The sequence below is a fragment of the Ptychodera flava genome, chromosome 12 (genome assembly GCF_041260155.1).
Source record: "Ptychodera flava strain L36383 chromosome 12, AS_Pfla_20210202, whole genome shotgun sequence".
NCBI lineage: Eukaryota > Metazoa > Hemichordata > Enteropneusta > Ptychoderidae > Ptychodera > Ptychodera flava.
Genome location: NC_091939.1, coordinates 30,075,252 through 30,192,186, shown reverse-complemented (window position 1 = coordinate 30,192,186; position 116,935 = coordinate 30,075,252). Strand labels below are relative to the sequence as shown.

Below are 116,935 nucleotides of genomic sequence, written 5' to 3'. Positions count from 1 at the left end.
TACAAAACCTAGTTAACGCGTACTGGGTATGACGTCGTGTCTTCATCTTGTCACCTGGATAGGCGACGATTGTCCAATCTCATTGGTCTTAGCAATGGGTCCTACAGCCGTACACCTCAAAGTCTCCCAGGGAGTGCATTAAACACTCTCGACATTCATATCCACAACCACTGCAGTTCCCGAAGACACGGTCTTCAGTCGATGTCTCTAGTATTTTGGAAACCAAACCTTGGCATCCCCCGCACTGAAACATACAGATATCAACATAAGAATTTATCAATATTACGAGTTGGTGCTGTGCATGTTGTAAGCGTTTCTTGGTTCAGGATCAGTCGTCGACACGTGATGGACCGGTAAACTCGTCATATTTCAGCATTTCACAATTTCTATTACTTGCAATGTCGACGAACAAGTCCGAGTTTTTATTTGGTGTTAAAGGGAGGCAGTCGTCGGAACTCTGCTCAAAGTGTGCCATGGACCCCTACAACCGATGTAAACACTGTATCTAGGGTACGCTGGCAATTGATGAAAGTTAAAACATGTTTGTCAATGAATATCATACAATTTACATGTTAAAGCTTTGTTGACGATGTATCTAGATATCACAGGGAAAAGCGGTAAGTCCCCTTGGGGAGGGGTGGGGTCCTTTGTGCAATGGTTTACTTTATTTTATTAATTTTGGCTGTGATATTTCAAATAAAGATTTCAACTCCAAACCTTCTGATTGCTTTCTTTATTACTACAAGCAATTTTATTAATTTTGACAGTATCTGTTTCATTACTGTAATCATTATTAAGCTTATAATATAGTTACAAATCTCGAGACAGGTCAATTTTTAGAAATTGTTTTCTGATAAAACCTTTATTATAGTCACACAGAATTGGTTTGTGCGTTGTTAATCATAACAAAAATGTAAAAAAAATAATGAATTCATGATTATGAATACCGTTGATGAAAAAATCAATATTTCTGTCATTATTACGTACTAAAAAGGTACAAAACTACTGTCGAATCCTCTATGATCAGTATTTTGCAAAATTCCCGCAGTTGTAATACAGACCCTGTTATTGATTAATGAGTATGATATTGTTGATAAAAATGAAATGTTTTTGTCATTATTCCGCACTTTCGAAAATATTCAATTGCAATCGAATCCTGAATGGATGATGATCAGTATTTGTGCCACATTCACACACACCTTGAATAATACACGCAACTCTAAATTGACTCTGGGGATGTATTGCATTTAATGCGTCCAAATGATGTAAACACGTTTCTTGTTTACAATACTAGAATGACATAAATAAATGTAATTCCACGACTGTCAAAGAAAAAAAGTGAATTGTTTTCCTCTGAAAACGGGTTGGTTTGCTTACCGTTGGCTGAGGTGGGTCGTATCGTCGTCTACGTCGCCCTTTCTTTGCATCACCGTCATGGGCCAGCAGACTCAATACCACTATGATTATGACTTTTGTCACAAATAACTTCATTTCATCGGTCTACTGCGAGAAAACGACACAAATGCGACTGTATTTGGTGTTTCAAACGCATTCTCGTGCAGGTCTTGAAACTGGACAGGCAAGTGTTCTTTGCATTCAGTCACTTTATGATGATAATGGATGAGGTGGAAAGTCCATTTTGTCAAGGATCAACATTTCATGCTGTAACAGTGGTAACTGGGAGCATAAATAAATTTCCACGGTTACCGATCTTGCAACTGTTACAGTATGATAAGTATTCTTTCCCATCAAAATCTATGAAGGGGGTGACGGAAGTTGAACTAATTTGTCAAAATCTTCCAGTCGCTGAGGCAAAATGTATTTCGCCTGGAAAACCGAAACGTTAGACTTTGCAAACCAATTTGAGTGTACATGTACTTAAGAAAACCCCGATTTAATTCTGCAGACATTTTTAGGGGTCTTACCATGTTAAACTAATCCGATTGAAATAGAAGAGATTTAAACGCATTTGGAGAAGGTTAAGTGGTAAAAAAACAATATAGCAACATTTTGCTGATCTATACATTTTCCCCAGAGTCTGTGAATATTGTTCTGCCAAGATATAAGGACGAAACTCAGTTATCGACAAGATGTAGAGTCAAGCATGAATGGAAGAACAGTGGTCTATGTTGGAACCGCTAAAGCAGCAAAAGAGTGATGTGCGACTTCTCTCTTGAAGAACACGTAATAAAAGTACACTCAGTTTCCAGCTTGAAAACCAGTGCTTTCCGTAGCTCAGTATGGCTTCCGGGAAGTGTTACCACCAATATCCAGGCACGTTGAAAAATTTAACAGTGCTACTAGGCGCGGCTTCGTAGATGAAAGAAAGAAACTCGAAATTCGAACAAATGTTCACCGAAGTTAATTATCGGAAAGTATCTCTGGTGTCTGCCATGAGTATTTCAATATCTGCAAATCTGAGACATTGGTGAGACCTTCGCAACCATGAAAAAAGTGGATGTGAATGGGAAATTGTCAGCATAACGTGCTTTCAGTTTTTCAGTATTTCAGTATTTGCCGTGTTATAGCCCAATTCAATGATGAGGGGACGTCGTCATGCTTGCCGCAATTGAAAAAAAAAATCGCTATTCAATTAAGATGAGAGCACAAACAACAAAATAACAAGGATACACATAAAGAAGTGGATTTCGAATCATCTTACCTTTAGCTCCACAAGAATAGACTGATTAAAGTGACAGCTATATCCTGTTTACTTCAAAACGACCCTAGTATTTAAATATGTGGCGAAAGCATAATGCAACGGAAGACCCTGGGCAAGATGCCATACTTCAAGGGAACAGTCAGAAAATACTGAAAGGTGGGCGATATTTTAGATCTGTAGGAGTGTCTGTCATTGCGCGCTTGAATTTCAAACCAAACCCATCTGGTGGAGATGTTACAAAGTCGTCAAAGTCAAATCAGCCCTTTAAAAGGCAGGAATCCCGTCTAAAAACACCGTAGCTACGGACCACAGCTAAACCAAAGTATGACGCAATCATTAAACTATTGTTCCTTTTTGCTCAAACGTACCTATATATCAAGTCATTGTGATTTTATCTCGCGTATACACAGTGTATATTTTCTTGATTATTCCCTCTAATTTAGAGAAACTCTCCCCGAAGCTTTCGTAACATTTCGGTTTTTCATTTCCGGTAACCTGACCTGCATTATTGAAAACCCTCCGACCTTAGGAACGTCTTTTTCCGCATGATTTTGCCAAAGTAACAGCTATTTACAGTGAGAGTCGCACCCGATCAAAATTTACAGAAATAAAAAAGCTCCCGACAATCTACCATATTTAAAGCGAAACATATTTTGTTTTGCGTGATGGTACACTAGTCCACACTGTACACGTGAATACGACTTAGTGTACTTCGACAGGAATCATGCATTTTTATGGATATTTTTATTCTATTGAAATTCCTCTTTCGTATACAATGGATATTCTGGCTGGTTTTATAGTTGTAAACGGAGCGAACCTTCCACCTATGCCAGTCATTCAAAACGTTTCGACAGATCAGTTCAGAGAAAAATCTCTTCATTCTATCTCATCTTTCGTCTCTCGGCAACTCTTAAATTCTCAATATTTACAGGTATATGTACTCTGGTCATATGTGAGCTGTTTTGAAGAATTTTTGCAAAATTTTGTTTGTAATTTCTGACATTAGATGTGGTAGCTATACTTTGCGTAAACATTGTATGACAATGAAATTGTCTGATTGGCTAAGACCTGAGCACTAAAGCAATTATATAATCTTTAAGGTTACTTGAAGACAATAATAACACTGAGTCCTGGATTTATTGGATTATTTTATTACAGAAACTTAGATAAAGAAATGTCTGAGTAGCCGTTTCATATCACCCAATGCCACAATCGAGCGGGCAGATTATCGATCGACGAAATAAGAAAAAAAATAACGGAATAACAAAGTTAAACTGAATATTAATCAAAATACATATGCGACACATTTTATGCGACTCTGTCGACAAGAATATCCAGAATCTGCATTATCTTATTCTTGATGGGATTCTTTGTCCAATTTTGACAAACTGTAGTCGGTATGTATAGTATATGTATACTCTGTCACCAGCCACGTGACAAAAATGATCCCACTTAACTTGTAACCCAAGTTTGCCACCAACGTCAGTTCAATGTCAAGCTGTATAATGAACAGAACTGGTCTTCGGCATCAGTGAGTTTCATATTGTTGTCAAGATCACCGGTGGTTACCAAGACGACGGTGCAACAGAACGATTAAATGGTCATATCTATTCAAAGCGTCCATGTCGTCACAGGAGAGAAAAAAACAACAGAACAATTCACCTCTACGTCAACCCTAAAAAGAAGGAAGAGAAATTTTGATTCAAAATATTCAAATAGCACACTGTTTTGACATCAACCATCTCTCTTACAGATAAAAAAGCAAATAATTGGCTTTTGTGATGCGTGAGAGGTGGGGTAGGTAGTGGTTCGGAGAGAGACTCTTTGGATGGAGGTTGACCTATACATTTCAATTACCCACGATAGTAACTGACCTGACTGATGAATTGCCAAATTTTGACATTTTAACTGAGATGAACTGAGACTTTTGCTATAAAGGATCAGAGGTGTTAAGACCTAGGATCATCCTCTGATGATGAAAGGAAACTGTGATGTATCCCTGTTAACATATTCCAGATGAACTTTGCATCAACGTGCGTTAAGGTCTATAATGATGATTATAATAATAGTGATGATGGTGATACATGGTGGTGATGATGATGATAATGATGATGACGACGACGATGATGTAATAATGATGATGATGATGACGGTGGTGGTGGTGATGATGATGCTGATGACAATCATCATCATCATCATCATTATCATCATCATCATCATCATCATCATCATCATCATCATCATCATCACGATGATAACGACGATGATGATGATGATGATGACGACGATGACGATGATGATGATTATGATGATGATGATCATGATCATGAGAAGTTATAGTTTGAGCAATGATATTATTTTAGAGAAAGGTCGCGTTTTCCTCATGCCATGTCTTTACACGGCTGGGGCATCATTTGAAATAATTCCTATATGACCATACTTGTTTTGTCTACTATTTTTGCTCATTATGAATACGACAAGTCTCAGTTGAACAGGGAACTACTACCCTTTAAAAGATAAATATAGTATAGGGCCTACGTCGGTCTCTTTCTCAATGAAATTATCAGTTGATACCGCTAAACTACACTGTCCGATTTTGTTTGGGATTACTTACCGGAATAGTGTGAGTTCTAAGAACTTCAACATCTGATTTTACATCCGTATACACTAAACTGTCCATATTGATGTAGTAGGCATTCTTTACATCCATATCCACACGAGGGACAACCTTGGCCGAAGATTCTTGAGCCAACGTATGGAATGGTTGCTCTGGAAACCATGCCTTCGCAGTGAGCGCACTGGAAAAGTGGAACAGTCAGTCAACTTTGATTAGCCAGATTCTACTCAACGCAGGACTAAAACAGCCAATTAGCAGCATTTTAGTCCTCCTTTGTTGACATTCTACAAACTAGCCGTCCTCTTGTTTCAACTACGGCAAAAGAAAGTTTTGCGTTCGAGGAATTTCAAACACACGGTTTAACCATGGAAAGTTAGATTAGAAGAAGTCACAAGTTCATCGAAATGCGGAATAATTCAGCTAAATATTTATGCACAAGTGTCGCTCGATAGTCAAATATTAGTTTCACTTTCTTCAGCTAGTGCATACCCCTTACCCTGAATACAAGATGCATTCTAGCGGCATAACAATATCAGGTCTTCATATCGGCCTAAAAGAACGTGAATGTCTAAATCTAGCGATTTTCACGGGGCTACCTTTTTCATGTGCTCCATATATGCTGTTAATATAGTGAGAGTGAGTACGTTTCAGTCCGGAGTTTCAATATGACACAGAAGTACATGTATGTAGAAGCCACTGTATTTTCACGAAAATGATGTCGAGGAAGGCCATATTGAGCGTTAAGCTGAAGTGCGCCTCTTGAACAAACATTCGGACTATCAAATTTTCACAAGATTCTTTTGGTAAACTACTTGTGGGAGCTCATTTTGAAGCTTATGGAGTAAAAAATATTTTACCGGCTTCCTTTTGTGAAAATCGGGAAGTTCCCCCTATAAAGACAACAAAGGGATAGCGGCCATTTTAAATTTCAAACATCGGTAAATACTGAGTAATTGTTTCTCTGATACTAGAATTTGCAAGTTGACGCCCTGATTTTTAGTTTTGATTTTGAAAGACAGTGGTTGACAGTTTGCTTGAGCAGAGTTTGAGGGAATATGTATACTCGCAGCAACAACAATACGGAAAAAAGAAGCCTAAACAACGACAAATATTTTCGAGTTTGTCGATCACAACTAATAAATCGCCAGCTTCTTGTGGCTTCCATGGAGCCGCACTTGCTGCAGTCTTTGTTGGAACTGATATTATCAAATTCAGGCAGTACGTACCTTGAAACTTAAAGGTATACAGTCACCTGTAATCTAAATATGCCCATATATGGTCAAAGGGGCGTTCCTTGATAGTCGAAATGCTCATGTGGGGCGCTGTTTTTAAAAAAGCGACCACCCGCTTAAAATCTGTGATTGGTTAGATTTTCTCTCTCCGTGGTAACTGTGGCAAAATTGGAATAGGTGACAGTATACTTTTATGTAAATACTTATTAACTTTTGCTCAGACTTTCCTCAAGGAAACTCATAGTGAACTCATCGTCTTTCAAAATCAAGATCAAAATTAAGGGCCATCATACTAATTGTGGTACTATGGAAATGAATATTTTCTAACATTCATCGACATTTGAAATTCTAAATGGTCGGCACCCCTTTGTTAACTCTATGAAGAAAATCAAATTTTAGATTTCCACATAAGACTTCCTGTACCGCTAGAGCTTCAAAATGGACACATTACGAACACAAGTCGGAGTCCTGATACCCGGCCCCGAGGCGCATTCATCATCAACGTAACTTTGTCAGCTTACGTATTTCAAAGTACAATGTTACCAAAGGAAGGAGTACGTATGCTTACTGTTGAGGGAGGTGGCGGCGGAGGAGGTGGCGGGCTTCTACGTCGTCGTCGTCGACGTCTCCAACCTTCGCCATCTTCGACCAGAAGACATAGAATGACGGCAATACAGATCACTACTGCAAACTTCTTCATACTAAGGGCTGTTTTCTGTAGAAACGTTCAAAATTGAAACGTGCGATAATAGAATGGTCTAGCCACCATCAATAAATCGGGAACAATAACTTTCCTGTATATTTTAATGGTTTGCAAACTGATTCTGTTTAATAATATTTCTGACGAAAACAGCAGACCGATTCGTTGGAAACTATCCATAGTGTCAGCGATTTGAAAAAACGAAAAACCTAGTTTATAATAACACTCCATAATTTTCCAAGGCTAAACTAATTTTCTTTTCAAATAAACTTATTAAAAATGGAAACCTACCTTGAAATTGGCACTTCCTTCTGTCTGGGTTTACACGACCCTCGTGCATGAAAGCGCTGGCCGACTCGATAATACCAGGTGCGTTGTCATTGCATTTATAGACAACGCCCATTTCCTTGAACAGAAACTGCGAAGATGATTGGCTGAAATAAGGTTGTTTACGACAAAGACACGGAACTTTCCAGGATATGTAAACGGATCTACCTCAGTTTTTCTTCCTGTTTCCGTAAGTGCAAGTTCTATGGGGATTTACTGTAACTTTCTTCTTCACGATGACAACGATTGAGGGAAAGAGCTTGTGAAAAACCTCTCCGTCATAAAATTATGATATTAAGTTTTGAGTGACCACACTTGGACGGAGGAGACTGTAGCCTAGCTTACTGGAGAACATTGTACGTCTGTCGTGCATGGTACCAAGTCGGTATAGTATATGAGGGTATGATGCAAAAATCGTCAGTTTGTAAAGCATTTTTAGGCAACCGTTAGAATTTTCGCAATGTAGAAGATCTGGAAGTGTATATATTTACAGTCATACAAAGTGGTATTTATTTTAAACTATTAAAATAGTAGTTATAGGTGATAATGATGCCTTCAACTTTGTGAAACGAAACTTTAGATTTGTACGCTCTCAGATTTGGTCATTGGGCAATAAAAGGGTTAATTGTTGAGGTTGCAAATAAGAGTTACGCTAATAACGAATGTTCTCTGTTGCCATGGCACCGGGAAGTCCACGCGCGCACGGTGCTTCTCCATACCTCCATGGAAAGCTATCTGTACTTCTACGGCGTACAGAGACCTTGAATTTAACCTGTGCAATTTAATCAAAGCCACTTTTCCAACGAATCAGTCTTTTTATACGCAGAGAGAAACATGGGCACTTGCATGGCTACTGATGAGAAACATTTAGGCAATGGAAAAATGTGTCAAATCATTAAGATCTATCAATACGAAAATATTAAACATTTCTCATCACTTTAGTATCGTAATTAAGAAGCCACATGCGTGCAGTGACTACAAAACCACCGCTATACCGCTTAGGGTATACTGGACAATGGCTATGAAAGTTTGGCCTGCACGCGTTACGTGTGTTAATCAGACGCTTTCAGTTGTTAACCAATTGTTCAAACTTATGGAATTCCCCTTCTTCTCCCCTCTCTCAGAGAATGCAAATGTCCCTCTTTTGTGCATCGTACCAAGTACGGTAGCATGAAACTGACATCTTTAACCGAACATGAGAATTGGTTTAATATATCTGAACGATCGATCGAGCACAGCAGTGTGTAGCCAGATGAACGTTTTGTTGGCACACAAGGTCTACTTTACAGTCACATTTGACTACAACAAAACGTTACAGAACAATCACATGTCGTTAGATTGTGATGCATTTCTAAGCGTCAGGATCAGTGTGTGTATATCTACAGTCATACAAATTATTATCTTCAACAATTAAAATAGTAGTTATAGGTAATAACACGGTCCTGGAGGGACCGTGGTAATAATGATGCTTTCAACTTCGCGACAACGTACTTTAGATTTGTACGCTCTCCGATCTGGTCATTGGACACTATTTTGGTCTCCGTGGTGTTTTCATTACGAGGTTAATGACTGATCTCTGTTGTGTGTGCATGGGGTGATCCACAGTGCTCCCCATTTCCTCCTCCATGGAAAGCTACCTGTTCTTCTACGGTGTACCGAGCTCTTGAATTCAACTAGTGCAATTTTTATCAAACACACATTTCCACTTGTATATACGTAGAGAGAAACAGGGTTACTTGAAGTATGATGGGAAGAAGTGTTGATTCCTTCAGACAGGAAGACCAGTTGTTTTGTCAATGCCAACATATTAAACTTTCCTCACCATTTCGATATTAATATGCGCTAGCTTGTATTGGTGGGTGTATTTGACAAATAAACAAAATGGACATGGTTGCTGTGTCGTAGTCTTGTTCCTCTTCATTCTCCTCTTTCAGTTTGTTGTCCCTCTTCGTGTCTTGGACCTAAGTCCCTGTGTCTTGGACCTATGTCCTTTCGACTCTCTCAAGGACTGCATCCAAGTTTATCTATGAAAACATCATATTTAGAATTTCGTGATTACCACACCACTGCTATACAGACATAATAAAGGAATGATACACTGGATAGTTGCTATGGTTACCAGAAAGTTTGCCTGCCTGCGCACGTTAAAAGTGTAAGTCGGATGCTTTCAGTTGTTAATTTGTACCAATTGTTCGAAGTTGTGGAATTCCCCTTCTACAACCCTTTCCCAGAGAAAACAATGGCTTTGTGATGTAAACGACGACATCAAAACCTGGCTTCGTTCTTACGTAATGTGAAAATGTCGAATCCGTGTACGGATTAGCTGTGACTATGACCTTACCACAGGGGCTCATAAGTGGCTATATAAGTCAATATTAAAGGGTTATTCTTTCTTTTTCAATGTTACAAATAAACCAGCTGAAGAGCACAACATTTGTGTAGCTGTCTTTTGTGTAGCTTGTATTGGCATGTATAGTGCGTCCTCGTAAATGTGACCCTTAGTTCCGCGACCTCTAGCCATGCCTACTTCCTGCCCTGCCCTCGCTATGCTTACTGTGCTAATTTACTGTACTAATATTAGTACAGTAAAGTCTGGTTCCCTGACCCATTTCCCCGGTAGAGGGCGTGGGGAATATAGGGTCAGGTACCGGGTAGCCATCTTGAACAGAATTTTGTTCAAGATGGCGGCGGTTAGTCACATGCTACCATAAATATGACTGCTGCCATGAAAACGCCGGTCAAAATTCGACTGGATCAGAATTATGTTCGAACACTGGTATCCGAACCAAAAACATTGGCACACGAGACGGGAAACATAAACTGAAAGGATTAATGCAGAAGAACGGGGAAATAGAGATGATTGAAGGCTGGCTGTGATATCGCAGCAGTACTTGTTGCGTGTATCGAACGCGCTAGGGTCATTGAGGTCATCGCCGACTGTGGCGTGACCCCAATGACCCGAGCACGTTCGATACACGCCACAAGTACTGCTACTATATCACAGCTAATTGAAAGCAAACTTTGTTGGAACTGTGAACGACGATTGATTTCGATGGATAGAATGGTGTCCGAATTTCATGCCAAGATTCCCCGGCACAAACGCTGTAGGTTCGAAATCATTTCCATATGAAAAGATACCTTTCTTGAGGTGTGAACTGACTGTCAATCGGTGATTGCTGTACAAATATCACGGGTGATGTCATATTCATAAACATTGTGATCTTTTGTTCTACTTGATCGGTAGTTTATTTACTCTCTGGGGAGTCATAAGCCGTTAATTCGGCAATGCGGAATTTTTCCGCTCTCAGGGGATTAGTCTACCTACATGGTTTGTGCCGGCCAATCCCCTCATGTTTCGTGAAAAATGCCAGGCATCATGTCGACGTTCTAAAAGTATTAAGAGGTGTGCTAAATCACAGTGGCTAAATCATGGAGGTATAAAGTCTTTCTTTCTACCTCCACGGCTTTGTGGTACAAACAAGAAGTTGGTGTCAAGTGAGCCTGAAAGTGCGAAACCCAAGAAAGATGAGAAAAAGTTACAAGTGTTACTTTCATCCAATCACAGCTTGTTTTATTTTAACCCAATAGCGTCCATGTTTACATTAGCCGGTACCTGACCCTATATTTCCCCACGCCCTCTACCGGGGAAATGGGTCAGGGAACCAGACTAAGTACAGTAAACACAGCGACGTCTGTACGCACGGCCAGAAGGCATGGCCAGAGGAATTGGCTAGAGGTCACGGAACTAAAGGTCGTATTTACATATGATCACATTCCCCATTGAGGGCGCACTATACATGCCAATACAAGCTACACAAAAGACAGCTACACAAATGTTGTGCTCTTGAAAAAGTTGTAATATTTTCTTGAAAAAGAAAGAAAAACGCTGTAATATTGACTTAAATAGCCACTTATGAGCCCCTGTGACCTTACCCGATATAGCGCGGGGCCAATGCACTTCGAAAAAACGCACAGCTACCAAAACTTAGAAGTCGTCTGAATCAGACTTAACAGGTTGTTATTGCGCAATAGTTTTGAATTGATATCGTGTTTTGCGTTTTGCGATCCGAATCGAAAAACCAGGGTGAGTACTCTGTGGCACAGACACCGCCGTAGTTGACAACGTCTTTTACTGCAGCGTTAGCTGAATAGCTGACTGTCTTCACCTGCACCGCAGTTTCACGACACCTTTGGGCATACTCTTATCAGCGTGAGGGGGGCACACATTTTTACGATTGGTTTAGAAAAATGTTGACCCCTGTATCCACTACCAAGAAATGATGACCCCTTGCAGAAAAAATATAATGACCCCAACAGAGACAAAATCCTTGTGACACAGTATCTAAAAAACGAAATAAATTATGCTCCACCCTATAGAATTTGATATCGCTCGTTTATGTATGTTACACTTACAGTGTAAAGTACGCGGACATCACTTTACAAAGAGGCAATACACTTTGGAAGAGGAAAGAGTCGTGTAATTTTATGTTATGGGTAAGGCCCTGTACATTTACAATATTGGAGGTGCTGTGTTGGATTATGAAAGCGACGTTCATCTTTGCTGCACACTTCTTTCATGTTATGCAATTAAATAGAACTTTTATTGAAAAAAAACAATCATTTGTGTAGTTGTGATATGTGAATAAAACGAACACAATCTGAATAAATTGAAATGTTTGATGGGAGAGGCTTGGCTTTCAGGACACACCGACTGTCTGATTTGTTATTTGTTTGACTTGTGCACAAGAAACTGTTTTGTTTTCTTTTATGAGTGAGAAGTGGTTTAGCGACGAATCGCGACAGAGAAACTATTTATGTTCAACTATTTCATTTTTGAAACTGCCGAGGCAGTACTGTGACCGCACATCAAGTTGCTGCGCTATGCTACAGCTGTAACTATATTAACTATATTTCTACAACAGCTTGAATTTGGCATAAATACTGATCATCATTCAGGATTACATTGCAGTTGGATACTTTTCCAAGTATAAAATAATGACAGAAATACTATACTTTATTAACAGTATTCATAATCATACATTGATCAATCTTTACACTCGTACTGTGACTAATAAAGCTTATATGGCCGTTTGGCGGGCATGTTAGCTTTTCTTTTGTCGTATCTGCCCAGCGAATTCTAACCAATCGCCAGACTATACGCCGAATGGGGCGTTGAGGGCGCTGTGAAAAGTGTAGCAAGGGGCATGCAGAGTTACGTTTGCAATGCTATGGATGCCATAGCGCCCAGAATGTTAATGTAATACTTTAAGCAGGCAAATATTTTGTTCTAAACCCCCCCCCCCCCGATTTTTCCTCTTCTCGGAGCATCTTCAAGAAACTATTATCCAGTAAACTTACCAATAAAGGATACGAGTGATACTCTTGGAAAACATTTTGAAAAGATATCGATGCTTGACAGATATGAAATCTTCAGAATCTAGATTTTCCGGACAAAGTTTGTTCAACAGCGTTTTTTTCCTGTCTTTAATATTATTCCAATTTTATCTAGAGTGATTTCATTTTTATTGTGTGTCCTCGCCCGCTTCCCGACAAATAGAACCATGAACAATACAGCATCGAATTTATTTGCCATCTCACCACGAGTGGATTAGGACTATGTTTTATTAGAACAATGGCTCGCACGTACACCAAATGTTGACCCTGCAAATTAGCCAGTTCTCCTCAATGCACTTCAGTGAAGGTACAAGGTAAAAGTCGCCCTCACGCGATGGTTTGGGAAATTTACCCTATTTTGTCACAGTATTGCCCTCTCCCTAGAAGGAAAGATTCCGATGACTCCCCAATTTGATAAACTCTCCACTGCCCAAAACACCTGTAGAATCTCACCACCTAATTTTCCCCGCCACGGCAGACCCATACAAACGTACGAATCCTTCTCACCGCCGAAGCGTTGCACTTTTCCCCATTGACTGAGCGAAGGAATAAATACTCCTCCCGCTAAAGATAAAAGGCACAATCCACCCTTTCCCCTCTTGTTGAAACGATAAAAGAGAATGTCCGTCCTCTCCGCCCCCACCTTGAAATCACAAACAAACATCCTTTACAGCGAACAACTTTGTTGGTAGACTGGAAGATCCGTCGCTCGAGGGCGCGCTCTAGGAGCGTCCTCGAGCGACGGATCTTTCAGTCTACTTTGTCGGTCGCCCTGACAACTTCAGACATTTCATTCGTGTCCTATTCCCTCATTTTTATCTTTTTTTCTGATCAGTTGTACAAAGATGCTTTACTTTACAAAACAAAGTAATTATAAACAGGTTTAGTGCGAAAATAATTATTGATTTTATTCGATAAATTCCTACCAAGAGTGTTTGTCTTTCATATCAATGTGTTAATTGCTAGTACGTTTACCTACAATTTTAAAGTTTTAGCGGAAGATGAAGGTCGCCCTCACACCATGGTTTGGGAAATTCACCCTGTTTTATTAGTGTTTCCTAAACCAACAACGAGCTGTTACATACACTTTTAAATTAGTTTTTCCTTTGCATTTAATTTTTTTCCTTAAAACCCTGTATTGTTTCATTGACTCTTGAATTGGAGTACAACAATCGCATCGGTGGTTTATCATGACCAAACCTAGGATGGAGCGTAAAAAGGCAAAAGCATCTCACCTATAGCAGAATGCACTTGTAGATTTATAAAACATCACACTTTCGCATTTTGTTTCCAAAATTGCAAGCATTAAGGCACCAGAGAGAATGTGCTGATTGATTCTTAGTTTATGATTTATTTACAGTGTTTTTACATGGGATTTTGTTCACATACAATAGATGCATATAAATATAATGAATTTCAATATACAGGTAGTGTAAGTTTCTAGTGATATTTGGCGTTTACACGATGCCATCGTTTCAACGTTCACTGACGATTGTGAAATATGGGTAATGAGATCAATGAACAGAAGAATTTGCTGAATGATGTGAGCCTTTCCTTTTTACAGATACTTTACTCGGAGTTTCTATTTTGAATTTTAAATGATCGACTTTTTCTGTTTGTACGACTTTGTTTTGTTGATAAATCCATATATTAAATCCATATATTGTCAACGATGATCATCACTTTCAAGTAGCGAACCTTCCATCCTACAGGCTCGTCACGACTGTCATGTCGCCCGTAGAATTTACTTGTTTTTACGATCAAAAGATATTTCGGGAGAACACACCACATATCTGTAACATTTGACTAACTCTTCTTTCATCGATGTTATTGATGACCCTATCTTAGGATTGGCAGTCAATATCTTGCGATAAATTCAACAGTAAGTAGGCCTCATTTTACAAACGAAGACAATGTTACCGCTTATTTTCATAAGCGCGTCTGTGATTAACTTCACCATTTTGGATTTTATCGCGAGCAATGTTATTCACAGTGACTAGTGTGTGATAATATTAATACACTCAATGCTGGAACATCCCTTGAAAACGTCGGATTTGTATGATTACGTAAATAAAGTTCGTGACGAACTGTGGTGCCTGCCAGTCAAGGGGAATATTACAGCTAATTCTTAGTATTCGCAAAAGATGTATCCAGGCCTATTATGGATGGAACTATCATATGAAATGTCACAAAAATGTTTACTCGAAAAATGGATCAAATTATGGTAAATTGCATTTGCATGCATCTGTCAGATAAGAAGCAGGCGTACTGTCAATTCATAACAGAAACAAATATTTGCAGCAGTAGGTACCTATCTGCAGATCGCCATATCGATGACCAGAGTAAGCGCGGCTATTCACAATTACCACACCTGTAAGCTTACGGCCAAGTGGGTTGGCTTCAACATTATTTTAGATACGTTTTGTTTCTTTCATTGAACTTAAGGTTGGAACAGTGATGATTAAGAAAAATCAATGAATCGAATTTCAAACCAAAAATGCTTGATATGATGTTTAAAATATATGAATGACACTTTAGGTAGAAAGTGTTTTGCAGTTTGGGCGCAGTTCTTTAATAAATCAGAGATATATATGTCAGAAATATCTTGATGTATATATGTCAGAAATATCTTGATGTCTGAAAATTGAAAGTCTGTTTCGCAAAGTGTTCTGATCATTATGACATCTGTAGTTCATATGAAAAGCATGAAAAGTTCCGAAACTTTTCGGTTTTCTCTATGAGAATTCAGTATAAGAAAGGAACACGCGGGGCGGGGGGGGGGGGGGGGGGTTCGGGGTTCAATAGCGCTCTTTACCAGCTTGGTAGATAGAGAAGTGATACAGTATGGATGGAAAATGGTTAAAACCCTTATCCCACCGAGTTCATATTTCAACATAAGGTAAAGATGGATAAACGTGGAGCATAACATCGCTTTTTCACTGGTAGGAAAACATAATACCTACAATAAAGTTCACTTTATGCCATGGCCATGATCGACCCTCTTTACCGGCGGGCCATCTTCGGTGGCCCACTACAATAAATTGACTTTATGTAATAGCCCATGACCCTCTATGGGCGGACGCCTTTGGTGGCCCACTCCAATTAGGTTTAGGCTACTTCATGCAATGGCCATGATCAACCCTCTTTACCGGCAGGCCGCCTTTGGCGGCCCACTACGATAAATTGACCCTCTTAACGGCTGGACGCCTTCAGCGGCCCTGTCCAGTACAGTTTACTTTACGCAATGGCCATGATCGACCTTCTTTACCGGCGGGCCACCTATGGTGGCCCACTAGAATAAAGTTGACTTTACGTAATGGCCCACGACCCTCTTAACCGGAGGGCTGCCTTTCGCGAACCACTCAAATAAAGTTTACTTTATACAATGTCCATGGACATAAGTTGTCTATGGTAATGAAGTTAAAAATTTCCTTACAGTCGTCCTAATTAACAGACTTTTGCATAGATGTGGCTGAGAAGTTTTTGCACTGGCATCTCTGCTACACGAATAAAGTGCGCCGTGTACTGGAGTTCAAATCCAAACCGTGTGGGTAAATTTGACATATCGGTTTTTTCAAATTTTTTCGTCTGACAAAGGGGGGGGGGCATCTTCACGAAAAATGCAAGGGGGGGTCTATATTTTTTTGAACACCGGTGACAAGATTTTGCCGCCCCACCCCCACCCCCCCGGCCGTAAAAACTGAACGGTCCCTGAACTGCCAAGTTGGCAGAGAGTTGCATCGGTTCAACTTGAAATAATGATAGAGTCCTTGTAGCGTTCCTTATGACATCTATATTACGTTTGAACAGACAACAACACAACAGTTCTGTTCGTTGAATTTTATTGGTCAACAAAAACATGACTAATGAGCATAAACAACAACAACAACAACAACAACAACAACCAGATGTCTTGGAACCCTGTGGGGTCGTGTATCAGTTCATAAGCGAGTGTGTGTCTGGAGCCCCGAATTAATGCTTCCTTAAACATTGCTGCGATCCGTAACCAAGTACAAAAAAGATGGAATTTATGCAATTTTACTCTGTAAATTTCTTTTCACTTTTGACCACCCTAAAATCTAATGGGCCATCCCCAGGAGGGAGGGGAAAACTCCGAATGAGGCCACCTAAGTAACCTAAAACGGAATTTACCGCGCAACGCATAGCGGTGTACCTCAGTTACAAGTTAAATTACAGAAAGTGGGATTCCATCGTAGCACACGCAGACATTGAATTATAAATGAAAATTACAACAGTGATTTTTTTCCATTCATATTTCGAGCCGTGAGATCGTAATAATATTTGCTATCATCATAATAAAATGACTCTTAGGGGGTCGTTACAGAGGTCACGGTCCTATGCTATGTAAATTTGTGACGTCACCAGCAGTTTTGTCAACACAGCGGGAGATTTAAAGGACGTCGGTGTCGCACAGGCACGTAAATAGTGGTTTTCTGAATATTTCTGAGGTGTCATTGACAAAAAATGTGTCGATAGTAACTGGTGTGTAACTAGTAAGAGAATACAAGAACAAAAATCATTGGGATAAGATTATCAACGGAAATTTCAAGAAAAACTTCGTACTTTGGAGTCAGTGGTTATCGTGCAACCTGGACACAAATTTGTCGTTTGGTCCAAATTTTTCTCGATCGCAAAATTTATTGGGCATTTTACGAAAAAAATAAGATCGCTGAAGGGAAAACAAGATCCTTGACAAGTGTTCTGCAAAAAACTGTATAATTCTGAGTGCCCAAAAGATTTATCCAGATTTTTTTCTGGTGCGGCCTGTGTTGTCAGGTTGTTGCCAATGGCAACGTATATATTTATTATCCATACATTCATATTTTTGCTATCTCTGATATTTTGTTGGCCTGAACGACGTAGATTGACCTCTATTGTGTTGACTGTTGTGATTCATTTACTATTTTTTTTAACTTTTGACAATATTTAAAACTTTGGCTTTTGAATTTTTATTTTTATTTTCAAGCAGTTTTGTAACATTAAGTGAAATTGCCCCTAATACAGGAATTTTGACTAATAGAGCATGCTCTACTCAATCACGATAAGTCCCTATCAATATCCCTTGCAATATTCCTATCTGCTAAGAAAACAGTGAAGAGATTAATGGCCTACATCTGTATATGTACACTGCATCTGCTTTGTATTATCTAAACATCTTTTTAAATCCCTTACTGTTTCCGTAGGATTGAAATAATAAATAATGAAGTTTGATAAATAAAATATACATAGAATATTGCCAGGGAAACTGATAGGGACTTATCAACATCCTTGCAACATTATTTCTTGCAACTACAGTAATACACAACAAATACTATTTCTTTCAGCTTGAATGGTGTGTTAATTGCATTTGACAATGTGAAGTTACTTCAACCATTTAGTGATATCCTGGATGATCAACCCTACATTCATTTTGATACCAATCTTGATATGATCAATCTCGCACAAATAGAAACCTTAACCTTAATTTATAAGTGATCGGAGAAACTTAAATTTCAAGGTGCGTACTAGCTTAAAAGTATTTTCCGTCTTGTAGCATGGGCATACTTAAATCACAACAGCAACTGTCCCACAGAGCTTAACTGTGATGGGGAGGGGCCATTGAGGTACTCTCTAACAGCAGCATATTAATTGGTCGAGTAAATACCTGTACAGTACTTAAATATTTGTAAGAGAGGCATGTAATAAAAACATTATAGCCAAACAAGGGACTATGTACCCTCGGGGCAGGAGACCATTTGCCCTCCTTACGTCGGGCAAATGGTCACCTACCCTCGTGCACATAGTTCCATGTTTGGGCTATAATATATATAATTACCCGGTAACAATTAGTCAACAATTAGTGAGCTGGTACATCTCAACTCAAATTCTGTGCATGATTTATGTTCAATGGGTTAATTTTATATGTGGCCTCAGACATTGTTTTTCTCATCTAGTGTTTCATAGAGGTTCCAGCCAGGCGGCTGAGCAACAAGGTAAGGATGAAAATATTGGAGGTAGAAACTTACGAGTAAATTTTCTGTAAATAAGTACATATAGTTTATCCTTTAAATTAGGCCACAGTGATGAATTCTTTGTTTCACATCCCATGCACATGGGTTTTTGGAGGTTTCATGAAAAACACACTATATTTCAACAGGACTTTCCCTTTACCTTTTCTGCCAACAAATCATTGCTTACAAACTTTGTAAAGTGTTTTTTGCATGGTTGCAGAATATTGCATCGTTGTGCAAATTATGAGGTGAAAAAGAGGTTTCTGGTTTTCATTGTGGATATTATGTTTGGTAGACATGGAATAAAAATATTAAAGACTAATCATGGAAATTAATTTGGCTTGTTCCATTTCCAACTGTACAGTTGCTAGATATTATTATACAGTGCCTATATATTCTCATGTAGGAGTAACTCGGTATCATTTGGAATCAGAAAATGTATTTACATTTGTAAAGCTGTACTATCGATAACTGTTCCCTGTTTTTATTATTTTGTCCTGTGTATCAAGTGTAGTTTCTCGTCAAACTCTGTAAAGCATGATGAATGTAAGTTTTTAGCCAATGAACACAACTTATTTGTGTACAATCACTGCTGTTTAATGTTGAAAATTGAATTTACATCTGGATTTAAAGTCATTTGACGACAAAAAAACAATCAGACCATACACAACCACATCCTGTATTAACAAGCAGAAAACTAGATATTTTAGGAAGCAAGAAACGTTATAAACAAGGATACACAGAAGAAAAATAGCGAAGAATTGTCAGAAATTACAGACAGTAACCCTTTGCTGCAGATGCAAAAAATTGTAAAACACCAATGTTGAGAAGTCCCTATCAATGTCCCTTGCAATGTTCATATCTTCCTAGGGAAGTGAAGAGATTTGATCAGCACTTCATCTGGATATATACACTGCTTGAACACTGCTGTGCATTAAATCAGCTTTTCTGAAGTTCCTTGCTGTTTCCTTATGAATATTTGAATACTGCATGGGAATTGACAGTGCCTTCAATATCAAGTTTGGTATTTTATATTTCTTGCATCTGCATTATAAATCCTAAAGATCAGAAAAGGACAAGCGATAAAAATGTGTTTACTTTTCAGTACCAAACTCTGCAAAAGTCAATAGAAAAAAACTGACCTGTAAAACAGTGCAATTACAGAGGATTCACAAGAGGTTAACACACAAGAAATACCATATGATAAGTAATCCGCAGGTAAGTATTTTCTGGCAGGAGACTACAGCAATATGAAGGATTAAAATTTGAAGCATATATAATAGTAGCTTTGCATGTGGGCGTTAGGTTGTTTCGACCGGCTTCACCTACAAGCACTGTGCTGCAAAGTGCGATGAAGAGAACAATAATCATGCACTTTTGCACATTACAAAAATACTGAAAAAAGTATCCAAAATTTGCGATGAAGAGAAGTGGAGACATGTAGTCCATTTCTGTTTCACTCGTTTGGACATGCTTTTCCAAGATGAAAATGTTCACATCTGAATAAAATGCCTGTACTGATTGTTTCAAAATGTCATATTATCTTCATACTGTCGATATGTTCAACCTTTTTCAAGTTTCTCATATCATTCCATAGCATTCAAAACATGCGTAGCCGGTATGGCCGCCGAACAAGCCACCATTGCAAGCGTGTAGGAAAACTAGACATTGTGTAATATTGACTTCTACACTGAAAAAGGGTTGCAAATAATGTCAGTATGAGGATAATATGATATTTTGTAATGAACAGTGCAGGAATGTCATTTATATGTGAAAATTTTCAATTGGAAAGCAGGTCCAAATGAGTGGAACAAATCGGCCACTTTCATGACCCCCGTGTGACCCCTACATCCTGGCATTTCAGTTGGTATAAGTTTTACTAATTTGAGTTCAAACTCTGCAACCGTGAACCTTTTTATCATTGAAATTTGTGTACTCCAACTCATCCTTGAACAAAACTTAGGATTTTATTAGTCACAAAAGGAGAAAAGTTGAAGGTTGTATGATGCCATACCAACAGAAATACCAGATTGTGAGGTCACTCAGGGCTCAGGGGTCATGAAAGTGGCCTATTGGTTTGCGTCATCTCAACTTCTATTCATATCCTGTGGCAGTGCTTTTCCAAGCTCAGCATAATATATGCAAATTGCCTGAAAACAATTTTCAATATCAAATATTATTTTATAGCACGTGACTAATTGCATCATTTGTGGGTGAAGAAGAATATTATTACTGATATTTTTTTGTTGTGCATTGAACGAGTGTAAAATACAAGTAATATTTCAAGAGTATTACCATACAAAATAATTCTGTACATTGAATAACTGGTTAAAGATCTTTCTTTACCAGATGAGGTGCATCAAGTCATATCTAATTCTGTCATACCAAAGGAGAGTTCACCAATTACAGAAAGCCCTCAACAGATGAGACAGAGCATTGCTTCGTTACAGAGGCACTGCATTACTGAAACTGCTGGCTGCATCAGACAACATGAAAAGGTGAGTTTTTAACTTTTCCCTTTAAGTGATGATCCCTTATGTATGACAGGTGTCCAGAAACTTGTAATAATTTCTCACTGAATTACATTAGATGACAGTTGGTTTTACTAGAACTCCACCTGCACATTTTTTACAAAATGCCATCCAACAAGAAGGTTCAGCACTGTCACTTGTTATGCTGTGATTACTGAAGAAAATGAAATATGTTAGTATCATGTCATTGTATTTCTGAAACACCGGATATACACTTGATAATCTCAACAAAACAATCCATTTTGATGCATATTGCATGATAGTTGCAATTTCAGGAAATGCATAGAAGACGCCAGACAGGTGGTACTAGAGCTGAGAGCAATCCCGGTGAAGATTTACATGGTAAGAAATGTAATTGTCTTCAAAAAATCAAAGCACTGATTGGATTGACAACTCTTAAAACCATTATTCATCTTCCCAAATTAGGTCTCTTCAATGGCAAAAGATGACCATGAAGAGCAAAGGCGTAAAATGGACCTTGCCTCAGTATGTTTACCACTTATGACTTAAAAGTAATTAAATTTGGATGAAAATTAAATTTGGATGAAAATGTTTTAATTGCTTGAAACAGAATATCGAATCAATAAAGTAATGTTTTGTATGTCTTTTTCAAATTTACACCAGATAATAATAGCTTAATTGTCATGTTGCTACAATAAAGTCATGTCATGATCACTTTTCCCTCACACTCTCTTTCATTAACCATGTCCTCACTGATCTAAAAAATTGTAATTGCTTCTTTTCATAGCATAATGTCATCATACTTATAATATCACCCCAATTAACATCTAAACTCTTTCTCTTTTTACATACTTTCTACATCACCCAATTTAGTACTACATCCCATCACATCACATCACATCCTAACTATCACTAGCTTCATTTATCTTTCTACATCCAGACTCAGTCGTTTGTGAGACTCTATAGCTCAGTGGTCAGAGCAACAGATCCATGTTACAGCACAGACGGGATCTGGGGGTCCCAGGTTCAAACCCTGGTGGAGTCAATGTACTTTTTCCGGCATTAAGAGTCCAGCAGTACTGAATGATGTATTTGCTGCATCTCTGTTCCATCACCATTTTCAATCTTCCACATCTGGCAATTAAAACACATTTCATTTTCCAGGTTTATTCCATTACAGATTTTACTGATGAATTTACTTCCAGTGGAATACCATGTATCCTGAGTTCACTGCTCCTGAAAATGAACAAGTAGATATCAATGAGCACTATTTTATAATAGTTTAATTCCAAATTATTTGTAGAAAGTTGCACATTTAATAAGATTTATGAATTATTTTTATTGTTAGTTGTACATGTTATTCAAATATGAATGCAGATTTAACAAACAGATGAAACTGTAGGAGATGTAATTACTGGGCATTTCATTTTTTTTTTGAATCTCACAAGAAACTTCAGTAGATGCACACGAACAAAATATAACACAACATCCAAAAGTTACAGCTAATTGAGCTTCAAGTAATATTTTATTTTGTACAGGTAATGGGGCATTTACCTGAAAACGAACTCTGGGATAAGCTTTATTCATTATTAAGTTTTACTCTCTTTTTATAATCCATATGCAGGACAAGAAGCTGACGTGTGTGCAATATCTGGATGCAAATATCCGGGAAGTAAACGTTTACAAACCTTGCATGGTGTGTACGAGCTAAAAGATGATATTGTGTTAAATATGAACAACAAAGACCACATTAAAACCTGCAACAGACATTTCAACAATGAAAAAACCGTGGCCACTCACATGGGCACACTAAATACCAAACCAAAAATAATCTGCCAAAGTAGTCTCTGTCACAAAGAATGCAATGTAAGTCAGTCACACTGTGTGACACTTGGACTAACAAATCCCCAAACATACCAAGTCACATGTGATTTCTTAGATGAACATGAAGAAATACCATTAGAACAGTGAGCTTTATGAGTTGTTTACGGTAATATTTTTAACCTTTACTTGTTAAATTATTAAATGTGTACATTTTAATCTCATAAATGACGAAGTCAATAAACTAAAGAATTGCTTCAACAAGCTTCATTCGTATATGTATTGTTTGTATACTAATAGTATAGATGAGTTATTATTTCATTAAAAGTGAAATAAAAAATCGTGTCAAGGACACAGTCGCTTCCATATAGTGTGCTAGGCAGATTTCAGAGATTTTTAGCCAAAAATGTGATAAATTGCCCCAAAATTCAAATATAGAAATTTCACTTACAATTTGGGCATATCTAACTTAGCTCAAAAATAGAAACCTGCACAATACAAATTTCAAAGCAGTTGGATAAGCAACATTTCAGAGAAGACTAATTTTGGACCAAAAATAGGGAAAATTGGAAAACAAAACAATCCCATTTTGACCAAAATAACCAAGAATTTGGATGTATTGCTTGACAAAGTCACTGGAAAATAAAATAAACATATTCTAGTCACTGAGAACCATCCTTTCACCAAGTTTGAATGAGATACCTGACATAATTTCATATTAGAAATAAGATTATGATGTATGATCAGTCAGGATTTTTAAGAGACACATGAATGGAGACATCATAATGACAGCTGTTCACCCAGCAGGGTGCAATGAAACAGATGTTTTTGCAGTGCCAGCTGTTTAAGGTAGTTTTAATATTTTTCATATGATATATTTGTCAAACTCATTGGGAGGACAAAATACAAGAAAAATACTCAAAAGTTACAGCTCATGGAACTTTAATTTGTTTCACATTGTGTGATTGACCCTTTTTCTGCTCTGACAAGCAAACAAACAAATTTATTTTTGTGACTAACTCTGGCAAGATGAGTTCATATCAGGGTGGTGTAACACTGTGTCACACCACTAATGACTGGTCAAACGGTCTTGTTTATTAGTGAAATTAGAGAAGAAAATGAGCATGTGATTCATGGAATGGATTTGTGATGTTGACAAATCAGAAAGTTTCATCAATGTTTTCAAGAAAGTAACTGCCCTAGGTAAAGTTGAAGACAATATCTCCTTTTGCTCTAAGCCCTCCAAGCCAAAGTCTCCATTGTACTGATCCTCTCAAAGATTAAACATTGAAAAGTTCTTAGATAGGGTGAACTTGAACATGAAATAACTGCAGTACTCAAGTGGCATACTTCAGGAAATATGACATCAAATCAATTCCAGCAATCATAATCCTTCAAGTAAATTACCAGGTCCAATAAACAATAAAAACAAACAAACAAACAAAAAAAGATCACTGACAAAATCAGTTGTACAATCTTGAACCACTTTATAAGATCAGTGCGTAGTTAACCAGGCTAGCTAGCATGCTACACCCGTCAAGATTGAACTAGAGTGACATGTTATTGTACAGTAATTCAGCTAGCTGCCAAATTACTGTTCTGAGTCAAAGTCAGGAATGCTGTCTCTCATCATCTGAGTGACAGATTTGTCATATTTGACCTTTGATTTTTCTCACTTTCTGTGACAAAGCTGCTATATTTCCGGTCAAAATTTGCAAGATAGATAGCTTTTTCACACCCTCAAAAAAGTGTGTCAGGTTTCCCTTTCATTGTTTTAAAGATATGGGCAGTTAAATGTGTTGGACTAAAATTTTTATTGCTCAAAAAAAGAAGGGCAAGCATAAGAAATCTGTGACACTGTTTTTCAAGCATATAACAATATCTTTCCATGATATAAATTTCAGACAGAAATCTATCGTGGATCCTTGGGTCCTATTGATTTTCATAACTTTCCTAAAATTGATCTTCTGAAAATCAACTATGACTGATTAAGACATCATTTATTACATGTAATGATTCTAGAATTTCATTGAATACTAATTATGAGTATCATAACAATTACCTGGTGTTTCTACATGATAATTGGTGGTGTCACGGTCCCTCCACACCGTGGTGGTGTACCGGTACATGACAAACATGCGTTTATGAGTATGACAGCCATTAAAATATATCAAACCTGACAAAATTCTTTAAATGTATGGATAAATCTTTTGAAAAAGGGCAAACCTTTCAAAATTGGCATGCACTAACCTGGTGTACCAAGGATTCCATATCTGCAATCGAAATCAGTGCCACGTAAATGGAAATGTCCCATCCAGGCGGTTTTTTGCAGCAAAAACGTCATTTTTTGGACGATTTTAGGTCAAGTGGTGATGACCACAGCTGACAATTTTTCACGAATAAAACCAAAAATAAATGCAAGAGCCTGTCAAAAGCACACGAAACATAAATTCCGGTTCACTATCGAATCAAAGATATCATCCTTCAGTGAAATGAAAACATATTACATGACAAGGAGCTGAAATACGACGGGGTCGTTTCTGTATCGGCGACTCACTCACGCCCGCTATCAGCTGTTTGACCTCTGACGTCACAAATGTACATAGCATAGGACCGCGCGTCGCGTTCGGAGTTTTCCCCTCCCTCCTGGGTCCATCCCTTATCACAGGGACGCGTTATCTTTCGAATGACGAATGTTGGTACTATGAGTACCCATTTTCGAACATTATGACTCGATCTTTTACATTTGTTTTCCGTGTTTGCTTGTTCACAATAACATATCAATTATTAATGAATATTTATATTTCCGTCTGATTATAAAAATAGTATTTTCAAGATTAAGTGCTTTGCCACTGTTCTTATATAAAACACCAAGGGTGGACACAAACCGGACACCTGAAAGAAAACTGCTCTGTACGTCAATCATTTCAAACGGAAACTGTCATTGGACAGGTGGCGCGTGGTTCATCGGAACGCGTACGGTCTGTACGTTACCACGTACGACTCGCGCTCGAACCTTAGTAAAAATCACTGAAATATGAAAAAAATGACCCAAAGATATTCCACACTTCGCATAATGTTAGACAGGCACTAGGTTTAATTAGTTGTACGCATATGTCTTACTTTAATGCCATGAAACAGTCGAAAACTGTGCGAGATCCACACTTCCGGGTTGAAACACTGGGACGTCGTTTGCAATGTTTGTATTTGCACATACTTACGTCATAGGAAAGCCGGCACTTCATAGCCAATCAGCACTCGAGAAATCTATTGCGACATCGCGACCTGTAATTTGCATACAGAGCAGTTTTCCCTTCGTTCAAGCAGCGAAATTACACTCCGTTTCAAATGACAAACGCACTATTTGGTAATGTTACCGGAAAAATTATTTATTTGACGTAAGAAATGGCCATAACTATTGGTTTTGTTGGCATATAACCCGTTTCAATGTAGATTTTCCCAAACGGTCTAGTTCGGTGTCCACCCTTGGATTTCTTATGAGTAGGAGTGTGTGTACAACTATTCATAGTACCCAAATTCGCAAGAGGTTGCAGCGTGCGCATGACACAGCTGGGAATATAACGCGTCCCTGTGTCCCTTATCGTTCGCTTCAAGTTTGCCGAGCAGCATGTCTCGTTCTCGTAGTCTCGTATAGTCTCACGAGAGTCGTGAGATCGAAGATGGCGGAAGGTAAGACTTGGTTGTTATATTCTGTATTTTGCTATTTTCGGGTTCAGGTGGCGTTTCATCGCGATCATATATATTTTTGTCTCACTACAACTTCAGTAAATATTTTGCCTTAATATGGTTGCAAGAAGTATGGTTCAGGTCAGTTTTATTTACAACGATCGCACGTCCCAATGCCCCACTACTATGCTTAGGCTTGGCCGGGGATCGTACCCTCCCACTCAGTTCGTCAGATCGGATGTGTATTAACCTGTAGCATATAACTATACCGTGGTGATGAGACAGAGAACGTCTGCAAAAAAAGGTTAGAGGTATCCGACACAAATCTAAATGAAAGGCCGAACTGGAAACTCAAAATAAAAAAGAATATCTGCAAAACAAAGTTGTGAATGATTGATACCGATTTGCACACGTATAGGGTGTATCTACAGTGTACATTTGTATCTCTGTAGTTGTACAATGGTTACGTGTTGTGGGTTCGTCGGTTTACAACTTTTTGTCTCAAAAAACACTTTATGATACCTTGTTATCAAGAAAACACTTGCTGGCTCCTAGTTGCAACAAGTTTTACCGAACTCGTGGTCTAGAATTGTGTGGCATATTAATTAGCGTGGGCGCCACTGACAGTTGGTATATTAAAGCTGGTCAAGGATATCTGTATGTGTGATTATGTTGAGGACATGTCTGACCACTGGAACTCCCAGTTCCACGTGATTTCGGCACACCTTCAGATTAGTTTTTAAGTAACAAAAATGTTTGTTTTCTACAAACAGCCTCCAGATATTAAGGGTAGGTCAGACCTACACTAGTTGTTTGAAACTTTTTAGTCAGCTGGTGTGCCTTGGCAAAGAAAATGAACAAAGAATTGCAAGTGTTCAGGTATCAGAAACACATGCAAATATCTAGTATATCGTTATTACACTTTCTCACCATACTGTATGCAGATCACACATATTCTTTGATACATCACAGTCCCTAGCTCTGCATGGCAGGGCTGTGTTACTGGCGTTATACGAATGGAGGCCGTATAACCGGTAACACACAGTCCTGCCACGCAGAGCTACACAGTCCCTAGAGGGACCGTGTTTACAACATATGAATGGAGGTCTGGCCACTGTTTCAGTCTCATTTCGGACTATTAATTATTCAGTACCATTTGATACATGTTTTAGCATTGACCTATAATTCAATGGTTATGGCACTGCTCCATGAGAAAATATCAAATATCTAATCGAAGAGATAGAAGGTGAAATACATTCAATTCCAGAAAATACTTGTTTCAAGAAGCTTATTATTTTTGGTTCTAGTTGATATTTTATAGTTGAAATTTCTTTTCTTTAACAAGTAAGTCTTGCTCTAAGGCTAGCAAAATACTTGATGGTACCTCTCTGAGGTATGTCCTGTCATTGCTGTGTCTGATAGTATACTAGTAAGATGGTAAATGTTCAGAATGCTCAATATCAATGCTGGTAACTGTCTACATTGTTACGTGCAGAGAAAACGAACAAAAGGGTGAACTCAGCAGTTAACGTTTAAACAAAATTTATTACGAAAATAAAACTAATTGCTAAGTCAGGGATAGAGTACAAGCTTTAAAAGTGTACAGACTACTTATCTCAGCTGGGACGGCAAAGCTCCAGTCTCAGAGTTGTAACAGTCAGTTGGATGAATGAACAGTCCTTGCAGGCTTGAAGCTGCACAAAGTCCACAGTATAAATCCAGCGTTGGCAGTGAAGGTCTTGAAAAGTCTTGAGAATGACTACTGCTGGAGTTTAGTAACACACAAGAGACACGATCCCAAAAGTCTGACTGGAAGCTGAGCACGTCCCTTTTATAAAGGCATATAAGAACAATCTAGAACTTTTATTGACATGCTAATCACTGTTCTAAAATTATCTCCCTTACACAACTAATCAACTTTCCAGAACATTCCAAACATGACTAATTGAATTCAAGGTTGTGAGGTCATCAAGGGCAGTGACCTTGGGAATGTTCTAGACTAATTGAACTCAGGTCATGATGAGTGTGGGGGAAATGACCTACATAACACACCCCCTCTTCAAAAAAAGAAAATTTTTCAAAGAAAAATCTTTCTTTTACAAATGTAATCTTGAAAAGGATTTAAGTACTCAAATTTTGTTTTACTCTAAAGTAAAATTCTTGAAATGTGAACAACAATAAACTCTAAATACGAGAGAGACAGTCTGCAATTAAATTGTCTCTGCCTTTGATATGTCTAATGTCAAGATTAAACTCCTGTAACATTAAACTCCATCTTAGCAATCTCTGATTTTTGCCTTTAAATTTCTGCAGAAAACAAGAGGGTTGTGATCAATATAAACCACTATTGGCTGATTTGAAGAAGAAACATAAACTTCAAAATGCTGTAAAGCTAATATCAAAGATAAACACTCTTTTTCAATTGTAGAGTAGTTTCTCTGAGATTTGTTAAATTTGTGTGAAAAGTAGCAAACAGGATGTCCCATGACTATCTTCTTGCAATTTGTTGTTGGAAAACTTGAAATGGCACTGAATTTGGCATAAAGTATGCACGGCAAAGTCCGGTTATTTTTACTGAGTTCGATAAAGTCATTGTTCGGCAAATACTTGGCTTCCTCCTGGAGATATTCCGCTTTCGCAGGATTCAGTCCGTCTGGATGTTGTTCCACTGGATTACTGTCGCAGACATCTTCGTTGTGGTAGATGATGTTTGTCCTCGTTGGAACATCTTGGAACAAATGTTCATGGATTGGTTCTTTCAGCTGTTGTTGTTGTTCTGGCTGGAGGTGTGCCAACTTTGTAGACTCCAGCTTCTCCAGGATTTCTGAGTTCTGAAGCTTGACCGAGCCCAGCTTTGAGTTTAGAGTATTTTCACTCAAGTCAGTTTCAGTATCACTATCTTCATAATGGTTTGAACTGACTGCACTGACAGGCTGAGTTATAGTAGGATTGTCCCTATCCAAATATGGCTTAAGCATATTTATGTGACATAGCTGTTTTTGTTTTCGCCTGTCAGGTGTTATTATGATGTAATTTAAATCACTCAATTTCTTATCAATTAGGTATGGCCCAAAGTAACGAGCATGGAGTGGTTTGCCAGGAATTGGAAGTAGGACAAGAACTTTTTGACCTGGTTAAACTTCCGTTTTGAGGTGCTTTTATCATATTTGGTTTTCATTGACTGCTGAGATGACTCAAGATTTCCTCTGGCTAATTCACATGCTTTAGAGAGTTTTGTACGAAAATCTGACACGTATTGCAAAATATTCAGACAATCATCATCGTCTGATAGGAATTTCTCTTTAACGAGCTTAAGTGGGCCACGGACTGTATGTCCAAATACAAGCTCAAATGGGCTAAAACCAAGAGACTCCTGAATTGACTCTCTAACAGCAAAGAGCAAAAATGAATTCCTTCATCCCACTGTTTCTCTGTGTCAAAACAGTAGGTCCTAATCATGTTTTTCAAAGTTTGATGAAATCGCTCAAGAGCACCCTGACTTTCTGGATGATAGGCGGATGACCTATACTGTTTAATGCCTAGCTGATCCATTACTTGTTGAAAAAATACCAGACATAAAGTTGGAGCCTTGATCGGACTGGACACATTTAGGGAGGCCAAATAAAGTGAAAAATTTGACTAAAGCTCTCACTATAGTCTTTGTCTTTATATTTCTCAGTGGTATGGCTTCTGGGAACCGAGTTGATGTACACATTATTGTCAGCATGTACTCATTTCCTGATCTTGTTTTTGGTAAGGGCCCAACACAGTCTATTAGAATCCTACTAAATGGTTCTTGAAATGCAGGAATTGGCTGTAAAGGGGCCTTTGGAATCGTCTGATTTGGCTTTCCTACCATTTGACATGTGTGACAAGTTTTACAGAAATGTGCTACATCCTACCTGAGATTAGGCCAATAAAAGTGAGTGAGAATTTTATGATAAGTTTTCCTGACTCCTAAATGACCAGCCCAAGGGGTTTCATGGGCCAGGCGCAATATTTCAGCACAATAGGGCTTTGGAACCACAATTTGATGTTTTATGGCCCAATCGTCATCAACTAAGACATCTGGGGGTCTCCATTTACGCATGAGAATACCAGATTTTGTATAATTGGAAACAGGGCTATCTGATGTTTCACCATCATTGTCTACCCTGTCAAACAAACACAAAATATCTGGGTCTCTGTGTTGTTCTACGATGAGATTTGATCTAGAAAATGTCTGACCTTGGTCAGCAGAAGTTTTACTGGAAGTTTCAAATCCACGAGGGATAACGGAATGCTCCGTGTCAAACACCTGACTGAGAAAGGTGTCATTTAAGTCAACATCTGTGACATTATTTTTGAGAGTATTTTGATTCTCGGAAGTTTTCTTTGACATGGCTCGAGTAATGGCACATGAAGGATATAAATCGGGTATCTCTTGTTCAATTGGCTCTGGATCTTGATCTAAACTAGGATTATCAGTCACAAGTGGATTAGTAATGACCTTGTCCCCAGCAAGGTCGTTTCCAAGAAGAAGGTGAATCCCTTCAAAAGGCAAAAAAGGCCTAATACCTAAAGCCACAGGTCCAGAAACAAAGTCCGAAGACAAATAGACATTATGGAGAGGAACAGGAATGTAGTCATTACAATCTACCCCCTTAATAAGAACTTTAGAACCTGAAAATGACTTTTCAGAAAACGGCAGGGTATCTGCCAACAAAGAGACTGGGAAGCCCCGGTATCTCTTAAAATTTTGACAGGGGTAGCGGAAGAGAAATCACTAGAAAGTGATATAAAACCATTATGAATAAATGGCTCGAAAATACCCATAATGCTATCTTGAGAAGAATTGACCTTGACCTCATTAATTGGGGATAAGAGGGGTTTAACCTCAGAAAATGTGTTGCACACATTATTAGACTCTAATTGAGTTGATGAAGAAATAAAGCCGGTTGGCTTAGATCCACTTTGACCACTTTGACCTTCACGTTTTCTTTCATAATTTGAAACACTCTGACATTAAATGGCCGTCTTTCTTACAATAATTACAAGAAAGTGTACCAAACTGTTTTTCAGAAGGAGATTGAGACTTGGGATCTGATGATGTGGGAGTGTTACTTGAACTCTGTGAACTGTTGTCATTTGATTTTCTACTGTCCTTTGAAAAATTCTTGGATGAAAAGGAGGAGTTAAATTTACCTGCATTGTTTCTGTAGGAAAAGGACTGGGATGGTTTGCTGAGAAATGAAGATTTGTGGGTCAATGAATAATCATCGGCCAAACGTGCAGCAACCTCTAATGTATCTGCCTTTTGTTCATTGATAAACGTCTTGATGTCACTCCGGATGCACCTTTTAAATTCCTCAATCAAAACAAGTTGTCGTAATTTGTCATAATTCTGACTGACCTTTTCCGAAGAGCACCAACGGTCAAACAGTTGTTCTTTTGTTCGAGCAAATTCAACGTAAGTTTGATCTTTCACCTTCTCACAATCCCTAAATTTCTGACGGTAAGCTTCAGGCACCAACTCATAACCCTTGAGAATTAATTCCTTCACAGAATCATAATCTGAAGCCTGCTCTACTGACAACTGAATGTAAATTTCTCTGGCTTTACCCACCAAAGCACTCTGCAAAAGCATAGACCAGGACTCCTTAGGCCAATTCAGACTCTGAGCAATTTTCTCAAAATGGAGGAAAATATTTATCAACATCCTTTTCTTGGAAAGGGGGAACTAACCTGAAATGCTTATTGATGTCAAAATTGTCTGAAGGGAAGAATTTTCCTGACTTTCCAAGCTCTAAACGTCTCATTTCTAACTGCAGTCGGTGTTCTGCTAATTCTCTTTCCTTTTCTTTTTCCTCTCTTTCTTTCTCCCTTTGTCTTTCTTCCATTTGCAATTCTTTTTCTTTCATTTCCAATTCCCTCTCTTTCTGTCTTTCTTCCATTTCTAATCTTTCCTGCCTTTCTTTTCTTTCTGTCTTTCTTCCATTTGCAATTCTTTTTCTTTCATTTGTAATTGCATTTGTATTTTTTCTTTTTCTAATGCCAATTTTTAAGCTCCAAATCTGCCTGAATTCTAATTCTAATTTTTTGAGTTCGAAGGAAGACTCAGGCTCATAATCTTTTAAGGCAGACTCTTCAAAATGGCCAGAATTAACTAAATGTTTTGCAATCTTGAATTGAATTTCTCGCTTGCGCATAGATCTTTTGACTTCTACTTTAAGGAAATTGCCAGTGCTATGAGGTTGTCTTTTCTGAGGGAATTAAATGTGTCCTGATCAAGGTCATCCATAAATTCGTCTGGCTTAAATTCCGCCATGATTGAATTTCGCTGAGTTCACAGTATACAGTAGTTTGAAAAGGTAGGCAAAATGTTGTCAAACGGCTCAAAATATTCGTCTCCCGGACGAGCCCCCAATTTGTTACGTGCAGAGAAAACGAACAAAGGGTGAACTCAGCAGTTAACGTTTAAACAAAATTTATTACGAAAATAAAACTAATTGCTAAGTCAGGGATAGAGTACAAGCTTTAAAGTGTACAGACTACTTATCTCAGCTGGGACGGCAAAGCTCCAGTCTCAGAGTTGTAACAGTCAGTTGGATGAATGAACAGTCCTTGCAGGCTTGAAGCTGCACAAAGTCCACAGTATAAATCCAGCGTTGGCAGTGAAGGTCTTGAAAAGTCTTGAGAATGACTACTGCTGGAGTTTAGTAACACACAAGAGACACGATCCCAAAAGTCTGACTGGAAGCTGAGCACGTCCCTTTATAAAGGCATATAAGAACAATCTAGAACTTTTATTGACATGCTAATACTGTTCTAAAATTATCTCCCTTACACAACTAATCAACTTTCCAGAACATTCCAAAACATGACTAATTGAATTCAAGGTTGTGAGGTCATCAAGGGCAGTGACCTTGGGAATGTTCTAGACTAATTGAACTCAGGTCATGATGAGTGTGGGGAAATGACCTACATAACAACATAAATCTACAGTCCCATAAAGATCACAGGGTCATTTGTTCTATTACTGGAGAAAAATTGCGACAAACTTGAGCAGGGACTCGGTTGATTTCATCATATTTCACTTAAATACAGAATGTTAAGGATTTTCAGTTCTGTCAATATAAGTGGCAGCTCAGTAACAGTTGAATGTCACTTTTTCATCAACTAATCATGAAGCGGTTGACCTTGTGCCAAGTTGTGGCCATCTGTGTAAACCTATGGCGACAATCAAAAGTGTAGATTCATATAATTACACAAACCAACCCAATCAAGGATGGACAAGTTTAGACATAAGTGAGTCCCGCACCTGTTTTCGGTCATATTTGTATTCTCTAGGTCACTTAACTGTTTGTGATGCTCCAAGCAAAAACTGAGTGTTCTGTGTCCTTAGATCTGCATTTTTGCTTTCTAAGAAATACTGATCATACAGCCCTAGCATTATGATCTAAAATCTCAGGAGACAAACTATAGAACGAGCAATCATCTCTTTTTTTCCAGCCGAGGTTGAAAAATTGCAGCGTCACTTAGACCTGCTTCGGCAGGAGTATGTCAAGTTACAGAACAAGCTGGCAGAAGTAGAACAGAAATATAACATGTCTGCCGCGGCTGGAGGCAACCTTGATGAGGACAGTTTTGTTTCAAGGATGCTGAAAACTGTAGCTGATCTGTTTGACAGAGAACTTTACAGGTGAGTGAGACATCCTTTGATGTTGGGTCTTATTGCAAAACTATGGTAAATCATGGAGTATTTTTCACTTCCTAGATCCCAGACATTCACCATTGTGAATTGAGAACTGTATTAAAATTTCAGACTACTGCTTACTTGTCTACTATGAAATACTCCTCTGAGCAATATCCTCAACCCTTTAAGTGCTTTAATTTTCCCTCTAAAATTTTAGTGCAACATTTTACCAATTTTTATGATTTTTAGCTCATATTTGGTATGTATATTTTTGGTATAGTTTTGACAATTTTGGACCAAATGGACATCACTTTTCATTTGTTACAGTTGTTGATCAAAATTTTGGAGAAATACTGAAAAAAATTGAATGTAAAGCCAGCAAAAATTAACTTTGGCACTCAAAGGGTTAAGGAGTTTAAAGATGTAGAAAGACTATGTCAATGCTGATGATGTTTGATTAGTTGATTAGCATCCATTATCAGTCTTCACTGCAGTGCCCTTTATACACTGTCTCATTCTAATTTGTAAGAAACTGGTGAATATCATCACTTGATGTACAAGAGTATAGCATTCAGTGTCCTCTTGTTTTTCCTTTTCACTTCAGTGATTTAGTTGTGAAAATAGACGGACGTGACATCAAAGCTCACAAGTTTGTCCTGGCAGCACGCAGTGACTCTTGGGGAGTTCCTGACTTGGCTAATGTACAGTCATTAGACTTCTCAGGTAAGACCCATACAGAGCTGTCAGATATCACTCAAATTTGTCAGCACTCTTTTAAGGTTATGATTAAAGATTCTTTCAGTTTGACTCAACTGAAGACTATTTTATCCCAGCCTTTCATGTGCACATCTTGGGGTACCTGGCATAATAAGAAAAATGACTGAAAGGTCATATACTATTGCAATATAGACAGTGTCATATACTATTGCAATATAGACAGTGTCATATACTATTGCAATATAGTGTCATATACTATTGCAATATAGACAGTGTCATATACTATTGCAATATAGACTCATATACTATTGCAATATAGACAGTGTCATATACTATTGCAATATAGACAGTGTCATATACTATTGCAATATAGACAGTGTCATATACTATTGCAATATAGACAGTGTCATATACTATTGCAATATAGAGTGTCATATACTATTGCAATATAGACAGTGTCATATACTATTGCAATATAGACAGTGTCACATGATCCCAGTGGTCTGAGTAAATTTTGACTAGAATTGTTTAAAGTAAATTTTTTATGGCCAATAAGTGGTCACAAGCGTAGGCAAAACTGAAGAGAACTGGACCCGTGCTACTCTTTGATGCAGTTCAGAGTTATCTTGGGGGGTCCGTTTGTATTAATTCAACATTAAAGGCGTACTTAGGCAAGCACTGATTTACACCATTAGGATGTAGCTCAGTGTTCTACAAGTGTGCCCAAACTTGACTCCTGAACTTGTAAGGTCTTAGTGCTTCCCATTAAAATAGTTCTATGAATCTACTTAACATCACTTCGTAGTACTTAAATGTTGGTATCATACTCTTGAGTTGTTTGGTTAATAGTGTGCTGTATAGATATGTTTTGAATGCAGTATAGTTAGTACCAAGTAGCAGAGTTTTTATAGACGTTTGTTGACATTAACATGTTTGGTGTTTAAGGTGAAGTACTACGAATTACGTCAAAATTAGGTTGTGGTGTCATTTTCTTGAAACTTTGCGCAAATATTCTTGGAAGTTGTGCAAGTGCAAAAATGAAATACGAAATGAGGGTCACGACGCTCGTTTCCATGGAAACGGACGTTAAAATGGCGTCGTTAGAAATGAACAAAAATGATATAATTCACTTAAACTAAAGAAAGCAATTATAAAACGCTTAGCAAATGAGTTAATTTTAATAAATACCAAGGCTTAAGATCCATATCTATCGAATGCATAGTTTTCATGATGTTTGTAAAGAAATTTTAACATAAGTATCGATTAAAAAATGACGATATCGAAATTATATCACTATATAATTTTCGAACTTTCTTCCTGTCGCTTTGAATGATGTCATTTTGACCAAACTTGGCGAATAAAATCCTGACATAATACCATTTAGTTTACACTTTTAATAAAAGGGTGTCACCATGCTACTTTTTACAATACATGTATCTCCAGGTGAATGGGTAATATGCGCCATGTAAATGGGAGAGAAATGTTAATTTTTCGCTAATATTGAATAAAAACCAGCTTCCTTGGGGTCAAAATATGACAAGGTTGTAGGTCACATTTATTTCTAAGAGACTGGGTCAAAAAATTAGGCAAAAACACAATTTCAACAATGACAGGTGATGTTAAATACATGCACTACAAAATAACCCATTTGCGGCAGGCTGGAGTTAAATCTGCGCAGAAACGTTCTAAAGCGTATGCGCGTCCGAATTCGTCGCACTTTACCTTAAAGCCTGTTTGAGTTTGGGAGCAATAGAGTATTGACACCATACGATTATCTATCAAATAATGTAAGCAAGTCACATGTTAATTTTGTCATTGCGAAGTGGTACTATAGGCTATTACCATTCTGTGATGTGACCAGAATCTAACCCTGATATTTTCACATTTATAGATGTACTCTTTGCTGTAAATATTTTTGTCAATCATGATACAGATGGAGTATAAAGCATTCATGCTCTTGATTTATTTTGTATTGAGTCAAACCTTCTTTTATTAACAACAATGTATGTACTTTAATGGTAGTGTTTGCTTTCGAGTTGTCAAAACAAATTGTTTGTGATTAATAGCAATAAGAAATTTGTGTCAAACTCACTAGTGTTTGCCTCACGTTGAGATTCCAACCCCATTTATCAAAGCTGAGCATTGTGATATTGTAATTTTTGAGAAAAGTTTGACAAAAGAACCAAAAGAAATGAATAACATATTAAAATCTTTTTAAGTTCTAAAATTTAGTGTGTACAGACATCCAATATTGCTATACACAGTTCCTTAACAGTTTCTCAAATGATTGTAAAATTAAATGACAGAATAGTGAAAGCAATTTGTAGTTAATTTAAAACAATTCGAAGCATTGTTAATGTTATCATCATAGAGCTTCTGAAAAAATTTCAGGTCAGTGTAATCTATTATGGATGACATTTGCAGTGATTTATACATACACTACCATACATAGGCTAGGTGAACAAACTTTTTGAAAGTGACAGGTCCTTAGTTACGAAGATAGAGGCCCTTCTATTGTACAACACACATGTTACTATGTAAGAAGTGTCTGCGGTATGTGTATATTTTTGTTACATGTACATCAGTCAAACATGAAGGAAATATTTAATTTTTTCCCTTCAATGTTAAAAAAATATTTTTACCGTCATAAATCTCAAATGAATACGCCTCACAATTTTACAGTCAACAAATAGTAAAAAATAAAAAGTAAACAGAGAACAACAAAGCAAAGGAAATCTTTTGTGCATAAAAATATGTAATAATGAAACTGCTAAAAATGCATGTAAGTACTGCCACCATCTGATTTTAGAAAAAAAGGATAGATGATCTTTGAATAGATTTAAATTAATTTTAAATTCTTGTACATGAGTTTAGTAATTTTACACAAATTTACCAAATGTCAACATAGCACCAGCTCATAAAGGATGATATGGTTCTACACAAAGGCTTCATTGACTGTGTAGATTTTGCCATACACATTTGATAACAGTAGGTAGATATCCTTATGTCGATGCAATGTTAAATATTCCAAATATTTGCTAATGGTGTGGGTCAGGGATGTAGCCGGAAGGAAGCTTAACCTTTTTCTTATCAAGAGGTTTGCCGTCCACAGATACCGGGTTGAATTTAGTTTAAAAGTTTGCTAAATTTTTGATCAAAGTGCCTTTCTCAAGTTTCATTTCATTTGATATGTGATCTGTTCAATTTCGTGTAAGTAGTGGTAGATGCAATCATGTTTATTTTTGAAATATTAACATCACAGAAGTTACTGTCACTTATTCATTCAGAACTTAAGTTTGTTGAGATCTCTTGGGGTCAAATGTCGACATTTCTGCATAATTCGACTTGATAGGTAAAGGAGTGACCTTTCTCTGACCTCATGATGAAACAGCAGTTGCTGTAATTGCATAGAGATTGTAACGGGGTGGTTGTCAAGTCACATGCTATTCACTAGGTGTTATCGGTTGTCTCATGTTATGCTGAGTATGGAAGCGTGCCGCTTTGTGTTGCTTGTTAGTCCCCACAGACAAAGTCCGGCAGAACTTATAGATTTGGTTGTGTCTATTTGTGCCTCCGTGCATCAGTCCAAACGTCCTTTCACACAGATTTCTCAGATATGCCTAGAGCGATTCCATTCAAATATGGTACAAGGATTACTACATATTGCATACATATACACGTTGATTTGTTTTATTATACAATCCAATATGACCATCATTTCTGCCAGTGGTTTCCAAATTTATTGAATAAATGGGGACTATGTCATCGACAGTGACTTGTTCTATATTGTGTTGTGTCGTATCAATTTCAAAGTCACTATGACTTCACTAGTAGAAGTAGATTAAAGTAGATTTACTGCAATAAGACTGTGTGCAAACAGTACAATTGTGTGATATTCTCGCCATGAAAAACTTTGAATCCAAATGGTTCAAGTAACTTGGTTTCCTTGTATGAAAGAATGTTCTCGTCATTCTAGAAAAATATTGGTTTGCTGTGTTTACTGTTTATTTTATGTATTCAATCAGCATATTTGCAGTTTATATACAGACAATCCTGGAGGCAAGTGTTTGACATACAATTTGCATTGATTTGCCAGTGTATTGCACTATGGCCAAGGAGTTTTGTAGTGTGTATATTAGTATCAATGTGCTCACCCAAAATCAATGTTTTTTTTGAAATTTTGCTTAAATTTAAAGAATTGTGGAAATTCTTTGCACAGCCCTATATTTTTACATATGAACTGAAAGTATTGCTTGTGTTACAGGCACTTTCTCTGCATCATGACGCATCATATTGGCTGAGAGGACACTCTGATTACCGTAGTATAGTTAAATGCTTGGATAGAAATACATACCGCTAAGTATCTATATATTTTGTGTATTTTGAAGTCAAGGTGTCTTAAAATTACAAACACTGAGCACATAATGCTTTTTTACGCCCATCAGTCTGTATTTTTTGTCTGAAACTTTTAAGAAACACTGATAAATAGTGTTAGACAAATATAGGAATAATACAGGAAGAATATTGGTAAATGAGTCGTGACAAATCAGTGAACCTTACGGATGAAAAACATGGTGTAATGCACAGCATACAAGGTAATTTGTTTCATCGGTGAAATGGATTAGTCTGTCTGTGAAATACTTCATAGCAAATAATTGCTAGATATTTCTGATGAAAATCTCAATGCTTGTCTTTGTATCTATATATTAAAATGGAAAGAAGCTCCAAAGCTTTGGTTTTCTTTGTTGCGATTGTTAATATGTCCACTTTTGTGTCTCTGTCTGTAGACACTGTGTAGTATTTAGTTACATTTTCCTGCAGTAGTTTGGTTTTGCTGTACAGCCTATAGACAGAAGTAACTGACAACATAATTTGAAGGTTTTTGAACTGTCAAGACTGACTGAAGTGTGGTTATTCGCTGTGTCATTTTCACAATGCTGTATCATTAAATCAGTGCATCGTTCTCTGCTGATGAATGCATTCCCGGCAAACGATGCGTCTTTCACCATCCTGGTGTTTGATTTGGTCCCAAGATGATCAAAGCAATGCCATCAAATCATCATCAATAAACTTAAAATGAGATCAAACACATATCCTTCCATAAATATTATTATTATTATGACAAAGGTGATCCCGTGTATGTCATGGGCACACACTCCCAAACACAGTACTGGTGTACTCTACAGGAATACTCCTCCCATGTTTTCACTTTTGCAGAAATTAAGCAAAGACAGTTTGCTGTACTACATCAACTCAATGATTTATATCAGACACACAACACAGGGCCATTATCCAAGTGATCAGTTACAGTGTTTTTGCTGGCTCAGCTTGATTTACTGTAGACAAATCTATTAATCAAACAAAGGTGACATTTTGAAAGTACATTGCCTATTCCATTTAATGATTTATTACATCACTGTTTATGAAACCAATTCTCTCAACTGACTCATTTATGTATTTAAGCATTTTAGGTCAAGCTTTGTAAATAAATCACGCTTTGATTCATTTGAAATTCATAGATGCAGAGACATCTGCACTGATAATGCATAAATCTTATGTTTTTACCCATCTCAAACTCCCTTGAATGTGTGAATATTGAAATGTGTTATTGATATAGACATATTTCTAATGAAACAAAATCTTATGAGCAATGTCAGTAGGTTTGATATTTGTTATATTGTACTTCAAACAGATTTGTAAGGTATTAATTAACAGATTTCATCTGGTGACATGATATTCTTGCAGTGTACACAGAGAAATGAGGTTGATGTTACCAACAGTTAACTTCATACATATATGTAAGGAAATGGTGTGAAATTGATTGATTATCATCATAACACTTCCATTACTGTTGGGACGGTCGCAGATCGCAGAAGTGCCAGAAGCAAAATTAACTTGTTTACAGGGAGGATGATTTTAAATCAATTTAATCTATCAAGCCGTCAAACTTATATTTGTGTGACTGCGAAGAAGGTCATACAATCAAAATCTGCAGAGTATTTTTAAGAGCAGAGTCAATTTAATGTAGTACATTACTTTTTATCTGTGATCATAAACAAACTTGCAAGTGTACAAAGTACTTATTGACATGTACTTCACAAAACTCAGTACAATTTGTAGAATCATAAAACTAAAGAACAACACGTACAGAAAGGGCCAACAACATTGTAGATGTCTGTCTGGCATTTTCGATAGAGTTTAATATCTTGTCAATATGATCCTTTATGTAGTTACAATTTGATGATGTTGTATCGTTTCATATGAGTGGTACTCACTAGCTATTAAGTGAAACAGTTACATTGTGTTCTCTGTGTGGCGTCAGGACTTCACACTGGAGAAACAAATTTTGTTCTCAAAATTCATGCACCTTAGACAATCCCTTATCCAATCATGGTACATCACAATAAAAGTGGAAAAAATCCAATGGAGCTTCTGCCGACACAAAATAGATACCAGTATCCTCAGTAGACTTTTCAAGCTTAACGCACTTTTTCCCTTCATCAAACATCTTTCTTTTAGAGCAACCATTCTCGCTATCTTAAACAACTTGTGTCTTGTGCTAAGGGGTTAAACTGCATGTTATTGACATGCATTGTGGGTAAAGAGTTGGCTTCTCACCACAGCAAGTTTGAGATAGTAATCTGATAAATACTTTTAGCCCAAATGCAATTCTTTTCATGGCAAAAAGTTCTTTTTGTTTGTGAAACTGATCTGAACTAATGCATCTTTTCAACTTTTCCAGTGATTCTAGTGTGAAAACTTTATTCTGACTTCTATAATCTTATGTTTTACCTGTAGAAATCTGCCCTGTTGAAAATATTAGTGACTGCCTGAGACTTTTTTGACTCACTTAGGTGGCAAAATGGTATTTAAGGTACCTAGACATAGCATAAAGAGGCATGTACACTATTCCATCATTGAAATCAACAAATAATTACGGCATGAAAATTTTGGCCTGTGATACTTTGTCAATAAATAATGTCTACATTACATAAGCTAATAATTTGATTTGATTTGATTTGATTTGTAGGTATACAGTATGACGTTGGTATAACTTTGATGAGGTGGGTTTACACTGATCAAGCCGATATCAAATCTGATGACACCTTTGTTTTACAACTTCTGAGAGCAGCAAGTCAATTCAAACTGACAGGACTGGGTGATCGGTAAGTAGACTGCATGTACTTGGGAGTATTTGCAGGCAAAAATTTATTCAGTATCAAGAGTTCTACTTCAGCTCTACAGTCTTGCATATTTTAACTGCATAGGCAGTAAACAATATTCACTTCATTTCCTTCACAGATGTGAGAAGGCACTGATGTCATCCGTTAATGTCAGGAATTGTATCAAATTTTATGCCACAGCCGATGAAATCGGGGCTGTTAAATTAAGAGAATATTGCTCTGAAATTATTTCAAACCATTGGGTAAGTTCTAGTTTCGTAATCAGACTGTTTCTTCTTAAGATTGTTAGAATATTTATTGGCTTCCATAGACAGACGTGATCAGTATTGCAGAGTCTATTGTGAGTAATTGTATTGAAAATGTAAAACTTTCATGTTGAGTTAAATCAACATACCCAGATTATCAGTGTAATGCAGGGTTGTGATGCAACTTATAGAAAACATTAAGTCCTGATTCACTAGTTTACTGTTGCATGGTATGCAACTTTTTGGCACTGATACATGCAAAGATCCAGTTGCTGGTAAACAGTTTCTTAAACCTTTACCAATTAACATATGACAGCTATTGACTGGGTACATAAAGTTTGAAATCACCGTCTATGCATGCACACATTCTAGAATATGTAAAGAAGGTGACTTGATAACAACAGATGAAGAATAGTACAAAAAGATCAATGTTGTGTTTTTTTCTTTCTACAGGGTGACTTCAGTAGTGGAGATTTTGTCAGCATGACAGCCCCGTTACTCTACAAGATGTTTAAAGCCAAGACTGAGTATCCATTGCACACAGCTATCAGAAATCACAGAGAAGACGTAGTCTTTCTCTATCTCATGGAGTACGATGCACAGGTAGGTAGCCACCTGGATTTTGTACATGTGCATGTACACGAGGCACACTAGTGTGGCAGTGGTTAGGGTACCGGTCTCACTATCAGAGGATGGTGAGTTCGAGGCCCGTTAATGACAGAGTAAACGGAGCCACTGTGCAAGGATAGTGAGTTTGAAACTCCTGCACGATGTTGTGCCCCTGAGCAAGGCACTTTACTCCTCATTGCTCCATTGGGTAGAGGGCTATGGGTACCTCATCCTGTAAGTGGGCGTTTGCCTGTTAGATGATGGATTGAATAGAAAATAAATAAATAAATATATAATGAAATAGTTATCTATTAATAGTTATCTCAGGGGAGATTAATAATCTACTACTTTGTATTTTGTGTTGCAAAATCAGACAAGAAATTTTGTCAGGTTTTGTGGTTTTGATGTGTGGCAATGAAATATTTGGAGTAATGCCCACTAAGAGCTGATGCAGGAAGATTTTTGTTTATAATGTGTAATCTACACAAGAGTCAGCAAGGAAGTCTTACATGTATACAGCTATACTTTCCAGTTGTGACATTCTCAGTCATAAAGTGTAGTTGATAAAGAAAACAAAAAGAATGCAAGTCAAGATTACAGCACTCCAGTATTAAGTTAGTGTGACTGTATCGGGTACTTTTGTTTTCAGTTGCCAGGGAAACTGAACATCATAGATGACCAAGGTGACTTACCGTTAGACTTGGCCCTAGCAACCAAACAGGAAAGCATAGCAACGGAGCTGGTCAAGCATCGAGTGGACGTAGACATGACGGACAATGATGGAAGATGTCTTCTTCATAAAGCAGTCAAGAGAGGTAGAGTACAGTTTTTTAGCTACTATAGACTATAGTCTATAGAAGCTATTGGGATGGGTATCCGTCCGGCGTCCAGCGTCAGTCTGTATGTATGTATGTATGTATGTATGTATGTATGTATGTATGTACATGTATGTATGTATGTCCGTTTGTGAGGCGTCCGTCCACTCAAATATCTTGAGAACCGCAGTACTTACTGATTTGATATTTGTTGTGTAGATGAAAAATATGATTTTGAGAAACTATGTTTTTTAATTTTTTATATTGTTGAAAATAGGCAAATTAATGCCAAAAAAGGTGTTTTTGGTAAAAAATCTTCTTCTTCATAACCGCTGGTCAGACAGCTTTGTTATTTGGTATACAGGTCCCAGGGATAACCCAACTTAGATTTGTTCAAATTGTGATGAAATATGCAAATGTGTATTTTTAAGGAATTTTTTTGTCATTTTTGGTCAAAATTTGACTTACAATGTATGTAATTCTTGTACTGTATAAACCCTATCAATTCACCCAGAAAAAAAATAATTAATATGATTTTAATAATTGAATTAATTAGGAAATCATCAAAGCCAAAATAATTTTAGTGTGGAATTATCAGAAAGTTCAACTTTTTTTGACAGTTCATAGTGAAATGCTTACCATCTTGGAGGATTAAAACATGTAAAGGCAACTTTCCTGAATCCCAACTTTGATATATTCGGAACCACCATTCATGTTATCTAAAAGAAACTGCTCGTAATAGTTTGTCATGATAGGGAGGTCAAATAAATAGAGATAGAGAAAGCTCTAATTTCCATTTATGGTTGACTTGGTAAGGATAAAATAAGATTACTTTTTGAGGAAAAAAATAGAGTGGTCAATTAAAAGAGTGGTCAAAGTGATAGGGTTTTTATGGTAAAGCTTGGCTGTAAGATTCCTTGTGCTATTTATAGCAATTATGCAATCTGTGTAAACAGTGCAATGAAAGTGTAACATGATTCCTTATAATGCTTTTGATGACCTTGAACTTCTTAAGTTACAAACATTTGTCTCTTCAGTGTGCTTTCTCTGAGTACGTACAGTCTCAACTTATTCAACAGAACTTACTTACAATGTTAATTAGAAAGTTAAAATGTGCTTGGTTAATAGGATGAAAATACTGATATTAAAAATAACCAGCTCAAGATTCTTTATAACCTGACAGATATGCTGTTTTTTATGACGTAATCTTGATTTAAGCAAGTCTTGTTTACTTTAATTAGAATGTAATTAACTCTCGTTTATTTGCTATTATAGACTAATATTGTCTGATGAAATATGCAAATCTGTATTTTTACGGAATTTTTTCCATTTTTGGTCAGGCCATCCTGAAATGAGCTATCAAAGATATCCACCTTCTTCATCAATACATGTGTCACAAAAGGTTATTCTCTACATACACAGCAGAGCTCTGTCAACTGTTGAGTCGCTTGTTTTTTCAAAACTGCTGGTCAGACAGCTTTAATATTTGGTTTACATGTCCCTAGGATGACCTTATTGAGATAAGTTCATACAGTCAGGAAATACTTAATTTTGTATCCATGTCTATAGTAGCTTCAGGGACTTTGGCCCTATGTTTAAAAAGATTTTGGTGACAGCTGTCATACTTGTGCTTGATTAGAAAGTACAGTGTTTTGTAGATCATGCTAAAATTCTGACAACTTCTCTTTGTGGTGAACCATCAGTTTGAGGTTGGTATGTTGCTGTGTGGTTTACACACTGAAGTCTTCACAAACTGTACCTGTACACCGCAAGTTTGCATCTGAAATACAATGTACAATCTGTCCATTCACCCACATCAATATTTCTATATAAACTTTAATTAGATATTGTGAATAATCTGATGTTATTTTTAACTGGTTCAACTGTAGAGTGATAAAAGCAAGGTTTAATGATGTGAGACTGATGTGGAAAAGTCATATATTATATATTATATATTATATACCTACATGTAAGGGATTACGTGCCGGAGGGAAGGTGACCATTTACCCAATGTCAGGAGGGCAAATAGTCTCCTGCATAGAGGGTACATAGTCCCCTTTTTTGTGGCTATGTTTCAGTTCATGCCTCTCCTAAGTTATTTTCCTACCAAATCTCTGGTTAGATATGCAAAGAACATTAATGTGCTTGATTTCCATAATAGACAAAACTGCGTCAAAAAATAAGACGATTTTCGTCATTGAATGATGCATGAATACATTTGAATCACTGTTACGCAATTATTCAATTTTTTGCCTAATTTTGTAAAAACTCTGAATTCCTATGTAAAATATGTAATTTTGGTCACTTTTAAATCCCAAAGGTGTCAATGTGAAAACAATTCCAGTCATTTTCAGTCAAATGATAACTATTCAACTCCCTACATATCTAAAACCACTGAATCCTATACGGCATGCGGTGTTTGATATATCAAGCATAATGAGTGTCTATGTTACTGTCACTAAAACAAGATTCACTCATAAGTCTTTGAATATTAACATCCCAAAGGACTGAATAAAAACTTGACCTGGTTTGGCAAGTCTTAAAATACCAATATAATAGTGATACTGAATTCAGGTTGGCAAAGAAAAAAATCGTCCGCCCACTTGAAGATTATTTGGTATATGGTCCATTCTTGTTTATGCCTCATCTGCACCTTATTTGATATTGGTGGAATTAACTTGTATTCTCCTTTAAATGATTGCGTTTAGTATGTTGTATAGTCAATCTGATTAAAATCAGATGTAGAGTACGGCGACGTCTTCTTATGCGTACGCGGTATTCTCTCGCTGTCGCCTCTCACTACATCTGACCAACTCCCATAGAAGGTCGCGTTCAAATCTCGTGCTCTGGCCAGAACAGCCGACCTATCAGAAGGCGCCTTACAGACAACAATAGGTATGACTTGCGAGCATGCGCGAAGAAGACGTACGAAAATCGAAATGGCATCGAAGTGTGTAGCCGAGCCATCCACGCAGTTGGAAACTGAGAAAGCTGCCGAAGAGTTGCAGTTGGACCCTAACGTAAGTTTTTGTGGTTCGATATGTTGAAGAAACAAGATAAACAAACTAATATGATTATGAATTGTAGACTGAAATTTTAAAGCGGGTCGTGTTGTGCACTTATCGCTGCAGATTTGAGCAACGATCGGAGGGTCCTGCCGTCTGCCCGTCAGGAAATTTACCTTCCATACTTACTATAGAACCAGATAAAATTGTCATCCCGGATCCCCAAAACGTTTATTTGTGAACGAGTATTTGATGTCCGAACACTGCCCGGCAAGTCGAGAACTTAACGCTCCAATATTGATGTTAGTTGTGAGACAGGACACGGGCATTTTGAGTAAAACAGACTCTTATTTTGCAGATTTCTATTATATTAGTGGCCTTTGGTATTGATATACAGACTCACTAAAGTAATTGGAAGGTTACGGGCAGGTGACGGGACCCCACGGGCAGCGACGGGCAGTACATGTAGTAGGACCGACGATTTTTCTGATGTATAATTCTCGGATAAAAACAAGGGAACCCGACATCGCGATCGAGCTCGGCCCCTCTGATGCTCTGTGATTATATAGCAGAAATTGACAGTGGTGATCGACAGAGTTTTTTGCGGGGCTGGGTTCTCTCTTGATGTGAGTTGCGCACGCTAGGTCCGTGTGGCAGGGCTTTGTGTCATTAATTGCTGTGCCGAGCAGAATTAGTGATATGCATATAACAAATTCTTTATTGACATTTTTTGTTAGGTTTTTGAAAAAATTGGCGTCAGATGTCTAAAGCCTGCTCAACTGGAGGGATTGAAATGTCTTCTTTCAGGCCATGACGTGCTAGCGATCTTGCCTACAGGCTATGGTAAATCGCTGATATACCACATGTTTCCACATTTTTGTCAAGGGAGTAATTCTGTTGTGCTAATAGTGTCCCCTCTTGTGTCACTTATGAAAGATCAGGTAAGAACACAGTTGCATGCATTTGTCTTTGCAAGCTGTTGGTGAAATATGCCAACTTTGTGCAAGCTGTCCTTTGAATTATTGCATTATAGCCATCATTTTTATGTATATTTTATGCAGATGATTTAAAAGTACAGTATTTGGTGTTTAATTTAAATGTGAAACTATTCAAAGATCATTTTAAATATAATTAAACTATTCTGGTGAGTATAGCTACTTTTGTACTTCTGTGTGTTTAAACTGTGTAAACTGAAAGCACTGTTTTCTTACTTGAGTAACTAGTGGCAACTTTCAGTCTTACTGTAATATTTTCAAAGTGTTTGTCTTTTGTTCAGAAATTTGTATAGAATGGAAAAGCCTTGTGAGTAGTCTGATCTGTCTATTATGGCAATCAATCTTTAAAGTAGTATAGGTTCATCACATATATTTTATTGATTTAAATTCTATGTCTGTGGTAAACATACTCGCCATGTCACTATTTTTTTTACAGATATCAACTCTTTCTTCACTTGGATTTGAAGCAGGGATGGTGAGAGATGTCCTGCAAAGTGATTGTTTGCCAACCTATGTTTTTGGGTCCCCAGAAGATTATCTACAGTCAAAAGATAACATAGCTGAGACTTTGCAAGCAAAATATGGTGACAAGATTGTTCTGCTAGTCGTAGATGAGGTTCATACAATACCAAAGTGGTAAGCTGTTTTAGTATATGAAAGTTACCCTTGCGTATTACTTTTTCTATCTGTCCATGTCATTAAAGACATACAAGTCAATCTTGATATCTGCTTGATTCCATGAATTATGGTGAAATCAATGCTGTATGCAGAATGATAAACTAAGACTCATATATGAGGCAATACATTACACAAGAAATGTGCAAGGCTTGATTTTTTAAATGTTCAAAATGTTGTACCCTCCTGTCCCCAGGTAAGTTTTTTTGTGAACTTGTAGTGATGATAAATGTACCTGCCAAACTGCCTTGTACAAGTAAAAAAATGTAAATGAAATGAAATACCATCGTAATCTTTTTTACATAGAAATATTACATTTCAGTATTTCACTTGCTGAAATAAAACTTCTGCTTCTGTGTACTAGTAACTGCTTGTAATTTCATTCTCTCTGCAGGGGAGATAAGCCAAATCTCAGTAATAGAGACAGACGGAAAGCTCAAGAGGGTGCATTTCGTGAATATTTTTCTAATGTTGGGGAACTGCGTTCATTCTTTCCTGATGTCAAACTTCTGGCACTGACTGCCACTGCTTCCAGACAATTACAGTCACAAATCAAAGACAGTTTAATCATCCAGGACTGCAAAGTAATCAACATCTGCCCGAACAAGGAAAATATCAGATACTCCACATTGAAAATTCATGATGATGTAGCATATAATCTGTTTTGGATGGTTGATAAATTAGAAGTTGAAAAGGACACTTTTCCGAGGAAAATATTCTACTGTCCATCCATTGATATGGCTGCAAGACTTTTCACTCTCTTTAGGCTTGAGTGCCCAGGTTTAACACAAAGCATTGGGATGTACCACAGTGAAACTGACACAGCTGTACAAGAATCACATTTACATGAACTCACAAAAGAATCTAGCTCACCACTACGTATGCAATACATCCATTCTTGGCATTGGTGTAGACATTAAAGGTGCACATCACGTCATACATTATGGCCTGGCCTTTGACATTGAAAGCTACATTCAAGAGTCTGGCAGGATTGGGCGTGATGATATGCCTTCTTATGCTGTGCTATTTTTATAGTGGGCGGATGCTGCGAGATGCATGTCCAAAGCTGAAAAATTACACTATAAATGACTCGGTTTGTAGGCGGATGAAATTATTTGATGACTTTGCATCAACTAAAGACATTTCTCTTTTGAAAAACAAAGCCAGCCATCATGGTTGTTGTGATATTTGTGAAAGGAACTGTAAATGTGGTCAGTGTTCATTAGATGCAAATTACTTAGAACAAGTCATCGTTGATGACACAGTCCCCACTTGTTAATGGGTACTTTGATTACATGTCCTCAGAGAGGATAGAGTCCTCTTAATTAATTAGGTCTGTGATAAAATACTTTGATACAGATGGCACTCAATGGCCAAGAATGAGTTCATGGTGATGAAAACATAAAACCAAAGTAGGCCACCATCCTAAAGTTCATAAAATGAGTCCACTAGGAATTAATCAACAGGATGTTGCAAAACATTTTTGCATACAATCCTAACACTTAACAGATTATCACTTGTACCATATTTCATAAAGTTTGATGCAGTATTTACAACACTATGAGATCAACATCTGTATCAAGTTTCATCACATTTGACGTTGTATTAATTTGTGGCTATATCACCCTAATTAGGAAAGTTCATTACTTATGCAATTACAAATTAATTAAAATGACACTGATAAATGTCTTTTTCAATGTTAAAGCAATGTGAGCTTAACATCTGTACAAAGTTTCATGAATTTGATGCAGTATTTCTTGACATATCAGCCTATTTACGAAACTTCAATAATTGACATGTTACTGCTACATGACGTGAAACAAATTGAGGAGCATGTGTATGAAATAGGTCAATGTCCTTGTACCAACTTTGAATGATACTGGTGGCAATATGTCTGAGTTATGGCTCTGTACATAAGAAAATTGTAACAAATCGCCATGCAGCGATATTTGATCTTACTGTTTAAAAAATCAACAAGTATATGTACGACATACGGTAAGTCAATGTACATGTACCAACTTTGAATAAGATCAGTTGAGACTTGCCAGAGTTATGGCTCTCGACATGAAACAACCATAACAAAATTGCTACCATGTGGCCATATTGGACCATCTCGTGAAACCAATCGACATACATATGTATAAATAAGTCAATGTCCTTGTACCAACTTTGAATAATTTGCTTGATACATGTCTGAGTTATGGTTCCGGACATGAAAAAATCGGAAAAAATGGCCACACGGCGGCCATATTGGATTGTATCACAAAACAAATCAATGTGCATATGTATGACATAGGTCGATGTCCCTGTACTAAGTTTAAATAAAATCGGTGAATAAAATCAGTTGAGACGTGCCCAAGTTTTGGCTAAGGACACGAAAAAATTGTAACCAATATGGCTGCCATGCAGCCATATTGGATCATATCATGAAACAAATTGACGAACATATGTATGACATAAGTCAATGTCCTTGTACCAACTTTGAATAAAATCGGTTGAGATATGCCTGACTTATGGCTCTGTACATGAAAAAATCGTTAGAAAATGGCTGCCTGGCGGCCATATTGGATTGTATCACAAAACAAATTGACGTGCATATCTATGACATTGTTCAATGTCCTTGTACCAACTTTGAATAAAATCTGTTGAGATATGCCTGAGTTATGGCTCTGTACATGAAAAAATCGTTACAAAATGGCCGCCTGGCGGCCATATTGGATCATATCACAAAACAAATTGACGTGCATATCTATGACATTGGTCAATGTCCTTGTACCAACTTTGAATAAAATCGGTTGAAATATGTCCGAGTTATGGCTCTGTACATGAAAAAATAGTTAGAAAATAGCCGCCTGGCGGCCATATTGGATCGTATCACAAAACAAATTGACGTGCACATCTATGACATTGGTCAATGTCCTTGTACCAACTTTGAATAAAATCGGTTGAAACATGTCTGAGTTACGGCTCTGTACATGAAAAAATCGTTAGAAAATGGCCGCCTGGCGGCCATATTGGATCGTATCACAAAACAAATTGACGTGCACATCTATGACATTGGTCAATGTCCTTGTACCAACTTTGAATAAAATCGGTTGAAACGTGTCTGAGTTATGGCTCTGTACACGAAAAAATCGTAATAAAATGGCTGCCTGGCGGCCATATTGGATCGTATCACAAAACAAATTGACGTGCATCTGTATGACATATGAAGTAATTCTTGTACCAAGTTTGAATGAAATCGCTCCTTGCATCTCTGAGATATCTGCGTGAACGGACGGACGCACGCACGGACGCACACACGCACGGACGCACACACGCACGGACACGACCAAACCTATAAGTCCCCCCGGACGGTGTCCGTGGGGACTAAAAATACTTGAAACACTGTTTGACTGACACTGAATCTGAGAGTGAGAAACGTGAGAGGGAAAGTTTGGAATCTGATGCTGTGATTTATTCCAGTACACCTGATAGTTTCGACTAAAATGTAGGGGAAAAAGGATATGCTTTTTAAGTCTTCTTCAAGTTTAAGTTTTTATTAACTCTGCAAAAGTGAAATACATGGCATCTTAATAAACTGTAAAATACAAAACCTTTCTCTGTGTTGTAAAATCTTAACTGCTTTAAAATAAATACAAAAGTTCTTTTACAAAATTGGTGTATTGCCATCTGATTTCCTTATCTTACATAATACAAAGTTGGCCAAAGCCAATGCATCTCTTTAAATTCAGTGGAAATTCAAACATTAAAATTCCCCATATATATCAACACCCCCTCCCCTTCCCTCCCCCCACAAATTTCAATGCAAAAGGCAGTTATATTTTTAAAAATAACCAAAAGCTTACTGAACATTCAAAAATATAAAAACTGCACTCATCACCTCCAAATGAAATAAAATTTAACTTTAAATATAATATGCTTCATCTGAATGCAGCCACCTGATTGGCTGAAGATAGGAGACATCAGATTAACAGAAAAAGAATATGACTAGCTACAGAATAGTATGAAAAATGACATAAAAGTTTGCCAACCAAAAAGTGGGAAACAAAATGTCAGCTTGAATAGATGCATTACTACTACTTAAGACACAAGTCAAAGGCTACAACTAGTACCTAGTTTGCAATTTCATGGCATAGACAGCCTAGAACTGTTTAGTAGGCTCACAGCACGACACAAGAGAAACATGCATCCCCTTTAAACTAATTCTCAGACTCTTGTCTCACTTCAATTGGATATGGGATTACATGTGGCCATTAACTCCCGGTTCAATGAGAATTCTAAGCTTGCTATTCGGTAGATCCCAAAAATGGAAAACTAGATAGCACAGTACATGATTTCTTACACAAGATCTGTTTACAGATGTCTTACATCAAACATCTGTTTGTGCCTTGCGAGCATTTCAATTAATTTCATGCTGTTGCAACTAGAAACAGTGCCGTCACTCTTTAATTTTGTGTATTTCATTTTCCGGCCAGGGGTATAATCTAGAACCTTTCTCTCCTGTATTTCTGAAAGTACCTTTCTGAAACTGCAATCTCTTTGTGGAACATTGTGAATTCCCTTTCTTGGATGATATTCACTTATTTCATCCATATGGTGAATCATTGACATTTGTACTTTGTACAGTGCAGCTTGACTGAGGCATGATTGTTTAGTTTGATTACCTTTACATAATTTTTTAACTTCTCTGTTAATTAATTCGATATGGCCATCAATTGCTTCATTGTTGTGAGCACCCTCATTTACACATACTGTCCTATTCCATGTCAACCGGTGAGCTTGATTAGCACTCAGCTTTGCCTGAATTAAAGTCTGCAACAGAATACAGGCAATCATGTACTTCACTTTGTTAGTTTTGCGGTAAATGCACAGTTCATACTTGGATGACCTTAAAGCCCTTGGACCATCACCTGCATTTGTGGCAATCTCTAAATTCCAGTGGAGGAGGACCAACCTGAAGAATAGCAGCTGATAATTGAAGATTTCATCAGTACCATTCACATTTACTGTTCTTTGAGGACACCGAGGATGCTGGTTCACACCGTGGCTGCGTTTTTCAGTAGTGACATTTGTATCTGCAAGATCATAATTATAGATACATGTATTGGTTAAGTATTTGCCACTAACTGCAAAATTTTTTTAGCCAACTTTTTTGAGTCTGTAAATAGCCAGACACCAGCATATGACAACTTGTTATTTACATTCTTCAGACATGAACCTGCCACCAGTAGTATCTGGTCTTCACAGTGATGACTTGCATGTAGATCTATACTAAAACCCATATTATGGCCATCACTTCACAAGATATCAGACTGTTTACACAGCCCCTTCAAAGCATTTCAGACAGCCCAGCTATACAGTAAAATGCATCAAATAGCATATAGGAAAACAATACTTTTGATTTAGCACCATGTAAACTGTCCCAGTTTTTAAAAAAAAACTTGCAAGAAATGAAAACAGTGATCGTGATGATGGCATTAAATCACTCAACACTTATGATATACCTGTTTTGTTCATTTAATTGAAGTTGACACGAGTGTTCATGTCTTGTCTCTTCAGTCATTTCCTTCCTGACAGTTGCATATATGTCAGCATCTGCCAGGAAGTTCTGCCGAACAATGCAGCGGCACTTATTCTTGTACCAGGATAACTTTTCTTCATCTGGAAATTCTATTTCGTCATCAAGGTCTTCCATGTCCAGTTGTACCATGAGCATGTGGCAAATTTGTGCGTCATTTATTAGGTAATAAAACCATTTCTTTGCACGATATGAGGTTTTCACGTTGGCAGTGACATTTGTAAATTTCAATAAATTTCCTTAGCATAAGTTACTTTATGTATAGCCTGAAAAAAAGAAAATTACTGTTTTACAGTATCATTCCTGCTTTAGTTTTATTCAACATCTGCTGATGTCTGTTTTATTTTGACAAGTTAACATGAAAAGTGTGTGCAAATTTTATTTAGAAAAAATACTTTTTCTTTTCAATTAAATAAATTACTTTTTCTTTTGAATTAAATTAATCTTCTCTCTCAAGATGCTTTACAGAGTATAGAAACTCTTTTCCTCAGAATAAATTAAAATTCTTGGTAAAAAACATTTCACCCCATTATGCAACAAACATGCTTTTGAACTGTCAGATAATTACCTCCATAAAATTCATTTCCCTCCTAAAGTCTTCACACTTTGAAATGATTCCGTCAAGTCTCCTGATGGAAGTGACGAAATCGGCCATTGCACGCTTAGCACCTTGTGCTCTTTCATCAGTTAATCTGTCGCCACCTTTAACATTTATAAACAAAATAATATGCCAAAATACCATTACCTTGGTCAAATTTAATCATCAAAAAAGCATCTATTATCATTATAACAATTTCATACTGGTGAACTGGTAGTCTTATCACAAGAATGTACTCAGACAAAGCTGATACACAATAATTATGTATGAACTCACCAAAAAATATTGGTTCAGCCACTTCTACTTTTCCTGTAATACTAACAAAAGTGGGCACATACTTCTGTGAGATCATTTTCAGAAGCCTTATCATGTCTTTTGATTTACTCACATTAATGTCAAACAGACCAATCGGGTACAACGAAGTAAAATACAGATAAAAAAGTAAATTTGCAGAAAAAAATGAGATTTTATTTCTCTATCTTAATGAAGGGAGGCATGAATGATTGCAAGGTATTCCTTACAGGTGAAGGTCTTGTCAAATAAAGTATAGAATACAACCTTTTCAATACCATTTTGATCAAATTGTTTTTTGTCTAAGCAAAATCGTGGATTGAAAAGGTTTCGAAGTCAGTACAAGCCATGCTGAGCGCATACTTGAAATTTAAAAATTTTGTGCATTAATAAGTGTTCATAATTTTCTTACCAGCAAGTGCATTTGTTATGCAGCCGTGAAAGTGGCTTTCAGATTTTTGTGTTGCTCATATTTAACCTTCGATGATCAATGAAAATCACCTTAGATGTACTTGCTTTATTGCTTTTGGGAACGTTTTGCTTCTTTATATGAAATAAACCATTACACACCAATAAGCATAGATGCAAGAATGTGGTAGGATAATTAAATATAAAGCTGACATTATATTTTATGTTATTTAAAATTCATGAGAATTGTTAAACAGTGCAAATGGTTAGCAGCTCCACACTGGGTCAACCTTTGCAAGAAAATATGTCTATCAGGGTTATTACTCTAGGTAAAGATCAGATAGCACCTCTTCATTAAATCAATACGGCTTCTACCACAAACCATTATGAATTACTCTACTGTACCAATCACCAAAGACGTAAACACATGTAGAAAAGCTACCAATACCACCATTAAAGTCCCAGTAACTCAGACTGATGGCTCGATTTGTGTTTCAGTTTTCTTATTGGTGTAGCAACTCCAGATTTCCATTCTACTCCCTACAGCATTAAGATATTTTTAATTTTATGTTTCTACACATAGCCTGTACCTGAGTGATGACTATTATTGTTGTTGACAGATGAATTGAAGTCACAAAAAGAATATTTCAACAAGAATATTGGTCACTGTTCATGTAACAGCTATGTTGAAAAGGTTAATTGTAATTGGCATTTCATCATCTCTTAAGGAGTTGAACAAGACATCACAGTTGCTTAACGGAAAGAAAATGCTGAAAATATATGTGCCTAGTTGAAGATACTGGGGCTTTATTAATGAAATTAAAAGTTAAGCTTTCTAAGATACAGTTCTAGCTCTACGCCCCACTGGGAAATACCAAAAATGTAAGAAAGAAAAAGAGCACACAAGAGTTGCATCATAGCATCATAATGTATAACTACTTATCACTCCACTGACACTGAGGAATTCCTGCAAGAATGAAAAGTGAAAATTAGATTAAACATAGGAAACAATCACAAATAATTACAAATGCATTCGCGACTGTACATAACACATTATTTGATGTGGATGAATAATACTGATAGCATACAGTTCATAATTGCTCTTTTATAATAAAGGTTATACCTGTTTGGACTTTTGTGCCATCAGAGTGGAATACTGGTGAGGAAATGTCTTTGGATATGTGGTACCAAACTCTTTCTGGAGAGATGGGATATTTCTCACCCCAATTTGACCTATAAGGTGTTCAAGTTCATCTGCCAGGATTTTTTGGTCTTCTAATGAAGGCAAGTAATCGGTGTAATGGAGGCCAGAGACACCTTTTTGAGAGTGTGAATTGTCATGATTCGAGGTTACTCTGTTTACACACAAGATCAACATTAAAAGATGTAAGTCTTGTGTTTTGGTGGAACCCATGTATGTTGGAATTATTCTTTTATCCCAGTTATCTCCAGCTAGTGTATACTTATTAGGAGAGTCTGCTGCTGCTCATCTATATTTAGAATTTAGGAACGAAATGTTCTCTGTCTTGATAGCAGAGTCACTCACATTGACTGGGAAGCCACTTTCAATCAAAGTGACCAAGGTGCTGATGTTGGTTGCAGCAGGGCCTGATATTGCTACTTCATAAAGAGTTGTTGTACTCAAACTTTGGATGATTGGCTTTGTCAATATCAGTGGACCACCTTCCAGTGCCTCTATGAGTGCTTTAGATATCTTGAGTTCTGCAACATTGCTTGTCCATGCACCCAGTAAGTGTTCTGTCTCTTGATCTACAGCTGCACTCAGTTGCTTAACTTTGTTGTCAATAGCGGTTGGAGTGACAGCATATCCCATCTTAGTTATACGTCTGTGAGATTGTGAATAGTTTTATGAGATAAAAAGTATCAGCAATAGCTCCATGAACATGTACAGCTCTAAAAGATATGCTTAAACACTAATCAGTGAGTAGTATTACCATTAATAATATGACATAACTGCCTTAACTATACCTAAGTTATACATGTGGTAAGAAAAAGAATATGGATATCAGGTACTCCTTATGGCAATAATGATTACGTCCAGTGTTGCCATCCCTAAATTTGAATGTTTATCAATGAAAAATGACAATTGCATATAACGTCACAACTATAACATTCATTCATAGCATTTACACATAAACCCTGTACATGAAGATCTCTCTGAATTGATTTAAATACTGTTGATTAGACCAAGGGTTAAACTATGAATTGGACTATAGTTCTCACTAGAGCCTATAAATTGCTGATACCTCTTTACTTTTAAGCATAGAATAGAAGGTATTTAATATGACAATGAAATTCTTAGGGAGAACACTGCTTAATTACGTGACCTGATGTTAAAAATTGGAAATATTTTGCCCAAGCATTCCTAATGTCATTACCTGTTGTGATAATCCTCCAATTTTCAGCAGAAAACCAACATGGTATCAGAGAGCTGACATCTGATTAGTTTTGAATTTGAATACTGGAGCAAGCAGACAACCAAGATGGTATGAGTCAGCATCAGTTGGAGTCACTGGATTTATATCCATGGTAGAACATATCACTGAAAACAGCACAGGGCACTCATCTTTCACTTCTTGGAAAAGTTTATGAAAGAAGGAATTCTGTAGGCCTTCTCTGTCTGTCTGTCTCAAAACAGAGTTGAACTTTGGTGCACATGCAGCAGAAACCTATAAAAAACAATAAATGCAAATAGATAAAATAAATTGTGCACTAAGCTGTATGAAAAAGAGGGATGATTTTAATTTTGAAATCATTAACTTTCCCTACTTGATCAGTAATATCTCACCTGGTACAACTTATGGTGTATACATTTCATAACTGCTAAAAAAACCGTAGAGCTTGGGATTCATATGTAGACTTTCAAGTGAGACACAGCTTTCTAGTCTTAAAGCCAGTGAGACAGGAATTTTCACAATGTAGGAAAACTAGTTATTTTAAGAAGTTCCATAATAATATAGAGATTGTACAGCTTAATATTACAATTCTGTTAATCAGATTATGAGACAGTATTTCTGGCTTTGACTCACAACACTAAATTGGCAGCTAGCTGAATTACATACAAGTTCTTTAACACTTAAGTGTAACCTTGACAGATGTAGAATACTAGCAGGGTTAATCCTGACACCTGGTACCACCACTTAAGTAATAAAGGAAGATTGCACTATTGCTTTTTGCTGAGTTTTGTTGTTTTCCTTTGTTTGTTGGGGTTTTTTTTTGCATTGTTTCTTTGATCTGGTAACTTACTTGTCTTGAATGATAATGATTGCTGGCATTAACAAAATTTAATATCACCCACAAATGTATAATGAAAATTATCTGTTGTTCAGACAGTATTGAATTGATTATAAAACAAATTTAAGTTAATTTTCATTACAAAAAACTTTCATACTCACTTCAGTTTTGACAACTGGAGCAATATGCTGACCAGCAGCTTGGATTTTCATTTCTATCACATGTTTAACCATGGAACTGCTGTCCTGGGATAACATGTCTTTTGCTATTGTGTGGAACGCTGGGTCAATGACTTTTTCTGTTACCTTGGGGGGCTGTGCAAGGGTTATCTATTTAAACAAATGAACACCTTCATTTATTTTCAGTTTTATTATGAGAAGCTATACTTTCCATGGTCAAACCAAAACAAATGATTTGAATAATTGTATAACCCTGATAATACACACATGTACATGTATTTGCTGAAGACCTTAGTTCAAAAGTAATTCATGGAAGCTCAATTAAATGATATACATGTCACTCCTACTCATTGAGTACACGATTCACAAAGTTGAAAGTGATTGTAAAAATTATTGAACTACTTTCAAAATGTACACACTATGAGAATGAGTGTTATTATTCTGCTGCTTTTGATATTCTTTTGATAGATCAGCACACTGCCATACAATTTCATTATCAAAGTTACAGTAATTGTAACGCCAAAATGAGGAAGTTTACAGTTGTAATGTATGCATTGATTTTGCTCAGCGTATTTTAGCTTACTATCATCTTGGATCATGTTGAATTTTAATTTTGTAGACATTGAATGTGTTCCACCATGGGCATTTTCTATAATCAAGACTTCACCTATGTGCAACATTTAAACTAATAGAGCATGAAAAAATATCAAGTACCTGTATTTGTGTCGTCCCAACAGGGACGGAAATCCGTTTTCTGGCTTTTTTTGGTACATTTTCTTTGTCGTATTCTACAGCTGTCATACATGGAGGTGATTGTGGAAACTTCTTTAGTATTGTCTTTGTAGCAACTTCTACAGTTGGCCAAAGTGGAACGAAACTTTTTGACTGCTGAGTCATCCCAGTTGGCGATTGGGTGGTTCGTTTCCTGTTGACTGCAATGTTTGCCAGTTTCTCCTTCAAAATACACTTTGCTTCTGCGAATAACTTCATTGATCTTAGGAGTTTGTTTACAAGGCACTGACATATCATACAGATACCACGGGTTGGGCTACGGGGTAAATGGACTTCTAAATACGATGCAAGAATGCGGAGATCTGTTACGCTTACAAATCGTTTTCTGGTGTTTCCCTTCACCCATTTTCCACTGTTGTTCATGAAATTGTCCGTGAAACTGAAAGCGCAGATGACGCATTTGTTCCCCTGCGGAAGTTTTTCCGGCGTGGCACAAGCTTGTGGCACAAACTTGTTTTGTATCATGTTGCCGAACCTGCAAACATTTCAAACAAGTAACGTATTAAACGACGCTTTAGCCATCTTCATAAAACCCATTCCTTGCCCGTGACTGTAGTATTAAAATTGGCGTAAATATTTTTAGGTCCATGGTTACGCAAACAGCGATGCTGAATCCCCTTCTACACAATCGAAAAAAAACCCAACCAATATCATCTTTTAGTGAGCAATTGTTAAAAACTTGATCGCAAAGAGGTTTAAATAGTTCAGACTTACCAAACTAGTTTTTACACGAGAGCAATGATGATCCAGACACGCCACACGATCGTCTGCCTTTTTTTTCTGGGGTACATTCCTTTGTTTTGTTTCCTCCAGTGTTATCGATGTTTCGCGCTATCTGATTGGCTGCTTCAGAGCGCGAGATTTGAACGGGACCTTCTATTTGAGTTGGTCAGATGTAGTGAGAGGCAACAGCAAGAGAAAACCACACAAGTACAGAGACGTCGCTGTACTCTACATCTGATTTTAATCAGATTGGTTGTATAGTATGATCCACTGTTGTGTTGTCAATCATCCCGTAAGCTTGTAAGATCATCCACATGTCTCCAAGCTGATATTCATATGTATGCTTGTATTTTCATCACCAGGGGATGAATTTTCAGCCAGTTTTCTCATCAAGAACGGAGCCAAGACGAATGCATCCACACACCAAGAGAGAGAGACTGCATTACACATAGTGGCGTCCTACAATCCTGGTATTGCTAGCAAAGATACCATGGATGGTATGGCCAGAGTAGCCAATCTCCTGCTTCAATATGGAGCCAATCCCAACATGCAGGACAGTACAGGCAGGTATGGGAATCTTAGCACTTTTATTGCTTGTTTTTGAAGGGGACAAAGTCGCTATCTTTTCAAATTATTTCAGTCATTTTTGTTTCTGATGACATAATTTCTGGAATGTACCATGAATTGTCATCTAAGACAAAGCAGTTATTGTTATATCTACAAGCAGGGAGGGAGTCAAGATGTGATTACTGACAATTTGGCATGTTTCATTGAGCAGAACAACATGAATAATTGTTCGCATGAAATGAAATACCCAAAATAATTTGAAAAGATAACAACTTTGTCCCTTTAATATGTCTGTAATAGAATTGTGTTGACCATTTGTTTTCTCCAGAATTACTTTTTATTTCTCAGTGAAATTTTGTCAGTGAAATTCTCTGATATATTCAAGGATATGTTTTTGCAAGATCACTGTGTGTGAGATTAAAACTTTAGTAGATATGAACATCTGGTGAACAGAAAATGAGTATTTACATAAAAACGTTCATATAATGCAAAGTGAAATCAAACATTTAGAAGTTTTCTTGAGAACTGTGTGGACGAACTTCAAAAGGAAAGTTCTTGATGTTTACTTGTACTTTTCTCAAGGAAAGTTTGTAGGTCACATTGAAAACATTTGCTTTAAAGCAGCAAATTACCTCAAATTATTTACCATATTTGAGTTCAAAAATGGCCACCATTATTCTATGTTATCTCTGTTGGAATATATTAATGTTTTGATTTCACAAACACAGGATTTGTCAAAACTTACTTTTCCCATGGTACATGTATTGGAAATATTTAGAGATAGGCGTGTCACATTTGTTACTGAAGCTTTGATCAAAGCTTTTCATCTGAAGTCCTACTATTCAAGACAAAGACAATAGACACTTACCATCACCACTGTCACTTACCATCATTGCTAAACTCTTTTGATTCCCCTTTCTTTCAGCACACCATTGCATAGAGTAGTTGCAGCAAGGAGTGAGGCAGTCTTTGCTTTGCTGTTGGACTACAAACAGTAAGTTGACCACTGTCAGGGCGGCCAAGTTTCCATCCTCTATCAACTATTAGCAAAGTGTGGCTGGTCATACCAGTAGAAAGTGAAAGTAAATGAGTTGTCATTAGGGAAATAACTAGCAAAAAAAGAGATATTTAATCAACTTTTGTCCTTGTACTGTTTTAAAACTTCTGAAAGTAGTAAGCTAAAAAATAGAAGAGGAAAGAAATATGAGGTATAGCTGAAGTGTAGAAAGCAATTTAAAGGCAGAAGGTATTATACATACTCTTGTCACTATTATAATGGTGATATTTTTGTAAGGCAGGTCAAAGCAAGTATCAACAGTCTGTTTGAATTAACTAGTTACACGAAGTCTGAACTACAAATCGTAGGAAATGTAGACCTGAGCATTGTGACAGTATGACTAGGGTGTTGCAGTGTGACAAGGTGTGAAAGTATAACAAGGTGTGACAGTGTGACAAGGTGTGACAGTATGACAAGGTGTGACAGTATGGCAAGGTGCATGGATAGATGACACAGTGGTGTGTGGGAGATTCTATTTCTAAAATGCAAATGATTACGAAGTGAACTGTTGCATGTCCATTTTAGCATGCATCAAATAAGGAAGTATTGCAGCATGGTGAGAAATTCATGCTCCATAACTTTTCATCTGTAGAAGTAAAAGTGAAATAATCTATAGAGATATCAATGCAAATGCAAAGATTTACTTTCCAGTTGCACACCGAAATGATGTACGTCTTGCCAATTTCACATACAACAGAAAAGGTGATAAAAATATTCTCTTTTTTCCGTAGACTTGATTTAGAGCTGAGAAACAATGAAGATGATGTTGTACTATGGTTAGCTCTTGAGAATTCCACTGGGGACCAAAGATATGATGCTGGTAGTTTTGCTGCTAGACTTATCGATAGAGGCAGTAGTCCTGATGCTATCAATCCAAAGACAGGTCTGTTGTCTATGATTACTTGGTCTATAACTTTGATATTTACTTTTTTAGTCCATTTGTATTTTTGTCATTTCTTCACTTAAAATCTATTTGTGACTTTTTCCAAATCTGATTATGTTCACTTTCTGACCATACTATGTTCTGGCGGTGTTTGGATGACCTATGACCCCATGATGACCTCAGGCGACACATTGCTTCACTTGTCATGTAGAGCTAAGAATGAAGTGGCTGCATTATTCCTGGTTGAACGCGGTGCAAGTCCAAGCCATGCAAACCTCCAGGTCAGTTTCATACAGATCATCATGTCTGAATTTGTAATGTGAACATACCTAATACAAAGTGTTTATTGATTTTTATTGCCCAGCTGAACCATATGACTGCTGAGAATATATGCTTTCTTAAAAGACACACTTATACAGGTATGCTTTCATTAAAGAGAAATTCTATGTTTGTATATTCCAGGGAGAGACTGCACTACACACGGCAGCCAGGTTTGGTCTTGCTAAACTTTCAGCTCAGTTGTTGCATAAAGGATCCACCCCAACGCTCAGACAAGGTTTGATGTGAGCAAGCCTTTGAGTAAATTCAACTTAGATGATACGGATGTCAAAGCGGAAGCTTCACAGCAAACACCATTGCACATCGCCATTGCTAACAAATATACAGATGTCGTGGCAGTGTTTCTAGAACATAGAGGTAAGGCATATCAATGAGATCTCACGTAAATAAAAGTGATCATATCAAAAGTTAATGTGGATTTCCCTTTTAGCAAACACCGTTGTCCCATGCGTATCAACTTTTCTTGACAGTGTGTAAAGGTTCTATTTCAATGGCAGAAGAGTTGATTTGCTCAAACATGTAAATATGTAATGAATACCAACCTTGAATGAAATTGTTGTTTTATTAGTCCCCATGCACAAAGTCCGGAGAGACTTATAGGTTTGGTTGTGTCTGTGTATCTGTGCATGCATCAATGTGTCATGTTCATGCTTCCGTTCACATAAATTTCTCAGAGATACCTGGAATGATTTCTTTTAAACTTGGTACACAGATTACTCCATTTGTATTTTGTGATACAATCCAATATGACCATCATTTCCGTCAATGGTTTACAAATTCATTGACAGAGTAGGGACTATGTCATTGACAATGACTTGGTTTTTTTTTTGCAGCAAACGTACTTCAGAGCAGCACCAGTGTACAGATCATACCAGACTTGAACTTGGTAGACAGTCAGGAACAGACTGTACTCGGCCTTGCACTCTGGATGAGCCTGCATGACATCGCAGCCCAGTTACTTGCCGGCGGTGCCAACATCAATTTGAGTGATGGAATGACACTGCTACACCAAGCCATCATGAAACAAGATACAGCCAGTGCATTGTTCCTGTTGGAACATCAAGCTGACATAAACATCAAGTAAGTCAGCAATTAGCTCCCAGTTCTTTTAAAATTTGTGTTTGCTGGTCAGTGTATTCAAAGCAATAATTTAGTTAACAATGTAACTGTACATTTTGTTTAAGTCAACCATATACTACGAATGTACATATACACACAACATGAAAATATAAAGAAATGTTACTTTGACTTGGGAAATACTCTCTTTTCTTTACTTTGTACCAGTATCAGTTTCCAACCATTTTGAACAATTCAGGATTTCTATGGTAGTTTGCTATCTGTGTATTGTGTTGTATTGCAATGTTAAAAAAATGCATTAAAGGGCCAGTAACTGTAACTTTTGATAGTTTTTACCCTGTTTTTGTTTTTTGCGTTAAGTGCAATTTCTCGCTCTACTCCCTAAATCATATTGAAACACCAACTATTTAGCTTGTCAACACAGGGTGTATATGTATAAAATGCACTGTTATTGTGTACATTTGAATTCTATTCTATATCAGAATTCACATGTCAACAAATAATGCAGTCTATACATGTAGAGGCTGGGTTGTCTTGCCAAATACAGTGTATTTCAACCCACTTTTGGGAGCAGAGCAAGGACTGTTATTGACATACAAAACAAAAACAATAAGTTACAGCTACTGGCGCTTCAATCACCACAGTCACTAGTGGTTTTTCAAAGTCTTGCAGACCATGATAAATGGTCTGTTTCAGACTCTGATATTATCATTGTGATATTTTTTTGAATAAAACCGTGATTATCTTTTTGTCCATCACAGAACAAGAGGGAATGAAACTCCTCTGCAGGCAGCTATCAAACGCCATCTACCAGTTGTCGTCGATGCTCTGTGTGTGCGTGGAGCAAACATGAACATTGTTGACGAAAACGGTAACCCACCCCTGTGGATAGCTCTAGAGAGTGGGCAGGAAGACGTCGCCTCAACGCTTGTCAGACATGGTTGTGATACCAACGCATGGGGACGTGGACCAGGTGGATGTCAACAAACATTACTACACAGAGCAATTGATGAAAACAATGAAGCTGTGGCCTGTTTCCTTATTAGGAGGTGTGTATGCAAATAATATATATTTGTCTCCTTTTAAGGTAATATAATTTACATGCTCAAAAAATTCTATATTCTAATCTTACTGGCTGATAAGTTTAAGGTAATATGTGCCTATAAAGTGAAAGACTTTAAGTTTTGCTCAAACTTTCCTCAAGGAATCTTTCGACCGTTTTTTTCAAAATCAAGAATAAAAATTGGGAGTCACTGTGCAAATTTTGGTACTGGAGAAACAAATTACCCAAGATTTACTGATATTTGAAATTCAAAATGACCGCCATCCCTGTGTTAACTCTATGGAGAAAAATAACAGTTTTGATTTTCGAAAAACTAAGACCATGAAAAGTTTTTGCACATCAAGAGCTTTAAAATGAACCCCCACAAGTGGTACTGACATCAGTAAAGAATTGTAAAAGTTTGAGAGGTCGAATGTTGTTGCATTTATGTTACTTGCAAGTTTATTGTATAGTTTAGTATTTTCATCGCAGCTCATTTCAATCACAGCAGTCAGTCCCCTGGGATGGGGGAGGGAGGGGGTTTTTTAACGTCTATCTTATTTTATTTTATCAATTTTGACTGTGAAATTTCAAATACCCCACAGCCATCCCACACACAGTAAAATGTGGTGTTGACTTAATCAGCTAATTCACTGATACGCACAGCCGATTAACAAGTTGACAATGTTTGCGGAGCAATTAGAGTGGTATGTACACTGGTTGAAGAGGAGATAAGGACTTGTAGGTATTAAAAAGCTCAGCCAGACAGTTTGGAGTCTATATTTTTATTCGAAATTTCACAGTCAAATTGATAAAATAAAATAAGATAAACTGTTAAAAACCCCCATCCCAGGGGACTGACTGCTGTGCCCTGTGATTTCAATATACATGTAAAACCACATTTTGTAAAATGTAGGTGTCCAAAGATAAGACTCATAACATGTAAATTACTTTACTGTTTCTATCAGTATATGTGATGTGAATAGTCCACGAAGACCGGGTCCCAATGGAGAAGGCGATGAAGAAGCCAGAGATGGGCAGGGACCACTGCATTTAGCCTGTCAGTGGGGGTTGGAGCAAGTTGTACAGGCACTCATAGAAATGAACGCTGATGTCAATGCCAAGGTATGTTTCATTTACAGTTTTACATATTGAATCTCACAGTAACAGACAAGAGTTGCCCAGGACCAATAGCCCACTTCATAATTCTTACTAAAAAACTGCATTGGTCATGTTTCTGTCTCACGCTGCAAAATGAATATATTTGTTATCAGGATGAATGCAAAGGCATTGTATAATAAATTAGATATGGGTATGTGCAGTGTGCTTTTTGGAACTTGCATGTTAACATATGTTTAGCTAATGAAAACAAGAGTCACGTTTTGGCTGCAGTGAGTTTGAGAAAGTACTGTATGAGAGAAAACAATAGATCGATCAAATTTTGCATATTGGACATTAAGATGTGAATCTTTGAACATTTCTTCAAGTTATGTCAGAGTCAGTGAGTTTGTAATAGGTGTTATGGGTCGGTTTTCCTAGTTTCTTGACATCTGTATATCCTTCCTGTATGTTCAACCATACTTCATTGTATTACCAGGTAATATTTGTAGCACGGACTAGTGTTATGAACTCAGTGTTAACAACCAAGCAAGATTTCATTGTTTCCTAAGAAAGCAATATAAATTTTTGTACTTTTCTTCTGTTGACTCTCTTTCTGAAGCAGTTAAGGGATTTGGAATTTAATTTAATTCATAATTTGTGTTGAACTGCTGTCCTTAACACGTGGTTGTTTTGATGATAATAACCATGGATTCAACTGTCTTCCCACACAGGATAGTGAAGGAAGGACCCCAATCCACATAGCAATCACCAATCAACATGATTTGTTGATTAGATTATTGATGTCACATCCATTGTTAGACCTAACGCTGCGAGACAGAACTGGACTCACACCGTTTGCAGCGGCTATGACATTCAAAAACAACAAAGCAGCTCAAATGATACTACAAAGGGAGCCAGGAGCTGCTGAACAGGTCAGTAGAGGGCGCTATCACAGGATATCATCAGTTGGCACATCAGAGTGGCATCTGCCATTGGAATGGTAAATGAAAGTGAATGACTTCAGCGGATGTGAAGAGATTGGCTTTGTGAACAGCCTGTTCAGAATTATTTCTTGTGATCGCTGCTAGCGAAAGATGAGGAATTTATGTATAAAAACCTGAGATGCTTGAATATGTGCAATATACATGTACTGAAATTTATTGTAGAATGCACAGACAAACTTGATGCCAAGTAAATCACCACATATAGATGTGCAAATGAATTAGGTTTTGAGTGAGGTTTTACTGATGCCACCAATGGGATAGGTACAGCACTTCATGCGATATCGTGAAATGCACAGAGAACCTGTGGTAGACAACACTATTGTAACAACGTAAATAACAGTCGAAGCGTACCCCTAAAATCATGTATCTTTTTTCTCCAGCTGGACAACAAAGGAAGAAATTTCCTGCACCTAGCCATAACCAATAGTGATATAGAAAGTGTGCTTTTCTTGATAAGTGTGCATGCCAATGTCAACTCCAGAGTCCAGGATTCAAGTCGATTGACACCTCTTCATTTAGCTGTACAGACTGGTAATGAAATGATAGTTAGAAATCTGGTAAGTGGAAATCATGTGTGTTTTATTTAGTATTCTTGATGAGTGATCAAGTGTATGGTAGCCTTTCTCATCAGTACTAACAACATGTGTCCTATAAGGTGAAATTAACCTGATACACAAAAGGAACCTTTGGCCATTATCATGTGATATTTGGCTCAATATTCTCGACGCATGCCAGTAACACTTTGCAAGTTGTAAAAAGTCCTGCATATCCCTCAAAGTAATTCTGTGTGTGAAGGAGAGAATGATGCTGTCACAACCCTATGATTTAGCATTTAAGGGGCAAAGTCGGCCATTTTTCATGAATTTTGTTTGATGCAAGATACTACTTATATTGTTTGATATGATGAAAGATACTGAATGAATGGGTGACCATGCATATATTTGACCCCGGTTTTACACAAATTAATAGAAACCATAGCGAAATGAATTAATGGTCATCATTTTCGCGATGGTTTCATGTATCGTGTTTAAAACCAGGGTCAAATATATGCATGGTCACCCATTTATTCAGTATCTTTCAACATATCAAACAATATAAGTAGTATCTTGCATCAAACAAAATTCATGAAAAATGGCCGACTTTGTCCCTCTAAAGGGATGAAAGCAATCTGAATTTAGCTTGGTTTGGGGTCAATAGAAGATTTTCTGTTTAAATTTGGAAAAAATAATTGCACAATAAACAGAAGTCATGGTCTAGTTATTTTAAATTCATTTGTAAAAAGGGATTGCAAAGAAAGGATAAATGAGGCAAAGTTATCGAGTAATTATTATTCATATTATTATTTTTCTTTTTACGGTAGCTTTTAGCTGGAGCCAACATTGGTGATTTAAACAACCATAAACAGACGTGTCTACACATAGCTGCTATGAATGACCACCCAGTCATTTGTAGTGTACTCATAGATAATAAAGTAGAAGTGGATGCCTTAGATGATAATATGAATAATGGTAAGTAACTCCAAAAAAAAAGCAAGGTGTTTCCTCCCTAAAGTCCAATGATATATTCTGTTTCTCAGCAGCATTTAAATTTGTTTCCAAAACAAACAAAATCAGCTTTTTAGCTCCGCTGTCAGCGACGCGGAGCTTATCAAATTTTCCGTCTCCGTCGTCGTCGTCGTCGTCGTCCGTCGTCGTCGTCCGTCAACAATTGCCTTCTCCTCTGAAACCGCAAGTCCAATTGCTTTGAAATTTTATATGCAGTTCACTTGGGGTGACCTCACTTAAGTTTGTTCAAATCGTGGTGAAATTTGCATATTTGTATTTTTGGGGCAATTTTTGGTGTTTTTGGTAAAAAAATCTTCTTCTCTGAAACCACTTGTCCGATTGCTTTGAAATTTGATATACAGCTTACTTAGGGTGACTTCAGTCAGATTTGTTCAAATCGTGGTGAAATTTGCATATATGTATTTTTGGGGCATTTTTTGGTGTTTTTGGTAAAAAAATCTTCTTCTCTGAAACCATATGTCCGATTGCTTTGAAATTTGATATACAGTTTACTTAGGGTGACTTCAGTCAGATTTGTTCAAATCGTGATGAAATTTGCATATTTGTATTTTTAAGGCAATTTTTGTCATTTTTGGTAAAACAATCTTTAAAAATCTTCTTCTTCAAAACTACCAGTCAGATAGCTTTGATATTTGGTACATATGTCTCTGGGGATGATGTATTTCAGATTTGATCAAATTGTGCAGAAATATGCAAATTTGCATTTTTGAGGCAATTTTTGCCATTTTTGGTCAAAAAATGTATTTCTCAAAAAGTACTGGTCTGATAGTTTTGAAATTTGGTATACAGGTTTCTATAGATTAACTAAGTAATACATATTGAAATTCTGATGAAATCTGTAATTTTGTATTTTTGGGGCAATTTTTGCCATTTTTGGTCAAAAAATGTGTATTTCCAAAACTACTCATCTGATAGCTTTGCAATTTGGTATACAGGTTCCTACAGATCACCTTAATGATATTTATTGAAATTATGATGAAATCTGCAATTTTGTAATTTTGGGGCAATTTTTGCCATTTTTGGTCAAAAATGTGTTTCTCAAAAAGTACTGGTCTGATAGCTTTGAAATTTGGTATACAGGTTTCTACAGATGAGCTAAGTAATATATATTGAATTTCTGATGAAATCTGTAATTTTGTATTTTTGGGGCAACTTTTGCCATTTTTGGTCAAAAAATGTGTATTTCCAAAACTACTCATCTGATAGCTTTGAAATTTGGTATACAGGTTTCTATAGATGAACTAAATGATATTTATTGAAATAATGATGAAATCTTCAATTTTAAATTTTTGGGGTAATTTTTCCCATTTTCGGTCAAAAAATGTTTCTCAAAAAGTACTGGTCTAACAGCTTTGAAATTTGGTATACAGGTTTCTATAGATGAACTAAATTTGATCTTTTGAAATTATGATGAAATCTGCAATCTTTATTTTTTGGGGCAATTGTTGCCATTTTTGGTCAGAAAATTTTATTCTCAAAAAACTACTCATCAGATAGCTTTGGTTGACATGTTCTTAGGGATGATTCGATGTGATATATTCAAAGTATGATGAAATCTTCAATCGTGTATTTTTGCAGCTTATTTTAGCCACTTTTCTCTGGCCACTGCATTGAGCTATCAAAGATTTCCACCTTCTTCATCAACATGTGTCAAAAATAGTTATTCTCTACATAAACACAGCGGAGCTATATCGGCCGCTAGGTCGCTTGTAGTGTTAATTAGTGTCACTGTAGAATTTTTAGATTATTCATGGTTATCCCAGTTATGCAACCTTTGATTTCATGTATTTGTAGGACGTTGTATATCTGATGTATCTTTGACTAAGAGAAATTCTGTCTCCTGTATCCATAGCTGCCAATCACTGATTTCTCACTTGGTTGGCCATGTAAAACCAAGTGTGACATCACTACTGTAATGAATTTTCCACAAACGGCTGATACACCTTTTTTACCAAATATGGATATATGCAAATTTTCCATGACAAGTGACCATAATGAGTCAGTCACATGAAAGTTTGTGGCTGAAGTTGTTTTCAGGAACAATGTATTAATCTCATGTGTGTCATACATGGCATTGTTGTGTATTATCTTTGATCTTTTTGTGCTTGTTTCTGACAGCTCTTCATGTTGCTGTACAGCAAGGGAATATTAACTGTGTTCGCGCTTTGCTCACGGAATCAAGAATCAATGCTGAATATGTCAATCTAAGGTGAGTGAAGACGGTCAATCACAAAAAATACAACTTCATATGTAAAGGGACTTCAAGAACTAAACATTGTATGCCATTTCAAATGATTGTGAAACACAGAGCTTACTATGACAAATACTAATACGCATTAGCTGCATTAAACATTCTGAAACTACATGTTGGTTTGATGATTGATAGAATATTGCAAACAGTACCTGTTTGGGCAGGGCTATTCTTACTTTTGCCGATCATGTATCAAGATCATGCATTTGCTTGAGAAAAGTATTGAACATTGTATAACACTGACATTTAATTGTCAAGAACTAATAAATGCCATTACGTAACAGTATGTCAGTATGTGTTGTGTTGTTTGAAGTGTAAGTATCCAAAGGAAGATCATGCCTCAAATATTAAAGACTTAAACTTTTGCTCAAATTTTCCTCAAACAAACCTTTAACCATTTTCTTTCATAATTAAGTATAAAAATTGGGGTCATTTGCAAATTTTGTTACTAGAGAGACAAATTACTCAATATTTACCAATAATTGAAATTCAAAATGGCCACCATCCCTGTGCTATCTCTATGGAGGAAAATGAAATTCCTGATTTTCACAAAACTGAGCCGGTGAAATCTTTATTTACTCCATAAGCTGCAAAATGAGCCCTTACAAGTGATAGGCTAAAAGACTTGTAAAAGTTTGAGAGTGCAAATATCTATCCGTTAGGTGCATCCTACCTTACTGGAGTACACATAGTCCTTGTTGATGGGAAGAACTATTACAATCATGGAACAGCCTTTCAGTTGTTGCTGTGAATAGTTACAGTGTGTTCAACTTACACATGTTTGTTTGTGACAGAGGACAGACACCAATGCATATACTTGGTCAGTACGGTAGAGACAACGCGGCTGCAATTTTTGAACTATTCAAAGAATGTATGCCAGATTATCCAGTAGATACGCCTGATGCTGAGGGAAATACAGGTACATTTATTTCAACTTTTTCACATCGTTTGATATCTGCAGTGACATATCTAACAGGAAAAAGTTTCAAAAAGATTTATTATGTAAAAATTATTCTTTTACTGCAATTCCCACAAGAAGTTTTAGACATTGCGAAAAAATTCCCAAAATCACATACATTCAAATTAACATCTGTAACTATTATCATATCTTAACCTTTGAGAACATGTATGAAATCAGTTTTTGCTCATTAGACTTTCCTTGCATAGTCTTTGTACAGGTGCCACAAAGAAAGGTAAAATAAGAAAATGGTGAGTAATATGAAGCAATATTTTGAGTTTTGAAGGCTTTACAGTATTATTGTTATAAATGGGATTTATCAGTGAGTTCTGTATTGCTTGTATTCCAGTGTTACTACTAGCATATCAACAAGGCAATGCAAATCTCTGTAGAGCTGTCGTCAGGTCTGGAGCATGTCTTGGCACAGTCAACAAACAAGGAATATCAATATTCAATGCACAAGTAGCAACAAAGCAGCTTTTATTTAGGTTACTAGGTGAGTAGACATAAACCCTTTCACCACAGTGGTTTGAGCCAATCCCATTGTTTTCTATGGTAAAGCTGGACCTCTAAAGAGGGAAATGGGGGTGAGTGGGTTAAAAAGTTTTGATCCAGGGACTTGGGATGGTGGATGTGTTCGGCAGATATGTCGTTGAGTAGCAGACCTTACCGAGGAAGTGTACAGAAAGTATACATCATGTTTTCATGAACTGTGATTGTCTTGTTTGACAAAAATACTTTGGAAATTTCAGCAGATCCATTGTCTTGAAATTAGCCATCAATAATTTTTGGTGTTGACTTTGATATTAAAGTTGCGGCATGTTTCAAATGTGACCGTCACTGTAACTTTTATTTACGCAATATTGTACACTCTCCTGGACCGTAGTGGATTAAAGATTGCTTGAATATCTGTCCCAGGCGCATTCTACCATAAAGCAATTGCATCTTGTCCCTGTTTTGAGATCTTAACCTTGTTCAAGTTGCATGGTTGACAAACATGTTCACCTAGGGTAAAGTGGGGCAATTTTGATGTAAAATTTGTCAAAACTTGCCACCATTCTAACCCCTGGGAAGATCTCACTTGTGTGTATGCAGCTAATGACCCAGGCCATATACCGGTAGTCTTGATAAAGATAATCATGATTGTTGAGGTGACATATTCAAAGAATAAAGTAACACATTTCTTTATGGTAGTATGCGCTTTGAAAATGAAAGACTTAAACTTTTGCTCAAACTTTCCTCAAGGAATCTTTGAACTGTCCTCTTTCAAAATCACGAATGAAAATTGGGGGTCACCGTGCAAATTTTTGCACTAGAGAAAAAACTTACCCAAGGTTTACTGTTACCTGAAATTCAAAATGGCTGCCATCCCAGTGTTAACTCTATGGAGAAAAATAAAATTTTTGATTTTCAAAAAAACTAAGACAGTAAAAAGTTGTCTCACACCAAGAGCTTCAAAATGAACCCCCACAAGTTGTAGATCAGAAAAGAATTGTAACAGTTTCAGAGTACGAATATGTCCCTGAGGCACATTCTACCTTAAAGGCCCGATAGCTGTATCTTTTTCGCATTATTTTTGTGATTTTTCTTCCAAACTAAAACAAGTTCATGAGAATGTACTCATTGAGGGGTGTTTATACCAGTAGAATAAACTGTCCACTGGGACTTCATGTGCAACTTTTAGCAAGATAAATAATAAATGTTTCCCCAAACATAAAATGGCGGCCTCATGCAAATAAAGCAAAAACACAGTATGCAGTGCATATATGCATTGGAATCTTCACAGAAACAACAGAATAGTCCAATATAATGCATAGTGCTGAATGTTCTAGCTCTACCAGGTACCAGGACATCATATGCTATGTTTTCGTTGTAATATTATCAATTTTTAAAAATGGCGGGAAATCAAAATAACGATTAAAATTTAAATTTTCTTGTCCAATTTTTCAGTGGTAAAGGACTATATCCTTTAAATTTGTAGAATTTAAAGAAAACCAGAGAAAAAAGAAAAGCCTTTTTCAGGTCCTTAAATTTCAAGAGTTCCAGCTACAGGGGCTTTAAGTGAAATTGACTGATAAAAAATCTGGTTTCTGACCAAACAATCACGTTTTATTTTCTACAAACAGATATGCTGTCAGCAGAACCAAGATGGTCAGAGTGTGAGACTTGCCAAGAATGTCAGGTTAAATTTGGAATCAAAACTAGAAAACATCACTGGTAAGAAAACATGATGGAGTAATCATACTTTTTGGTTCATCTCACCCACTCACAAACAGACATGGGTTCTGAACATATACAATATACTAGTCATGTCATCACAAGTGGGCAACAGATGTTGAAAGATTTTGATATTTGCTTTGAAAGTGTCTCTTTGTTAATTTTATGAAAACAAGGTGGTAAATTATGTACCAGCAATGTACCGGTACATGTATATTGTGTATATTTTGTGAGAGAAGCGACTTTTGCATCTTTGAGCGTGACGTCTCTAGGCATTGTCTCTTGTGATCCAAGAAAAAACACTCATTGCATTAATGTTTTATCAGTGTCTTTAACCCTTTTCCTGCCAAGTCCATATTTCACCATCAGGTCAAGATGGTTAAAATTAATGAAACACAACATATTCCATATGGTGTATTTTAACATAATACTGTACATTTGAAGGCTGTTGAAAACATAAATACTGTAAACTTGATTTTTTTGGACTAAAGATGCTATAATATACCAAGCCAAGTGGGTGAAAATACGTCATGTTTGGGCTCAATACCACTTTTTACTGACTTGGCTGATGGGGAAGTAATAGTCTTAATACTGTCTGGCAGGAAAAGGGTTAAAGTCCAACAGAGATTTCATGATTAATTAATGAACAGCATTTGTACCCAATATTCAGATACTTTTACAAGTTTTGGTGCAAATAGTGATTGCATTTTATTTCAACTTTCAGCCGTCACTGTGGTCGCATCCTCTGTTCCAAGTGCTCTGCCAAGATGATGCCCATCATAAAGTATGACCTCAACAAACCAGTCCGAGTTTGCGATATCTGCTTTGATGTTCTCACACTCGGAGGCGCCCCGTAGAACTTCACGGACAACTCGGCCAGCTTTGCTATTTTCTATGCATTTCTGTTGTCTTCCGCGTAGGAATGCTTTTATATTGTCAAGTGTATGTATTTGGACGGATGAAGAGATGTGTGTGTCGTATTTTATCCAACAAAGCTTTGCCATTATTACAGCAGCCAATAATTTTATTTAATTTATAAGCTTTACCTCAAAACCAAAATTGTTTGGACGAATATCAGATACTGTGCCAGTAAAGATGTGTTGTCTGAATACATCAAGTTTATGTCACAATTATACTTTAATATTTTGAAGATTCTTTTGCAGAAATGTTGTTAAAAAGTGGAATACCCTTTCAATTGATCTGATTTTATCTGAAATAGACCTGAATTTGATTTGCAAAACTAAACCTGTATTGTATACATGGAGACAGTCCAAGAATTACTGTTTGTTATCGTTGGTAAATAAATATCCAAGTTAATGTTTTAAAATGCAAGAAAACATCTCAAATTTACTTTCCTCATGACGTTTAAAGTGTAAGTTTTATCGCCATTTCAAACGTTTTGAAGAACGACTGGAAGATTTCTATTTGCATGCGTTTTTTTGGGTCCTAACATGTTATAAAATGGATGGCTTATCTTTACAGAATGACAGTAAAGTGCTTTTGTAAAGATTTCTGTGGCAGTTGATTGGCTGTCACCATGGTAATGGGAAAACCTTCGTGGGATATTGGTATTTTTTGTGCTGACATGTAAGATTTGACTGGTCAAAGAAGGAGAAACGTTGCTCCTGAATCATCTGCTCTGATTAAAAAGTTTGAAACAAAATACTCACTGTTGAAAAAAATATATGTAGGAGTACAGTATTGTCATCTGCCAGAATTAATCCTGCATTGAGATCAAACTGATAAATCATTTTCACTTTAATGTCTCCATGTGTATGCCATATATAGGAACAACCTATACAAAGTGGATCAAGCCTGCCAGACTAAATTGCAATGGTGAAAAGTTGCACCATTGGTATTGAAAAGTGTGCTATTACATGAAATTATTGTGACCTTTATTTGTGCACAGTTTCTAATAATATGAAGTCCAAGTTCAAATATGTGCGATGGTGCATAAATTTTTGAATCAAAGCTAGTAGTTCAAACAAATTCTCACCACCAATCAACGCACCATGAACACACAGCTTTTATATACATTCAACATGGACAAACACATGTACTTGAAGATAGTATGTCATATGCTTTCCACAGTACACCATGGTAGTACATACAAGTGTTTATGAATATACCATGAACTATGAATAACAAAATATAATATACATGTAGTAAAATTAGGTGGCATAGATTAGTACACATGATACATGTAGTGTTAGTGACCAGTTGTAGATTACACGGACAACTTCTGATAAATTTTATTGATGGATGTATTATTTTCAGTTCCATAATTCCTTTCAATGTGACTTATCACTTGATATGATTTGCTCAATCTGATTAAAATCAGCTGTAGTGATGTGGATTGATCACGTGTAGGGAGGTGACATCAGCACATTGAACACAATAGAGTTCATAGCCAGGGAAAAGACAGAACTCATAAAATCTGTACATCTGATTTTAATTTAATTTAATTTTGTTTAGCTATGCCCGTAATGACAATATGAATGCAATTACGGTCACAGCATTCTGTGTCATCAATTGTAGAAGTGTACGATTTTCTTGTGATAATAGGAAAGGTGACAAGACTATTTGTGTAAAACAGTGTGTTTTTGAAACTCAATTTGCATAATACCATTATTGGTATGTGTATAAGGAGCCATGTCTGACTTATAACAAGGAGTTTCGGTTAAGATACAAGTTGTGGTTGCTACGTGTACTGGGCATAGATCCTGTTTTGGAGGGTCTATGTACTGGGAGTATATTTCAGACTTTCAGCTCTTTATGTAGAAAACAAAAAGCGCTTGATCTTCAGTGTGTGATAACAGAACACTGTGTCCTCAGTCGCAACCAGTGTAGGGAAAGCTGTTAATTAATGACACCAAAATGTCTTTAATAGAGAACTATATGTGTAACACACTGTCAAATGTCTGTGTTCGACCTTGAGATTCTGTCCTGTGTGGAGGTACTGTTATTAGAAAGTTACCTGTGAGGGCAGTGTCACTGTACATGCATGTAGACAGAACATCTTATTATGCTGTACTTGTATCTTTCACATCCAGAATACCTACTCATCAATGTTCAGTCTTTCCTTGATTTACCATAGCCTTAACAACTTCCGATATATAGTGTTGGGCAGGATGTAGGGGAATAGAGACAAAAAACTTGCAAGAAGGAGAAGGCAATTTGTAGAAAGTGAAAGTAGAAAGACTGAATGTTATGAATGAAATGGAGAAAGTTAGTGAAATTATTTTTTTAGCAATTTTAAGAGACATTTAAAAGTGCCATTGACAGTCCAAGAAGAGATTTAAAAATCAGAGAGTAACTTCAGATTGAAAGGCTGTATTGCTGATAACTTACACAGATTGTAATATTTCAAATTAGTCCCACTGTCAGTAACTATAGTGGCAAACATTAGCCATGAAAGACACACAACTTGTAGATCTCTCACATACTCTACTTCCAAGATTTGACTTGTCGGTTTGTTTTCTCTGTGTATTCTGTCATCTTTTAGTGAGCAAAGCCGTCTGAGGTGTGACTCTGGACTCTTTCATTTTGTGGTTACTACAACCAGTACCCCTGCATAACAATAATGGGATATGTTTTGAACAAAATTGGTAATTTCCAACGTCCAGCCAGCGTGTTAGAGAAATAATATAGCCAGTTAGTCTATGCTGTGCATATACATCAATAAAAACTATAATGGTTAAATTGGTAAGAAATTAGAAAAAACCTCATTTTTGTTCAACAGTACATATACAGTTCCTGTGGGCATGGTGTTTTCTCTTAGATATTTCTCTAAAAACTCACAAGATATTCATGTACATATATAACGGTATACTTGTGAAATGAAAATGAATAAATCACACACAGTATAGTGCTGCAGCTCAATTTTACATCCAAAATCATGTTGTTCTACCAAACTTCCTCCACTAGTTCCCAGATAGGCCTCAGCCTATCATGAAAGGCCTACCATTTTAACTTGAATGTATCATAGCTTGTCACATAAGGAGCGTTTGTAAACCAGTGTTGTAGAGACTGTGGTTCCGAAAATTGAAATAGTCCTTGGTTTTTTTCATAATACCCACACCAACATCAGTCACATGTAGCAAGGAAACTCTGTTAACGTCATGAAACTTAACAGAAGCTTGCTAGGATGGAGAACTCACAAACAAACATTTTCATTTTGCTGCAGCTTAAAATCTGTAAGAATAAATTGTCTTATATTGATACAGCATACATATCTCTGCACGGTATGAATTCTGAAGCATTTGGAATGCATTCTTGGTGTTATTTGATGCTGCAGTTTATAACCTTTCATTTAAATCCCCTGTATTTGTTTTATTTCACTACTTCTGTACACTAAGATAGGTGTTGCCAATTTCAAAATGGGAGCTGGTACTTATTATCGCAAGCTGGTATGAAACTCACATTGGTATAGATTAGTTTGATTGGTAAGGTGTAAGCAGAGTGTTTATTTCCAAGGGGTCAAAATTATTGTAAGCATAGTATATTAGGCGAAAAACAAGCCATTTTAAAAACTGATTTGATTTGATTTTATCTGCCTATCATGTGTATTCTTAGTAAAATAAAAATTGTTAACTCTGAGAATTCTAAATGTATGTCAGTGAAATCTTGTTTCTGCCAAAAAAAAATACAGCATTATAAAGGTCAGCAAATCCATCAGGTCAGGTTTGTATTTATTATTTTATATTTGTAAGTTAAATATTGTTTTTTGATTTTATTTGCAAATTTGGGAACCAGTTCAAGAATATTGTGTGCATTGTATTTTGCCTGTCTTTACACAAGAAATGTAAAATATACTCAGTACACAGAATATACATAGTTTTCATGTTTGAGGTAAGCTTCTATCAATGCAGTTTTAAAGCTGCTATGGTCATCACTGATTTCATTAGAGGAATCACCGTGTATCTGCAAAGTATCAAGTTCAAATGAAGCTAGCAGAGAGCATGGAATAGACGCTGAGCATTAGCAACTCATGTGAAAACACACAAAAAAAAAAAGTATATTAAAAAAATGGTAGTTTTTCCTTTGTGTATATTTCCTCATTATAAAGCTGAAATTTTTATGAGAGACTCTTAACTCAAACATCTATATAAAATACATATGCCCTTGGTGATATGGAAAATAGATAATAGCGCTGTCGATGATAGGGTAGAATTTTACTTTGATTTCTGTATACGTAAGCAAGAATTGCATTTTCTTTTTCAACTGCTTCACATCCAGATTTCTGCCTGCTTGGTTCCACTTCTCAGAAATTTTGCTGTCTTTGTGGATTCTATAATCAAGCATATATTTTGAATTATGAAAATGTCTCTATTTGTGATGAAACTTTTGAAAAAAAATTGTGAAAATGTCTATTGTTTTACCGAAATTTGTTTTCATTACTACAGATAATAACCAAGCTAGTTTGTAAAGCATGAACATAAACCAAATCATGAAATGAAGAGATATTTAGAAAATTTGTCAAATTTATTTATTTCATGTCTGTTTACAGTTCCCAATGAAAATGATCTTGGCAATGGTTTATTTCAGATATTTTAGTAAGCTTTTTTTTTTAATTTGAAATCTTTGTCACCATTTGCTTTACTGTTCCTAATATGCAACAAATAAAAAGAATCCGTGAAACTTACTGTATATTGTCCCTGCTTATTTGTGAAAGAATGATACGAAATTATGAACTTGAACTCGTAAGTCCAGTTAAACCTTTTTGTGGACACATTTTTTGTCATCACAACGTACATGAAATGTTTCCCAGACTACCAGTAAAGCATTTTAGATGAGAATCGTCAAGTTCATGTTCCAAAAATTGTCCTCAATATCAGAACGGTTTTTATGACATCACAGATTGCTTTACAGACAACCATTGTCAGAGGTAGATGTGAATTTTGTCCATTGAATGTTCCTGCATACCTGTGCACCTCTGATTTCAATGACATGGCATAATATCAGGGCATGGCTGACATGATAGTCAGACTGTTAATGTGCATCCTCTCGGAAGCTTTAATAGAGCCAATTGGTCGGCTTATCGTTTATACTTTTTTTCTACACAGCCAATCAGCTATACATTAGCCCTAGTTTCATACTCCTTTAAGTTGCTGTAGAAGATGACTATCTGCCCATCAGATAACATCCTTCCATGCCGCTGCAAATCAGCTGGGGTTAGATGCTCAAAAAGTATACAACTGTTGAACTGTATATGATACAGCAGATACAAAGTTTTAAATGATGTTGTGTTCTTAAAGCGGCTTCATCAAAGCACATCTGGCAAAAATTCTAAAAGCCCATCAACTGTTTTAAATATGTTTTGTACCTTGATTTCAGACTAAATAGTGTCCAACAATAGTGTTCAAATGCCTCCTTCTGACTCGCTGTAATTTTGAAATATCCTCACCCTCAAAATAAAATTGGCCTAATTTGGGAATGGACAGATTTTTAGGATGGGGGGTGTGTGTGTTTGTCTTCCAGGGAAGAGGGGGCACTGTTTTGAAATATTTTCTCTTACATTCATCTTGTAAAACAGAAAAACAGGGATCACATGAAAAAAGGTTTGGAAAAAGGATGACTTCCTCCCGTCAGGAAAACTGAACATAGCTAACATCATTGTATAAAAGGGGCATTAGCTGTGCCTTTTGGCCAATTTTTCAGTTCATTCTGTTCTGTGTATCAACTGCAGTTTCTTGTTCACATGCTAGAGTAACAAATATTGTTTGGCAAATACTCAATATAAGATATGTAAAGACAGTAGTCATTGTTATTGATGACAAATGAATTCTAGTTCTAATTTAATTAATGTTCCTGTTGACACAGAGACTAAAGAGGCTGAAGCAGTTCCATGTGATCTTGGTTAATGCATATGGGAGTGAGAAAGTACCTGTATAATTTGTGTATGTATTCGGAACAATAAATACACAACAGAGATCGTGTTTTTTTTCCATACAATTACTTTTTTTGTGATTTTTATTTGAGAGACAACCCAACACATATTTCATATCAATCAGAGAGTTTTGTTTTGACTCCCCCCTCCTTAAGTGCCCAAATCTTTCAAATGCCCCCCCAACATACCCAAAATATTCCCCTTTCCTTGCCAATCCTCCCCTTCAGAGGAGTTTGTGAATGCAGTTTAAACAGAGCAGAATACTATGACACTGATCACAGGAAATGTGTGTCTGCACATCTGTTCCAGAGGTAGTCAAAAGATGTTTCAGTTGTTATGTGATGGATGTATGAAGTCAATATATTATATCCACAGTCCCAGCCTCCTTCCCATCCCAGCTATGATGAGACTGTGCTACAAGGATAACAAAAGTTCCACCACAGCCAGCTGGTGGTTATAGGACTGTGCTATAACTAATAAATTATTGAAGACCACAGTATATTATCAGATTTCCCTCACTGGAAATTTATTTACTGGTAGTTTACAAAAATTTCCATAGAGAACAAAAGGTTGCACACATCCAAGAACTGAAAAGGGCGCCCCCTTGTGATGAGTAACCCATTTTTCCTGAGTAATTACAGTTCATAAGTCAAATTTAGCCACAAGTATGCCCAATATATTAATCACTTGCAGTTCCAACTAACTCCCAAAAGTTTGATTTGATAGGCTTACTAGTAAAGTCTGTCAGTACTTTAATTATGGGTGGTTATTAAATGGGAAAAATACATGCAGCACTGATTGAGGTGACTGAGCATACATACGGAAAGACCAATCTCTCTCCACACATTTGGAACCTTAAAGAAAACAATACCTGTATTCATAACTTCCATGGTTCAATCAGAACAAAGAACACTTGGTCAGTCTTTTCTAAACATGTATATTTATTGCTTGATAATAAACACAGGAGGAACAATGAACAACATACATTTCACAGTTTTGAAAGATTCAAGTATCGTATGATAATGCAGCAATTGAGTCATTTAAGCAAAATAAACTCATAATACTTAACAAAGTTGATTATCTTTTCTATAGAACTTCACTCTGATTTTTACGTACACTTCAAGACGTAGCAGTAATGTACATTGCAATCATTGAGTTTAAAAGTATGTAATTCTCCGTATCATAATTTCTTCCCTGAATACAATAAACTTATCAACAAAGCTAGTGCGAATATGATAAATGTACAATGCGTGGGTAGACAGTATGGTGAAAATATTGTCTATCCTTAAATCAATAATAATAGAACTTCAACTACGTCTGATTTTAAAATATGCCAGAAATGTGATCCTAAAACATGCTGCAAATTTTTTATTTGACTTGACTGATAGACTGGGAAGCAAGGAGCCTACTTGTGACTTGAAATTGTCATGCAAAACAATGAAGACATTCTAAACTTTATTGCTTGGTTGAGGCATCAGTCTTGCATCAAGAGAAGGCTGGGCAAAGATGATAAAATCCTCAAAAAGGATGGTGGGCGGGGGAGGAGCATGAAGTCTGCTGAAAACTGTTTCAACCTCAGACTTGACAGGTACATGAAGAAGTGGGTTCACAACTGCTAAATGTGACAGTGGAAAAAATTACAACTCACAACTCACAAATCTAGGGGAGTGAATATTTTGAAATAAATAACAACGTGTCATGAATGCATGCCTTCTTCAAAAATAAAATCACATGACAAATTTCCAAACCCTGTGCTAAATAAGTTGTAGATTTGGCGAAAGGTTTACATATCCATGTTGTATTTACTCATTCCAACAGCTGGTGATATTTGGATGAAAAACCTTTGGACTTTGGTAAAAGAGAACAAACCTAACAAAATATCATTTATTAGGATTTCATGCGGCATATTTTAAAACAATGTTTACTTTTGTGGTAGTAATATATCATTTAGTAAAAGGGTTTTTGCAGTAAACGTGACAAAATTTAGACAGAAATGTCAAATTTGCTGGTTGACTGTTTAGTGACTGGAAATCGTAAGTTGGTGGAAACAAAAAATCTAATACTTGGACTGACAACAACCAACATTTTATAAGGCATTGATAAGTCAATGTTGAAACCTTTCTTCATCAGATGTATCTGAACTAGGAACACTTAAAATTTACATCTACCATGTTGAATTTACAGTACTTGAAAGAAATATAGCCTGACACTCAACGAAGCTAAAACTTCAAACTACCTCTGACAAGTTCCCTTTGATATGGGGATGTCCTCTGTTCAATGTGAGCCAATCACCTGTGCTCTTGCATCTTGTTTCTCCCTATTGACCACGCAGGACTAGAGGGCAGGCCAATAATTACCACTGGTAGTCTTAAATTACCTGTTCATCAAAATTACGTACTTATGGATATGTCAAATTTTGGAGATGTTTGGGCCGGAAAAATGTATACAAGTAGATTCATTTTGTCAGAAGTATTTTAATCGCTACTAATGATGAAATCTGTCAAAAAGTGGCCAGTATTAGTAAGACTCGGTGACAGACTATTGATGGGGACTTCAGTATTCCATGGAATTATTATTGCTTTGAAAGTGTTCAAAAAGCACTGAAAATCTGGACCGAACTGGTTTTTGAAGTTAATTCTTTATACAACTAAACAGATTATCAATGATAATTTTCTGGGTGAGAAATACTTGGATACTGAATAAATGAGAAAATAACAACATCAAAACACATGACGCGGTTACTGGCAACATCTTACTTCATGAAAATGAGTCAAAATAATAAACGCCAACCAAATGAAACCCTTGAAACCTTGCCATAGCTGCAACATATTTTACCGGAAGAGAATAAATACTCAACAGGGCAGAGCAAAGTTATGAATAACTACACATACTATCAGAGATCAATGTTTCTAAAAACTGTACAAATTTCACTGCAGCATTGTATCTTGCATATTTCTTGGCACAAATTCAGACTTTATATTCTTCAATTACAACTGCTCTTCTGCATATACTGGGTAGTTTCATGCAAAACACTCTAAAAATCTGACGTGAACAAGGTACCATAATGTCACATTTGCATAGATTGATGCTGTACAGGGAAATAATTACACATAAATAAAGTTGATCTTTATCATACTAATAGGCTCTGAAATATCTCTCACAATCTATGTCTACAAAAAGCTTTGTGAGCAAAAAATGTACCCTAATGATATTGAAAGTAACTCTTGGGGTAAAGACAACACAAACTGCAAAGTGGTATCTATATTGTTCATGGTGTACTTAAAACAGAACACAAAAGGGAACAATATTTATCAATGCAACATTTACAAACTGCATGCAATTAACCCTTTTCCTGCCAGACAGTAATAACTGTATCACTTCCCAATCAGCTGAGTCAGTAAAAAGCGGTATTGAGCCAAAACATGACGTATTTTCACCCACTTGGCTTAGTATGTTATAGCATCTTTTGTCCAAAAAAATCAAGTTTACAGTATTATGTTTTCAACAGCCTTCAAATGTACAGTATTATGTTAAAATACATCATATGGAATACGTTGTATTTCATTAATTTTAACCATCTTGACCTGATGGTGAAATATGGACTTGGCAGGAAAAGGGTTAAATAATAAATGGTACACTTTTTTCTTTAAAGTACATTCATAATAGAAAATGTCAAAACTTTACCTTAACTAATACCAACACCAAAACTGTTATAGTCTTTAAAAGCCCCCTATTATATTTTGTTGTGAGCCCCTTCAGTCACAACGCTTCATTCTGAATTCACCATTTCTTTAGGCATGGGTATTTATCTGGTGTATTTTGTTTTCATTGTATTTTTCTTCCTTCATTTTTTGTAGATTTATCTGAAAGGTAAAATGCTTACAAGCATGGAGGTATGATGAGAATCAGTCCCTCCAGAGAGAGAGAGATTTATGAAAATGCAAATCTTGAATTCATGCCATTCAAAGCTAGACCATCTGTGGATATTTTATGGTCACTTTTCAAGGCATCAAAATTGTACTGATATGTTACTTTCATAATCTCATGTGTCTTCAGAGGTTAAAGGTCACAATTACCAGGTTGAATTTAGTGGAAATATAATAATGCTCGGTTTTGGGTGACTTTGCATTCAAGTCTATCTTCCAATCTTTATTAGGATTGGGGATTTAGTCGAGCGGTTTGTCTGTTGTCCTCTTCGCTAGGTGATTGGGTGCCGTGCGTTGTGGGTTCGAGTCCCGGTTGATACCATCGTATTCCACAGGCTTACTTTGATTTGATAAGCCAATATCAAAATTTACTCAGAACACAGATTCCTATTTTTGAAATGTCAAAATTACTATTACTGTTTTTGACTGTTTTAAAACTGATATTTATAGAATGTTTGAGAGGCTTACAAAGTCTAAACTACCTAAGATTCATTTTCTTAAGGTAGCTGACACCATGCACAGAAATACAAGCATGTCTCTAATGTGTTGGTACTTGCAGGTTTGTTTGTACCGGCATCATGTAATCTTTTGGGCATATTAAGTCTGCTAGAAAACCTTGCATCATTTTCATTCAAGAGTAGAACAATTAGGTGGATCATACAGTATAGGATGTCAAGAGGCACTGATTTATACTATAGTCAGCATGCACCCAACACACCTTTGGATGTCTGTCTGAAATGAAATTCTATTCATTAATAAGTTAAATGTGATCATTTTCAAGAATAGTAGACACCAAGTTTGGGAACTTTGACCCTACATGAAGTTAGTGTTGAAGAAGTATAGTACTGAAGGGGCTACAAAATCTAAGAGAATAATGCTGCAATGAAAATGCTCCTGTAAAGATATTACACATTCAACATTTCATATAATCATGCACATGTTAAACTTTAAAAACACTGGTAAAAATTGTAAAAATTATACAATTTCAACCTCTGAGCAGGGACTCTGTTTTAAAAGTTTTTAATTTTGAAGCCTGTACCTTCATTGTAATCTGAGATCAAAGTTTGATTTGATTAGCTTCCTCCTAAGACTGAGAATGTCCCCTGGTTAATTTAAACCTTTGAGTGCCAAAGTCAATTTTTGTCACCTTTATAAGATGTATCCCGGTCAAATTTTTTCAGATTTTTGCCAAATTTTGATGAAAAAGTTTTGATGTCAGTTTGGTCCAAAATTGTCACAAAAATTACAGAAATATCCATAAAAAGTGGTAAAAGGCTGTACTAAAATTTTGGTGGGAAAAATTACGCACTCAAGGGGTTAAAATGATTCAGGGAAGCTGTCCAAAGGAAGTCTTAACAACAGATTTAATAGATGTACATACAGTATATATTATGACAATTTACCCCATCTTCTTGTGGAAATTTTGTGTGACTGTTTAAGGTAGAACGCACCTCGGGGACAGACATTCGGACTGTCAAACTTTTACAATTCTCTTCTGATATACCGCATGTGGGGGTTCATTTTAAAGCTCATGGTGAAAGAAAACTTTTCACCGGCATAGTTTTCGAAATTCGAAAATTTTTATTTTTCTCCATAGAGTTAACACAGGGATGGCGGCCATTTTGAATTTCTAATATCGGTAAATCTTGGGTAATTTGTTTCTCTAGTACCAAAATTTGCACGGTGACCCCCTATTTTGAAAGAGAATGATTGAAAGATTCCTTGAGGAAAGTTAGAGCAAAAGTTTAAGTCTTTCACTTTCGAGGTGCATACTACCTTAAGGGATGAAGTCACTCTTTTTTTTAACTTTTTCTATGAATTTTTCATATTAGAAGTAGTTTGTGTAGTTTGAGTTCCTGAAAATGCTGAAATACTGGTCAACTGTGCACAACCTCAACTCTCTGCTAATGGCCAGACAATCAAGTTCAATAATTCACATGTATAACTTTCCCTATGAATGGCTTAACATTAACTGTTATATAACATTTGACCTCATGCCAGCTTTTGTAATGAAATTTTCACTGGCAGTGCCTTTCATATAAATGAGTGAGAATAGCAGCTTTTCCTTACATTATGGAAATGTTTATTTGTAATTATCTGGAGGTCACAAATGAAATCATCTGCTTGCATTCAGCACAGGTAATTTTTGACAGTTTTACCATTATGAACCATCATTATTTTGTACACAGTGACTTCATGCAAGTATTCAATGCTTTCTTTAGATAGCAAAAAGGTCAAAAAGGGGCAACACTCTCCCGTTAATACACGAGTGAAAATTCAATGTCTTGTGATGCTACTTTGTACAGAAAGTGAAATAGAAGAACAAAAATGAATGACATTTTCCCCAATATTGTATAACAAGTATGTAACAAAAATGTGATGTAGAAATAAGTCATACTGGTAGCTATCTTTACTTTGGATAGTGCTCTGGTATTAACTGAACTCTACAGATTTCTGAAGTATGAGCAACATAGTATGTGTTGACTGTAATAGTAAATTTAAATTGACTTTTTTTTGATGTCTTGAAAGTCTCATATGTACACATAGGTGGTATTACAATGGAGTAAAACCTACATAAGTTTTTCAGCAGTGAGCTTGAAAGTTTGAGCAAAGTGTTAGCAGTACAGTAGGGTATCTACATGTCATCTCATAAGTCAAAAGCAAGTTCAGCAGTATCTATGTTTCTTACTTCTAACATGCCTCTGGGAAAATAGGTCTGCCTATGAGTTGTATGATTATCAATTTTTGTGCTTGTTTTGAATTTGTAAATTTAAAGGTTTGCATGTTCAAAATTTGGAAGGTCAGGTGACAGGAAAATCAAAAACTTTTTTGTTTTGCTTTTTAACATTACTCCACCATCAATCTTACAGAGGTGAAAGTCATTCATATTTAGTACTACTTCATGTATAGATGACTTCGTTTTGATTGGTTTATGCAAATTTTCCTTCTTTTTGAGGATGTTCAATTGCAAGAACAATTGTTAACAGCAATAGTTGAATCTTTTGTTTCTGTATGAAGTTAGTGCAGGTCAATAAGTACCCCCTCTTTGACATCAGTATCTTCTGTGGGTAAAGCTGGCATCGGTTTCTTCATTCGTTTTTGATCTCGAGCTAATCGATATTCGCTGATCTTCTTTACAATGAGCACGCCGAATTCCTCGTGCATCTCTCTGAAGGATCTGATGTAGATCAATTGATCGTGGAAAACCGAATGACCTGTGGATTGGCTCTGTACTCTTGGCAGGCTCCCACTCTTTGGAAGAGAATCACTTTTGCTTATTAAACTGATTGGGCTAGAGTCAAAGAACATCGACATTGTAGCCTGGTTCGGTCTTGATCTCGGTGGAACAGGAGGTGGTGGCTCATTCTCATCAAGCCCTAAATTTTCTAAATCAAGGCCTTGCTTCAGTTCAGCGGCAAGCACCTCATTGGCGCTCATTCCGGGATAATTCCGAGGCACTGTTGACCTCGGAAGGCACTGAGTCTTTACCCTCTCATACTGATTTTCCAGGTAAAACGTTGTTCTCGACGGTTTCTGGAAAGCATTCTGAATGCACGCAGGATTGAATGCAACCGCAGGGGCTGAGGTGGCAATTGTCCTTCTTGCCGTAGCACCACCCAGCAGGTCTTCATCTCCTGTACCAAAGTTAGCTTCAGAATCATATTGAGTCATCTGATCAAACTGCCTCTGCAGCTCCTCAACCATTGACTTCATGTAGTCATAGTTTGCCATTGAGATGGCTCTCATCCATTCTGTCATCTCTGTATGGTTGTCAGCCTGTATCACATATGTACGTGTGCTGTATCCTTGGAAAGTGATATGAAATGTAAATGTGTCTCCATCAGCTAGCTCCACTGTAGCTCCCTCCAGTATGATGACTCCAATTGGCTCCTTGTCTCCTCTTTTATCGAAGTAGTACAGTAGATTTCCTTTCAGCACAAACCAACGTTTTTGAAAACTCTTGTTGAGCTCCCCTCTCTTGTTCAGCCATCCTTCTTTGTCTACAGGTGAGCTGCATGTTGCATAGTTCGCTACATTCTTTTCGTTCAACCTCATTGTGACGGTATGTTACGACACGGTCAAATAAACTGTGAACCAACTGTGCATATCTTTGTTTTAGCTGTAATTAATACTAATGACCTTTCATAGATGTCAGAATCTATTTCACGCGGATTTTCTTTCGTTCTGGGCTTGTGTGAGTTTTGAGTCAATGACAGTGAGTCTATTCTAAGAATTTATTTCGCCGTAACAGGTTTTGGAGCCAAGTAAACATGCCGGACACGTCAAAAATGGTGACAGAGAACATAACACCATTGCCATTTACTAATCTACTTTATGATAACAGTGACTCATCATCGGGCTGGTAAAGTTGGCGTCGCATTCACAATGTCATTCCGACAAACTCCATAATATATCCAAAGCGACACTTACACAAGCAAACACTTATCGCTGTTCGTAGTCCGCCTCTGTAATCCTTGTTGATATTGTAATGTATTTCCTGGATTCACAAGTTCAACGCCTACAACTAGCACGGCACGGCCGACCCGGCCCCTCGTCTGATGATCGTGATCGAGTACGATTGAACCGAAACTCACGCGCAGCTTCCAAAATAAGAGCGGAGAATACCGTGGTAAGGTTTTGATTGTTAAAGTTGGGATGTCGTCCTCCTTGTTAGGCTGTTAAATGACATGTCCGTCGGAAAAAGCTACTGATTAAGACATTTTCCGTCTCACTAGCAGGCGTCCAAATTCGCAGACCAAGGATATCGGACTCTGCCCTTTGACCCAATATCACATGACACTTCTTCTCTTCTGTTATGATTTGTATAAGACTTATCAACTGCTTCATAGCAAAACAATATTTTTGAAATTTATGAAATAAGTGTTAACTTCCTAATTTAGGCAATAGATTGCCATATCATAGAATAAGAAAAAAAGGCTATTTCCTGTTGACCTCTGACACACTCGTGACCGACGAGCTTCCGTACTGTAAGCTACTGTACCACAACACAACTGCAGAGATGGCGATTCAAAGGAGTACGATACCTGTAGCTCTCCTTGTTCTTGTTTCCCTGTGCCGGGCTCCTCCACCGCCACAGAAACAGGCTGTTGCGAGTGTAACGTTTGACGAGAAGACCAAGACGTTCGTCATCGTAGACGTTTACGACAAAAGCGCGACAGCATTCGCCACTTTTACAGACGATATCCAGAACTCGGGGTAAGAACAAAACGGAAAGTTAGGTCACGTCACTGTCAGCTGACTCACTCAAACATCAATCCAGCCGGGTACATATCGGTTGATTAAGGAAAGGCTATCAGTGCTCAAGAGATCGAGAGTGACTATGAAAAAAATAACTCCTCAGGTCACATTTATTTTGTTAATTATTCCATCATGCTGGCATGCAAACAGAATCGTCAGAAATCGTGTGGGGTAGATCTCGCTTCTTCCTCAGTGTTGACTAGAAATCAAAAGCTGATACGTGTACGTGTGACCAGACTGACCAGCTGACTTGGTAAGGGTCATGGTCAGGGGGTGTTGTCCAGCCAGCCCAGTGCTTCAGTGTCGTAAACATCAAACCTTTTAGATCGAATTTTTAGACATGATTTCTGAGAAGAGAAAAGAGGAAGCAGGGTACTAGAATTAAATCATAATGATATTATTTTAACATAGATAGATAGCATGTCTTAAAATCTAGCATAACCCTCGAAAAATTTTCAAGTGTGTATTTTACTATCTTTTTTCTATAGATGGGCACACTTAAATTTAACAACCAATCCCAAGTATGATGACAGTGTTCAAGCTTACGCAGCAGGACTCATCGAAGGTTACCTGTCATCGACATTGATATATTATCATTGGGTCAACACAGTTTATGAATTTTGCGTTCAGCCCTCTGAGTATTGTACAAAGTTGAAGAAGTATCTGCAGGCCAACTTGCAATGGATGACTCAGCAAATCAAGGAAAACCCCAATGATGACTACTGGCACCAGGTGATCTGAAATAGTCACAATAAATCACGTAGACAACATTCTCCATATGAATGACTGTTAACTCGCACCTTTTCCAACCTACTCGATAACGACTCACACAAAACTAACTTGCCTGATACCAAGTCACCCAATACCAACTTGCCCATTGTTTGAGATGTACATGTAGTAATAATATATTGGTTTTTTAGATTCTGTATATCTTGTGTCGTAAATTTTTATGTATTTTTGTGAGTGCTTTGTTGTACTTTCTAAATAACTATATAATATATGCAGTAGAAATAATCATAACTTAGTAACAAGATCATAAAACATTATTTGGATTTGATGATTTGTCAGGACAAGGTACTCATAAAAATTACAAATTGGTTTTGGGCAAGTTGATATCAGGCGAGTTGGTTCTGGGTGGGTTGGAAAAGGTGCAAGGTAACTGGTACCCTCTCCATACCATTAATCTGATCTCCCCAGTTCCCTGTGAAAAAGATCCACAATCGCTATCAATAACAAATGGTTTGGTGGAAGGGTTACAGTACAAGTGTTGTGAAACTATCAGCTAAATGTCAGTGTAAAGTGATTTTTAATCGAGATTTTCCTCTACAAGTTCATTCAGACTCTATCAGCAAATTTGTGAAACTTCTGCTATAAATGTTTGTCTCAAAACTCTAAATTATATGTGAAGAAATGCAAATATTTGACATGATTTTTCGCAAAATAATAAAATTTTTCTTTGACAAGAATCTCTCCTTCCTATAAGTTGGACTGTTGCGAGGATTTTGTCGGTGAAACTCCCCGATATTTGCTTAACAACCACTCAAAATGATATATTTTAGATCACTGATGAAGATGGATAATATCTTTTCAGGTCAATCTGACATTGATACAGTTGATGGGAATAGAAGATGGCTTCCATAACTCTATCAAAGAACCAAGAATTGATGTAGAACCATTTGGTTTTCTGTAAGTACCATGCCAAGAGTCACATGTATGTGTACTGTGTAGCTGCAGGAGAAAATAGAGATATGTGCACACAGGAAAATGTCACCTTTGTAATGATTTTGATAGCAACTTTCAGTAAAGAATTGCTAAGCAGAAAAAACAAAAGAGATTTTTGATTGAAGAATTGACCTACGTGAACTTAATCCCTTGAGTGCTAAAGTCAATTTTGTCAACTTTATAAAATATACTTAGCCCTGTCAATTTTTTTTCAAATTTTTCTAAAATTTTGATCATAAACTGTATCCTTTGAAAAGTGATATCCATCTGGTCCAAAATTATCAAAAAAATTACAGAAATGTTCATAAACATTGGTAAAATGTTGCAATAAACTTTTTGTTGGAAAAATTACAGAACTCAAAGGGTTAATATGGTATGGCAAGAAACTTGAACAATTCAGAAATATTTGTTTGAGACAACACCTAGAGTAAATTGGACATTAGACATGTATCGTACTTATGCTTGTTGAATGACAATAAATAATTATATGATAAAAAAATAAATAAATAAATAATAGATAATATCACTAGTGCTAAAAGTACTTTTTAGTTGCTAAAGTAAAACAGAAACTAAAACTAGTTATTACGTGTATTTCAGATGTGAAACATGTATTTCAGATGTATTTCAGATGTGAAACTATTATGTAATAGTCCAGCTTCAGTTCATATGTTACATATGTAATGTAAAGCCAGACATGCACAGATTTTAACACTATGGATATTACCATTATATGTCAATCCCAGGCTGCTACAGATAGATGGTGACTTGGAAGACCTTGAGTCAGCTCTCACCAATGGCAAGTTGAAGCGCCCTCTAGGCTCAGGTTCATGTTCAGCCCTCATCAAGCTGTTACCTGGCAACAGTGATCTGTATGTTTCCCATGTTACCTGGTCACCATACCAGTCAATGCTTAGAGTCATGAAGAAATATGATTTTGGATATCATCAAAGTGATGGATCATGTAAGCTAAAGTTTATCCTCATGTTTTAAGATTTTTGAATACTTGATTTTTTGGCAGACATAACAAATTTTCTTTATGTCAAAATTTTCTTGAGTCAATGGGAAGACTTGAGAAGGTAGCATGTCAAATTGACCTTGTCATTTTGATCAAAGGACTGGCAGATTTCTGTGAAAGCTTTTCCTGTGATGAAGCAAAAAAATTGGTGTAGGAAAGGTTTTTAAAATGAAAGAGGTCCGGACATTGTTCATTCATGTAATGTTACTGGGAAAGTTTGAAATCCATATATTCAGTAAATATAACTGGGTCAGGCTGGATGTGTACTGAATGGATGGTAGTATGTATTATTGAAATCCTGGTCAGATTTTTGAGGCATCATTGTACTATTTCAATGTATACTTGGCCTAAACAAAGCAATCTTACAGTCCGTATACAGACCAAAAATATTCACCTTTTCTGATTTCAGTTGACCTTTGTCATTATCGAGTCAATGTTTTTGTGCATGGCATTCATACAAAAACAGTGCAACAAAGTATCAAATGAATAAACTCAAGGTCCTTTTTACTTTGCCAATGTGTTTTTGATATTTTTAATGTTTTGCTATCTGTGAAAATTTGAACTTGCTATTGCCTGTTCAGTGACTTGTCACTTGTTTGAAACGACAGGTATTTAACTGTTAATAACAACCATTATTCACCCTACAGAACTGTGACTACAACATTTTAAGAAGGAAGTAGATAAATATGAAGTTATTTGTAGACTAGTTCTCAGATTTTAACCTTTGCTCCTGCATTTACAAATTTAATGAAGTTCTCATTCTGAAGTTTGCCCAATTATTTACATTTGGCAGAATGCAACACAGATAGCTACCATTTTATCGAATGCCAACATGTATTAGTTCCTGTCACAGTGTGATAGATGCTTGCATACTAGGTTGCAGTATAACAGTTACCTTCTTTGACACTCACTGTCTGAACACTATACCCTAACACTATCCCTAATAGTCAGTGGAAAATGTCCGAATGATAGATACCCTGGCCCATCATCCTGATATGTAGTATGCCATCTAACACTAATTACACTTTATTTCTATTTATTTCAGTGATGCCAGGGAGAACCAGCTCCTTTTCTTCGAATCCAGGGAGGGTGTTTTCTGGTGATGATTTCTACATCATTGAATCTGGTCTGGTAAGGAGCATTGGTATCTCTGTAATCAGGGCTAAAGATATTTGCTGTAAAATTAAACCTCATGCAAAACAGTCTTGGTTTCTGAGTGAAAGTTAGCACTTTTACCTTCAAGACCAATATGAACTATATATTATTTGGCATTTTCGACAATTTGTCAGTCAAGAACTTTTTTTAAAACTGTTCAAAGAAAACTGGAAACTTTGAAACTAACAGTGTCAAATGCTGTCGGCAAATCAGTAACATAATTCTATTGTAATATTTTCACTCCATTTCCTCATACACACTCACGGTTGGATGCACATTTAAAAAACAAATGTGTTTGGACCAAACCTTGGTGGTGAAATATTAAGAGTTTAGAGCAGGAAAAAGAATATGTACATGTAACACAAGAGATGTGTAATTGGTGAATATTCCTGTCATGCTGTATTTTATATCCTGACTAATTTTCTCTCACCTTGAAGTGAAACACTTTGATATGAAACTTTCTTTCGGTCATAGGAAACCAGGTCTATAGCGATACAGAACAAGGTATAGATATCTGGTGACATGTTGACACAGATCCAAAAAATGAACCCAACTTTGTCTTTTTTCCGATGGTCATTTCAGGTAACCTTGGAAACCACCAATGGAAACAGTAACCCAGCACTCTGGAAGTACGTGCAGCCTGAAGGCCAGCTGCTGGAGTGGCTCCGGAATATCATTGCCAACAGATTAGCCAAGGATGCCATGATGTGGGCGGATATCTTCAGGAAATACAACAGTGGAACGTAGGTTTACTGGGAAGAGATAATTTAATTGCCTCACTCACCACAATTCATGTTTGAAACTCATTTTGAAGTGATTTTGAAGTGCTTTCTTGCAAGTATGCTAAGTTGATCGAGTGAAAAGAAATGAAAATTGACATGCGGCTGCAAGTATTGAATTTCCTTAATATTGAAAATTGTTAGATTTTTCAGATACTCTGCAGATGACATTATTATTATGCCACTGGCTAATTAAAGTCTGTAATTTTCAGTTTCTAATTGACTATTCACGACTCATGTCTTCTGATTGAAAATATGAATTCTGACTTTAGCCAATCAGATGGTTGGATTTAGACATGCATTTTCATTATGTATTGAAGGTTTAACAATAAAGATCTTGTTTGCATATACAGTGCAAGATTCAGCATATGCAAAAGTAGAAGAATTTAAAAATGTTTGCATGTAAATATTCAACATGTAACAGAACTTTATGAATACACAATAAAAGTGTAATTTATTCTCATGATAGGGTAGTTCTCATACAGGTAAATATTGGTGTTCATTTCAGTTTGTATGCGTCATTACACACAGGTACAATAATCAGTGGATGGTTGTAGATTACAATCGCTTTGTTCCTCATCAGACTCCAAAGACTGGCCTCCTTGTCATATTGGAACAACTTCCGTAAGTTCCCTTTGAGTGAAATGCTCTGGTTGCCTTCATAGTTCCATCAGTTCTCGTATAGCTCTCAGATTTCATCAACATTAAATTGGCCTTGCCTATTTTATTCTTCTTACCATCTTGACAGTTTTAACAAGACAGTTTCAGTTTATATATGTATCTTTTAAGATGAATGACAAAGAGGGGATTTTCGTCATGGATACACATATCTTTGTACTTCACTTTAATCTGTCTTTTCCATTCTAACAACATACTTACAGAGGACTTTGAAATAATGTTCTACTATTCTTTCATTCGTCTACAGTGGATTAGTTGTAGCAGAAGACAAGACAGATGTGTTGACTGGCCAGTCCTATTGGCCAAGTTATAATGTTCCGTATGTAAAAATTACTACTACTACTACCTTCAAGCGCTCACAAAATACTTTTCCATGTAAATAGGGATGAAACGTTTTAATATTTTTGTGCTTTTGTACCAAAAAACAATTGTTTTTGATGAAAGAGAAGAATTCACAAGGTTTAGTTTACCAGTATCCAATAGGAGGGTATCTTGGTGAGACTCAGTTCACAGTAAATATGGGAGTTTTATTAGGGTGATAATACTTTTGAAAATCAAAATGTATGGTCATACTTTAGAAGTCTTACAGGCTAATTTCATGACTTGAATCAAGTGAAAATTTTGTTAGAATATTGCAATTTAAATGTTAAAATTGCGTACATGTACAACAGGTACTTCAAGGAAATCTTCAATGCCAGTGGTCTGCCAGCCAAGGTTGCCAAGTATGGTGACTGGTTTACGTATGAGAAAACTCCCAGAGCCTTGATGTTCCTTAGAAATCAAAGCCAAGTGACGGATATGAAGTCCATGATCAAGCTGATGAGGTATGTCTGAATTCCGTAGATATACAGTACCAGAGAATGATGTGTACAGTGACATGGAGAGCAAAGTTTTGCAAATTTCTAGAAACAATGTTGTTGCATGTGTCTTATCAACTAAATTCTATCTTTGGTACTATTAAAGCCCCAGTGCTGCTAACTTTCGATGGTTTTTTCGTTATTTTTATTTTATAAATCAATTGCAACTTTTTATTCTACTCCCCAAAGAATGTTGAAACACCCACTATTTAGCTTGTTAACTTAGCGTCTATATTTGTAAAATGCATGAATATTGTTTATATTTGAATTCTAGTCCGGACCAGAAGTCAGTTTTCAACAATAAAAATGCACTTTACAACCATAGGGGCAGAGTTGACAAGCTGGATACTGTGTATATCAACATTCTTTGGGGAGAAGAACAAGGAATTATGGTTCACATTCAAAATAAAAATGGTTAAATTTTCATCAAAAGTTAGCAGCACTGGGGCTTTAATGGGTGTATATGAGGACTTGATAAGATATTACTCAGTAGAAACACAGAGAACTAACATTTGATGAGATCAAGTCAAAGTTTTATGGAGGGTCACTGTTCCCACATTGCTGTTCACTTTTCTATTTGTGCTTTCAAAATGGATACAAAACCATGAACAGCCTGTAAGATTTTACAGTTCAAGCCGTGTGATGTGAAAGCTGTATATTATTTGGTGTAAATTTGGACGCTATTAAGAACTCTTTGTCCTGGTTCTGTACCACATCCGTGTGCCCTCTCTTGATAAATTTACCCATTTACTTTGTTTTTGTTTTCCAGATACAACGATTTTCAACATGATGAATTGTCCAAGTGTAATTGTACACCGCCATACAGTGGTGAGAATGCTATATCAGCCAGATCAGACCTGAACCCAGCCAATGGTACCTATCCATTCTCTACACTAGGCAATAGGAGCCATGGAGGAACTGATATGAAGGTATTTTTTACTCACATTGTCCCAAATATACAACTAAATTTTGCTAGAGTGTAAAAGTACGGTACTCATAGAACCATTGGTTACAAATACATTAAGTTCCCATCGTTTATCTGCTGGACTCTGATTACAGTTTTCAATTGCCCAAACTTATAGAACACTTACATTATGTTCATTGTTCATGAGTGATTCCAGTGTTTGTTCTGAATTTACACACACTTTTATTTGAGTTGACTTTTGGTGTGATGGTGATTCCATGTAAAGTTAATCCACTTTATAGATAATGCACAGAAAACTATTCATATGTGTTTATTACACCTCACATATTATCCAGACATCATGATTGGCTTCAACTCATTCTTGTGATGAAACAGAAAAAAGTGATATAACATGGCTTGAGAGGTACAATCATGTTGCATGCAGTGATTTAGATTGCTGCCATGTTGTGCTTTTGCCATACTACCCATTGTTTCTGTGCATAGCAAATCAAAGTGCACTATTTGAGTATATTTTGTATAGTGATGACTTCAGACAAGTACGCAGAGTTATGGTAATTCCAGCTGAATTAAACAATATTTCATTGAAAGTGTAAAATAAGTGAACAAGATTAGTCGCAAACAACATTGTCTCCATCTTGGTAAATTGTTGGCCATCAATTTCAGGTTTAGTGATTGAGAAATTGAGTTTGTGGTTCACAGTGGTGATCCTGTTGGAAAGCAAACCTAGTTATAGAGAAATTGCAACAGTGCAACCATTTGGTGTGCATTTCCATAGTTACTGAGTTTATCTATCCTGCTAGTTTGCAGTAACATGATTAGACACCGCATATATGTTAATTATACGAATAAAACTCACGACTTTGAGTGTATGAGAAGTGTGTCTTTGCGTGTCTCAGTTTCCTTGTGAACCTTCTTGGGAAAGCAAGAGAACTGCAAGGTGTACAACCCTCCCCCCCCTCCCATATCCTTTCATCGACTGTGACTACATTCTATGCTTTTGGGGATACTTCATCTAATAAAATCAATACATAACACTTAATCACCAGGGTATTTTTTAATTTGTACTTAGCCTCAGTCTTGTACTCATGATAGTAATATTGATGATGATACTCTTGCCTCCGCCTCGGATATAATCAATATGATTTTCATGTGCACCATCTCTTATGCAGGCAACAATTTGTAATCTTTCCCTTGCTATCACTAAGTTTTGTTAAAAAGTAACCAGTTTATGGGGTTGTATCTCTAAACTGAAATGTTATGTCATCGTTACTTATACATAGAATCAAGTAAATTTGATAACTCATTGTACACATTCGTTGTATTTCTTTCCTGGATAAGCTAGAGCTATTTTTAGTCACACTTGGATGATGTGTTTCATTCCTACAGGTAACCAACATGGCAATGCACAAGGATTTCTCCATGATTGCAATCTGTGGACCGACTCACGACCAACAGCCGGTGTTCCAGTGGAGTACATCAGGCTTCAACAATCAGTCACATCTCGGCCAGCCTGACAGATTTGACTTTGAACAAGTGCTCGTGAAGTGGAATTGAGGAAAAAAGATGCTTTTCAATGAAGAAATCTTCAAGCTTTTACACATTTCTTGGTTTCATTATTATTCTAATGCCTATCTTAAAACTCTTACATGTAACACTCCACCATATTTTGTCAACAGACTCAGTATGTGTATCTCATATTCTTTAGACAAATTGTGAGACACATTCAATTTAAGTGCACACGCGGTACATGAAAGTGAGAATATTTGCAGTACATGAATAGTGAATGGAAACATCCCTATATCCAAAACTGAATGTATGTCATGATTTGTTTCTTTCCTCTTAAGTGGGCTCTTTTTGGCACTGTTACAAACATAGGACTTTTATAACACAAGGCTGATATCAGTTAGAGTTATGGCCATTTTATGTCACGTCATGGCACCTATGCCACTTTAAAATTGTTACAGTTTGTTTTCAGGCAACATTTAAAAGTAGTATATTTCACCCATTCTTGCTACTGCAATTAATCCTTACAATCGAAAGATACCTTTCACTTCGTCTTACCTAATTTAGGTGAAAACGGGTGATGTTACGGGTTCTGTACTTCAATATGTCTACTTTCAGTTTCATACTCAGGAAAAGGACACAGTATAGAAGTCTTTCAAAAATTAGAATGTCTTGATAGACATAAATATTGATAATTAACTAATTTTAACATAAAAAAATCTGCATTTTTAATACTCAGTCCCTTTGTACACAGATTAATATCAAGCTATTTGATGTCTTTACAGTAGAACATAGGCGCACGACGAATTTTAAAATCAATTATCTGAATTTTTAATGTTGAAACATGCATTTTATTAACAAATGTGCAAACGGAAATCGTGCGGCCAGATTTTGAGGCATACAGTGAACAGTGCCCATCACTACACTACAGTGCAGTGCACGGCTGTGGCCGTTTAGCTCTGCTGTTACTTATAGAGTATACACTCGGCCAATTTTAAAACCACTTGTCTGTAATTGAATGGTGAAACATGCATTTTATTAATAACTGTGCAAACAGAAATCATGCGGACAGCTTTTGAGACATACTGTGAGCAGCGCCCAGAACACGGCTGTGGCCGCTCGGCTATCTTGTACACTACTCTAAGCTCTAAAGGTATGAAACTATTTGGAAAATAATTTAAATAAAATCCGTAAAATAAAACGTTGTTGGCAACCCTGGGGATTTAAACTTCTCTGTGTTGTCGCATGCGTGGTACCAAATCGATCGACTGGGTTCTTGAAACACAAAAACTGCACCGGGCTATGTAATTGATGGTAAGTCGCTAAATTTCACCTGCGGACAACTCCCGTGACACTGCCAGTTTGAAGGCTATTCCTCAGTACGAATAACAATGACGTATTGGTTTAAAAGGAAAGTATGCGCATGCGTCAACTTCAAGCTGCACACTTTGAAAATGGCGCTGGCAGGGGACTTGTCTGTAAAAAAACATTGCGCTAATTATCAGCCGTAGTTAGGGCCGATGTTAACTTTACAAGTTAGGAAGCCGATCGATCGATTATTGTAAGTATCCCCTTGATTATGTTGAAGTTTGAATCTCGAGGATGGCCAATAACCGTTAATTTTGTCCAATTTAAAAATAATTTTCCAAATAGTTTCGTACCTTTAGAGTAATGTGTACAAGACAGCCGAGCGGCCACAGCCGTGTTCTGGGCGCTGCTCACTGTATGTCTCAAAAGCTGCCTGCATGATTTCTGTTCGCACAGTTATCAATAAAATGTATGTTTCAACAATAAAATTGTAGACAAGTAATTTTAAAATTCGCCATTTGTATAAAATTAGTAACGTTAACAGTTGAGCTAAGCGGCCACAGCCGTGCACGGGGCACTGTTCACTGTATGCCTCAATAGCTGCCCGCACGATTTCCGTTTGCACAGATTTTAATAAAATGCATGTTTCAACATTAAAATTACAGACAAGTGATTTTAAAAGACGTCGTGTGCCTGGCAGTAGAACTCTTAATTTTATTTCCATTTTTGAATTCAATTGACATTTACTATAGAAACATCATATAAAATAACCCTGATGCATTTACAAGTGTTATGCTCTTCTTTTGTTTGAAATGAACTTTGAACTTTGAAATGAAATTTTTTCCTGTTATTCTTTATCAAGATGTTGGTGTTTGTATTGTGTCGCATGTTTTCATGCTTTTAGTTATATGCTGCAGTGGTTGTTGTTTGAACTGTTTTGAACAGAATCCACCAGTCAATATTCCACAGCTAGTTTGCAAGATTTTAATTATTTTGCACTGTATTTGAACTATTTGGAAATGCCTTGACTTCAATAGCTTTTGTTGTTGAATATTTGAAGTGCAGCAAAAAGCCTTCCCATTGTAGATGTATTCTTCTGTGTGATAAACATTGAGACAAGACAACTTGATTTACTGTGATGGAACATTGAACAACTAGACTGTCGATGGAATGCTTATGCTCACAACAGCTGACTGCATAACAGCTGACTGCTCCGAAACACAATGCAATCAATAATTCTGGAATTAAAACCTCACAGAGTTCAAATTTATCTGTATCGGAATAAACTTTGCAATACAATTTTTAGCAAAATTGGCAGCTAGACCTCTTTTTAGTTTTATTTTATTTGCTTTTATTGTCATTCATTTTTTGATTTCCAGTTCCTTCTTTGCTTCTTATGCAGTACTTGCCATATTTTATGTTGCCATAGATATGTATTTTATGTTTTTTCATTTTTTCAATCATTGTAAATTTTTATCAAATGTTTCTTCAAAATTCGCCTGCAAATTTCTCTGCCACTGCATTAAAGTCATTTTCTCTTTCATGCTATTTCATATGCCAAATGGGTATCTAGTGTTTTTTTTTAATAGCACCTCACTTTTTCCCCTCACAGAAAATGAAAGACAGCAATAGATGCACATGATGCTTCAGCTATCAGATAGGGAACTGTCATTACTTAATTGGAGGGAGAATTACGTTGAAAATTCAGACATTTTGAATAAGTACCCCTCTCCACCCATCAATTTCTATGATATGACCCCCTGCCATCATAACATGCTCAGTGTTATAGTATGTGTTACAGTGCTCAATGCACAATGCAACAGCACAGTGTAATAAACAAAACAAGTATGTATTATGTACTTTGTATGTATGTATGTATGTATGTATGTATGTATGTATGTATGTATGTATGCATGTAAATCAAATATTTATTTAGCCGTGTACACATACGTGACACTGGCATAAAATGAAATTCAAAACAAACCACTAGATTGAAAAACTTCACAAGAAAGATGGAATAAGCCATTTCAAAATCACATTTTATGTATGTTTTTTTCGTGTGTCTGTATGTGCATACCTACAAAGGTGCATATGTATGTATCTGTGTATGTGTGTATATATATATATATATATATATATATATATATATATATATATATATATATATATATATATATATATATATATATATATAAATAAAATATGTGTGTGTGTGTGTGTGTGTGTGTATATCAGGTGTTGCCAACGAAGTTTTTTGTCAAAAAAGTTGTTCGTGTGCAGCTTTTCAGCGCGCGGACAAATTTAAAAACTGATCAGCAGGTGGGGAGAAAAGTTTATATTTACAGTGGGCGGGGAAGGAATTAAATTTTAACAGTGGAAGAAAGTTTCTGGCAATGGGTATCGGAAAGTAGGTGGAGGGAGGGAATGTCAGGGATGATAGAATGTCAGGGATGATTAACCATAGAGGGGAGCAATGCACATAGGTTGAAACGATAAATATGTTGCTGTATATGTCCGAGAAGAACCAAGGGACTCCGGACAGTCAGTCTAGCAGTCCGGTAGCTTTACACTGAACACGATGTATGTTGTTGCTATTTGCATCCCATGCTTTGAACGAACGCATACTGGGTGATAGATATATAGTTGTATAAATGAAATGTACATGTTGGAATATGTACATTTAGTGGGTAATGGGGAATTTCAATGGTGGGAGGAGGGCAGTGGGGAGCCTGAACGGTTGTGGGAAGTGGTGAGCGGGATGACCATAGATACTGGAGGGCAGTGGGCAATCAAAATTCAATGGGAGGGTATATTTTCCCCATAATGTCAGCCTTTGAAACATATTTTGTGATGATTTTGTAAAATTGACAAAATTCACCAGTTGGCGCACCTGTTCCGTAAATGATTCCTTTCAGCATCCTATTCAATGGCTTTACATTATTATTCTCTATATAACACGATTGGAACTAATTTGGGATAATTGGATTTCGTTGTAAGGTCTGTTTGATCAGCAAATATGAGCTCATCTCCTTTTCTTTTTTAGTTATTCACTTGTTTTTAATGAGTAATTTGTAATATTGCAACATTCAGATATAGGGCATCTAACATTTTTGAGAATTTTTATATATCAATTGTTTTTATTCAGTACTCTTAGGCCATCGACCCATAATACTTGACAATATATGTAAAGAATAAAAACGACAGGAAAAACGGAAAGTTAAAGAATACACTTTAGAATACATTTCACTGTAATGAATGTATACGGAGCCACATTCATGAGACGCGAGGTAAGAAGATATAGGTGTAGTTTCATGACAAGAAGACCGATGCATGCACTCTCATCTGCTGCCTTCAATCAAAACTAACCTTTTCATTAGCGTTAGATTTTCTTTGTGTGGCACTCAATGCGTCCTTCGCTTTTTTGCAACAACCTCTTGCGGAAAAAAAAAATTGCTGCCGGTACTGGTTCTGTTCCCTGAACGTATCAAATTAATTCTTATCTGCGTTGAAATTCGGATGTCAACAATGACATTGGGCATTACACAGGTAGAGATGAAAAGTTGACGACTAAGGATTTCAATTATGATTTTATTGTCCTGGATCACTCACATAAAAAGTACATTTCGAATGGAACTCTGTATTTTCACATCGCAATTCTGTGCAAGTGAAACCCTTCCACTGTCCATAAGTTTGGTCAGCTTGACATTTACATTGTATACTTCTTCGAAAATCATCTTGGATAGATATACGAGTACAAATGCACTGCCACTCCAACCTCCAAATGCTATGCTGTGTTGACGTGTACCTCACATTCTACGAACAAATTTCAATTGTTCCGCTATGAATCCTCTTGGGTTTTCCGAGTGAACATAATATAGATATGATCAAAATGCTGTAAATATAGTCGCAATAGTTACCTGCCTCACCCTTTCTGTGGGATATTTCCTCCAGAATTACATGCAAAAACCGCTACCTCGAATGGTTTGTGCCACGATATACACCCCGAACTGTCAGCCAATGAACGTTTCAGAAACTCACGCCAATAGAAATTTCGTCCAATAAGATTCTGCGAACGCGCTATATACGTCACTACCATCGTGACGACAAGCGAAAGCAATCGAAATTCTAAAGTTCTCAACTCAACTTTGTGCCGACTTTTACAATACTTATATTTTTCACGAACGTCCCTCTTTTGGTCAAAGACATTGTCCTTGTTTTCAACAAAAAATCTTTCCCGATTTCAATTTGATGGTTAACTACTTATTCACTCATCGTAAGTCAAAATGACGGACAGTGCCTCGGTAGATGATAACTCTGGCAAGTTTGCCAACCTTTACCAGGTATGCCTCGGGAAACTTTCCTTCTTTCTTATAATTATCATTGCTGTGGTACATTCGATTAAATGTGTCTCGGGGTTCCATCGTTTATTATACAACAGGTGAATACCTGACTGTGACATGTTATTCACTATCCGCATCACTCTTTCTTTCCGGGAACCGGTAAACGACTCTGTGCGTGTACTTCACCGAGATTTACTCAAGGAACGAGGACCACTCTATTATCAAATCGCCCAAAGAAACTTTACTTTACTTTCTGTGAATCTGGAGTTTTAAAATGCAGAACGACTTTGCATTTGAAAGGATAAAACTGAGAAATTTTCTCACCCGATATTTTAGGAGATCGCCATCATGACAAATTTTGATTTGTACCGAGTTACTTATAAAAGGTACACACACAGTCTATGAAGTGAAACCAATTCAAATAACAGCAACTCTTGACATCTTTTCTTCGTCCATACAACCATAAAAACTTACCGATAACTTCATATTTTGGAGAATTATGAGGAAAAAAATAAAATTTCCTCTGTTTTCCTTGCAGTCAGGAGATGTGCTTTACAGTGGTAAAGTTAAGATTAAAACAGGACGTGGCAGTTTTCAACGTTGGCGGAAGAGGAATGTTGAAATAATTTACCCATGTAGGATGAAGTTATCGAAGAAGGAAAGTACTAATCTCTCGTCGCATACCATAGAACAAACCTTTAAAGGGACAAAGTCGGCCATTTTTAAAGAATTTTGTTTGATACGAGATACTACTTATATTGTTTGACATGTTGAAAGATACTGAATGAATGGGTGACCATGTATAAGCTTATATTCGATCCTGGTTTTAGGCAAATTAAATGAAACCATCGCGAAATGAATAAATGGTCATGACCGTTTATTCATTCTCGCGTTGGTTTCAATACAGTACAATGTTTACTGCTTTGATTATTATTCTTTGTGTATCATCTAACTTGACAGAAGTTCATGAAGAAAAAGGTTAAAGAGCTCAGTTTAACCACTTTTGATCGAATGGAGGAGGCCCCGTGGTTAACGTTAGAGTTTCGTCTCCTGGCCGAAGAAGATAGGAGGGTAAGTTTTATTGATCTTTTGTCTCAATGAAATATGACGCAAATTCTAGAGACAAAAAAGTCACTTATACTTACAAATCATAAAAGCATTACCTGCACAGATTTGAACAACCAGAAATGTTTTTCCTGTTCGTTGTTTTAGATGTCTACATATTCAATTTCTAATCATGCCAGTTATAACTCCACGAATCTTGCGTGGCCGCTACATTGAATCTGACAAATTGTCTAAAATTTGACCCGTGTCACGCTACACCATCAAAGCGCGCTTCTCCCAGCCAAGAAGCACAAAAACTCTTACATGGTAACGCAAATGTACAGCTTTTCTTTGCTTTTATCCCGTGATGAAATACGACGAAACCTTTCATTCGGTGATATGTATCAATTAATCAAAGACATTTTGAATACAATCAGACATTTGGAATGATACCGTCAGCATAAACAATTCCTGCTTGTACAATATTAATTTTAAACTCTGAGATTAACCTAACAAAGATTCATTCGTCTTCTGTTTTTATAGAGCATCCATATCCGTTGCACAGACCTTTATGAATACCTAAGCCTCGTACATGCCCTACAGATGTTGTTGGATATGCCAAACGATGACGGCCAGTTTGACCGGGAGATCCCCGAAGAGATGCACAGTTCCCGTTCCATTCATGTCGTTCTTGAAGACAATGCCGACAAAGAATTCGAAAGGGACGCCTTTAATGAACTTGGATTAATACAACGCCTCGGTGAGGATTTCCCAAAGTCTGGCGATGAACTGGTGCACCAGCCACATAGACACAGCAAATACACACTCGCAGAAATGGAAAAGTCCAAGAAAGACACTGCCACTGCTGACGATGCTGAGACACAGCATAGTGCGGAGGAAGATTCCGTCTCAGTGGCACCAGACTCCGCAGAGCCTCAAAGTATCAACTTGTCCCGTTCTATTTCATCCATTGCATCACTTGAGGAACTTCCTACACCCAACTCCTCTTCGGCAACAGTGAAATCAGATGACAACGAAGAGAACCAGGCTTGCAACGACCATTCAGGAGTAATACTTAATGACATCACTCGCCAAACCAACTTTCAGAACCAAACCTCCGAAGAGCAAAGGGCGGCCGAACTTCACAGAGCGGTCGACGCTATTGCCAACTACAGTGGCATCTCTGAAGAATTTTTACGCGAAGATTACCAACATCCTCCTCCACGTCTTATTGACGTCATCAGGAACAGACTCAACAGGTTTCGAATGGCTTGTGGTAGACTCTTCCGAAGACTATTCCGTAGAAGTAAGTTCAGAGTTATGTATCTAGCTATGATAGTGTAATACGGACATTAATCCCAAGGCAAAGCCGTAGTGCTGAGACTGAGATTCTGAGAATCCTTGCATATTTCGGATTACAAATGACATCATTGTGTAAGAAATTCAAAAACTTCTCGCAGGAACAGCAATGTTTACCTTCCTGGGACAGTAGTTCGTGAGCAACCATGACAGCATCTTTATCAATATAATCAATTGTATACTTTCTTTATTGTTTGATATTTCAAGACAGTGATTTGGACAATGGTTTCTCAAATACTTAGTGCATCGCCCCATTGGGGTAGAAGAATTATTTATAAGAACAGACAGGACAGAATCTCTATCATGCCAGCTATTATACTTCGTCCTCTGGACAAAAAAAAAAACCGGAGTCCTGCTGGGACATCCATCAACTATATTTGCCTTCGAGAGGCCAGCAGCTAGTCCGGGACATTGAGCAAATACCAGCGCCAGACGACAGAATTAAAAGAGATCCACATCGTTATATTGCTGAGAGATTAGAGAAACTCTAGCCTAGCAGATATTTTCTATTTTCTACGTCATTTTCAAAGTACAAAGAATTGCGGTGGCGATATTGTGCTCGTATTATAAAAATTGTAGTAAATATGTATTTTAATGAATTGTAAATCAAACACGATTGGAACTAATTTGGGATTATTGGATGGTGAAGTATCCGTTTGATCTGCAAATGTAAGCTCATCTACTTTCCTTTTTAAGTTACACAATTGTTTTTATGAGTAATTTGTAATAAGAGCACCTAGCACTTTTGAGAAATAAAATAAGAAAATCCAATTATCCCAAATTAGTTCCAATCGTGTTATCAATATATACTTCTTGATTCGGTCTTTTTTGTTAGTATGTTCGTTTGATTGTTTGTATATTTTGTTTTCTTTATATGATGTAGTGCCATTAGAGGCAGGACCAGTTCGATGTTTTAAGTCGCTACATTTTTCTGAATTGAAAATCTCTTCGATTTTACATGTGACGCTGTCTAGATACATTAGAGTCACGAACGATGTATGGTTTTACAAGTCGATGCCTCGTTGAAAAATAAAGTGGACCGGAAAGTTTGGCAGACCTAATGGACGATTGTTGCTAGGTTTTATAGCGATGTTTCAACATACATATTGATCATTGGTTGGGAAAGATGTAGGGTTCAGCCCGATGGTGTCAATTTCAAACTTTCTTAGGGCCTGGACAGAATTAACGGGGGGGGGGGCTGGTGCTTTTTGAAAACTTGGTGCATGAAATACAGTAACCCTCCCCCACAGTCGTGCGTCAAAAAAGATAACCTTCCCTATAAACCCTGTGCATGAAAAATAGTGACCCTCCCCCTAGTGTCTTTCACTTCTGCTTACAATCACAAACATTATTATTATTATTATTATTGTACTTGGGCCTCAGCCCAAGTACATTTGTTTTCATTCCGTGGGAAAAAACTGTAAGGTATAACCATTTCTGGCTGAGACCAGGGAGGGCAAAATGTCTTGGCTTCATCTTTCTTGGCATAATAAATGGCGTAATGATGTTAACTGAATGGAAGTGCTGCTCTCAGCCAGTCTTGAATAAGTGAGATCTGAATATTAATGCTTCTCTATCTGAGTTTTTGCCACAAAATCTTCTGAATATAATCAAAATGTGCATCGAAATGCAACAATTAATGCACCCTCCGTTTCCTAGTCGATGGCACGACCCTTGCTACACCCACTGGACGAGCCAAAGTGGAGGGGTAATTTCAGTTTGGTCGAACAAGAGGGCTCGAGACCAGAATTTAACATTTAAACTTGAAACATGTTTAATCGCTGACAAGATGTGGACTAGTGTTAAACAAAGTAAAAGTTTGAAAAGGAAAGGTTTTATATCCCGGACACAATGAAAACCATTACGACTGGAAACTGTACCCCCAGTTGAGAATAGTAATGCCCACAGCGATGGAGAACACTTATCCTTGAGCTGAGAAAACCAGACCATCATTTCGAAATAGAGCTGCAGATTCGAGAAGCTCTTTCAAAATAGCTAGGTACACCCCATATTATAAAGGGGTGGTTTCGAGTTTTGAGGGCAAATTTCGCCTCCTTCATATAGAAATCGTAAGTTTGTTTTTCCAGGAGAACACACCATTTGACACAAAATTTGCATGTAAAGGGGTCGCCAGTAAGCACGTGGTCAAATCTGGCATAAGAAACAATATGAAATGTTGGGTAAAGCCAGTCCAAAATAAACTGATTTGAACTTTTGTGTTTTGTAATTTATACCACTGCAGTAACATTACCTTTTTTTGACAACATCACACAATGTAATACGTTTTGAAACTGAATACTCCGACGTATTCTGTGTCTCCTTTGCTAAAAAATACGGTATGCCGATTACCATGTAAGGAGATGATGACGTCAAGACAGATTTGTAGTGCCTTTGGTCCTGGATGGTGCTCGAAGTTTTGTCAAGGTAGCTTGTGTATTTATTTCCTAAATGGGAGAGATAAGGGTCGATCTAAACGAAGGCCGAAGAATGTTATGATACTCTAAGCGAGCTGAACTCTAACGCGAATGGTTGGAGGATGTCTAGAGTATTGAATTTCAACTGCGTCACAAGTTTGCGAAATGAGTATTCCGTCGAACGGTCAACGAACGATATTTTAGAAATCTGGAGAAATGGCACATCGCATTTTTATTTTAGTATTTTATATTTTACAAAAGATTTAAGAAGCAATGATTTTGTCGAAAATTCTGAAAAAATATAGGAAGATTTGATCGCGAACACATTTTCACTTGGGGTCAACTAGCCCTGCGTACGATGCTGTGTGTTCCGCTACAGCTAATCGCCCCGCTCACCACAGCCCCGCAAAGACCCGTACGTAGGGTCGGTGACTTCAAATCCATTTTGGGACTTGACGTAAAAAGCCAAATTACTGCCGAAATTCAGCGTTCTTGGGCCCAAGTCGTATCCCAGCCTACCTCAGCTACTCGATCGCTTCCAAAAATGACAGTCTTTTATTCACTTCTCGTAAATAACCGTCGATGTCGGCAACTCTCTCGCTAGCCCTGCGTACGATGCTGTGTTAGCTGTAGCACATACGTTGGTACGCGGGGCTAGGGGTCAACATGGGGTCGCAGCCATGTTGCCTCAAAACTTATTTCTGTCTGCACTCAAAACTCAAAAATGTCGGATATGAACCTGAAAAATTGATGCAATTTTGTCAAACTTCGGCGAAATTTCAGCCTATAGACAAAATTTCATCCAGGTAAGGTAAATTTACTGAAATTTGATCGACAAATAATCCTGAGCTTGAACGTGACAGCTCGCCTTCCTTCTCCGGGAAGTCAAGTATCCAGCTGCCCATACACAGTTGCCCATATGGCCAGGTTTATGAGATTGTTTTCAAGCGACGGCGGCAGACCGTACGGGGCTCTGGATATGAACCTACCGCCGGTGTAGCTGTAATAACTGTTGCGTTGTTTTTAGTGCCCACGGACGAAGTCCTGGGGAGTTAAAGGTTTGGTCATGTCAGTCCGTCCGTCCGTCCGTTCACGCAGATATCTCAGACATGCCCTGGTCAATTTCTTTCAAACTTTGCACAAGAATAGTACCCAACCCCATACAGATGCACGTCGATTTGTTTCACAATGCGATCGAATTTGGCCGTGTTAGAGGACTTTTTAGTTTACACCTCCATAGACTCCCATGTATAAGGCAGTTCTCCATAGACTCCCATGTATAAGGCCAAGAAAAATTAAAATTTAGTTTCTCATCGTATTCATATTGCCTTAAGGATGCAGTGACACAGTTTTTTGTCCCCACGGATAAAGTCCAGGGGCCTTATAGATTGGGTCATATCCGTCCGTGAGTCCATCAGTGAGTCCGTCAGTTCAAGCAGATATCTCAGACATTTTGACAAAATATCATGTGACCTTGGTGACCTTTGACCTCAAATATACATTATTGTCCATAACTCAGTAACCACAAGTGCTAAACCTTTCATATTTGGTATGATGGGACACCTTATGACGCCACATATTGTACCTCATTAATTATGCGCATATCTAATTTTGAGCGAGCCAATAGAGCTAGAGGTCTGATTTTTGGTACATAGGGATAAGTTAACAATATAATTTGTTTGACAAAACGTCACGTGACCTCAATGACCTTTGACCTCAAATATACATATTTGTCCACAACTCAGTAACCACAAGTGCTACACCCTTCATATTTGGTATGATAGGACACCTTATGACACCATATATTGTACCTCATTAATTATGCACATATCTTATTTTGAGCGAGCCAATAGAGCTAGAGGTCTGATTTTTGGTATATAGGAATAACTTAGCAATACAATTATTATGACAAAATGTCACGTGACCTCAATGACCTTTGACCTCAAATATATATTTGTCCACAACTCAGTAACCACAAGTACTACATCCTTCATATTTGGTATGATAAGACACCTTATGACACCACATATTGTACCTCATTAATTATGCGCATATCTAATTCTGAGCAAGCCAATAGAGCTGGATGTCCGATTTTTGGTATATAGAGATAACTATAGGGTAGAAATCTAAATATGCCCATCTAAATATTAGACATCTACCATCGAGAACAAAAGAAATCTGCTGTAATTTGAATATTTTAGGAGTTGAAGCAATTTCAACTATAAATAAAGAACCCCTACCTCAAACTCCACAAAAGTTGCTGGACATATTTTGCCGTTGTCATGCCATTGCTTCGTTTAATAAACAGTTAATCAAATGCCTAATTGACAGGAGGAAATTCAAGACCATATATGAATAGTAGTATGTATTGTCCTCAAAATTACTCTATCACGGCCCAAGTACTCATTGCCTTCAGCAATACTGCCTTGTTATTATTATTATTATTATTATTATTATTATTATTACAAGTTTAGGGGCTATAAGTATTATATAGAAATCTAATAACAGTTCATTGAAGCTGTGGGAATTCTGAAAAAGAGCTGTTCGAATGCAGGCCCATCGTGGCAGTCGTTGGCGCGCACAAAACAAGGCACAGCGACTGTGGAGAGTCTCTACGCCAGTGTATTTGCTGCAAATATACCTTCACGCATGCGCACGCGTTTGCTAGTGTAGTCTGCCCATATGAGCATGCGCAATTGGGTTTACCTGCTCGTGAATGTGTAGCCTGTACACTACGTCTTGTACTATAATCTTGTCGTTTAGCTTTGGATGTTGACAGAAACTGGAATTACTACAGAGAATACTTTTCAGGATATCACAAGTGAGTCCCTAAGGTAACAAGTAGGACGTTTAGGAAATCCTTTCAGAAAGTTCACGCCGCCTGTGGCCATTTTGTGGAGTATAAGCTTATACGTACCTGGAGCGACAGTATACAGTATTTCTACTGTACATATTGCCAGATAATATGCGATGGAATTTTGCGTTTCACGCTGTTCAATCATTCAGATGGTATGCCGGCCTTCTCCAAATTTTGAAAAAAATCAGGGTGACAGACTTTGGAATGCTAACTCTTGTATAACAATGACGTTGAAGACATTTGTATTCGAGCTCGGCAACATTTTTTGATTTGAGAACTCTCATCATGGCGGATTCACTGAAACAGTGAGTATTCAACAACTGTTTCCTATGTCCTTGTGCAAAAATAAGCGAGTCCACAGGCCTTTGGCGAATCAATAAATGCGTTTTTCACCAAGATGAAAGGTTGAAAGATGCGTCCGTCACTTTTGGACGAGCTACATAAATGCAGCTGGGCAGAGAAATTTGCTATAGTATGACTTTGTCCTGGAGACGACCGGCCGTGCGGTGGAACTTTGCAAAAAAGTTTCCATATCTGAACTGACGTATTTGAATGACAGGCATAGGAAACGATGGCCAATAAAAACGCATTCTCGTTGCATTTTGATAATAATGTATCAATCTAAATGACACGGAAATTATGCCTCCTCCCAACAGAAGGGCCATGGTCTAACCAGATATGAACTGAAAATGCCCACGTGTTTCATTATATATTGCAGTTATATGCAAACTGAACCCTTGCCACATTTCTGCAACTTCATTGAAAGTGTTACGACATTGACTGTTCATGTCAACGATCGTTTCTCCCTCTGCAGAGTTTCTGTATCCCGTTCAACAATGCTGTACCTCGATCACACGATAGTGACGCTATGTAGCTGTGCAGTATTGAATCATAAAATGGCCACCTCGTCTAACAGTAACACGTATTGTCGGGATTATCGTACGGAAAAAAGACTGCAAAAGTAAGACTTATGAATCTTCATCAGAATTGAACACATCATGATTGTACACGAGTATCAACCGTGAATGCACGTTGAGCTCGGCAGTTACACAAGCATGGTACGCTACATGCGTAGCCCTACGAGTATGGCGACAGTGTCCGGCTTTGGCTACGCCGGGGGCTACGCCGCCTGCCGGAGGTGGGAGGCGGCGTAGCCAAAGCCGGACACTCTCGCCATACTCGTAGGGCTAGCTACATGCACTGCCGCGATGCCGATCGTATGCATTCCAAGGCCTATCCCGGAATTTGTTTCACAAACAACCTCAAAGGAGAGCAAACATACTTCTATGGACAATGACGAATACGTTTCTTGGCGAAGCAAAATCAAAACAGTGCAGAAGTACATGAAGTAGGTCATGGCCTTGGACTCTGTGCACGAACCTGATTGGACACTTCAATACCTTTGACCCAAAGTAATATTATTCATCAGCACTTCCATGCCATGAGGCTAGGTAGAGAACGTATTAGCCCTGCGTACGATGCTGTGTGTTCCGCTACAGCTAATAATAGCCCCGCTCACCACAGCCCTGCAAAGACCCGTACGTAGAGTTGGTGACTTCAAATCCATTTTTGGACTTGACGTAAAAAGCCAAATTACTGCCGAAATTCAGCGTTCTTGGGCCCAAGTCGTATCCCTGCCTACCTCAGCTACTCGATCGCTTCCAAAAATGCCAGTCTTTTATTCTTTTTCGTAAATAACCGTCGATGTCGGCAACTCTCTCGCTAGCCCTGCGTACGTACGCAGTGTACGCTGTGTGTTAGGAACGCACACAGGGAATGCACAGCGTACACTGCGTACGTACGCAGGGCTAGCGAGAGAGTTGCCGACATCGACGGTTATTTACGAAAAAGAATAAAAAAAAGACTGGCATTTTTGGAAGCGATCGAGTAGCTGAGGTAGGCAGGGATATGACTTGGGCCCAAGAACGCTGAATTTCGGCAGTAATTGGCTTTTTACGTCAAGTCCAAAAATGGATTTGAAGTCACCAACTCTACGTACGGGCCTTTGCAGGGCTGTGGTGAGCGGGGCTATTAGCTGTAGCGGAACACACAGCATCGTACGCAGGGCTAAGAACGTATGTACTCATTTCTGGCGATCGAGCAGCGAGGGAAACAATCAATTACCAAGGATAAAGCTAATTTGCTAAACGATATTTTATCTTGAATAGTGAGTTGAATGAGTAATAAAATATCATATTTTTAATGTTCAATACGAGGTTGAAACACGGAGGGACCGTGGTTGAAACCAGAGCTATCCAGCTGCAGCTGTAGCCAACCTGGACAAGCACATTTCACAGCGCCCTCAAACAGTCGATTGTTTTCACTTGTCATACGCGGCGTAACAGAAAAATTAAAACTTTCATAACTTCATTAATATCCAAGCCACGCCCACCAAAACCTTTTCAGTTCTAGCCATTTGAATTCTGAAGATGTCTACCAAATTTGACTGAAATACGTTCAGCCGTTTTTGAGAAAATGGACCAACAGACAGACAGACAGACACACAGACAGACATCGCTGCGACATATGCCCACGTGTTCACACGTGGGCAAAAAAGGCCATATTGTTGTCGTGTTGTCATGGCGACTTTTAAAATCTGCATACAACTGTGAGAGTGGAACGGGTTGTTTATAGGTCACAAAACTTTTGAGTCCCACTGTCATCCATTACACCTGTTTCCTTAGACATTAAAGGTGTGCAAGTATACACATCAAAAGACGAGAAAATTCACTTCATGGGCAGAACCTTGTAAAATAGCCCTTTCTTGTCTTGTTGACGAAAAAAGATACCCCAGATCTAAAATGCGCATGGGCTACCAGCCGGTGTCACCGGGCTACCAACTTAAGAATATGGTTGCCAAAGTGGACTACCAGGGAAAAAAGTTAATTTCGAGCCCTGGGCAATATTAAACATGAAACATTTAACTTGTAATATTTCCCCTTGTCTTGGCCTGCTGGGTTTAAAAAAAATGTTTAAAGGTATACAGAGATCATGTTCAAATTTAGCCATTGCTACCATGGAAAGGGGAGATCTAGCTAATCATCAGAATCATAGAGTTTATGGGGTCACGCCAGGTCACACAAAAAATAATGCACCACTACATGGCCATAATTTTACTTTAGTTAAACAATCAGAAATATATAATTTGTCTTCATTATTCTTCCTGGAATGAGGCAAAGAAATCAAAATAAAATGTTATAAAATGAACATAATTATACGTCGTTAATTATAAATCCATAAAATAAATAAGTACCAGTGAATTATGTTTTAAATAAAACAAAAAAACTGTGCGCTACTGTTACTGCTTGTGATAAATATAATGGTACGTTGGGTGATAAGGAGGATTGGGTTCGGATACTAGTAGAATTAATTTCAGGACATAAAATTAATTTGAAGGCATAAACTTAATTCGATAAATGCATAATAAGTTAGTAATATACTATATAACATTTATTTGGGATGACTGCATGAAACACAATTAAACATAGGGCCAAAGTCCCTGAAGCTACTATAGACATGGATACAAAATTAAGTATTTCCTAACTGTATGAAATTATCTCACTAAGGTCATCCTAGGGACATGTAAACCAAATATTAAAGCTGTCTGACCAGCGGTTTTGAAAAAACAAGCGACTCAACAGTTGACAGAGCTCTGCTGTGTTATGTAGAGAATAACCTTTTGTGACACATGTATTGATGAAGAAGGTGGATATCTTTGATAGCTCATTTCAGGATGGCCTGACCAAAATGGAAAAAAATTCCGTAAAAATACAGATTTGCATATTTCATCAGACTATATTAGTCTATAATAGCAAATAAACGAGAGTTAATTACATTCTAATTAAAGTAAACAAGACTTGCTTAAATCAAGATTTACGTCATAAAAAAACAGCATATCTGTCAGGTTATAAAAAATCTTGAGCTGGTTATCTTTTAATATCAGTACTTTCATCCTATTAATCCAAGCACATTTTAACTTTCAAATTAACATTGTAAGTAAGTTCTGTTGAATAAGTTGAGACTGTACGTACTCAGAGAAAGCACACTGAAGAGACAAATGTTTGAAACTTAAGAAGTTCAAGGTCATCAAAAGCATTATAAGGAATCATGTTACACTTTCATTGCACTGTTTACACAGATTGCATAATTGCTAT

At 37.0% G+C, this 116,935-nt stretch overlaps 5 protein-coding genes, 1 long non-coding RNA gene and 1 other non-coding gene across 9 annotated transcripts; 5 read left to right on the top strand and 2 right to left on the bottom strand.

Annotated features, from left to right (window-relative positions):
* Positions 1 to 21,366: 21,366 nt before the first annotated feature.
* On the top strand, positions 21,367 to 23,402 carry LOC139145592 (uncharacterized). Its single transcript, XR_011554972.1, has 3 exons — positions 21,367 to 21,441; positions 21,738 to 21,816; positions 23,060 to 23,402. It is a non-coding gene; the product is annotated as an uncharacterized lncRNA (long non-coding RNA).
* Trnam-cau (transfer RNA methionine (anticodon CAU)) lies at positions 22,392 to 22,480 on the top strand. Its single transcript is given in 2 exon segments — positions 22,392 to 22,428; positions 22,445 to 22,480. It is a non-coding gene; the product is annotated as a tRNA-Met (tRNA).
* A 2,956-nt stretch (positions 23,403 to 26,358) lies between the features above and the next one.
* Positions 26,359 to 80,395, top strand: LOC139145584 (rabankyrin-5-like). The gene is given in 24 exon segments (XM_070716832.1): positions 26,359 to 26,946; positions 34,435 to 34,624; positions 35,223 to 35,341; positions 42,366 to 42,501; positions 42,638 to 42,761; positions 43,218 to 43,367; positions 44,023 to 44,188; positions 61,053 to 61,257; positions 62,183 to 62,251; positions 63,046 to 63,197; positions 63,381 to 63,478; positions 63,660 to 63,729; positions 63,732 to 63,893; positions 64,370 to 64,616; positions 65,375 to 65,662; positions 66,624 to 66,780; positions 67,488 to 67,688; positions 68,141 to 68,317; positions 69,121 to 69,268; positions 71,444 to 71,534; positions 72,371 to 72,495; positions 72,884 to 73,030; positions 74,661 to 74,751; positions 75,476 to 80,395. Coding segments are annotated over 24 exon segments (3,639 nt in total). The 5' UTR covers positions 26,359 to 26,753; the 3' UTR covers positions 75,609 to 80,395.
* LOC139145978 (ATP-dependent DNA helicase Q1-like) lies at positions 45,900 to 49,783 on the top strand. Its single transcript, XM_070717426.1, has 4 exons — positions 45,900 to 47,208; positions 47,931 to 48,134; positions 48,625 to 48,824; positions 49,258 to 49,783. The coding sequence occupies exons 1-4, from the start codon at positions 47,086 to 47,088 to the stop codon at positions 49,781 to 49,783; spliced, it is 1,053 nt and encodes a 350-aa protein (XP_070573527.1). The 5' UTR covers positions 45,900 to 47,085.
* On the bottom strand, positions 52,379 to 57,594 carry LOC139145589 (uncharacterized). Of its 2 annotated transcripts, XM_070716837.1 has the most exons (5): positions 57,288 to 57,594; positions 55,319 to 56,708; positions 55,013 to 55,146; positions 54,360 to 54,536; positions 52,390 to 53,988 (listed from the first exon to the last, which is right to left on the bottom strand). In XM_070716837.1, the coding sequence occupies exons 1-2, from the start codon at positions 57,573 to 57,575 to the stop codon at positions 56,664 to 56,666; spliced, it is 333 nt and encodes a 110-aa protein (XP_070572938.1). In that variant the 5' UTR covers positions 57,576 to 57,594; the 3' UTR covers positions 52,390 to 53,988; positions 54,360 to 54,536; positions 55,013 to 55,146; positions 55,319 to 56,663. The 2 variants fall into 2 exon arrangements, 1 of the variants encoding a protein (XP_070572938.1); XR_011554965.1 differs by lacking the exon at positions 57,288 to 57,594 and having other exon boundaries at positions 52,379 to 53,988; positions 54,360 to 54,710; positions 55,319 to 56,224.
* Positions 80,396 to 87,273: 6,878 nt separating the features above from the next.
* Positions 87,274 to 90,349, bottom strand: LOC139145583 (uncharacterized). The gene has a single exon (XM_070716831.1). It carries the CDS (start codon positions 89,620 to 89,622, stop codon positions 88,585 to 88,587), a length of 1,038 nt encoding a protein of 345 aa, XP_070572932.1. The 5' UTR covers positions 89,623 to 90,349; the 3' UTR covers positions 87,274 to 88,584.
* Positions 90,350 to 90,541: 192 nt separating this feature from the next.
* Positions 90,542 to 102,329, top strand: LOC139145582 (putative phospholipase B-like 2). 2 transcript variants are annotated; one of them, XR_011554964.1, is made up of 12 exons: positions 90,542 to 90,783; positions 91,314 to 91,557; positions 92,417 to 92,511; positions 93,291 to 93,508; positions 94,608 to 94,693; positions 95,300 to 95,460; positions 96,028 to 96,120; positions 96,422 to 96,493; positions 96,846 to 96,998; positions 97,801 to 97,960; positions 99,343 to 100,250; positions 101,474 to 102,329. XR_011554964.1 is itself a non-coding variant. In XM_070716830.1 (11 exons), exons 1-11 carry the CDS (start codon positions 90,587 to 90,589, stop codon positions 99,508 to 99,510), a joined length of 1,647 nt encoding a protein of 548 aa, XP_070572931.1. In that variant the 5' UTR covers positions 90,542 to 90,586; the 3' UTR covers positions 99,511 to 100,651. The 2 variants fall into 2 exon arrangements, 1 of the variants encoding a protein (XP_070572931.1); XM_070716830.1 differs by lacking the exon at positions 101,474 to 102,329 and having other exon boundaries at positions 99,343 to 100,651.
* Positions 102,330 to 116,935: the final 14,606 nt, after the last annotated feature.

What these genes read in the sequence shown, in the direction of transcription:
- LOC139145978 (XM_070717426.1), top strand. Translation starts at nt 47,086, where the DNA reads ATGACTTGCGAGCATGCGCGAAGAAGACGTACGAAAATCGAAATGGCA. An exon ending in AGTTGCAGTTGGACCCTAAC is followed by an intron (nt 47,209 to 47,930) that starts GTAAGTTTTTGT and finishes ATTTTTTGTTAG; the next exon opens with GTTTTTGAAAAAATTGGCGT. An exon ending in TGTCACTTATGAAAGATCAG is followed by an intron (nt 48,135 to 48,624) that starts GTAAGAACACAG and finishes TTTTTTTTACAG; the next exon opens with ATATCAACTCTTTCTTCACT.
- LOC139145589 (XM_070716837.1), bottom strand. Translation starts at nt 57,575, where the DNA reads ATGGGATATGCTGTCACTCCAACCGCTATTGACAACAAAGTTAAGCAA. An exon ending in AAAGTGGCTTCCCAGTCAAT is followed by an intron (nt 56,709 to 57,287) that starts GTGAGTGACTCT and finishes TCATTCTTGCAG; the next exon opens with GAATTCCTCAGTGTCAGTGG.
- LOC139145582 (XM_070716830.1), top strand. Translation starts at nt 90,587, where the DNA reads ATGGCGATTCAAAGGAGTACGATACCTGTAGCTCTCCTTGTTCTTGTT. An exon ending in ACATCATTGAATCTGGTCTG is followed by an intron (nt 94,694 to 95,299) that starts GTAAGGAGCATT and finishes TGGTCATTTCAG; the next exon opens with GTAACCTTGGAAACCACCAA. An exon ending in AGGAAATACAACAGTGGAAC is followed by an intron (nt 95,461 to 96,027) that starts GTAGGTTTACTG and finishes CATTACACACAG; the next exon opens with GTACAATAATCAGTGGATGG.
- LOC139145583 (XM_070716831.1), bottom strand. Translation starts at nt 89,622, where the DNA reads ATGAGGTTGAACGAAAAGAATGTAGCGAACTATGCAACATGCAGCTCA.